Raw genomic sequence first — 142622 nt, forward strand, 5'->3', positions numbered from 1 at the left:
TCAATATGCAATTCAGCAACATGCAGTGTTGCTTGATGGAATTGGCTCTTACAGCAACATCTGCGTCTAGAGCCTTTGTATTTAGGGCTAGCTGAAAAGGGCTTTGGCGCTGAAGTGGTTTCTGAATGTGGAGTTGGTGGCATGTGAAACCCGCCTGTGGAGCCTTCGTTTGTGTGGGATGCTCACCAACCTGCCCTTCAGGACAATGCACTCAAACGGCATTCAGCATAGTGTGTGAACACGTAGTTTGCTTGAGAGCTGCCTGTCAGCCTGATGGTGTGTGAAGTCAGTGAGCCAAATGGAGTTGTTCTCCCACAAGAACCACTCGGCTGATTCTTCTTCAATATGCAATTCAGCAACATGCAGTGTTGCTTGATGGAATTGGCTCTTACAGCAACACCTGCGTCTAGAGCCTTTGTATTTAGGGCTAGCTGAAAACTGCTTTGGCGCTAAAGTGGTTTCTGAATGTGGAGTTGGTGGCATGTGAAACCCGCCTGTGGAGCCTTCGTTTGTGTGGGATGCTCACCAAGCTGCCCTTCAGGACAATGCACTCAAACGGCATTAAGCATAGTGTGTGAACACGTAGTTTGCTTGAGAGCTGCCTGTCAGCCTAATGGTGTGTGAAGTCAGTGAGCCAAATGGAGTTGTTCTCCCACAAGAACCACTCGGCTGATTCTTCTTCAATATGCAATTCAGCAACATACAGTGTTGCTTGATGGAATTAGCTCTTACAACAACATCTGCGTCTAGAGCCTTTGTATTTAGTGCTAGCTGTAAACGGCTTTGGCGCTGAAGTGGTTTCTGAATGTGGAGTTGGTGGCATGTGAAACCCGCCTGTGGAGCCTTCGTTTGTGTGGGATGCTCACCAACCTGCCCTTCAGGACAATGCACTCAAATGGCATTAGGCATAGTGTGTGAACACGTAGTTTGCTTGAGAGCTGCCTGTCATCCTGATGGTGTGTGAAGTCAGTGAGCCAAATGGAGTTGTTCTCCCACAAGAACCACTCGGCTGATTCTTCTTCAAAATGCCATTCAGCAACATGCATTGTTGCTTGATGGAATTAGCTCTTACAGCAACATCTGCGTCTAGAGCCTTTGTATTTAGGGCTAGCTGAAAAGGGCTTTGGCGCTGAAGTGTTTTCTGAATGTGGAGTTGGTGGCATGTGAAACCTGCCTGTGGAGTCTTCGTTTGTGTGGGATGCTCACCAAGCTGCCCTTCAGGACAATGCACTCAAACGGCATTAAGCATAGTGTGTGAACACGTAGTTTGCTTGAGAGCTGCCTGTCAGCCTGATGGTGTGTGAAGTCAGTGAGCCAAATGGAGTTGTTCTCCCACAAGAACCACTCGGCTGATTCTTCTTCAATATGCAATTCAGCAACATGCAGTGTTGCTTGATGGAATTAGCTCTTACAGCAACATCTGCGTCTAGAGCCTTTGTATTTAGTGCTAGCTGAAAAGGGCTTTGGCGCTGAAGTGGTTTCTGAATGTGGAGTTGGTCTTGTGTCAAACCCGCCTGTGGAGCCTTCGTTTGTGTGGGATGCTCACCAAGCTGCCCTTCAGGACAATGCACTCAAACGGCATTCAGCATAGTGTGTGAACACGTAGTTTGCTTGAGAGCTGCCTGTCAGCCTGATGGTGTGTGAAGTCAGTGAGCCAAATGGAGTTGTTCTCCCACAAGAACCACTCGGCTGATTCTTCTTCAATATGCAATTCAGCAACATGCAGTGTTGCTTGATGGAATTGGCTCTTACAGCAACATCTGCGTCTAGAGCCTTTGTATTTAGGGCTAGCTGAAAACGGCTTTGGCGCTGAAGTGGTTTCTGAATGTGGAGTTGGTGGCATGTGAAACCCGCCTGTGGAGCCTTCGGTTGTGTGGGATGCTCACCAAGCTGCCCTTCAGGACAATGCACTCAAACGGCATTCAGCATAGTGTGTGAACACGTAGTTTGCTTGAGAGCTGCCTGTCAGCCTGATGGTGTGTGAAGTCAGTGAGCCAAATGGAGTTGTTCTCCCACAAGAACCACTCGGCTGATTCTTCTTCAATATGCCATTCAGCAACATGCAGTGTTGCTTGATGGAATTAGCTCTTACAGCAACATCTGCGTCTAGAGCCTTTGTATTTAGGGCTAGCTGAAAACGGCTTTGGCGCTGAAGTGGTTTCTGAATGTGGAGTTGGTGGCATGTGAAACCCGCCTGTGGAGCCTTCGTTTGTGTGGGATGCTCACCAAGCTGCCCTTCAGGACAATGCACTCAAACGTCATTAGGCATAGTGTGTGAACACGTAGTTTGCTTGAGAGCTGCCTGTCAGCCTGATGGTGTGTGAAGTCAGTGAGCCAAATGGAGTTGTTCTCCCACAAGAACCACTCGGCTGATTCTTCTTCAATATGCAATTCAGCAACATGCAGTGTTGCTTGATGGAATTGGCTCTTACAGCAACATCTGCGTCTAGAGCCTTTGTATTTAGGGCTAGCTGAAAACGGCTTTGGCGCTGAAGTGATTTCTGAATGTGGAGTTGGTGGCATGTGAAACCCGCCTGTGGAGCCTTCGTTTGTGTGGGATGCTCACCAAGCTGCCCTTCAGGACAATGCACTCAAACGGCATTTAGCATAGTGTGTGAACACGTAGTTTGCTTGAGAGCTGCCTGTCAGCCTGATGGTGTGTGAAGTCAGTGAGCCAAATGGAGTTGTTCTCCCACAAGAACCACTCGGCTGATTCTTCTTCAATATGCAATTCAGCAACATGCAGTGTTGCTTGATGGAATTAGCTCTTACAGCAACATCTGCATCTAGAGCCTTTGTATTTAGGGCTAGCTGAAAACGGCTTTGGCGCTGAAGTGGTTTCTGAATGTGGAGTTGGTGGCATGTGAAACCCGCCTGTGGAGCCTTCGTTTGTGTGGGATGCTCACCAAGCTGCCCTTCAGGACAATGCACTCAAACGGCATTAAGCATAGTGTGTGAACAGGTAGTTTGCTTGAGAGCTGCCTGTCAGCCTGATGGTGTGTGAAGTCAGTGAGCCAAATGGAGTTGTTCTCCCACAAGAACCACTCGGCTGATTCTTCTTCAATATGCAATTCAGCAACATACAGTGTTGCTTGATGGAATTAGCTCTTACAGCAACATCTGCGTCTAGAGCCTTTGTATTTAGGGCTAGCTGAAAATGGCTTTGGCGCTGAAGTGGTTTCTGAATGTGGAGTTGGTGGCATGTGAAACCCGCCTGTGGAGCCTTCGTTTGTGTGGGATGCTCACCAAGCTGCCCTTCAGGACAATGCACTCAAACGGCATTAGGCATAGTGTGTGAACACGTAGTTTGCTTGAGAGCTGCCTGTCCGCCTCATGGTGTGTGAAGTCAGTGAGCCAAATGGAGTTGTTCTCCCACAAGAACCACTCGGCTGATTCTTCTTCAATATGCAATTCGGCAACATACAGTGTTGCTTGATGGAATTAGCTCTTACAGAAACATCTGCATCTAGAGCCTTTGTATTTAGGACTAGCTGAAAACGGCTTTGGCGCTGTAGTTGTTTCTGAATGTGGAGTTGGTGGCATGTGAAACCCGCCTGTGGAGCCTTCGTTTGTGTGGGATGCTCACCAACCTGCCCTTCAGGACAATGCACTCAAACGGCATTAAGCATAGTGTGTGAACACGTAGTTTGCCTGTCAGCCTGATGGTGTGTGAAGTCAGTGAGCCAAATGGAGTTGTTCTCCCACAAGAACCACTCGGCTGATTCTTCTTCAATATGCAATTCGGCAACATACAGTGTTGCTTGATGGAATTAGCTCTTACAGCAACATCTGCGTCTAGAGCCTTTGTATTTAGGGCTAGCTGAAAAGGGCTTTGGCGCTGAAGTGGTTTCTGAATGTGGAGTTGGTGGCATGTGAAACCCGCCTGTGGAGCCTTCGTTTGTGTGGGATGCTCACCAAGCTGCCCTTCAGGACAATGCACTCAAACGGCATTAGGCATAGTGTGTGAACACGTAGTTTGCTTGAGAGCTGCCTGTCAGCCTGATGGTGTGTGAAGTCAGTGAGCCAAATGGAATTGTTCTCCCACAAGAACCACTCGGCTGATTCTTCTTCAATATGCAATTCAGCAACATGCAGTGTTGCTTGATGAAATTAGCTCTTACAGCAACATCTGCGTCTAGAGCCTTTGTATTTAGTGCTAGCTGAAAATGGCTTTGGCGCTGAAGTGGTTTCTGAATGTGGAGTTGGTGGCATGTGAAACCCGCCTGTGGAGCCTTCGTTTGTGTGGGATGCTCACCAACCTGCCCTTCAGGACAATGCACTCAAACGGCATTCAGCACAGTGTGTGAACACGTAGTTTGCTTGAGAGCTGCCTGTCAGCCTGATGGTGTGTGAAGTCAGTGAGCCAAATGGAGTTGTTCTCCCACAAGAACCACTCGGCTGATTCTTCTTCAATATGCCATTCAGCAACATGCAGTGTTGCTTGATGGAATTAGCTCTTACAGCAACATCTGCGTCTAGAGCCTTTGTATTTAGGGCTAGCTGAAAACGGCTTTGGCGCTGAAGTGTTTTCTGAATGTGGAGTTGGTGGCATGTGAAACCCGCCTGTGGAGCCTTCGTTTGTGTGGGATGCTCACCAAGCTGCCCTTCAGGACAATGCACTCAAACGGCATTCAGCATAGTGTGTGAACACGTAGTTTGCTTGAGAGCTGCCTGTCAGCCTGATGGTGTGTGAAGTCAGTGAGCCAAATGGAGTTGTTCTCCCACAAGAACCACTCGGCTGATTCTTCTTCAATATGCCATTCAGCAACATGCAGTGTTGCTTGATGGAATTAGCTCTTACAGCAACATCTGCGTCTAGAGCCTTTGTATTTAGGGCTAGCTGAAAAGGGCTTTGGCGCTCAAGTGGTTTCTGAATGTGGAGTTGGTGGCATGTGAAACCCGCCTGTGGAGCCTTCGTTTGTGTGGGATGCTCACCAAGCTGCCCTTCAGGACAATGCACTCAAACGGCATTTAGCATAGTGTGTGAACACGTAGTTTGCTTGAGAGCTGCCTGTCAGCCTGATGGTGTGTGAAGTCAGTGAGCCAAATGGAGTTGTTCTCTCACAAGAACCACTTGGCTGATTGTTCTTCAATATGCAATTCAGCAACATGCAGTGTTGCTTGATGGAATTAGCTCTTACAGCAACATCTGCGTCTAGAGCCTTTGTATTTAGGGCTAGCTGAAAAGGGCTTTGGCGCTGAAGTGGTTTCTGAATGTGGAGTTGGTGGCATGTGAAACCCGCCTGTGGAGCCTTCGTTTGTGTGGGATGCTCACCAAGCTGCCCTTCAGGACAATGCACTCAAACGACATTAAGCATAGTGTGTGAACACGTAGTTTGCTTGAGAGCTGCCTGTCAGCCTGATGGTGTGTGAAGTCAGTGAGCCAAATGGAGTTGTTCTCTCACAAGAACCACTCGGCTGATTCTTCTTTAATATGCCATTCAGCAACATGCAGTGTTGCTTGATGGAATTAGCTCTTACAGCAACATCTGCGTCTAGAGCCTTTGTATTTATGGTTAGCTGAAAACGGCTTTGGCGCTGAAGTGGTTTCTGAATGTGGAGTTGGTGGCATGTGAAACCCGCCTGTGGAGCCTTCGTTTGTGTGGGATGCTCACCTAGCTGCCCTTCAGGACAATGCTCTCAAACGGCATTAGGCATAGTGTGTGAACACGTAGTTTGCTTGAGAGCTGCCTGTCAGCCTGATGGTGTGTGAAGTCAGTGAGCCAAATGGAGTTGTTCTCCCACAAGAACCACTTGGCTGATTCTTCTTCAATATGCAATTCAGCAACATGCAGTGTTGCTTGATGGAATTAGCTCTTACAGCAACATCTGCGTCTAGAGCCTTTGTATTTAGTGCTAGCTGAAAACGGCTTTGGCGCTGAAGTGGTTTCTGAATGTGGAGTTGGTGGCATGTGAAACCCGCCTGTGGAGCCTTCGTTTGTGTGGGATGCTCACCAACCTGCCCTTCAGGACAATGCACTCAAACGGCATTAAGCATAGTGTGTGAACACGTAGTTTGCTTGAGAGCTGCCTGTCAGCCTGATGGTGTGTGAAGTCAGTGAGCCAAATGGAGTTGTTCTCCCACAAGAACCACTCGGCTGATTCTTCTTCAATATGCCATTCAGCAACATGCAGTGTTGCTTGATGGAATTAGCTCTTACAGCAACATCTGCGTCTAGAGCCTTTGTATTTAGGGTTAGCTGAATACGGCTTTGGCGCTCAAGTGGTTTCTGAATGTGGAGTTGGTGGCATGTGAAACCCGCCTGTGGAGCCTTCATTTGTGTGGGATGCTCACCAAGCTGCCGTTCAGGACAAGGCACTCAAACGGCATTAAGCATAGTGTGTGAACACGTAGTTTGCTTGAGAGCTGCCTGTCAGCCTGATGGTGTGTGAAGTCAGTGAGCCAAATGGAGTTGTTCTCCCGCAAGAACCACTCGGCTGATTCTTCTTCAATATGCAATTCAGCAACATGCAGTGTTGCTTGATGGAATTAGCTCTTACAGCAACATCTGCGTCTAGAGCCTTTGTATTTAGGGCTAGCTGAAAAGGGCTTTGGCGCTGAAGTGGTTTCTGAATGTGGAGTTTTTGGCATGTGAAACCCGCCTGTGGAGCCTTCGTTTGTGTGGGATGCTCACCAACCTGCCCTTCAGGACAATGCACTCAAACGGCATTCAGCATAGTGTGTGAACACGTAGTTTGCTTGAGAGCTGCCTGTCAGCCTGATGGTGTGTGAAGTCAGTGAGCCAAATGGAGTTGTTCTCCCACAAGAACCACTCGGCTGATTCTTCTTCAATATGCAATTCAGCAACATGCAGTGTTGCTTGATGGAATTAGCTCTTACAGCAACATCTGCGTCTAGAGCCTTTGTATTTAGGGCTAGCTGAAAACAGCTTTGGCGCTGAAGTGGTTTCTGAATGTGGAGTTGGTGGCATGTGAAACCCGCCTGTGGAGCCTTCGTTTGTGTGGGATGCGCACCAACCTGCCCTTCAGGACAAGGCACTCAAACGGCATTAAGCATAGTGTGTGAACACGTAGTTTGCTTGAGAGCTGCCTGTCAGCCTGATGGTGTGTGAAGTCAGTGAGCCAAATGGAGTTGTTCTCCCACAAGAACCACTCGGCTGATTCTTCTTCAATATGCCATTCAGCAACATGCAGTGTTGCTTGATGGAATTAGCTCTTACAGCAACATCTGCGTCTAGAGCCTTTGTATTTAGGGCTAGCTGAAAAGGGCTTTGGCGCTGAAGTGGTTTCTGAATGTGGAGTTGGTGGCATGTGAAACCCGCCTGTGTAGCCTTCGTTTGTGTGGGATGCTCACCAACCTGCCCTTCAGGACAATGCACTCAAACGGCATTAAGCATAGTGTGTGAACACATAGTTTGCTTGAGAGCTGCCTGTCAGCCTGCTGGTGTGTGAAGTCAGTGAGCCAAATGGAGTTGTTCTCCCACAAGAACCACTCGGCTGATTCTTCTTCAATATGCAATTCAGCAACATGCAGTGTTGCTTGATGGAATTAGCTCTTACAGCAACATCTGCGTCTAGAGCCTTTGTATTTAGGGCTAGCTGAAAACAGCTTTGGCGCTGAAGTGGTTTCTGAATGTGGAGTTGTTGGCATGTGAAACCCGCCTGTGGAGCCTTCGTTTGTGTGGGATGCTCACCAACCTGCCCTTAAGGACAATGCACTCAAACGGCATTAGGCATAGTGTGTGAACACGTAGTTTGCTTGAGAGCTGCCTGTCAGCCTGATGGTGTGTGAAGTCAGTGAGCCAAATGGAGTTGTTCTCCCACAAGAACCACTCGGCTGATTCTTCTTCAATATGCCATTCAGCAACATGCAGTGTTGCTTGATGGAATTAGCTCTTACAGCAACATCTGCGTCTAGAGCCTTTGTATTTAGGGCTAGCTGAAAAGGGCTTTGGCGCTGAAGTGGTTTCTGAATGTGGAGTTGGTGGCATGTGAAACCCGCCTGTGGAGCCTTCGTTTGTGTGGGATGCTCACCAACCTGCCCTTCAGGACAATGCACTCAAACGGCATTAAGCATAGTGTGTGAACACGTAGTTTGCTTGAGAGCTGCCTGTCAGCCTGATGGTGTGTGAAGTCAGTGAGCCAAATGGAGTTGTTCTCCCACAAGAACCACTCGGCTGATTCTTCTTCAATATGCAATTCAGCAACATGCAGTGTTGCTTGATGGAATTAGCTCTTACAGCAACATCTGCGTCTAGAGCCTTTGTATTTAGGGCTAGCTGAAAACGGCTTTGGCGCTGAAGTGGTTTCTGAATGTGGAGTTGGTGGCGTGTGAAACCCGCCTGTGGAGCCTTTGTTTGTGTGGGATGCTCACCAAGCTGCCCTTCAGGACAATGCACTCAAACGGCATTAGGCATAGTGTGTGAACACGTCGTTTGCTTGAGAGCTGCCTGTCAGCCTGATGGTGTGTGAAGTCAGTGAGCCAAATGGAGTTGTTCTCCCACAAGAACCACTCGGCTGATTCTTCTTCAATATGCAATTCAGCAACATGCAGTGTTGCTTGATGGAATTAGCTCTTACAGCAACATGTGCGTCTAGAGCCTTTGTATTTAGTGCTAGCTGAAAACGGCTTTGGCGCTGAAGTGGTTTCTGAATGTGGAGTTGGTGGCATGTGAAACCCGCCTGTGGAGCCTTCGTTTCTGTGGGATGCTCACCAAGCTGCCCTTCAGGACAATGCACTCAAACGGCATTCAGCATAGTGTGTGAACACGTAGTTTGCTTGAGAGCTGCCTGTCAGCCTGATGGTGTGTGAAGTCAGTGAGCCAAATGGAGTTGTTCTCCCGCAAGAACCACTCGGCTGATTCTTCTTCAATATGCAATTCAGCAACATGCAGTGTTGCTTGATGGAATTAGCTCTTACAGCAACATCTGCGTCTAGAGCCTTTGTATTTAGGGCTAGCTGAAAAGGGCTTTGGCGCTGAAGTGGTTTCTGAATGTGGAGTTGGTCTTGTGTCAAACCCGCCTGTGGAGCCTTCGTTTGTGTGGGATGCTCACCAACCTGCCCTTCAGGACAATGCACTCAAACGGCATTCAGCATAGTGTGTGAACACGTAGTTTGCTTGAGAGCTGCCTGTCAGCCTGATGGTGTGTGAAGTCAGTGAGCCAAATGGAGTTGTTCTCCCACAAGAACCACTCGGCTGATTCTTCTTCAATATGCAATTCAGCAACATGCAGTGTTGCTTGATGGAATTGGCTCTTACAGCAACATCTGCGTCTAGAGCCTTTGTATTTAGGGCTAGCTGAAAAGGGCTTTGGCGCTGAAGTGGTTTCTGAATGTGGAGTTGGTCTTGTGTCAAACCCGCCTGTGGAGCCTTCGTTTGTGTGGGATGCTCACCAACCTGCCCTTCAGGACAATGCACTCAAACGGCATTAAGCATAGTGTGTGAACACGTAGTTTGCTTGAGAGCTGCCTGTCAGCCTGATGGTGTGTGAAGTCAGTGAGCCAAATGGAGTTGTTCTCCCACAAGAACCACTCGGCTGATTCTTCTTCAATATGCAATTCAGCAACATGCAGTGTTGCTTGATGGAATTGGCTCTTACAGCAACATCTGCGTCTAGAGCCTTTGTATTTAGGGCTAGCTGAAAAGGGCTTTGGCGCTGAAGTGGTTTCTGAATGTGGAGTTGGTGGCATGTGAAACCCGCCTGTGGAGCCTTCGTTTGTGTGGGATGCTCACCAAGCTGCCCTTCAGGACAATGCACTCAAACGGCATTCAGCATAGTGTGTGAACACGTAGTTTGCTTGAGAGCTGCCTGTCAGCCTGATGGTGTGTGAAGTCAGTGAGCCAAATGGAGTTGTTCTCCCACAAGAACCACTCGGCTGATTCTTCTTCAATATGCAATTCAGCAACATGCAGTGTTGCTTGATGGAATTAGCTCTTACAGCAACATCTGCGTCTAGAGCCTTTGTATTTAGGGCTAGCTGAAAACTGCTTTGGCGCTAAAGTGGTTTCTGAATGTGGAGTTGGTGGCATGTGAAACCCGCCTGTGGAGCATTCGTTTGTGTGGGATGCTCACCAAGCTGCCCTTCAGGACAATGCACTCAAACGGCATTAAGCATAGTGTGTGAACACGTAGTTTGCTTGAGAGCTGCCTGTCAGCCTGATGGTGTGTGAAGTCAGTGAGCCAAATGGAGTTGTTCTCCCACAAGAACCACTCGGCTGATTCTTCTTCAATATGCAATTCAGCAACATACAGTGTTGCTTGATGGAATTAGCTCTTACAACAACATCTGCGTCTAGAGCCTTTGTATTTAGTGCTAGCTGTAAACGGCTTTGGCGCTGAAGTGGTTTCTGAATGTGGAGTTGGTGGCATGTGAAACCCGCCTGTGGAGTCTTCGTTTGTGTGGGATGCCCACCAAGCTGCCCTTCAGGACAATGCACTCAAACGGCATTAAGCATAGTGTGTGAACACGTAGTTTGCTTGAGAGCTGCCTGTCAGCCTGATGGTGTGTGAAGTCAGTGAGCCAAATGGAGTTGTTCTCCCACAAGAACCACTCGGCTGATTCTTCTTCAATATGCAATGCAGCAACATGCAGTGTTGCTTGATGGAATTAGCTCTTACAGCAACATCTGCGTCTAGAGCCTTTGTATTTAGGGCTAGCTGAAAAGGGCTTTGGCGCTGAAGTGGTTTCTGAATGTGGAGTTGGTGGCATGTGAAACCCGCCTGTGGAGCCTTCGTTTGTGTGGGATGCTCACCAAGCTGCCCTTCAGGACAATGCACTCTAAAGGCATTAAGCATAGTGTGTGAACACGTAGTTTGCTTGAGAGCTGCCTGTCAGCCTGCTGGTGTGTGAAGTCAGTGAGCCAAATGGAGTTGTTCTCTCACAAGAACCACTCGGCTGATTCTTCTTCAATATGCAATTCAGCAACATGCAGTGTTGCTATATGGAATTAGCTCTTCCTGCAACATCTGCGTCTAGAGCCTTTGTATTTAGGGCTAGCTGAAAACAGCTTTGGCGCTGAAGTGGTTTCTGAATGTGGAGTTGGTGGCGTGTGAAACCCGCCTGTGGAGCCTTCATTTGTGTGGGATGCTCACCAAGCTGCCCTTCAGGACAATGCACTCTAAAGGCATTAAGCATAGTGTGTGAACACGTAGTTTGCTTGAGAGCTGCCTGTCAGCCTGATGGTGTGTGAAGTCAGTGAGCCAAATGGAGTTGTTCTCCCACAAGAACCACTTGGCTGATTCTTCTTCAATATGCAATTCAGCAACATGCAGTGTTGCTTGATGGAATTAGCTTTTACAGCAACATCTGCGTCTAGAGCCTTTGTATTTAGGGCTAGCTGAAAAGGGCTTTGGCGCTGAAGTGGTTTCTGAATGTGGAGTTGGTCTTGTGTCAAACCCGCCTGTGGAGCCTTCGTTTGTGTGGGATGCTCACCAAGCTGCCCTTCAGGACAATGCACTCAAACGGCATTCAGCATAGTGTGTGAACACGTAGTTTGCTTGAGAGCTGCCTGTCAGCCTGATGGTGTGTGAAGTCAGTGAGCCAAATGGAGTTGTTCTCCCACAAGAACCACTCGGCTGATTCTTCTTCAATATGCAATTCAGCAACATACAGTGTTGCTTGATGGAATTAGCTCTTACAACAACATCTGCGTCTAGAGCCTTTGTATTTAGTGCTAGCTGTAAACGGCTTTGGCGCTGAAGTGGTTTCTGAATGTGGAGTTGGTGGCATGTGAAACCCGCCTGTGGAGTCTTCGTTTGTGTGGGATGCCCACCAAGCTGCCCTTCAGGACAATGCACTCAAACGGCATTAAGCATAGTGTGTGAACACGTAGTTTGCTTGAGAGCTGCCTGTCAGCCTGATGGTGTGTGAAGTCAGTGAGCCAAATGGAGTTGTTCTCCCACAAGAACCACTCGGCTGATTCTTCTTCAATATGCAATGCAGCAACATGCAGTGTTGCTTGATGGAATTAGCTCTTACAGCAACATCTGCGTCTAGAGCCTTTGTATTTAGGGCTAGCTGAAAAGGGCTTTGGCGCTGAAGTGGTTTCTGAATGTGGAGTTGGTGGCATGTGAAACCCGCCTGTGGAGCCTTCGTTTGTGTGGGATGCTCACCAAGCTGCCCTTCAGGACAATGCACTCTAAAGGCATTAAGCATAGTGTGTGAACACGTAGTTTGCTTGAGAGCTGCCTGTCAGCCTGCTGGTGTGTGAAGTCAGTGAGCCAAATGGAGTTGTTCTCTCACAAGAACCACTCGGCTGATTCTTCTTCAATATGCAATTCAGCAACATGCAGTGTTGCTTGATGGAATTAGCTCTTACAGCAACATCTGCGTCTAGAGCCTTTGTATTTAGGGCTAGCTGAAAACAGCTTTGGCGCTGAAGTGGTTTCTGAATGTGGAGTTGGTGGCGTGTGAAACCCGCCTGTGGAGCCTTCATTTGTGTGGGATGCTCACCAAGCTGCCCTTCAGGACAATGCACTCTAAAGGCATTAAGCATAGTGTGTGAACACGTAGTTTGCTTGAGAGCTGCCTGTCAGCCTGATGGTGTGTGAAGTCAGTGAGCCAAATGGAGTTGTTCTCCCACAAGAACCACTTGGCTGATTCTTCTTCAATATGCAATTCAGCAACATGCAGTGTTGCTTGATGGAATTAGCTTTTACAGCAACATCTGCGTCTAGAGCCTTTGTATTTAGGGCTAGCTGAAAAGGGCTTTGGCGCTGAAGTGGTTTCTGAATGTGGAGTTGGTCTTGTGTCAAACCCGCCTGTGGAGCCTTCGTTTGTGTGGGATGCTCACCAAGCTGCCCTTCAGGACAATGCACTCAAACGGCATTCAGCATAGTGTGTGAACACGTAGTTTGCTTGAGAGCTGCCTGTCAGCCTGATGGTGTGTGAAGTCAGTGAGCCAAATGGAGTTGTTCTCCCACAAGAACCACTCGGCTGATTCTTCTTCAATATGCAATTCAGCAACATGCAGTGTTGCTTGATGGAATTGGCTCTTACAGCAACATCTGCGTCTAGAGCCTTTGTATTTAGGGCTAGCTGAAAAGGGCTTTGGCGCTGAAGTGGTTTCTGAATGTGGAGTTGGTGGCATGTGAAACCCGCCTGTGGAGCCTTCGTTTGTGTGGGATGCTCACCAAGCTGCCCTTCAGGACAATGCACTCAAACGGCATTCAGCATAGTGTGTGAACACGTAGTTTGCTTGAGAGCTGCCTGTCAGCCTGATGGTGTGTGAAGTCAGTGAGGCAAATGGAGTTGTTCTCCCACAAGAACCACTCGGCTGATTCTTCTTCAATATGCAATTCAGCAACATGCAGTGTTGCTTGATGGAATTAGCTCTTACAGCAACATCTGCGTCTAGAGCCTTTGTATTTAGGGCTAGCTGAAAACTGCTTTGGCGCTAAAGTGGTTTCTGAATGTGGAGTTGGTGGCATGTGAAACCCGCCTGTGGAGCATTCGTTTGTGTGGGATGCTCACCAAGCTGCCCTTCAGGACAATGCACTCAAACGGCATTAAGCATAGTGTGTGAACACGTAGTTTGCTTGAGAGCTGCCTGTCAGCCTGATGGTGTGTGAAGTCAGTGAGCCAAATGGAGTTGTTCTCCCACAAGAACCACTCGGCTGATTCTTCTTCAATATGCAATTCAGCAACATACAGTGTTGCTTGATGGAATTAGCTCTTACAACAACATCTGCGTCTAGAGCCTTTGTATTTAGTGCTAGCTGAAAAGGGCTTTGGCGCTGAAGTGGTTTCTGAATGTGGAGTTGGTGGCATGTGAAACCCGCCTGTGGAGCCTTCGTTTGTGTGGGATGCTCACCAAGCTGCCCTTCAGGACAATGCACTCAAACGGCATTAGGCATAGTGTGTGAACACGTAGTTTGCTTGAGAGCTGCCTGTCAGCCTGATGGTGTGTGAAGTCAGTGAGCCAAATGGAGTTGTTCTCCCACAAGAACCACTCGGCTGATTCTTCTTCAATATGCAATGCAGCAACATGCAGTGTTGCTTGATGGAATTAGCTTTTACAGCAACATCTGCGTCTAGAGCCTTTGTATTTAGGGCTAGCTGAAAAGGGCTTTGGCACTGAAGTGGTTTCTGAATGTGGAGTTGGTGGCATGTGAAACCCGCCTGTGGAGCCTTCGTTTGTGTGGGATGCTCACCAACCTGCCCTTCAGGACAATGCACTCAAACGGCATTCAGCATAGTGTGTGAACACGTAGTTTGCTTGAGAGCTGCCTGTCAGCCTGATGGTGTGTGAAGTCAGTGAGCCAAATGGAGTTGTTCTCCCACAAGAACCACTCGGCTGATTCTTCTTCAATATGCAATTCAGCAACATGCAGTGTTGCTTGATGGAATTAGCTCTTACAGCAACATCTGCGTCTAGAGCCTTTGTATTTAGGGCTAGCTGAAAACGGCTTTGGCGCTGAAGTGGTTTCTGAATGTGGAGTTGGTCTTGTGTCAAACCCGCCTGTGGAGCCTTCGTTTTGTGGGATGCTCACCAAGCTGCCCTTCAGGACAATGCACTCAAACGGCATTCAGCATAGTGTGTGAACACGTAGTTTGCTTGAGAGCTGCCTGTCAGCCTGATGGTGTGTGAAGTCAGTGAGCCAAATGGAGTTGTTCTCCCACAAGAACCACTCGGCTGATTCTTCTTCAATATGCAATTCAGCAACATGCAGTGTTGCTTGATGGAATTGGCTCTTACAGCAACATCTGCGTCTAGAGCCTTTGTATTTAGGGCTAGCTGAAAAGGGCTTTGGCGCTGAAGTGGTTTCTGAATGTGGAGTTGGTGGCATGTGAAACCCGCCTGTGGAGCCTTCGGTTGTGTGGGATGCTCACCAAGCTGCCCTTCAGGACAATGCACTCAAACGGCATTCAGCATAGTGTGTGAACACGTAGTTTGCTTGAGAGCTGCCTGTCAGCCTGATGGTGTGTGAAGTCAGTGAGCCAAATGGAGTTGTTCTCCCACAAGAACCACTCGGCTGATTCTTCTTCAATATGCCATTCAGCAACATGCAGTGTTGCTTGATGGAATTAGCTCTTACAGCAACATCTGCGTCTAGAGCCTTTGTATTTAGGGCTAGCTGAAAACGGCTTTGGCGCTGAAGTGTTTTCTGAATGTGGAATTGGTGGCATGTGAAACCCGCCTGTGGAGCCTTCGTTTGTGTGGGATGCTCACCAAGCTGCCCTTCAGGACAATGCACTCAAACGGCATTCAGCATAGTGTGTGAACACGTAGTTTGCTTGAGAGCTGCCTGTCAGCCTGATGGTGTGTGAAGTCAGTGAGCCAAATGGAGTTGTTCTCCCACAAGAACCACTCGGCTGATTCTTCTTCAATATGCCATTCAGCAACATGCAGTGTTGCTTGATGGAATTAGCTCTTACAGCAACATCTGCGTCTAGAGCCTTTGTATTTAGGGCTAGCTGAAAAGGGCTTTGGCGCTCAAGTGGTTTCTGAATGTGGAGTTGGTGGCATGTGAAACCCGCCTGTGGAGCCTTCGTTTGTGTGGGATGCTCACCAAGCTGCCCTTCAGGACAATGCACTCAAACGGCATTTAGCATAGTGTGTGAACACGTAGTTTGCTTGAGAGCTGCCTGTCAGCCTGATGGTGTGTGAAGTCAGTGAGCCAAATGGAGTTGTTCTCTCACAAGAACCACTTGGCTGATTGTTCTTCAATATGCAATTCAGCAACATGCAGTGTTGCTTGATGGAATTAGCTCTTACAGCAACATCTGCGTCTAGAGCCTTTGTATTTAGGGCTAGCTGAAAAGGGCTTTGGCGCTGAAGTGGTTTCTGAATGTGGAGTTGGTGGCATGTGAAACCCGCCTGTGGAGCCTTCGTTTGTGTGGGATGCTCACCAAGCTGCCCTTCAGGACAATGCACTCAAACGACATTAAGCACAGTGTGTGAACACGTAGTTTGCTTGAGAGCTGCCTGTCAGCCTGATGGTGTGTGAAGTCAGTGAGCCAAATGGAGTTGTTCTCTCACAAGAACCACTCGGCTGATTCTTCTTTAATATGCCATTCAGCAACATGCAGTGTTGCTTGATGGAATTAGCTCTTACAGCAACATCTGCGTCTAGAGCCTTTGTATTTATGGTTAGCTGAAAACGGCTTTGGCGCTGAAGTGGTTTCTGAATGTGGAGTTGGTGGCATGTGAAACCCGCCTGTGGAGCCTTCGTTTGTGTGGGATGCTCACCTAGCTGCCCTTCAGGACAATGCTCTCAAACGGCATTAGGCATAGTGTGTGAACACGTAGTTTGCTTGAGAGCTGCCTGTCAGCCTGATGGTGTGTGAAGTCAGTGAGCCAAATGGAGTTGTTCTCCCACAAGAACCACTTGGCTGATTCTTCTTCAATATGCAATTCAGCAACATGCAGTGTTGCTTGATGGAATTAGCTCTTACAGCAACATCTGCGTCTAGAGCCTTTGTATTTAGTGCTAGCTGAAAACGGCTTTGGCGCTGAAGTGGTTTCTGAATGTGGAGTTGGTGGCATGTGAAACCCGCCTGTGGAGCCTTCGTTTGTGTGGGATGCTCACCAACCTGCCCTTCAGGACAATGCACTCAAACGGCATTAAGCATAGTGTGTGAACACGTAGTTTGCTTGAGAGCTGCCTGTCAGCCTGATGGTGTGTGAAGTCAGTGAGCCAAATGGAGTTGTTCTCCCACAAGAACCACTCGGCTGATTCTTCTTCAATATGCCATTCAGCAACATGCAGTGTTGCTTGATGGAATTAGCTCTTACAGCAACATCTGCGTCTAGAGCCTTTGTATTTAGGGTTAGCTGAATACGGCTTTGGCGCTCAAGTGGTTTCTGAATGTGGAGTTGGTGGCATGTGAAACCCGCCTGTGGAGCCTTCATTTGTGTGGGATGCTCACCAAGCTGCCGTTCAGGACAAGGCACTCAAACGGCATTAAGCATAGTGTGTGAACACGTAGTTTGCTTGAGAGCTGCCTGTCAGCCTGATGGTGTGTGAAGTCAGTGAGCCAAATGGAGTTGTTCTCCCGCAAGAACCACTCGGCTGATTCTTCTTCAATATGCAATTCAGCAACATGCAGTGTTGCTTGATGGAATTAGCTCTTACAGCAACATCTGCGTCTAGAGCCTTTGTATTTAGGGCTAGCTGAAAAGGGCTTTGGCGCTGAAGTGGTTTCTGAATGTGGAGTTTTTGGCATGTGAAACCCGCCTGTGGAGCCTTCGTTTGTGTGGGATGCTCACCAACCTGCCCTTCAGGACAATGCACTCAAACGGCATTCAGCATAGTGTGTGAACACGTAGTTTGCTTGAGAGCTGCCTGTCAGCCTGATGGTGTGTGAAGTCAGTGAGCCAAATGGAGTTGTTCTCCCACAAGAACCACTCGGCTGATTCTTCTTCAATATGCAATTCAGCAACATGCAGTGTTGCTTGATGGAATTAGCTCTTACAGCAACATCTGCGTCTAGAGCCTTTGTATTTAGGGCTAGCTGAAAACAGCTTTGGCGCTGAAGTGGTTTCTGAATGTGGAGTTGGTGGCATGTGAAACCCGCCTGTGGAGCCTTCGTTTGTGTGGGATGCGCACCAACCTGCCCTTCAGGACAAGGCACTCAAACGGCATTAAGCATAGTGTGTGAACACGTAGTTTGCTTGAGAGCTGCCTGTCAGCCTGATGGTGTGTGAAGTCAGTGAGCCAAATGGAGTTGTTCTCCCACAAGAACCACTCGGCTGATTCTTCTTCAATATGCCATTCAGCAACATGCAGTGTTGCTTGATGGAATTAGCTCTTACAGCAACATCTGCGTCTAGAGCCTTTGTATTTAGGGCTAGCTGAAAACGGCTTTGGCGATGAAGTGGTTTCTGAATGTGGAGTTGGTGGCATGTGAAACCCGCCTGTGTAGCCTTCGTTTGTGTGGGATGCTCACCAACCTGCCCTTCAGGACAATGCACTCAAACGGCATTAAGCATAGTGTGTGAACACATAGTTTGCTTGAGAGCTGCCTGTCAGCCTGCTGGTGTGTGAAGTCAGTGAGCCAAATGGAGTTGTTCTCCCACAAGAACCACTCGGCTGATTCTTCTTCAATATGCAATTCAGCAACATGCAGTGTTGCTTGATGGAATTAGCTCTTACAGCAACATCTGCGTCTAGAGCCTTTGTATTTAGGGCTAGCTGAAAACAGCTTTGGCGCTGAAGTGGTTTCTGAATGTGGAGTTGTTGGCATGTGAAACCCGCCTGTGGAGCCTTCGTTTGTGTGGGATGCTCACCAACCTGCCCTTAAGGACAATGCACTCAAACGGCATTAGGCATAGTGTGTGAACACGTAGTTTGCTTGAGAGCTGCCTGTCAGCCTGATGGTGTGTGAAGTCAGTGAGCCAAATGGAGTTGTTCTCCCACAAGAACCACTCGGCTGATTCTTCTTCAATATGCCATTCAGCAACATGCAGTGTTGCTTGATGGAATTAGCTCTTACAGCAACATCTGCGTCTAGAGCCTTTGTATTTAGGGCTAGCTGAAAAGGGCTTTGGCGCTGAAGTGGTTTCTGAATGTGGAGTTGGTGGCATGTGAAACCCGCCTGTGGAGCCTTCGTTTGTGTGGGATGCTCACCAACCTGCCCTTCAGGACAATGCACTCAAACGGCATTAAGCATAGTGTGTGAACACGTAGTTTGCTTGAGAGCTGCCTGTCAGCCTGATGGTGTGTGAAGTCAGTGAGCCAAATGGAGTTGTTCTCCCACAAGAACCACTCGGCTGATTCTTCTTCAATATGCAATTCAGCAACATGCAGTGTTGCTTGATGGAATTAGCTCTTACAGCAACATCTGCGTCTAGAGCCTTTGTATTTAGGGCTAGCTGAAAACGGCTTTGGCGCTGAAGTGGTTTCTGAATGTGGAGTTGGTGGCGTGTGAAACCCGCCTGTGGAGCCTTTGTTTGTGTGGGATGCTCACCAAGCTGCCCTTCAGGACAATGCACTCAAACGGCATTAGGCATAGTGTGTGAACACGTCGTTTGCTTGAGAGCTGCCTGTCAGCCTGATGGTGTGTGAAGTCAGTGAGCCAAATGGAGTTGTTCTCCCACAAGAACCACTCGGCTGATTCTTCTTCAATATGCAATTCAGCAACATGCAGTGTTGCTTGATGGAATTAGCTCTTACAGCAACATGTGCGTCTAGAGCCTTTGTATTTAGTGCTAGCTGAAAACGGCTTTGGCGCTGAAGTGGTTTCTGAATGTGGAGTTGGTGGCATGTGAAACCCGCCTGTGGAGCCTTCGTTTCTGTGGGATGCTCACCAAGCTGCCCTTCAGGACAATGCACTCAAACGGCATTCAGCATAGTGTGTGAACACGTAGTTTGCTTGAGAGCTGCCTGTCAGCCTGATGGTGTGTGAAGTCAGTGAGCCAAATGGAGTTGTTCTCCCGCAAGAACCACTCGGCTGATTCTTCTTCAATATGCAATTCAGCAACATGCAGTGTTGCTTGATGGAATTAGCTCTTACAGCAACATCTGCGTCTAGAGCCTTTGTATTTAGGGCTAGCTGAAAAGGGCTTTGGCGCTGAAGTGGTTTCTGAATGTGGAGTTGGTCTTGTGTCAAACCCGCCTGTGGAGCCTTCGTTTGTGTGGGATGCTCACCAACCTGCCCTTCAGGACAATGCACTCAAACGGCATTCAGCATAGTGTGTGAACACGTAGTTTGCTTGAGAGCTGCCTGTCAGCCTGATGGTGTGTGAAGTCAGTGAGCCAAATGGAGTTGTTCTCCCACAAGAACCACTCGGCTGATTCTTCTTCAATATGCAATTCAGCAACATGCAGTGTTGCTTGATGGAATTGGCTCTTACAGCAACATCTGCGTCTAGAGCCTTTGTATTTAGGGCTAGCTGAAAAGGGCTTTGGCGCTGAAGTGGTTTCTGAATGTGGAGTTGGTGGCATGTGAAACCCGCCTGTGGAGCCTTCGTTTGTGTGGGATGCTCACCAAGCTGCCCTTCAGGACAATGCACTCAAACGGCATTCAGCATAGTGTGTGAACACGTAGTTTGCTTGAGAGCTGGCTGTCAGCCTGATGGTGTGTGAAGTCAGTGAGCCAAATGGAGTTGTTCTCCCACAAGAACCACTCGGCTGATTCTTCTTCAATATGCAATTCAGCAACATGCAGTGTTGCTTGATGGAATTAGCTCTTACAGCAACATCTGCGTCTAGAGCCTTTGTATTTAGGGCTAGCTGAAAACTGCTTTGGCGCTAAAGTGGTTTCTGAATGTGGAGTTGGTGGCATGTGAAACCCGCCTGTGGAGCATTCGTTTGTGTGGGATGCTCACCAAGCTGCCCTTCAGGACAATGCACTCAAACGGCATTAAGCATAGTGTGTGAACACGTAGTTTGCTTGAGAGCTGCCTGTCAGCCTGATGGTGTGTGAAGTCAGTGAGCCAAATGGAGTTGTTCTCCCACAAGAACCACTCGGCTGATTCTTCTTCAATATGCAATTCAGCAACATACAGTGTTGCTTGATGGAATTAGCTCTTACAACAACATCTGCGTCTAGAGCCTTTGTATTTAGTGCTAGCTGTAAACGGCTTTGGCGCTGAAGTGGTTTCTGAATGTGGAGTTGGTGGCATGTGAAACCCGCCTGTGGAGTCTTCGTTTGTGTGGGATGCCCACCAAGCTGCCCTTCAGGACAATGCACTCAAACGGCATTAAGCATAGTGTGTGAACACGTAGTTTGCTTGAGAGCTGCCTGTCAGCCTGATGGTGTGTGAAGTCAGTGAGCCAAATGGAGTTGTTCTCCCACAAGAACCACTCGGCTGATTCTTCTTCAATATGCAATGCAGCAACATGCAGTGTTGCTTGATGGAATTAGCTCTTACAGCAACATCTGCGTCTAGAGCCTTTGTATTTAGGGCTAGCTGAAAAGGGCTTTGGCGCTGAAGTGGTTTCTGAATGTGGAGTTGGTGGCATGTGAAACCCGCCTGTGGAGCCTTCGTTTGTGTGGGATGCTCACCAAGCTGCCCTTCAGGACAATGCACTCTAAAGGCATTAAGCATAGTGTGTGAACACGTAGTTTGCTTGAGAGCTGCCTGTCAGCCTGCTGGTGTGTGAAGTCAGTGAGCCAAATGGAGTTGTTCTCTCACAAGAACCACTCGGCTGATTCTTCTTCAATATGCAATTCAGCAACATGCAGTGTTGCTTGATGGAATTAGCTCTTACAGCAACATCTGCGTCTAGAGCCTTTGTATTTAGGGCTAGCTGAAAACAGCTTTGGCGCTGAAGTGGTTTCTGAATGTGGAGTTGGTGGCGTGTGAAACCCGCCTGTGGAGCCTTCATTTGTGTGGGATGCTCACCAAGCTGCCCTTCAGGACAATGCACTCTAAAGGCATTAAGCATAGTGTGTGAACACGTAGTTTGCTTGAGAGCTGCCTGTCAGCCTGATGGTGTGTGAAGTCAGTGAGCCAAATGGAGTTGTTCTCCCACAAGAACCACTTGGCTGATTCTTCTTCAATATGCAATTCAGCAACATGCAGTGTTGCTTGATGGAATTAGCTTTTACAGCAACATCTGCGTCTAGAGCCTTTGTATTTAGGGCTAGCTGAAAAGGGCTTTGGCGCTGAAGTGGTTTCTGAATGTGGAGTTGGTCTTGTGTCAAACCCGCCTGTGGAGCCTTCGTTTGTGTGGGATGCTCACCAAGCTGCCCTTCAGGACAATGCACTCAAACGGCATTCAGCATAGTGTGTGAACACGTAGTTTGCTTGAGAGCTGCCTGTCAGCCTGATGGTGTGTGAAGTCAGTGAGCCAAATGGAGTTGTTCTCCCACAAGAACCACTCGGCTGATTCTTCTTCAATATGCAATTCAGCAACATGCAGTGTTGCTTGATGGAATTGGCTCTTACAGCAACATCTGCGTCTAGAGCCTTTGTATTTAGGGCTAGCTGAAAAGGGCTTTGGCGCTGAAGTGGTTTCTGAATGTGGAGTTGGTGGCATGTGAAACCCGCCTGTGGAGCCTTCGTTTGTGTGGGATGCTCACCAAGCTGCCCTTCAGGACAATGCACTCAAACGGCATTCAGCATAGTGTGTGAACACGTAGTTTGCTTGAGAGCTGCCTGTCAGCCTGATGGTGTGTGAAGTCAGTGAGCCAAATGGAGTTGTTCTCCCACAAGAACCACTCGGCTGATTCTTCTTCAATATGCAATTCAGCAACATGCAGTGTTGCTTGATGGAATTAGCTCTTCCTGCAACATCTGCGTCTAGAGCCTTTGTATTTAGGGCTAGCTGAAAACTGCTTTGGCGCTAAAGTGGTTTCTGAATGTGGAGTTGGTGGCATGTGAAACCCGCCTGTGGAGCATTCGTTTGTGTGGGATGCTCACCAAGCTGCCCTTCAGGACAATGCACTCAAACGGCATTAAGCATAGTGTGTGAACACGTAGTTTGCTTGAGAGCTGCCTGTCAGCCTGATGGTGTGTGAAGTCAGTGAGCCAAATGGAGTTGTTCTCCCACAAGAACCACTCGGCTGATTCTTCTTCAATATGCAATTCAGCAACATACAGTGTTGCTTGATGGAATTAGCTCTTACAACAACATCTGCGTCTAGAGCCTTTGTATTTAGTGCTAGCTGAAAAGGGCTTTGGCGCTGAAGTGGTTTCTGAATGTGGAGTTGGTGGCATGTGAAACCCGCCTGTGGAGCCTTCGTTTGTGTGGGATGCTCACCAAGCTGCCCTTCAGGACAATGCACTCAAACGGCATTAGGCATAGTGTGTGAACACGTAGTTTGCTTGAGAGCTGCCTGTCAGCCTGATGGTGTGTGAAGTCAGTGAGCCAAATGGAGTTGTTCTCCCACAAGAACCACTCGGCTGATTCTTCTTCAATATGCAATGCAGCAACATGCAGTGTTGCTTGATGGAATTAGCTTTTACAGCAACATCTGCGTCTAGAGCCTTTGTATTTAGGGCTAGCTGAAAAGGGCTTTGGCACTGAAGTGGTTTCTGAATGTGGAGTTGGTGGCATGTGAAACCCGCCTGTGGAGCCTTCGTTTGTGTGGGATGCTCACCAACCTGCCCTTCAGGACAATGCACTCAAACGGCATTCAGCATAGTGTGTGAACACGTAGTTTGCTTGAGAGCTGCCTGTCAGCCTGATGGTGTGTGAAGTCAGTGAGCCAAATGGAGTTGTTCTCCCACAAGAACCACTCGGCTGATTCTTCTTCAATATGCAATTCAGCAACATGCAGTGTTGCTTGATGGAATTAGCTCTTACAGCAACATCTGCGTCTAGAGCCTTTGTATTTAGGGCTAGCTGAAAACGGCTTTGGCGCTGAAGTGGTTTCTGAATGTGGAGTTGGTCTTGTGTCAAACCCGCCTGTGGAGCCTTCGTTTTGTGGGATGCTCACCAAGCTGCCCTTCAGGACAATGCACTCAAACGGCATTCAGCATAGTGTGTGAACACGTAGTTTGCTTGAGAGCTGCCTGTCAGCCTGATGGTGTGTGAAGTCAGTGAGCCAAATGGAGTTGTTCTCCCACAAGAACCACTCGGCTGATTCTTCTTCAATATGCAATTCAGCAACATGCAGTGTTGCTTGATGGAATTGGCTCTTACAGCAACATCTGCGTCTAGAGCCTTTGTATTTAGGGCTAGCTGAAAAGGGCTTTGGCGCTGAAGTGGTTTCTGAATGTGGAGTTGGTGGCATGTGAAACCTGCCTGTGGAGCCTTCGTTTGTGTGGGATGCTCACCAAGCTGCCCTTCAGGACAATGCACTCAAACGGCATTAAGCATAGTGTGTGAACACGTAGTTTGCTTGAGAGCTGCCTGTCAGCCTGATGGTGTGTGAAGTCAGTGAGCCAAATGGAGTTGTTCTCCCACAAGAACCACTCGGCTGATTCTTCTTCAATATGCAATTCAGCAACATACAGTGTTGCTTGATGGAATTAGCTCTTACAACAACATCTGCGTCTAGAGCCTTTGTATTTAGTGCTAGCTGAAAAGGGCTTTGGCGCTGAAGTGGTTTCTGAATGTGGAGTTGGTGGCATGTGAAACCCGCCTGTGGAGCCTTCGTTTGTGTGGGATGCTCACCAAGCTGCCCTTCAGGACAATGCACTCAAACGGCATTAGGCATAGTGTGTGAACACGTAGTTTGCTTGAGAGCTGCCTGTCAGCCTGATGGTGTGTGAAGTCAGTGAGCCAAATGGAGTTGTTCTCCCACAAGAACCACTCGGCTGATTCTTCTTCAATATGCAATGCAGCAACATGCAGTGTTGCTTGATGGAATTAGCTTTTACAGCAACATCTGCGTCTAGAGCCTTTGTATTTAGGGCTAGCTGAAAAGGGCTTTGGCACTGAAGTGGTTTCTGAATGTGGAGTTGGTGGCATGTGAAACCCGCCTGTGGAGCCTTCGTTTGTGTGGGATGCTCACCAACCTGCCCTTCAGGACAATGCACTCAAACGGCATTCAGCATAGTGTGTGAACACGTAGTTTGCTTGAGAGCTGCCTGTCAGCCTGATGGTGTGTGAAGTCAGTGAGCCAAATGGAGTTGTTCTCCCACAAGAACCACTCGGCTGATTCTTCTTCAATATGCAATTCAGCAACATGCAGTGTTGCTTGATGGAATTAGCTCTTACAGCAACATCTGCGTCTAGAGCCTTTGTATTTAGGGCTAGCTGAAAACGGCTTTGGCGCTGAAGTGGTTTCTGAATGTGGAGTTGGTCTTGTGTCAAACCCGCCTGTGGAGCCTTCGTTTTGTGGGATGCTCACCAAGCTGCCCTTCAGGACAATGCACTCAAACGGCATTCAGCATAGTGTGTGAACACGTAGTTTGCTTGAGAGCTGCCTGTCAGCCTGATGGTGTGTGAAGTCAGTGAGCCAAATGGAGTTGTTCTCCCACAAGAACCACTCGGCTGATTCTTCTTCAATATGCAATTCAGCAACATGCAGTGTTGCTTGATGGAATTGGCTCTTACAGCAACATCTGCGTCTAGAGCCTTTGTATTTAGGGCTAGCTGAAAAGGGCTTTGGCGCTGAAGTGGTTTCTGAATGTGGAGTTGGTGGCATGTGAAACCTGCCTGTGGAGCCTTCGGTTGTGTGGGATGCTCACCAAGCTGCCCTTCAGGACAATGCACTCAAACGGCATTCAGCATAGTGTGTGAACACGTAGTTTGCTTGAGAGCTGCCTGTCAGCCTGATGGTGTGTGAAGTCAGTGAGCCAAATGGAGTTGTTCTCCCACAAGAACCACTCGGCTGATTCTTCTTCAATATGCCATTCAGCAACATGCAGTGTTGCTTGATGGAATTAGCTCTTACAGCAACATCTGCGTCTAGAGCCTTTGTATTTAGGGCTAGCTGAAAACGGCTTTGGCGCTGAAGTGGTTTCTGAATGTGGAGTTGGTGGCATGTGAAACCCGCCTGTGGAGCCTTCGTTTGTGTGGGATGCTCACCAAGCTGCCCTTCAGGACAATGCACTCAAACGTCATTAGGCATAGTGTGTGAACACGTAGTTTGCTTGAGAGCTGCCTGTCAGCCTGATGGTGTGTGAAGTCAGTGAGCCAAATGGAGTTGTTCTCCCACAAGAACCACTCGGCTGATTCTTCTTCAATATGCAATTCAGCAACATGCAGTGTTGCTTGATGGAATTGGCTCTTACAGCAACATCTGCGTCTAGAGCCTTTGTATTTAGGGCTAGCTGAAAAGGGCTTTGGCGCTGAAGTGGTTTCTGAATGTGGAGTTGGTGGCATGTGAAACCCGCCTGTGGAGCCTTCGTTTGTGTGGGATGCTCACCAAGCTGCCCTTCAGGACAATGCACTCAAACGGCATTAAGCATAGTGTGTGAACAGGTAGTTTGCTTGAGAGATGCCTGTCAGCCTGATGGTGTGTGAAGTCAGTGAGCCAAATGGAGTTGTTCTCCCACAAGAACCACTCGGCTGATTCTTCTTCAATATGCAATTCAGCAACATACAGTGTTGCTTGATGGAATTAGCTCTTACAGCAACATCTGCGTCTAGAGCCTTTGTATTTAGGGCTAGCTGAAAATGGCTTTGGCGCTGAAGTGGTTTCTGAATGTGGAGTTGGTGGCATGTGAAACCCGCCTGTGGAGCCTTCGTTTGTGTGGGATGCTCACCAAGCTGCCCTTCAGGACAATGCACTCAAACGGCATTAAGCATAGTGTGTGAACACGTAGTTTGCTTGAGAGCTGCCTGTCCGCCTCATGGTGTGTGAAGTCAGTGAGCCAAATGGAGTTGTTCTCCCACAAGAACCACTCGGCTGATTCTTCTTCAATATGCAATTCGGCAACATACAGTGTTGCTTGATGGAATTAGCTCTTACAGCAACATCTGCGTCTAGAGCCTTTGTATTTAGGGCTAGCTGAAAACGGCTTTGGCGCTGAAGTGGTTTCTGAATGTGGAGTTGGTGGCATGTGAAACCCGCCTGTGGAGCATTCGTTTGTGTGGGATGCTCACCAAGCTGCCCTTCAGGACAATGCACTCAAACGGCATTAGGCATAGTGTGTGAACACGTAGTTTGCTTGAGAGCTCCCTGTCAGCCTGATGGTGTGTGAAGTCAGTGAGCCAAATGGAATTGTTCTCCCACAAGAACCACTCGGCTGATTCTTCTTCAATATGCAATTCAGCAACATGCAGTGTTGCTTGATGAAATTAGCTCTTACAGCAACATCTGCGTCTAGAGCCTTTGTATTTAGTGCTAGCTGAAAAGGGCTTTGGCGCTGAAGTGGTTTCTGAATGTGGAGTTGGTGGCATGTGAAACCCGCCTGTGGAGCCTTCGTTTGTGTGGGATGCTCACCAAGCTGCCCTTCAGGACAATGCACTCAAACGGCATTCAGCACAGTGTGTGAACACGTAGTTTGCTTGAGAGCTGCCTGTCAGCCTGATGGTGTGTGAAGTCAGTGAGCCAAATGGAGTTGTTCTCCCACAAGAACCACTCGGCTGATTCTTCTTCAATATGCAATTCAGCAACATGCAGTATTGCTTGATGGAATTAGCTCTTACAGCAACATCTGCATCTAGAGCCTTTGTATTTATGGTTAGCTGAAAACGGCTTTGGCGCTGAAGTGGTTTCTGAATGTGGAGTTGGTGGCATGTGAAACCCGCCTGTGGAGCCTTCGTTTGTGTGGGATGCTCACCAAGCTGCCCTTCAGGACAATGCACTAAAACGGCATTCAGCATAGTGTGTGAACACGCAGTTTGCTTGAGAGCTGCCTGTCAGCCTGATGGTGTGTGAAGTCAGTGAGGCAAATGGAGTTGTTCTCCCACAAGAACAACTTGGCTGATTGTTCTTCAATATGCAATTCAGCAACATGCAGTGTTGCTTGATGGAATTAGCTCTTACAGCAACATCTGCGTCTAGAGCCTTTGTATTTAGGGCTAGCTGAAAAGGGCTTTGGCGCTGAAGTGGTTTCTGAATGTGGAGTTGGTGGCATGTGAAACCCACCTGTGGAGCCTTCGTTTGTGTGGGATGCTCACCAAGCTGCCCTTCAGGACAATGCACTCAAACGACATTAAGCATAGTGTGTGAACACGTAGTTTGCTTGAGAGCTGCCTGTCAGCCTGATGGTGTGTGAAGTCAGTGAGCCAAATGGAGTTGTTCTCCCACAAGAACCACTCGGCTGATTCTTCTTCAATATGCAATTCAGCAACATGCAGTGTTGCTTGATGGAATTAGCTCTTACAGCAACATCTGCGTCTAGAGCCTTTGTATTTAGGGCTAGCTGAAAACGGCTTTGGCGCTGAAGTGGTTTCTGAATGTGGAGTTGGTGGCATGTGAAACCCGCGTGTGGAGCCTTCATTTGTGTGGGATGCTCACCAAGCTGCCCTTCAGGACAATGCTCTCAAACGGCATTAGGCATAGTGTGTGAACACGTAGTTTGCTTGAGAGCTGCCTGTCAGCCTGATGGTGTGTGAAGTCAGTGAGCCAAATGGAGTTGTTCTCCCACAAGAACCACTCGGCTGATTCTTTTTCAATATGCAATTCAGCAACATGCAGTGTTGCTTGATGGAATTAGCTCTTACAGCAACATCTGCGTCTAGAGCCTTTGTATTTAGGGCTAGCTGAAAACGGCTTTGGCGCTGAAGTGGTTTCTGAATGTGGAGTTGGTGGCATGTGAAACCCGCCTGTGGAGCCTTCGTTTGTGTGGGATGCTCACCAAGCTGCCCCTCAGGACAATGCATTCAAACGGCATTAAGCACAGTGTGTGAACACGTAGTTTGCTTGAGAGCTGCCTGTCAGCCTGATGGTGTGTGAAGTCAGTGAGCCAAATGGAGTTGTTCTCCCACAAGAACCACTCGGCTGATTCTTCTTCAATATGCCATTCAGCAACATGCAGTGTTGCTTGATGGAATTAGCTCTTACAGCCACATCTGCGTCTAGAGCCTTTGTATTTATGGTTAGCTGAAAACGGCTTTGGCGCTGAAGTGGTTTCTGAATGTGGAGTTGGTGGCATGTGAAACCCGCCTGTGGAGCCTTCGTTTGTGTGGGATGCTCACCAAGCTGCCCTTCAGGACAATGCTCTCAAACGGCATTAGGCATAGTGTGTGAACACGTAGTTTGCTTGAGAGCTGCCTGTCAGCCTGATGGTGTGTGAAGTCAGTGAGCCAAATGGAGTTGTTCTCCCACAAGAACCACTTGGCTGATTCTTCTTCAATATGCAATTCAGCAACATGCAGTGTTGCTTGATGGAATTAGCTCTTACAGCAACATCTGCGTCTAGAGCCTTTGTATTTAGTGCTAGCTGAAAAGGGCTTTGGCGCTGAAGTGGTTTCTGAATGTGGAGTTGGTGGCATGTGAAACCCGCCTGTGGAGCCTTCGTTTCTGTGGGATGCTCACCAACCTGCCCTTCAGGACAATGCACTCAAACGGCATTAAGCATAGTGTGTGAACACGTAGTTTGCTTGAGAGCTGCCTGTCAGCCTGATGGTGTGTGAAGTCAGTGAGCCAAATGGAGTTGTTCTCCCACAAGAACCACTCGGCTGATTCTTCTTCAATATGCAATTCAGCAACATGCAGTGTTGCTTGATGGAATTAGCTCTTACAGCCACATCTGCGTCTAGAGCCTTTGTATTTAGGGCTAGCTGAAAAGGGCTTTGGCGCTGAAGTGGTTTCTGAATGTGGAGTTGGTCTTGTGTCAAACCCGCCTGTGGAGCCTTCGTTTGTGTGGGATGCTCACCAAGCTGCCCTTCAGGACAATGCACTCAAACGGCATTTAGCATAGTGTGTGAACACGTAGTTTGCTTGAGAGCTGCCTGTCAGCCTGATGGTGTGTGAAGTCAGTGAGCCAAATGGAGTTGTTCTCCCACAAGAACCACTCGGCTGATTCTTCTTCAATATGCAATTCAGCAACATGCAGTGTTGCTTGATGGAATTAGTTCTTACAGAAACATCTGCGTCTAGAGCCTTTGTATTTAGGGCTAGCTGAAAACAGCTTTGGCGCTGAAGTGGTTTCTGAATGTGGAGTTGGTGGCGTGTGAAACCCGCCTGTGGAGCCTTCGTTTGTGTGGGATGCTCACCAAGCTGCCCTTCAGGACAATGCACTCAAACGGCATTAGGCATAGTGTGTGAACACGTAGTTTGTTTGAGAGCTGCCTGACAGCCTGATGGTGTGTGAAGTCAGTGAGCCAAATGGAGTTGTTCTCCCACAAGAACCACTCGGCTGATTCTTCTTCAATATGCCATTCAGCAACATGCAGTGTTGCTTGATGGAATTAGCTCTTACAGCAACATCTGCGTCTAGAGCCTTTGTATTTAGGGCTAGCTGAAAACAGCTTTGGCGCTGAAGTGGTTTCTGAATGTGGAGTTGGTGGCATGTGAAACCCGCCTGTGGAGCCTTCGTTTGTGTGGGATGCTCACCAAGCTGCCCTTCAGGACAATGCACTCAAACGGCATTAAGCATAGTGTGTGAACACATACATTGCTTGAGATCTGCCTGTCAGCCTGCTGGTGTGTGAAGTCAGTGAGCCAAATGGAGTTGTTCTCCCACAAGAACCACTCGGCTGATTCTTCTTCAATATGCAATTCAGCAACATGCAGTGTTGCTTGATGGAATTAGCTCTTACAGCAACATGTGCGTCTAGAGCCTTTGTATTTAGGGCTAGCTGAAAACAGCTTTGGCGCTGAAGTGGTTTCTGAATGTGGAGTTGGTGGCATGTGAAACCCGCCTGTGGAGCCTTCGTTTGTGTGGGATGCTCACCAAGCTGCCCTTCAGGACAATGCACTCAAACGGCATTAGGCATAGTGTGTGAACACGTAGTTTGCTTGAGAGCTGCCTGTCAGCCTGATGGTGTGTGAAGTCAGTGAGCCAAATGGAGTTGTTCTCCCACAAGAACCACTCGGCTGATTCTTCTTCAATATGCAATTCAGCAACATGCAGTGTTGCTTGATGGAATTAGCTCTTACAGCAACATCTGCGTCTAGAGCCTTTGTATTTAGGGCTAGCTGAAAACAGCTTTGGCGCTGAAGTGGTTTCTGAATGTGGAGTTGGTGGCATGTGAAACCCGCCTGTGGAGCCTTCGTTTGTGTGGGATGCTCACCAAGCTGCCCTTCAGGACAATGCACTCAAACGGCATTAGGCATAGTGTGTGAACACGTAGTTTGCTTGAGAGCTGCCTGACAGCCTGATGGTGTGTGAAGTCAGTGAGCCAAATGGAGTTGTTCTCCCACAAGAACCACTCGGCTGATTCTTCTTCAATATGCAATTCAGCAACATGCAGTGTTGCTTGATGGAATTAGCTCTTACAGCCACATCTGCGTCTAGAGCCTTTGTATTTAGGGCTACCTGAAAAGGGCTTTTTCGCTGAAGTGGTTTCTGAATGTGGAGTTGGTGGCATGTGAAACCCGCCTGTGGAGCCTTCGTTTGTGTGGGATGCTCACCAACCTGCCCTTCAGGACAATGCACTCAAACGGCATTAAGCATAGTGTGTGAACACGTAGTTTGCTTGAGAGCTGCCTGACAGCCTGATGGTGTGTGAAGTCAGTGAGCCAAATGGAGTTGTTCTCCCACAAGAACCACTCGGCTGATTCTTCTTCAATATGCAATTCAGCAACATGCAGTGTTGCTTGATGGAATTAGCTCTTACAGCCACATCTGCGTCTAGAGCCTTTGTATTTAGGGCTAGCTGAAAAGGGCTTTGGCGCTGAAGTGGTTTCTGAATGTGGAGTTGGTCTTGTGTCAAACCCGCCTGTGGAGCCTTCGTTTGTGTGGGATGCTCACCAAGCTGCCCTTCAGGACAATGCACTCAAACGGCATTTAGCATAGTGTGTGAACACGTAGTTTGCTTGAGAGCTGCCTGTCAGCCTGATGGTGTGTGAAGTCAGTGAGCCAAATGGAGTTGTTCTCCCACAAGAACCACTCGGCTGATTCTTCTTCAATATGCAATTCAGCAACATGCAGTGTTGCTTGATGGAATTAGCTCTTACAGAAACATCTGCGTCTAGAGCCTTTGTATTTAGGGCTAGCTGAAAACAGCTTTGGCGCTGAAGTGGTTTCTGAATGTGGAGTTGGTGGCGTGTGAAACCCGCCTGTGGAGCCTTCGTTTGTGTGGGATGCTCACCAAGCTGCCCTTCAGGACAATGCACTCAAACGGCATTAGGCATAGTGTGTGAACACGTAGTTTGTTTGAGAGCTGCCTGACAGCCTGATGGTGTGTGAAGTCAGTGAGCCAAATGGAGTTGTTCTCCCACAAGAACCACTCGGCTGATTCTTCTTCAATATGCCATTCAGCAACATGCAGTGTTGCTTGATGGAATTAGCTCTTACAGCAACATCTGCGTCTAGAGCCTTTGTATTTAGGGCTAGCTGAAAACAGCTTTGGCGCTGAAGTGGTTTCTGAATGTGGAGTTGGTGGCATGTGAAACCCGCCTGTGGAGCCTTCGTTTGTGTGGGATGCTCACCAAGCTGCCCTTCAGGACAATGCACTCAAACGGCATTAAGCATAGTGTGTGAACACATACATTGCTTGAGATCTGCCTGTCAGCCTGCTGGTGTGTGAAGTCAGTGAGCCAAATGGAGTTGTTCTCCCACAAGAACCACTCGGCTGATTCTTCTTCAATATGCAATTCAGCAACATGCAGTGTTGCTTGATGGAATTAGCTCTTACAGCAACATGTGCGTCTAGAGCCTTTGTATTTAGGGCTAGCTGAAAACAGCTTTGGCGCTGAAGTGGTTTCTGAATGTGGAGTTGGTGGCATGTGAAACCCGCCTGTGGAGCCTTCGTTTGTGTGGGATGCTCACCAAGCTGCCCTTCAGGACAATGCACTCAAACGGCATTAGGCATAGTGTGTGAACACGTAGTTTGCTTGAGAGCTGCCTGTCAGCCTGATGGTGTGTGAAGTCAGTGAGCCAAATGGAGTTGTTCTCCCACAAGAACCACTCGGCTGATTCTTCTTCAATATGCAATTCAGCAACATGCAGTGTTGCTTGATGGAATTAGCTCTTACAGCAACATCTGCGTCTAGAGCCTTTGTATTTAGGGCTAGCTGAAAACAGCTTTGGCGCTGAAGTGGTTTCTGAATGTGGAGTTGGTGGCATGTGAAACCCGCCTGTGGAGCCTTCGTTTGTGTGGGATGCTCACCAAGCTGCCCTTCAGGACAATGCACTCAAACGGCATTAGGCATAGTGTGTGAACACGTAGTTTGCTTGAGAGCTGCCTGACAGCCTGATGGTGTGTGAAGTCAGTGAGCCAAATGGAGTTGTTCTCCCACAAGAACCACTCGGCTGATTCTTCTTCAATATGCAATTCAGCAACATGCAGTGTTGCTTGATGGAATTAGCTCTTACAGCCACATCTGCGTCTAGAGCCTTTGTATTTAGGGCTACCTGAAAAGGGCTTTTTCGCTGAAGTGGTTTCTGAATGTGGAGTTGGTGGCATGTGAAACCCGCCTGTGGAGCCTTCGTTTGTGTGGGATGCTCACCAACCTGCCCTTCAGGACAATGCACTCAAACGGCATTAAGCATAGTGTGTGAACACGTAGTTTGCTTGAGAGCTGCCTGACAGCCTGATGGTGTGTGAAGTCAGTGAGCCAAATGGAGTTGTTCTCCCACAAGAACCACTCGGCTGATTCTTCTTCAATATGCAATTCAGCAACATGCAGTGTTGCTTGATGGAATTAGCTCTTACAGCAACATCTGCGTCTAGAGCCTTTGTATTTAGTGCTAGCTGATAAGGGCTTTGGCGCTGAAGTGGTTTCTGAATGTGGAGTTGGTGGCGTGTGAAACCCGCCTGTGGAGCCTTCGTTTGTGTGGGATGCTCACCAAGCTGCCCCTCAGGACAATGCACTCAAACGGCATTAAGCATAGTGTGTGAACACGTAGTTTGCTTGAGAGCTGCCTGTCAGCCTGATGGTGTGTGATGTCAGTGAGCCAAATGGAGTTGTTCTCCCACAAGAACCACTCGGCTGATTCTTCTTCAATATGCAATTCAGCAACATGCAGTGTTGCTTGATGGAATTAGCTCTTACAGCAACATCTGCGTCTAGAGCCTTTGTATTTAGGGCTAGCTGAAAACGGTTTTGGCGCTGAAGTGGTTTCTGAATGTGGAGTTGGTGGCATGTGAAACCCGCCTGTGGAGCCTTCGTTTGTGTGGGATGCTCACCAACCTGCCCTTCAGGACAATGCACTCAAACGGCATTAAGCATAGTGTGTGAACACGTAGTTTGCTTGAGAGCTGCCTGTCAGCCTGATGCTGTGTGAAGTAAGTGAGCCAAATGGAGTTGTTCTCCCACAAGAACCACTCGGCTGATTCTTCTTCAATATGCAATTCAGCAACATGCAGTGTTGCTGGATGGAATTAGCTCTTACAGCAACATCTGCGTCTAGAGCCTTTGTATTTAGGGCTAGCTGAAAACGGCTTTGGCACTGAAGTGGTTTCTGAATGTGGAGTTGGTCGCATGTGAAACCCGCCTGTGGAGCCTTCGTTTGTGTGGGGTGCTCACCAACCTGCCCTTCAGGACAATGCACTCAAACGGCATTAAGCATAGTGTGTGAACACGTAGTTTGTTTGAGAGCTGCCTGACAGCCTGATGGTGTGTGAAGTCAGTGAGCCAAATGGAGTTGTTCTCCCACAAGAACCACTCGGCTGATTCTTCTTCAATATGCCATTCAGCAACATGCAGTGTTGCTTGATGGAATTAGCTCTTACAGCAACATCTGCATCTAGAGCCTTTGTATTTAGGGCTAGCTGAAAACGGCTTTGGCGCTGAAGTGGTTTCTGAATGTGGAGTTGGTGGCATGTGAAACTCGCCTGTGGAGCCTTCGTTTGTGTGGGATGCTCACCAAGCTGCCCTTCAGGACAATGCACTCAAACGGCATTAGGCATAGTGTGTGAACACGTAGTTTGCTTGAGAGCTGCCTGTCAGCCTGATGGTGTGTGAAGTCAGTGAGCCAAATGGAGTTGTTCTCCCACAAGAACCACTCGGCTGATTCTTCTTCAATATGCCATTCAGCAACATGCAGTGTTGCTTGATGGAATTAGCTCTTACAGCAACATCTGCGTCTAGAGCCTTTGTATTTAGGGCTAGCTGAAAACAGCTTTGGCGCTGAAGTGGTTTCTGAATGTGGAGTTGGTGGCGTGTGAAACCCGCCTGTGGAGCCTTCGTTTGTGTGGGATGCTCACCAACCTGCCCTTCAGGACAATGCACTCAAACGGCATTAGGCATAGTGTGTGAACACGTAGTTTGCTTGAGAGCTGCCTGTCAGCCTGATGGTGTGTGAAGTCAGTGAGCCAAATGGAGTTGTTCTCCCACAAGAACCACTCGGCTGATTCTTCTTCAATATGCAATGCAGCAACATGCAGTGTTGCTTGATGGAATTAGCTCTTACAGCAACATCTGCGTCTAGAGCCTTTGTATTTAGGGCTAGCTGAAAAGGGCTTTGGCGCTGAAGTGGTTTCTGAATGTGGAGTTGGTGGCATGTGAAACCCGCCTGTGGAGCCTTCGTTTGTGTGCGATGCTCACCAAGCTGCCCTTCAGGACAATGCACTCAAACGGCATTAGGCATAGTGTGTGAACACGTAGTTTGCTTGAGAGCTGCCTGTCAGCCTGATGGTGTGTGAAGTCAGTGAGCCAAATGGAGTTGTTCTCCCACAAGAACCACTCGGCTGATTCTTCTTCAATATTCCATTCAGCAACATGCAGTGTTGCTTGATGGAATTAGCTCTTACAGCAACATCTGCGTCTAGAGCCTTTGTATTTAGGGCTAGCTGAAAACAGCTTTGGCGCTGAAGTGGTTTCTGAATGTGGAGTTGGTGGCGTGTGAAACCTGCCTGTGGAGCCTTCGTTTGTGTGGGATGCTCACCAAGTTGCCCTTCAGGAAAATGCACTCAAACGGCATTAGGCATAGTGTGTGAACACGTAGTTTGCTTGAGAGCTCCCTGTCAGCCTGATGGTGTGTGAAGTCAGTGAGCCAAATGGAGTTGTTCTCCCACAAGAACCACTCGGCTGATTCTTCTTCAATATTCCATTCAGCAACATGCAGTGTTGCTTGATGGAATTAGCTCTTACAGCAACATCTGCGTCTAGAGCCTTTGTATTTAGGGCTAGCTAAAAACAGCTTTGGCGCTGAAGTGGTTTCTGAATGTGGAGTTGGTGGCGTGTGAAACCCGCCTGTGTAGTCTTCGTTTGTGTGGGATGCTCACCAAGCTGCCCTTCAGGACAATGCACTCAAACGGCATTTAGCATAGTGTGTGAACACGTAGTTTGCTTGAGAGCTGCCTGTCAGCCTGATGGTGTGTGAAGTCAGTGAGCCAAATGGAGTTGTTCTCCCACAAGAACCACTCGGCTGATTCTTCTTCAATATGCAATTCAGCAACATGCAGTGTTGCTTGATGGAATTAGCTCTTACAGCCACATCTGCGTCTAGAGCCTTTGTATTTAGGGCTAGCTGGGTGAAAGTGGCTTTGGCGCTGATGTGGTTTCTGAATGTGGAGTGGGTGGCATGTGAAACCCGCCTGTGGAGCCTTCGTTTGTGTGGGATGCTCACCAAGCTGCCCTTCAGGACAATGCACTCAAGTGGCATTAAGCATAGTGTGTGAACACTTAGTTTGTTTGAGTGCTGCCTGTCAGCCTGATGGTGTGTGAAGTCAGTGAGCCAAATGGAGTTGTTCTCCCACAAGAACCACTCGGCTGATTCTTCTTCAATATGCAATTCAGCAACATGCAGTGTTGCTCGATGGAATTAGCTCTTACAGCAACATCTGCGTCTAGAGCCTTTGTATTTAGGGCTAGCTGAAAACAGCTTTGGCGCTGAAGTGGTTTCTGAATGTGGAGTTGGTGGCGTGTGAAACCCGCCTGTGTAGCCTTCGTTTGTGTGGGATGCTCACCAAGCTGCCCTTCAGGACAATGCACTCAAACGGCATTAAGCATAGTGTGTGAACACGTAGTTTCCTTGAGAGCTGCCTGTCAGCCTGATGGTGTGTGAAGTCAGTGAGCCAAATGGAGTTGTTCTCCCACAAGAACCACTCGGCTGATTCTTCTTCAATATGCCATTCAGCAACATGCAGTGTTGCTTGATGGAATTAGCTCTTACAGCAACATCTGCGTCTAGAGCCTTTGTATTTAGGGCTAGATGAAAACGGCTTTGGCGCTGAAGTGATTTCTGAACGTGGAGTTGGTGGCATGTGAAACCCGCCTGTGGAGCCTTCGTTTGTGTGGGATGCTCACCAAGCTGCCCTTCAGGACAATGCACTCAAACGGCATTAGGCATAGTGTGTGAACACGTAGTTTGCTTGAGAGCTGCCTGTCAGCCTGATGGTGTGTGAAGTCAGTTAGCCAAATGGAGTTGTTCTCCCACAAGAACCACTCGGCTGATTCTTCTTCAATATGCAATTCAGCAACATGCAGTGTTGCTTGATGGAATTAGCTCTTACAGCAACATCTGCGTCTAGAGCCTTTGTATTTAGGGCTAGCTGAAAACGGCTTTGGCACTGCAGTGGTTTCTGAATGTGGAGTGGGTGGCATGTGAAACCCGCCTGTGGAGCCTTCGTTTGTGTGGGATACTCACCAACCTGCCCTTCAGGACAATGCACTCAAGTGGCATTCAGCACAGTGTGTGAACACGTAGTTTGCTTGAGAGCTGCCTGTCAGCCTGATGGTGTGTGAAGTCAGTGAGCCAAATGGAGTTGTTCTCCCACAAGAACCACTCGGCTGATTCTTCTTCAATATGCAATTCAGCAACATGCAGTGTTGCTTGATGGAATTAGCCCTTACAGCAACATCTGCGTCTAGAGCCTTTGTATTAAGGCTAGCTGAAAAGGGCTTTGGCGCTGAAGTGGTTTCTGAATGTGGAGTGGGTGGCATGTGAAACCCGCCTGTGGAGCCTTCGTTTGTGTGGGATGCTCACCAAGCTGCCCTTCAGGACAATGCACTCAAACGGCATTAAGTATAGTGTGTGAACACGTAGTTTGCTTGAGAGCTGCCTGTCAGCCTGATGGTGTGTGAAGTCAGTGAGCCAAATGGAGTTGTTCTCCCACAAGAACCACTCGGCTGATTCTTCTTCAATATGCCATTCAGCAACATGCAGTGTTGCTTGATGGAATTAGCTCTTACAGCAACATCTGCGTCTAGAGCCTTTGTATTTAGGGCTAGATGAAAACGGCTTTGGCGCTGAAGTGATTTCTGAACGTGGAGTTGGTGGCATGTGAAACCCGCCTGTGGAGCCTTCGTTTGTGTGGGATGCTCACCAAGCTGCCCTTCAGGACAATGCACTCAAACGGCATTAGGCATAGTGTGTGAACACGTAGTTTGCTTGAGAGCTGCCTGTCAGCCTGATGGTGTGTGAAGTCAGTTAGCCAAATGGAGTTGTTCTCCCACAAGAACCACTCGGCTGATTCTTCTTCAATATGCAATTCAGCAACATGCAGTGTTGCTTGATGGAATTAGCTCTTACAGCAACATCTGCGTCTAGAGCCTTTGTATTTAGGGCTAGCTGAAAACGGCTTTGGCACTGCAGTGGTTTCTGAATGTGGAGTGGGTGGCATGTGAAACCCGCCTGTGGAGCCTTCGTTTGTGTGGGATACTCACCAACCTGCCCTTCAGGACAATGCACTCAAGTGGCATTCAGCACAGTGTGTGAACACGTAGTTTGCTTGAGAGCTGCCTGTCAGCCTGATGGTGTGTGAAGTCAGTGAGCCAAATGGAGTTGTTCTCCCACAAGAACCACTCGGCTGATTCTTCTTCAATATGCAATTCAGCAACATGCAGTGTTGCTTGATGGAATTAGCCCTTACAGCAACATCTGCGTCTAGAGCCTTTGTATTAAGGCTAGCTGAAAAGGGCTTTGGCGCTGAAGTGGTTTCTGAATGTGGAGGTGGTGGCATGTGAAACCCGCCTGTGGAGCCTTCGTTTGTGTGGGATGCTCACCAAGCTGCCCTTCAGGACAATGCACTCAAACGGCATTAAGTATAGTGTGTGAACACGTAGTTTGCTTGAGAGCTGCCTGTCAGCCTGATGCTGTGTGAAGTCAGTGAGCCAAATGGAGTTGTTCTCCCACAAGAACCACTCGGCTGATTCTTCTTCAATATGCAATTCAGCAACATGCAGTGTTGCTTGATGGAATTAGCTCTTACAGCAACATCTGCGTCTAGAGCCTTTGTATTTAGGGCTAGCTGAAAACTGCTTTGGCGCTGAAGTGGTTTTTGAATGTGAAGTTGGTAGCATGTGAAACCTGCCTGTGGAGCCTTCGTTTGTGTGGGATGCTCACCAAGCTGACCTTCAGGACAATGCACTCAAACGGCATAAAGCATAGTGTGTGAACACGTAGTTTGCTTGAGAGCTGCCTGTCAGCCTGATGGTGTGTGAAGTCAGTGAGCCAAATGGAGTTGTTCTCCCACAAGAACCACTCGGCTGATTCTTCTTCAATATGCAATTCAGCAACATTCAGTGTTGCTTGATGGAATTAGCTCATACAGCCACATCTGCGTCTAGAGCCTTTGTATTTAGGGCTAGCTGAAAAGGGCTTTGGCGCTGAAGTGGTTTCTGAATGTGGAGTTGGTGGCATGTGAAACCCGCCTGTGGAGCCTTCGTTTGTGTGGGATGCTCACCAAGCTGCCGTTCAGGACAATGCACTCAAACGGCATTTAGCATAGTGTGTGAACACGTAGTTTGCTTGAGAGCTGCCTGTCAGCCTGCTGGTGTGTGAAGTCAGTGAGCCAAATGGAGTTGTTCTCCCACAAGAACCACTCGGCTGATTCTTCTTCAATATGCAAATCAGCAACATGCAGTGTTGCTTGATGGAATTAGCTCTTACAGCTGCAAATGCGTGTAGAGCCTTTGTATTTAGAGCTAGCTGAAAAGGGCTTTGGCGCTGAAGTGGTTTCTGAATGTGGAGTTGGTGGCATGTGAAACCCGCCTGTGTAGCCTTCGTTTGTGTGGGATGCTCACCAAGCTGCCCTTCAGGACAATGCACTCAAACGGCATTAAGCATAGTGTGTGAACACGTAGTTTCCTTGAGAGCTGCCTGTCAGCCTGATGGTGTGTGAAGTCAGTGAGCCAAATGGAGTTGTTCTCCCACAAGAACCACTCGGCTGATTCTTTTTCAATATGCAATTCAGCAACATGCAGTGTTGCTTGATGGAATTAGCTCTTACAGCCACATCTGCGTCTAGAGCCTTTGTATTTAGGGCTAGATGAAAACTGCTTTGGCGCTGAAGTGATTTCTGAACGTGGAGTTGGTGGCATGTGAAACCCGCCTGTGGAGCCTTCGTTTGTGTGGGATGCTCACCAAGCTGCCCTTCAGGACAATGCACTCAAACGGCATTAGGCATAGTGTGTGAACACGTAGTTTGATTGAGAGCTGCCTGTCAGCCTGATGGTGTGTGAAGTCAGTTAGCCAAATGGAGTTGTTCTCCCACAAGAACCACTCGGCTGATTCTTCTTCAATATGCAATTCAGCAACATGCAGTGTTGCTTGATGGAATTAGCTCTTACACCAACATCTGCGTCTAGAGCCTTTGTATTTAGGGCTAGCTGAAAACGGCTTTGGCACTGAAGTGGTTTCTGAATGTGGAGTGGGTGGCATGTGAAACCCGCCTGTGGAGCCTTCGTTTGTGTGGGATACTCACCAACCTGCCCTTCAGGACAATGCACTCAAGTGGCATTCAGCACAGTGTGTGAACACGTAGTTTGCTTGAGAGCTGCCTGTCAGCCTGATGGTGTGTGAAGTCAGTGAGCCAAATGGAGTTGTTCTCCCACAAGAACCACTCGGCTGATTCTTCTTCAATATGCAATTCAGCAACATGCAGTGTTGCTTGATGGAATTAGCCCTTACAGCAACATCTGCGTCTAGAGCCTTTGTATTAAGGCTAGCTGAAAAGGGCTTTGGCGCTGAAGTGGTTTCTGAATGTGGAGTGGGTGGCATGTGAAACCCGCCTGTGGAGCCTTCGTTTGTGTGGGATGCTCACCAAGCTGCCCTTCAGGACAATGCACTCAAACGGCATTAAGTATAGTGTGTGAACACGTAGTTTGCTTGAGAGCTGCCTGTCAGCCTGATGCTGTGTGAAGTCAGTGAGCCAAATGGAGTTGTTCTCCCACAAGAACCACTCGGCTGATTCTTCTTCAATATGCAATTCAGCAACATGCAGTGTTGCTTGATGGAATTAGCTCTTACAGCAACATCTGCGTCTAGAGCCTTTGTATTTAGGGCTAGCTGAAAACTGCTTTGGCGCTGAAGTGGTTTTTGAATGTGAAGTTGGTAGCATGTGAAACCTGCCTGTGGAGCCTTCGTTTGTGTGGGATGCTCACCAAGCTGACCTTCAGGACAATGCACTCAAACGGCATAAAGCATAGTGTGTGAACACGTAGTTTGCTTGAGAGCTGCCTGTCAGCCTGATGGTGTGTGAAGTCAGTGAGCCAAATGGAGTTGTTCTCCCACAAGAACCACTCGGCTGATTCTTCTTCAATATGCAATTCAGCAACATGCAGTGTTGCTTGATGGAATTAGCTCATACAGCCACATCTGCGTCTAGAGCCTTTGTATTTAGGGCTAGCTGAAAAGGGCTTTGGCGCTCAAGTGGTTTCTGAATGTGGAGTTGGTGGCATGTGAAACCCGCCTGTGGAGCCTTCGTTTGTGTGGGATGCTCACCAAGCTGCCCTTCAGGACAATGCACTCAAACGGCATTTAGCATAGTGTGTGAACACGTAGTTTGCTTGAGAGCTGCCTGACAGCCTGATGGTGTGTGAAGTCAGTGAGCCAAATGGAGTTGTTCTCCCACAAGAACCACTCGGCTGATTCTTCTTCAATATGCAAATCAGCAACATGCAGTGTTGCTTGATGGAATTAGCTCTTACAGCTGCAAATGCGTGTAGAGCCTTTGTATTTAGAGCTAGCTGAAAAGGGCTTTGGCGCTGAAGTGGTTTCTGAATGTGGAGTTGGTGGCATGTGAAACCCGCCTGTGTAGCCTTCGTTTGTGTGGGATGCTCACCAAGCTGCCCTTCAGGACAATGCACTCAAACGGCATTAAGCATAGTGTGTGAACACGTAGTTTCCTTGAGAGCTGCCTGTCAGCCTGATGGTGTGTGAAGTCAGTGAGCCAAATGGAGTTGTTCTCCCACAAGAACCACTCGGCTGATTCTTTTTCAATATGCAATTCAGCAACATGCAGTGTTGCTTGATGGAATTAGCTCTTACAGCCACATCTGCGTCTAGAGCCTTTGTATTTAGGGCTAGCTGAAAACGGCTTTGGCGCTGAAGTTGTTTCTGAATGTGGAGTTGGTGGCATGTGAAACCCGCCTGTGGAGCCTTCGTTTGTGTGGGATGCTCACCATCCTGCCCTTCAGGACAATGCACTCAAACGGCATTAAGCATAGTGTGTGAACAGGTAGTTTGCTTGAGAGATGCCTGTCAGCCTGATGGTGTGTGAACTCAGTGAGCCAAATGGAGTTGTTCTCCCACAAGAACCACTCGACTGATTCTTCTTCAATATGCAATTCAGCAACATGCAGTGTTGCTTGATGGAATTAGCTCTTACAGCAACATCTGCGTCTAGAGCCTTTGTATTTAGGGCTAGCTGAAAACGGCTTTGGCACTGAAGTGGTTTCTGAATGTGGAGTTGGTGGCATGTGAAACCCGCCTGTGGAGCCTTCGTTTGTGTGGGGTGCTCACCAAGCTGCCCTTCAGGACAATGCACTCAAACGGCATTAGGCATAGTGTGTGAACATGTAGTTTGCTTGAGAGCTGCCTGTCAGCCTGCTGGTGTGTTAACTCAGTGAGCCAAATGGAGTTGTTCTCCCACAAGAACCACTCGGCTGATTCTTCTTCAATATGCAATTCAGCAACATGCAGTGTTGCTTGATGGAATTAGCTCTTACAGCAACATCTGCGTCTAGATCCTTTGTATTTAGGGCTAGCTGAAAACGGCTTTGGCACTGAAGTGGTTTCTGAATGTGGAGTGGGTGGCATGTGAAACCCGCCTGTGGAGCCTTCGTTTGTGTGGGATACTCACCAACCTGCCCTTCAGGACAATGCACTCAAGTGGCATTAAGCATAGTGTGTGAACACGTAGTTTGCTTGAGAGCTGCCTGTCAGCCTGATGGTGTGTGAAGTCAGTGAGCCAAATGGAGTTGTTCTCCCAGAAGAACCACTCGGCTGATTCTTCTTCAATATGCAATTCAGCAACATGCAGTGTTGCTTGATGGAATTAGCTCTTACAGCAACATCTGCGTCAAGAGCCTTTGTATTAAGGCTAGCTGAAAACGGCTTTGGCGCTGAAGTGGTTTCTGAATGTGGAGTGGGTGGCATGTGAAACCCGCCTGTGGAGCCTTCGTTTGTGTGGGATGCTCACCAAGCTGCCCTTCAGGACAATGCACTCAAACGGCATTAAGTATAGTGTGTGAACACGTAGTTTGCTTGAGAGCTGCCTGTCAGCCTGATGCTGTGTGAAGTCAGTGAGCCAAATGGAGTTGTTTTCCCAAAAGAACCACTCGGCTGATTCTTCTTCAATATGCAATTCAGCAACATGCAGTGTTGCTTGATGGAATTAGCTCTTACAGCAACATCTGCGTCTAGAGCCTTTGTATTTAGGGCTGGCTGAAAACTGCTTTGGCGCTGAAGTGGTTTTTGAATGTGAAGTTGGTGGCATGTGAAACCTGCCTGTGGAGCCTTCGTTTGTGTGGGATGCTCACCAAGCTGACCTTCAGGACAATGCACTCAAACGGCATAAAGCATAGTGTGTGAACACGTAGTTTGCTTGAGAGCTGCCTGTCAGCCTGATGGTGTGTGAAGTCAGTGAGCCAAATGGAGTTGTTCTCCCACAAGAACCACTCGGCTGATTCTTCTTCAATATGCAATTCAGCAACATGCAGTGTTGCTTGATGGAATTAGCTCATACAGCCACATCTGCGTCTAGAGCCTTTGTATTTAGGGCTAGCTGAAAAGGGCTTTGGCGCTCAAGTGGTTTCTGAATGTGGAGTTGGTGGCATGTGAAACCCGCCTGTGGAGCCTTCGTTTGTGTGGGATGCTCACCAACCTGCCCTTCAGGACAATGCACTCAAACGGCATTTAGCATAGTGTGTGAACACGTAGTTTGCTTGAGAGCTGCCTGTCAGCCTGATGGTGTGTGAAGTCAGTGAGCCAAATGGAGTTGTTCTCCCACAAGAACCACTCGGCTGATTCTTCTTCAATATGCAATTCAGCAACATGCAGTGTTGCTTGATGGAATTAGCTCTTACAGCAACATCTGCGTCTAGATCCTTTGTATTTAGGGCTAGCTGAAAACGGCTTTGGCGCTGAAGTGGTTTCTGAATGTGGAGTTGGTGGCATGTGAAACCTGCCTGTGGAGCCTTCGTTTGTGTGGGATGCTCACCAAGCTGACCTTCCGGACAATGCACTCAAACGGCATTAAGCATAGTGTGTGAACACGTAGTTTGCTTGAGAGCTGCCTGTCAGCCTGATGGTGTGTGAAGTCAGTGAGCCAAATGGAGTTGTTCTCCCACAAGAACCACTCGGCTGATTCTTCTTCAATATGCAATTCAGCAACATGCAGTGTTTCTTGATGGAATTAGCTCTTACTGCAACATCTGCGTCTAGAGCCTTTGTATTTAGGGTAGCTGAAAAGGGCTTTGGCGCTGAAGTGGTTTCTGAATGTGGAGTTGGTGGCATGTGAAACCCGCCTGTGGAGCCTTCGTTTGTGTGGGATGCTCACCAAGCTGCCCTTCAGGACAATGCACTCAAACGGCATTAAGCATAGTGTGTGAACACGTAGTTTGTTTGAGAGCTGCCTGTCAGCCTGAGGGTGTGTGAAGTCAGTGAGCCAAATGGAGTTGTTCTCCCACAAGAACCACTCGGCTGATTCTTCTTCAATATGCAAATCAGCAACATGCAGTGTTGCTTGATGGAATTAGCTCTTATAGCTGCAAATGCGTGTAGAGCCTTTGTATTTAGGGCTACGTGAATGTGGCTTTGGCGCTGAAGTGGTTTCTGAATGTGGAGTTGGTGGCATGTGAAACCCGCCTGTGGAGCCTTCGTTTGTGTGGGATGCTCACCAAGCTGCCGTTCAGGACAATGCACTCAAACGGCATTAAGCATAGTGTGTGAACACTTAGTTTGCTTGAGAGCTGCCTGTCAGCCTGATGGTGTGTGAAGTCAGTGAGCCAAATGGAGTTGTTCTCCCACAAGAACCACTCGGCTGATTCTTTTTCAATATGCAATTCAGCAACATGCAGTGTTGCTTGATGGGATTAGCTCTTACAGCCACATCTGCGTCTAGAGCCTTTGTATTTAGGGCTAGCTGAAAACGGCTTTGGCGCTGAAGTTGTTTCTGAATGTGGAGTTGGTGGCATGTGAAACCCGCCTGTGGAGCCTTCGTTTGTGTGGGATGCTCACCATCCTGCCCTTCAGGACAATGCACTCAAACGGCATTAAGCATAGTGTGTGAACACGTAGTTTGCTAGAGAGCTGCCTGTCAGCCTGCTGGTGTGTGAAGTCAGTGAGCCAAATGGAGTTGTTCTCCCACAAGAACCACTCGGCTGATTCTTCTTCAATATGCAATTCAGCAACATGCAGTGTTGCTTGATGGAATTAGCTCTTACAGCAACATCTGCGTCTAGAGCCTTTGTATTTAGGGCTAGCTGAAAATGGCTTTGGCGCTGAAGTGGTTTCTGAATGTGGAGTTGGTGGCATGTGAAACCTGCCTGTGGAGCCTTCGTTTGTATGGGAGCTCACCAAGCTGCCCTTCAGGACAATGCACTCAAACGGCATTAAGCATAGTGTGTGAACACGTAGTTTGCTTGAGAGCTGCCTGTCAGCCTGATGGTGTGTGAAGTCAGTGAGCCAAATGGAGTTGTTCTCCCACAAGAACCACTCGGCTGATTCTTCTTCAATATGCAATTCAGCAACATTCATTGTTGCTTGATGGAATTAGCTCATACAGCCACATCTGCGTCTAGAGCCTTTGTATTTAGGGCTAGCTGAAAAGGGCTTTGGCGCTGAAGTGGTTTCTGAATGTGGAGTTGGTGGCATGTGAAACCCGCCTGTGGAGCCTTCGTTTGTGTGGGATGCTCACCAAGCTGTCCTTCAGGACAATGCACTCAAACGGCATTAAGCATAGTGTGTGAACACGTAGTTTGTTTGAGAGCTGCCTGTCAGCCTGAGGGTGTGTGAAGTCAGTGAGCCAAATGGAGTTGTTCTCCCACAAGAACCACTCGGCTGATTCTTCTTCAATATGCAATTCAGCAACATGCAGTGTTGCTTGATGGAATTAGCTCTCACAGCTGCAAATGCGTGTAGAGCCTTTGTATTTAGAGCTAGCTGAAAAGGGCTTTGGCGCTGAAGTGGTTTCTGAATGTGGAGTTGGTGGCGTGTGAAACCCGCCTGTGGAGCCTTCGTTTGTGTGGGATGCTCACCAAGCTGCCCTTCAGGACAATGCACTCAAACGGCATTAAGCATAGTGTGTGAACACGTAGTTTGCTTGAGAGCTGCCTGTCAGCCTGATGGTGTGTGAAGTCAGTGAGCCAAATGGAGTTGTTCTCCCACAAGAACCACTCGGCTGATTCTTTTTCAATATGCAATTCAGCAACATGCAGTGTTGCTTGATGGAATTAGCTCTTACAGCAACATCTTGGTCTACAGCCTTTGTATTTAGGGCTAGCTGAAAGTGGCTTTGGCGCTGAAGTGGTTTCTGAATGTGGAGTTGGTGGCGTGTGAAACCCGCCTGTGGAGCCTTCGTTTGTGTGGGATGCTCACCATCCTGCCCTTCAGGACAATGCACTCAAACGGCATTAAGCATAGTGTGTGAACACGTAGTTTGCTTGAGAGCTGCCTGTCAGCCTGATGGTGTGTGAAGTCAGTGAGCCAAATGGAGTTGTTCTCCCACAAGAACCACTCGGCTGATTCTTCTTCAATATGCAATTCAGCAACATGCAGTGTTGCTTGATGGAATTAGCTCTTACAGCAACATCTGCGTCTAGAGACTTTGTATTTAGGGCTAGCTGAAAACGGCTTTGGCGCTGAAGTGGTTTCTGAATGTGGAGTAGGTGGCGTGTGAAACCCGCCTGTGGAGCCTTCGTTTGTGTGGGATGCTCACCAAGCTGCCCTTCAGGACAATGCACTCAAACGGCATTAAGCATAGTGTGTGAACACGTAGTTTGCTTGAGAGCTGCCTGTCAGCCTGATGGTGTGTGAAGTCAGTGAGCCAAATGGAGTTGTTCTCCCACAAGAACCACTCGGCTGATTCTTCTTCAATATGCAATTCAGCAACATGCAGTGTTGCTTGATGGAATTAGCTCTTACAGCCACATCTGCGTCTAGAGCCTTTGTATTTAGGGCTAGCTGAAAACGGCTTTGGCGCTGAAGTGGTTTCTGAATGTGGAGTTGGTGGCGTGTGAAACCCGCCTGTGGAGCCTTCGTTTGTGTGGGATGCTCACCAAGCTGAACTTCAGGACAATGCACTCATACGGCATTAAGCATAGTGTGTGAACACGTAGTTTGCTTGAGAGCTGCCTGTCAGCCTGATGGTGTGTGAAGTCAGTGAGCCAAATGGAGTTGTTCTCCCACAAGAACCACTCGGCTGATTCTTCTTCAATATGCAATTCAGCAACATGCAGTGTTGCTTGATGGAATTAGCTCTTACAGCAACATCTGCGTCTAGAGCCTTTGTATTTAGGGCTAGGTGAAACTGGCTTTGGCGCTGAAGTGGTTTCTGAATGTGGAGTTGGTGGCATGTGAAACCCGCCTGTGGAGCCTTCGTTTGTGTGGGATGCTCACCAACCTGCCCTTCAGGACAATGCACTCAAATGGCATTAAGCATAGTGTGTGAACACGTAGTTTGCTTGAGAGCTGCCTGTCAGCCTGATGGTGTGTGAAGTCAGTGAGCCAATTGGAGTTGTTCTCCCACAAGAACCACTCGGCTGATTCTTTTTCAATATGCAATTCAGCAATATGCAGTGTTGCTTGATGGAATTAGCTCTTACTGCAACATCTGCGTCTAGAGCCTTTGTATTTAGGGCTAGCTGAAAAGGGCTTTGGCGCTGAAGTGGTTTCTGAATGTGGAGTTGGTGGCGTGTGAAACCCGCCTGTGGAGCCTTCGTTTGTGTGGGATGCTCACCAAGCTGCCCTTCAGGACAATGCACTCAAACGGCATTAAGCATAGTGTGTGAACATGTAGTTTGCTTGAGAGCTGCCTGTCAGCCTGATGTTGTGTGAAGTCAGTGAGCCAAATGGGGTTGTTCTCCCACAAGAACCACTCGGCTGATTCTTCTTCAATATGCAATTCAGCAACATGCAGTGTTGCTTGATGGAATTAGCTCTTACAGCAACACCTGCGTCTAGAGCCTTTGTATTTAGGGCTAGCTGAAAAGGGCTTTGCGCTGAAGTGGTTTCTGAATGTGGAGTTGGTGGCATGTGAAACCCGCCTGTGGAGCCTTCGTTTGTGTGGGATGCTCACCAACCTGCCCTTCAGGACAATGCACTCAAATGGCATTAAGCATAGTGTGTGAACACGTAGTTTGTTTGAGAGCCTCAGGTCAGCCTGATGCTGTGTGAAGTCAGTGAGCCAATTGGAGTTGTTCTCCCACAAGAACCACTCGGCTGATTCTTTTTCAATATGCAATTCAGCAACATGCAGTGTTGCTTGATGGAATTAGCTCTTACTGCAACATCTGCGTCTAGAGCCTTTGTATTTAGGGCTAGCTGAAAAGGGCTTTGGCGCTGAAGTGGTTTCTGAATGTGGAGTTGGTGGCGTGTGAAACCCGCCTGTGGAGCCTTCGTTTGTGTGGGATGCTCACCACGCTGCCCTTCAGGACAATGCACTCAAACGGCATTAAGCATAGTGTGTGAACATGTAGTTTGCTTGAGAGCTGCCTGTCAGCCTGATGGTGTGTGAAGTCAGTGAGCCAAATGGAGTTGTTCTCCCACAAGAACCACTCGGCTGATTCTTCTTCAATATGCAATTCAGCAACATGCAGTGTTGCTTGATGGAATTAGCTCTTACAGCCACATCTTGGTCTAGAGCCTTTGTATTTAGGGGTAGATGAAAACGGCTTTGGCGCTGAAGTGGTTTCTGAATGTGGAGTTGGTGGCATGTGAAACCCGCCTGTGGAGCCTTCGTTTGTGTGGGATGCTCACCAAGCTGCCCTTCAGGACAATGCACTCAAACGGCATTTAGCATAGTGTGTGAACACGTAGTTTGCTTGAGAGCTGCCTGTCAGCCTGCTGGTGTGTGAAGTCAGTGAGCCAAATGGAGTTGTTCTCCCACAAGAACCACTCGGCTGATTCTTCTTCAATATGCAATTCAGCAACATGCAGTGTTGCTTGATGGAATTAGCTCTTACAGCAACTTCTGCGTCTAGAGCCTTTGTATTTAGGGCTAGGTGAAAGTGGCTTTGGCGCTGAAGTGGTTTCTGAATGTGGAGTTGGTGGCATGTGAAACCCGCCTGTGGAGCCTTCGTTTGTGTGGGATGCTCAGCAACCTGCCCTTCAGGACAATGCACTCAAATGGCATTAAGCATAGTGTGTGAACACGTAGTTTGCTTGAGAGCTGCCTGTCAGCCTGATGCTGTGTGAAGTCAGTGAGCCAATTGTAGTTGTTCTCCCACAAGAACCACTCGGCTGATTCTTCTTCAATATGCAATTCAGCAACATGCAGTGTTGCTTGATGGAATTAGCTCTTACAGCAACATCTGCGTCTAGAGCCTTTGTATTTAGAGCTAGCTGAAAAGGGCTTTGGCGCTGAAGTGGTTTCTGAATGTGGAGTTGGTGGCATGTGAAACCCGCCTGTGGAGGCTTCGTTTGTGTGGGATGCTCACCAAGCTGCCTTTAAGGACAATGCACTCAAACGGCATTAAGCCTAGTGTGTGAACACGTAGTTTGCTTGAGAGCTGCCTGTCAGCCTGATGGTGTGTGAAGTCAGTGAGCCAAATGGAGTTGTTCTCCCACAAGAACCACTCAGCTGATTCTTTTTCAATATGCAATTCAGCAACATGCAGTGTTGCTCGATGGAATTAGCTCTTACAGCAACATCTGCGTCTTGAGCGTTTGTATTTAGGGCTAGCTGAAAGTGGCTTTGGCGCTGAAGTGGTTTCTGAATGTGGAGTTGGTGGCGTGTGAAACCCGCCTGTGGAGCCTTCGTTTGTGTGAGATGCTCACCATCCTGCCCTTCAGGACAATGCACTCAAACGGCATTAAGCATAGTGTGTGAACACGTAGTTTGCTTGAGAGCTGCCTGTCAGCCTGATGGTGTGTGAAGTCATTGAGCCAAATGGAGTTGTTCTCCCACAAGAACCACTCGGCTGATTCTTCTTCAATATGCAATTCAGCAACATGCAGTGTTGCTTGATGGAATTAGCTCTTACAGCAACATCTGCGTCTAGAGCTTTGTATTTAGGGCTAGATGAAAACGGCTTTGGCGCTGAAGTGGTTTCTGAATGTGGAGTTGGTGGCATGTGAAACCCGCCTGTAGAGCCTTCGTTTGTGTGGGATGCTCACCAACCTGCATTCAGGACAATGCTCTGAAACTGCATTCAGCATAGTGTGTGAACACGTAGTTTGCTTGAGAGCTGCCTGTCAGCCTGATGGTGTGTGAAGTCAGTGAGCCAAATGGAGTTGTTCTCCCACAAGAACCACTTGGCTGATTCTTCTTCAATATGCCATTCAGCAACATGCAGTGTTTCTTGATGGAATTAACTCTTACAGCAACATCTGGGTCTAGAGCCTTTGTATTTAGGGCTAGCTGAAAGTGGCTTTGGCGCTGAAGTGGTTTCTGAATGTGAGTTGGTGGCGTGTGAAACCCGCCTGTGGAGCCTTCGTTTGTGTGGGATGCTCACCATCCTGCCCTTCGGACAATGCACTCAAACGGCATTAAGCATAGTGTGTGAACACGTAGTTTGCTTGAGAGCTGCCTGTCAGCCTGATGGTGTGTGAAGTCAGTGAGCCAAATGGAGTTGTTCTCCCACAAGAACCACTCGGCTGATTCTTCTTCAATATGCAATTCATCAACATGCAGTGTTGCTTGATGGAATTAGCTCTTACAGCAACATCTGCGTCTAGAGCCTTTGTATTTAGGGCTAGCTGAAAAGGGCTTTGGCGCTGAAGTGGTTTCTGAATGTGGAGTTGGTGGCATGTGAAACCCGCCTGTGGAGCCTTCGTTTGTGTGGGATGCTCACCAAGCTGCCCTTCAGGACAATGCACTCAAACGGCATTAAGCATAGTGTGTGAACATGTAGTTTGCTTGAGAGCTGCCTGTCAGCCTGATGGTGTGTGAAGTCAGTGAGCCAAATGGAGTTGTTCTCCCACAAGAACCACTCGGCTGATTCTTCTTCAATATGCAATTCAGCAACATGCAGTGTTGCTTGATGGAATTAGCTCTTACAGCCACATCTTGGTCTAGAGCCTTTGTATTTAGGGCTAGATGAAAACGGCTTTGGCGCTGAAGTGGTTTCTGAATGTGGAGTTGTTGGCGTGTGAAACCCGCCTGTGGAGCCTTCGTTTGTGTGGGATGCTCACCAAGCTGCCCTTCAGGACAATGCACTCAAACGGCATTTAGCATAGTGTGTGAACACGTAGTTTGCTTGAGATCTGCCTGTCAGCCTGCTGCTTTGTGAAGTCAGTGAGCCAAATGGAGTTGTTCTCCCACAAGAACCACTCGGCTGATTCTTCTTCAATATGCAATTCAGCAACATGCAGTGTTGCTTGATGGAATTAGCTCTTACAGCAACATCTGCGTCTAGAGCCTTTGTATTTAGGGCTAGCTGAAAAGGGCTTTGGCGCTGAAGTGGTTTCTGAATGTGGAGTTGGTGGCATGTGAAACCCGCCAGTGGAGCCTTCGTTTGTGTGGGATGCTCACCAAGCTGACCTTCAGGACAATGCACTCAAACGGCATTAAGCATAGTGTGTGAACACGTAGTTTGCATGAGAGCTGCCTGTCAGCCTGATGGTGTGTGAAGTCAGTGAGCCAATTGGAGTTGTTCTCCCACAAGAACCACTCGGCTGATTCTTCTTCAATATGCAATTCAGGAACATGCAGTGTTCCTTGATGGAATTAGCTCTTACAGCCACATCTGCGTCTAGAGCCTTTGTATTTAGGGCTAGGTGAAAGTGGCTTTGGCGCTGAAGTGGTTTCTGAATGTGGAGTTGGTGGCATGTGAAACCCGCCTGTGGAGCCTTCGTTTGTGTGGGATGCTCACCAACCTGCCCTTCAGGACAATGCACTCAAATGGCATTAAGCATAGTGTGTGAACACGTAGTTTGCTTGAGAGCTGCCTGTCAGCCAGATGCTGTGTGAAGTCAGTGAGCCAATTGGAGTTGTTCTCCCACAAGAACCACTCGGCTGATTCTTCTTCAATATGCCATTCAGCAACATGCAGTGTTGCTTGATGGAATTAGCTCTTACAGACACATCTGCGTCTAGAGCCTTTGTATTTAGGGCTAGCTGAAAACGGCTTTGGCGCTGAAGTGGTTTCTGAATGTGGAGTTGGTGGCATGTGAAACCCGCCTGTGGAGCCTTCGTTTGTGTGGGATGCTCACCAAGCTGCCCTTCAGGACAATGCACTCAAATGGCATTAAGCATAGTGTGTGAACACGTAGTTTGCTTGAGAGCTGCCTGTCAGCCTGATGGTGTGTGAAGTCAGTGAGCCAAATGGAGTTGTTCTCCCACAAGAACCACTCGGCTGATTCTTCTTCAATATGCAATTCAGCAACATGCAGTGTTGCTTGATGGAATTAGCTCTTACAGCCGCGAATGCGTGTAGAGCCTTTGTATTTAGAGCTAGCTGAAAAGGGCTTTGGCGCTGAAGTGGTTTCTGAATGTGGAGTTGGTGGCATGTGAAACCCGCCTGTGGAGGCTTCGTTTGTGTGGGATGCTCACCAAGCTGCCTTTAAGGACAATGCACTCAAACGGCATTAAGCCTAGTGTGTGAACACGTAGTTTGCTTGAGAGCTGCCTGTCAGGCTGATGGTGTGTGAAGTCAGTGAGCCAAATGGAGTTGTTCTCCCACAAGAACCACTCAGCTGATTCTTTTTCAATATGCAATTCAGCAACATGCAGTGTTCCTTGATGGAATTAGCTCTTACAGCAACATCTGCGTCTTGAGCGTTTGTATTTAGGGCTAGCTGAAAGTGGCTTTGGCGCTGAAGTGGTTTCTGAATGTGGAGTTGGTGGCGTGTGAAACCCGCCTGTGGAGCCTTCGTTTGTGTGAGATGCTCACCATCCTGCCCTTCAGGACAATGCACTCAAACGGCATTAAGCATAGTGTGTGAACACGTAGTTTGCTTGAGAGCTGCCTGTCAGCCTGATGGTGTGTGAAGTCATTGAGCCAAATGGAGTTGTTCTCCCACAAGAACCACTCGGCTGATTCTTCTTCAATATGCAATTCATCAACATGCAGTGTTGCTTGATGGAATTAGCTCTTACAGCAACATCTGCGTCTAGAGCTTTGTATTTAGGGCTAGATGAAAACGGCTTTGGCGCTGAAGTGGTTTCTGAATGTGGAGTTGGTGGCATGTGAAACCCGCCTGTAGAGCCTTCGTTTGTGTGGGATGCTCACCAACCTGCATTCAGGACAATGCTCTGAAACTGCATTCAGCATAGTGTGTGAACACGTAGTTTGCTTGAGAGCTGCCTGTCAGCCTGCTGCTTTGTGAAGTCAGTGAGCCAAATGGAGTTGTTCTCCCACAAGAACCACTCGGCTGATTCTTCTTCAATATGCAATTCAGCAACATGCAGTGTTGCTTGATGGAATTAGCTCTTACAGCAACATCTGCGTCTAGAGCCTTTGTACTTAGGGCTAGTTGAAAACGGCTTTGGCGCTGAAGTGGTTTCTGAATGTGGAGTTGGTGGCATGTGAAACCCGCCTGTGGAGCCTTCGTTTGTGTGGGATGCTCACCAAGCTGCCCTTCAGGACAATGCACTTAAATGGCATTAAACATAGTGTGTGAACACGTAGTTTGCTTGAGAGCTGCGTGTCAGCCTGATGGTGTGTGAAGTCAGTGAGCCAAATGGAGTTGTTCTCCCACAAGAACCACTCGGCTGATTCTTCTTCAATATGCAATTCAGCAACATGCAGTGTTGCTTGATGGAATTAGCTCTTACAGCAACATCTGCGTCTAGAGCCTTTGTATTTAGGGCTAGCTGAAAACGGCTTTGGCTCTGAAGTGGTTTCTGAATGTGGAGTTGGTGGCATGTGAAACCCGCCTGTGGAGCCTTCGTTTGTGTGGCATGCTCACCAAGCTGCCCTTCAGGACAATGCACTCAAACGGCATTAAGCATAGTGTGTGAACACGTAGTTTGCTTGAGAGCTGCCTGTCCGCCTGATGCTGTGTGAAGTCAGTGAGCCAAATGGAGTTGTTCTCCCACAAGAACCACTCGGCTGATTCTTCTTCAATATGCAATTCAGCAACATGCAGTGTTGCTTGATGGAATTAGCTCTTACAGCAACATCTGCGTCTAGAGCCTTTGTATTTAGGGCTAGCTGAAAACGGCTTTGGCTCTGAAGTGGTTTCTGAATGTGGAGTTGGTGGCATGTGAAACCCGCCTGTGGAGCCTTCGTTTGTGTGGGATGCTCACCAACCTGCCCTTCAGGACAATGCAATCACACGGCATTAGGCATAGTGTGTGAACACGTAGTTTGCTTGAGAGCTGCCTGTCAGACAGATGCCGTGTGAAGTCAGTGAGCCAAATGGAGTTGTTCTCCCACAAGAACCACTCGGCTGATTCTTCTTCAATATGCAATTCAGCAACATGCAGTGTTGATTGATGGAATTAGCTCTTACAGCAACATCTGGATCTAGAGCCTTTTCTTTTAGGGCTAGCTGAAAAGGGCTTTGGCGCTGAAGTGGTTTCTGAATGTGGAGTTGGTGGCATGTGAAACCCGCCTGTGGAGCCTTCGTTTGTGTGGGATGCTCACCAAGCTGCACTTCAGGACAATGCACTCAAACGGCATTAAGCATAGTGTGTGAACAAGTAGTTTGTTTGAGAGCTGCCTGTCAGCCTGATGGTGTGTGAAGTCAGTGAGCCAAATGGAGTTGTTCTCCAACAAGAACCACTCGGCTGATTCTTCTTCAATATGCAATTCAGCAACATGCAGTGTTGCTTGATGGAATTAGCCCTTATAGCAACATCTGCGTCTAGAGCCTTTGTATTTAGGGCTAGCTGAAAAGGGCTTTGGCGCTGAAGTGTTTCTGATTGTGGAGTTGGTGGCATGTGAAACCCGCCTGTGGAGCCTTCGTTTGTGTGGGATGCTCACCAAGCTGCCCTTCAGGACAATGCACTCAAACGGCATTAAGCATAGTGTGTGAACACGTAGTTTGCTTGAGAGCTGCCTGTCAGCCTGATGCTGTGTGAAGTCAGTGAGCCAAATGGAGCTGTTCTCCCACAAGAACCACTCGGCTGATTCTTCTTCAATATGCAATTCAGCAACATGCACTGTTGCTTGATGGATTTTACCCTTACAGCCACATCTGCGTCTAGAGCTTTTGTATTTAGGGCTAGTTGAAAACGGCTTTGGCGTTGAAGTGGTTTCTGAATGTGGAGTTGGTGGCATGTGAAACCCGCCTGTGGAGCCTTCGTTTGTGTGGGATGTTCACCAAGCTGCCCTTCAGGACAATGCACTCACACGGCATTAAGCATAGTGTGTGAACACGTAGTTTGCTTGAGAGCTGCCTGTCAGCCTGATGGTGTGTGAAGTCAGTGAGCCAAATGGACTTGTTCTCCCACAAGAACCACTCGGCTGATTCTTCTTCAATATGCAATTCAGCAACATGCAGTGTTGCTTGATGGAATTAGCTCTTACAGCAACATCTGCGTCTAGAGCCTTTGTATTTAGGGCGAGCTGAAAACGGCTTTGGCGCTGAAGTGGTTTCTGAATGTGGAGTTGGTGGCATGTGAAACCCGCCTGTGGAGCCTTCGTTTGTGTGGGATGCTCACCAAGCTGCCCTTCAGGACAATGCACTTAAATGGCATTAAACATAGTGTGTGAACACGTAGTTTGCTTGAGAGCTGCCTGTCAGCCTGATGGTGTGTGAAGTCAGTGAGCCAAATGGAGTTGTTCTCCCACAAGAACCACTCGGCTGATTCTTCTTCAATATGCAATTCAGCAACATGCAGTGTTGCTTGATGGAATTAGCTCTTACAGCAACATCTGCGTCTAGAGCCTTTGTATTTAGGGCTAGCTGAAAAGGGCTTTGGCGCTGAAGTGGTTTCTGAATGTGGAGTTGGTGGCATGTGAAACCCGCCTGTGGAGCCTTCGTTTGTGTGGGATGCTCACCAACCTGCCCTTCAGGACAATGCACTCAAACGGCATTAAGCATAGTGTGTGAACACGTAGTTTGCTTGAGAGCTGCCTGTCAGCCTGATGCTGTGTGAAGTCAGTGAGCCAAATGGAGTTGTTCTCCCACAAGAACCACTCGGCTGATTCTTCTTCAATATGCAATTCAGCAACATGCAGTGTTACGGGATGGAATTAGCTCTTACAGCAACATCTGCGTCTAGAGCCTTTGTATTTAGGGCTAGCTGAAAACGACTTTGGCGCTGAAGTGGTTTCTGAATGTGGAGTTGGTGGCATGTGAAGCCCGCTTGTGGAGCCTTCTTTTGTGTGGGATGCTCACCAAGCTGCACTTCAGGACAATGCACTCAAACGGCATTAAGCATAGTGTGTGAACGCGTAGTTTGCTTGAGAGCTGCCTGTCAGCCTGATGCTGTGTGAAGTCAGTGAGCCAAATGGAGTTGTTCTCCCACAAGAACCACTCGGCTGATTCTTCTTCAATATGCAATTCAGCAACATGCACTGTTGCTTGATGGATTTAACCCTTACAGCCACATCTGCGTCTAGAGCTTTTGTATTTAGGGCTAGTTGAAAACGGCTTTGGCGTTGAAGTGGTTTCTGAATGTGGAGTTGGTGGCATGTGAAACCCGCCTGTGGAGCCTTCGTTTGTGTGGGATGCTCACCAAGCTGCCCTTCAGGACAATGCACTTAAATGGCATTAAACATAGTGTGTGAACACGTAGTTTGCTTGAGAGCTGCCTGTCAGCCTGATGGTGTGTGAAGTCAGTGAGCCAAATGGAGTTGTTCTCCCACAAGAACCACTCGGATGATTCTTCTTCAATATGCAATTCAGCAACATGCAGTGTTGCTTGATGGAATTAGCTCTTACAGCAACATCTGCGTCTAGAGCCTTTGTATTTAGGGCTAGCTGAAAACGGCTTTGGCTCTGAAGTGGTTTCTGAATGTGGAGTTGGTGGCATGTGAAACCCGCCTGTGGAGCCTTCGTTTGTGTGGCATGCTCACCAACCTGCCCTTCAGGACAATGCACTCAAACGGCATTAAGCATAGTGTGTGAACACGTAGTTTGCTTGAGAGCTGCCTGTCAGCCTGATGGTGTGTGAAGTCAGTGAGCCAAATGGAGTTGTTCTCCCACAAGAACCACTCGGCTGATTCTTCTTCAATATGCAATTCAGCAACATGCAGTGTTGCTTGATGGAATTAGCTCTTACAGCAACATCTGCGTCTAGAGCCTTTGTATTTAGGGCTAGCTGAAAACGGCTTTGGCTCTGAAGTGGTTTCTGAATGTGGAGTTGGTGGCATGTGAAACCCGCCTGTGGAGCCTTCGTTTGTGTGGGATGCTCACCAACCTGCCCTTCAGGACAATGCAATCACACGGTATTAGGCATAGTGTGTGAACACGTAGTTTGCTTGAGAGCTGCCTGTCAGCCTGATGCTGTGTGAAGTCAGTGAGCCAAATGGAGTTGTTCTCCCACAAGAACCACTCGGCTGATTCTTCTTCAATATGCAATTCAGCAACATGCAGTGTTGATTGATGGAATTAGCTCTTACAGCAACATCTGGATCTAGAGCCTTTTCTTTTAGGGCTAGCTGAAAACGGCTTTGGCGCTGAAGTGGTTTCTGAATGTGGAGTTGGTGGCATGTGAAACCCGCCTGTGGAGCCTTCGTTTGTGTGGGATGCTCACCAAGCTGCACTTCAGGACAATGCACTCAAAGGGCATTAAGCATAGTGTGTGAACAAGTAGTTTGTTTGAGAGCTGCCTGTCAGCCTGATGGTGTGTGAAGTCAGTGAGCCAAATGGAGTTGTTCTCCAACAAGAACCACTCGGCTGATTCTTCTTCAATATGCAATTCAGCAACATGCAGTGTTGCTTGATGGAATTAGCCCTTATAGCAACATCTGCGTCTAGAGCCTTTGTATTTAGGGCTAGCTGAAAAGGGCTTTGGCGCTGAAGTGTTTCTGATTGTGGAGTTGGTGGCATGTGAAACCCGCCTGTGGAGCCTTCGTTTGTGTGGGATGCTCACCAAGCTGCCCTTCAGGACAATGCACTCAAACGGCATTAAGCATAGTGTGTGAACACGTAGTTTGCTTGAGAGCTGCCTGTCAGCCTGATGCTGTGTGAAGTCAGTGAGCCAAATGGAGCTGTTCTCCCACAAGAACCACTCGGCTGATTCTTCTTCAATATGCCATTCAGCAACATGCAGTGTTGCTTGATGGAATTAGCTCTTACTGCAACATCTGCGTCCAGAGCCTTTGTATTTAGGGCTAGCTGAAAACGGCTTTGGCGCTGAAGTGGTTTCTGAATGTGGAGTTGGTGGCATGTGAAACCAGCCTGTGGAGCCTTCGTTTGTGTGAGATGCTCACCAAGCTGACCTTCAGGACAATGCACTCAAACGGCATTAAGCATAGTGTGTGAACACGTAGTTTGCTTCAGAGCTGCCTGTCAGCCTGATGGTGTGTGAAGTCAGTGAGCCAAATGGAGTTGTTCTCCCACAAGAACCACTCGGCTGATTCTTCTTCAATATGCAATTCAGCAACATGCAGTGTTGCTTGATGGAATTAGCTCTTACAGCAACATCTGCGTCTAGAGCCTTTGTATTTAGGGCTAGCTGAAAAGGGCTTTGGCTCTGAAGTGGTTTCTGAATGTGGAGTTGGTGGCATGTGAAACCCACCTGTGGAGCCTTCGTTTGTGTGGGATGCTCACCAAGCTGCCCTTCAGGACAATGCACTCAAACGGCATTAAGCATAGTGTGTGAACACGTAGTTTGCTTGAGAGCTGCCTGTCAGCCTGATGCTGTGTGAAGTCAGTGAGCCAAATGGAGTTGTTCTCCCACAAGAACCACTCGGCTGATTCTTCTTCAATATGCAATTCAGCAACATGCAGTGTTACGGGATGGAATTAGCTCTTACAGCAACATCTGCGTCTAGAGCCTTTGTATTTAGGGCTAGCTGAAAACGGCTTTGGCGCTGAAGTGGTTTCTGAATGTCTAGTTGGTGGCATGTGAAGCCCGCTTGTGGAGCCTTCGTTTGTGTGGGATGCTCACCAAGCTGCACTTCAGGACAATGCACTCAAACGGCATTAAGCATAGTGTGTGAACATATAGTTTGCTTCAGAGCTGCCTGTCAGCCTGATGGTGTGTGAAGTCAGTGAGCCAAATGGAGTTGTTCTCCCACAAGAACCACTCGGCTGATTCTTCTTCAATATGCAATTCAGCAACATGCACTGTTGCTTGATGGATTTAACCCTTAGAGCCACATCTGCGTCTAGAGCTTTTGTATTTAGGGCTAGCTGAAAACGGCTTTGGCGCTGAAGTGGTTTCTGAATGTGGAGTTGGTGGCATGTGAAACCCGCCTGTGGAGCCTTCGTTTGTGTGGGATGCTCACCAACCTGCCCTTCAGGACAATGCACTCACACGGCATTAAGCATAGTGTGTGAACACGTAGTTTCCTTGAGAGCTGCCTGTCAGCCTGATGCTGTGTGAAGTCAGTGAGCCAAATGGAGTTGTTCTCCCACAAGAACCACTCGGCTGATTCTTCTTCAATATGCAATTCAGCAACATGCAGTGTTGCTTGATGGAATTAGCTCTTACAGCAACATCTGCGTCTAGAGCCTTTGTTTTTAGGGCTAGCTGAATGTGGCTTTGGCGCTGAAGTGGTTTCTGAATGTGGAGTTGGTGGCATGTGAAACCCGCCTGTGGAGCCTTCGTTTGTGTGGGATGCTCACCAAGCTGCCCTTCAGGACAATGCACTCAAACGGCATTAAGCATAGTGTGTGAACACGTAGTTTGCTTGAGAGCTGCCTGTCAGCCTGATGCTGTGTGAAGTCAGTGAGCCAAATGGAGTTGTTCTCCCACAAGAACCACTCGGCTGATTCTTCTTCAATATGCAATTCAGCAACAAGCATTGTTGCTTGATGGAATTAGCTCTTACAGCAACATCTGCGTCTAGAGTCTTTGTATTTAGGGCTAGCTGAAAAGGGCTTTGGCGCTGAAGTGGTTGCTGAATGTGGAGTTGGTGGCATGTGAAACCCGCCTGTGGAGCTTTCGTTTGTGTGGGATGCTCACCAGCTGCCCTTCAGGACAATGCACTCAAACGGCATTAATCATAGTGTGTGAACACGCAGTTTGCTTGAGAGCTGCCTGTCAGCCTGATGCTGTGTGAAGTCAGTGAGCCAAATGGAGTTGTTCTCCCACAAGAACCACTCGGCTGATTCTTCTTCAATATGCAATTCAGCAACATGCAGTGTTGCTTGATGGCATTAGCTCTTACAGCAACATCTGGATCTAGAGCCTTTGTATTTAGGGCTAGCTGAAAAGGGCTTTGGCGCTGAAGTGGTTTCTGAATGTGGAGTTGGTGGCATGTGAAACACGACTGTGGAGCCTTCGTATGTGTGGGATGCTCACCAACCTGCCCTTCAGGACAATGCTCTCAATCGGCATTAAGCATAGTGTGTGAACACGTAGTTTGCTTGAGAGCTGCCTGTCAGCCTGATGGTGTGTGAAGTCAGTGAGCCAAATGGAGTTGTTCTCCCACAAGAACCACTCGGCTGATTCTTCTTCAATATGCAATTCAGCAACATGCATTGTTGCTTGATGGAATTAGCCCTTGCAGCAACATCTGCGTCTAGAGCCTTTGTATTTAGGGCTAGCTGAAAACGGTTTTGGCGCTGAAGTGGTTTCTGAATGTGGAGTTGGTGGCATGTGAAACCCGCCTGTGGAGCCTTCGTTTGTGTGGGATGCTCACCAACGTGCCCTTCAGGACAATGCACTCAAACGGCATTTAGCATAGTGTGTGAACCCATAGTTTGCTTGAGAGCTGCGTGTCAGCCTGATGGTGTGTGAAGTCAGTGAGCCAAATAGAGTTGTTCTCCCACAAGAACCACTCGGCTGATTCTTCTTCAATATGCAATTCAGCAACATGCAGTGTTGCTTGATGGATTTAACCCTTACAGCAACAACTGCGTCTAGAGCCTTTGTATTTACGGCTAGCTGAAAACGGCTTTGGCGCTGAAGTGGTTTCTGAATGTGGAGTTGGTGGCATGTGAAACCCGCCTTTGGAGCCTTCGTTTGTGTGGGATGCTCACCAACCTGCCCTTCAGGACAATGCACTCAAACGGCATTAAGCATAGTGTTTGAACACGTAGTTTGCTTGAGAGCTGCGTGTCAGCCTGATGGTGTGTGAAGTCAGTGAGCCAAATGGAGTTGTTCTCCCACAAGAACCACTCGGCTGATTCTTCTTCAATATGCAATTCAGCAACATGCAGTGTTGCTTGATGGAATTAGCTATTACAGCAACATCTGCGTGTAGAGCCTTTTCTTTTAGGGCTAGCTGAAAACGGCTTTGGCGCTGAAGTGGTTTCTGAACGTGGAGTTGGTGGCATGTGAATCCCGCCTGTGGAGCCTTCGTTTTTTTTTTTTATTATTTTTTTTAATTATTTATTATTTAACTTCAGTAATTACATTGTATTATGTGACACAGTTACATAGATACTTGGGTTCTCCCCACCCCTCCCCAAACCCTCCCACCATGGTGGATTCCTCCACCTTGTTGCATAACCACAGCTCAAGTTCAGTTGAGATTTCCCCATTGCAAGCGTTTACCAAACATAGAGTCCAGCATCTTATTGTCCCGTCAAGTTCAACGGCTTCTTAGGTTTACTCTCTCTGATCTGATGACAGAGCCAGCAGAGTATCATCGCAGTCAATTGAAAGCTCCAACATACCATCAGCAAAAATTTACATCATTATGGAATTAATTGACATAGTAATGAGTAACCAATATGTTAAAAGTAAATGCGGGTTCCCAGCCACCTTCTGTGACCACCTCACCTATACTTCAATTTTAGTTTATACACAACATATAACATTCAAAACATAACATGTTATACATAACATCATATCATCTTAAATTAAGGCAAACATGTGGTATTTAACCTTTTGGGATTGGCTCATTTCCCTTAGCATTATGGTTTCCAGTTTGGCCCATTTGGCCACAAAGAACTGCATTTTGGTTTTTTTTAATAGCTGAGTAGTATTCCATGGAGTAGATGAACCATAGCTTTCTTATCCAATCCTCTGTTGATGGACATTTTGGTTGTTTCCATGTTTTTGCAATTACTGATTGTGATGCTATGAACATAGGAGTGCATGTTGGTTTCTCATAGAACAAGTGTTCTGGATATATTCCTAGGAGTGCTATTGCTGGATCATACGGTATGTTGAATTTGAGTTGTTTGAATATTCTCCATACTGATTTCTATAGAGGCTGTACCAGCCTGCAGCCCCACCAGCAGTGGAGTAGGGTTCCCTTTTCCCCGCAACCTCGCCAACAAGTGTCGTTGGTGCTTTTATTCATGTGGGCCAGTCTTACTGGCGTTAGGTGGTACCTCATTGATGTTTTAATTTGGATTTCCCTTATTGCCAGGGAACTTGAGCATTTTTTCATATGTTTATTTGCCATTTGGGTTTGTTCCTTTGTGAAGTGTCTGCCCATTTCCCGTGCCCATTTGGAGCCTTCGTTTGTGTGGGATGCTCACCAACCTGCCCTTCAGGACAATGCACTCAAACGGCATTAAGCATAGTGTGTGAACACGTAGTTTGCTTGAGAGCTGCCTGTCAGCCTGATGGTGTGTGAAGTCAGTGAGCCAAATGGAGTTGTTCTCCCACAAGAACCACTCGGCTGATTCTTCTTCAATATGCAATTCAGCAACATGCAGTGTTGCTTGATGGAATTAGCCCTTACAGCAACATCTGCGTCTAGAGCCTTTGTATTTAGGGCTAGCTGAAAACGGCTTTGGCGCTGAAGTGGTTTCTGAATGTGGAGTTGGTGGCATGTGAAACCCGTCTGTGGAGCCTTCATTTGTGTGGGATGCTCACCAACCTGCCCTTCAGGACAATGCACTCAAACGGCATTAAGCATAGTGTGTGAACACGTAGTTTGCTTGAGAGCTGCCTGTCAGCCTGATGGTGTGTGAAGTCAGTGAGCCAAATGGAGTTGTTCTCCCAGAAGAACCACTCGGCTGATTCTTCTTCAATATGCAATTCAGCAACATGCAGTGTTGCTTGATGGAATTAGCTATTACAGCAACATCTGCGTCTAGAGCCTTTGTATTTAGGGCTAGCTGAAAACGGCTTTGGCGCTGAAGTGGTTTCTGAACGTGGAGTTGGTGGCATGTGAATCCCGCCTGTGGAGTCTTCGTTTTTTGTTTTTTTTTTTTTTTAATTATTTATTATTTAACTTCAGTAATTACATTGTATTATGTGACACAGTTACATAGATACTTGGGTTCTCCCCACCCCTCCCCAAACCCTCCCACCATGGTGGATTCCTCCACCTTGTTGCATAACCACAGCTCAAGTTCAGTTGAGATTTCCCCTTTGCAAGCGTTTACCAAACATAGAGTCCAGCATCTTATTGTCCCGTCAAGTTCAACGGCTTCTTAGGTTTACCCTCTCTGGTCTGATGACAGAGCCAGCAGAGTATCATCGCAGTCAATTGAAAGCTCCAACATACCATCAGCAAAAATTTACATCATTATGGAATTAATTGACATAGTAATGAGTAACCAATATGTTAAAAGTAAATGCGGGTTCCCAGCCACCTTCTGTGACCACCTCACCTATACTTCAATTTTAGTTTATACACAACATAGAACATTCAAAACATAACATGTTATACATAACATCATATCATCTTAAATTAAGGCAAACATGTGGTATTTAACCTTTTGGGATTGGCTCATTTCCCTTAGCATTATGGTTTCCAGTTTGGCCCATTTGGCCACAAAGAACTGCATTTTGGTTTTTTTTAATAGCTGAGTAGTATTCCATGGAGTAGATGAACCATAGCTTTCTTATCCAATCCTCTGTTAATGGACATTTTGGTTGTTTCCATGTTTTCGCAATTACTGATTTTGATGATATGAACATAGGAGTACATGTTGGTTTCTCATAGAACAAGTGTTCTGGATATATTCCTAGGAGTGCTATTGCTGGATCATACGGTATGTTGAATTTGAGTTGTTTGAATATTCTCCATACTGATTTCTATAGAGGCTGTACCAGCCTGCAGCCCCACCAGCAGTGGAGTAGGGTTCCCTTTTCCCCGCAACCTCGCCAACAAGTGTCGTTGGTGCTTTTATTCATGTGGGCCAGTCTTACTGGCGTTAGGTGGTACCTCATTGATGTTTTAATTTGGATTTCCCTTATTGCCAGGGAACTTGAGCATTTTTTCATATGTTTATTTGCCATTTGGGTTTGTTCCTTTGTGAAGTGTCTGCCCATTTCCCGTGCCCATTTGGAGCCTTCGTTTGTGTGGGATGCTCACCAAGCTGCCCTTCAGGACAATGCACTCAAACGGCATTAAGCATAGTGTGTGAACACGTAGTTTGCTTGAGAGCTGCCTGTCAGCCTGATGGTGTGTGAAGTCAGTGAGCCAAATGGAGTTGTTCTCCCACAAGAACCACTCGGCTGATTCTTCTTCAATATGCAATTCAGCAACATGCAGTGTTGCTTGATGGAATTAGCCCTTACAGCAACATCTGCGTGTAGAGCCTTTGTATTTAGGGCTAGCTGAAAACGGCTTTGGCGCTGAAGTGGTTTCTGAACGTGGAGTTGGTGGCATGTGAATCCCGCCTGTGGAGTCTTCGTTTTTTTTTTTTTATTATTTTTTTTAATTATTTATTATTTAACTTCAGTAATTACATTGTATTATATGACACAGTTACATAGATACTTGGGTTCTCCCCACCCCTCCCCAAACCCTCCCACCATGGTGGATTCCTCCACCTTGTTGCATAACCACAGCTCAAGTTCAGTTGAGATTTCCCCATTGCAAGCGTTTACCAAACATAGAGTCCAGCATCTTATTGTCCCGTCAAGTTCAACGGCTTCTTAGGTTTACCCTCTCTGGTCTGATGACAGAGCCAGCAGAGTATCATCGCAGTCAATTGAAAGCTCCAACATACCATCAGCAAAAATTTACATCATTATGGAATTAATTGACATAGTAATGAGTAACCAATATGTTAAAAGTAAATGCGGGTTCCCAGCCACCTTCTGTGACCACCTCACCTATACTTCAATTTTAGTTTATACACAACATAGAACATTCAAAACATAACATGTTATACATAACATCATATCATCTTAAATTAAGGCAAACATGTGGTATTTAACCTTTTGGGATTGGCTCATTTCCCTTAGCATTATGGTTTCCAGTTTGGCCCATTTGGCCACAAAGAACTGCATTTTGGTTTTTTTTAAGAGCTGAGTAGTATTCCATGGAGTAGATGAACCATAGCTTTCTTATCCAATCCTCTGTTAATGGACATTTTGGTTGTTTCCATGTTTTCGCAATTACTGATTGTGATGCTATGAACATAGGAGTACATGTTGGTTTCTCATAGAACAAGTGTTCTGGATATATTCCTAGGAGTGCTATTGCTGGATCATACGGTATGTTGAATTTGAGTTGTTTGAATATTCTCCATACTGATTTCTATAGAGGCTGTACCAGCCTGCAGCCCCACCAGCAGTGGAGTAGGGTTCCCTTTTCCCCGCAACCTCGCCAACAAGTGTCGTTGGTGCTTTTATTCATGTGGGCCAGTCTTACTGGCGTTAGGTGGTACCTCATTGATGTTTTAATTTGGATTTCCCTTATTGCCAGGGAACTTGAGCATTTTTTCATATGTTTATTTGCCATTTGGGTTTGTTCCTTTGTGAAGTGTCTGCCCATTTCCCGTGCCCATTTGGAGCCTTCGTTTGTGTGGGATGCTCACCAACCTGCCCTTCAGGACAATGCACTCAAACGGCATTAAGCATAGTGTGTGAACACGTAGTTTGCTTGAGAGCTGCCTGTCAGCCTGCTGGTGTGTGAAGTCAGTGAGCCAAATGGAGTTGTTCTCCCACAAGAACCACTCGGCTGATTCTTCTTCAATATGCAATTCAGCAACATGCAGTGTTGCTTGATGGAATTAGCTCTTACAGCCACATCTGCGTCTAGAGCCTTTGTATTTAGGGCTAGCTGAAAAGGGCTTTGGCGCTGAAGTGGTTTCTGAATGTGGAGTTGGTGGCATGTGAAACCCGCCTGTGGAGCCTTCGTTTGTGTGGGATGCTCACCAAGCTGCCCTTCAGGACAATGCACTCAAACGGCATTAAGCATAGTGTGTGAACACGTAGTTTGCTTGAGAGCTGCGTGTCAGCCTGATGGTGTGTGAAGTCAGTGAGCCAAATGGAGTTGTTCTCCCACAAGAACCACTCGGCTGATTCTTCTTCAATATGCAATTCAGCAACATGCAGTGTTGCTTGATGGAATTAGCTCTTACAGCAACATCTGCGTCTTGAGCCTTTGTATTTAGGGCTAGCTGAAAAGGGCTTTGGCTCTGAAGTGGTTTCTGAATGTGGAGTTGGTGGCATGTGAAACCCGCCTGTGGAGCCTTCATTTGTGTGGGATGCTAACCAACCTGCCCTTCAGGACAATGCACTCAAATGGCATTTAGCATAGTGTGTGAACACGTATTTTGCTTGAGAGCTGCCTGTCAGCGTGATGGTGTGTGAAGTCAGTGAGCCAAATGGAGTTGTTCTCCCACAAGAACCACTCGGCTTGGGTTCTCCCCACCCCTCCCCAAACCCTCCCACCATGGTGGATTCCTCCACCTTGTTGCATAACCACAGCTCAAGTTCAGTTGAGATTTCCCCATTGCAAGCGTTTACCAAACATAGAGTCCAGCATCTTATTGTCCCGTCAAGTTCAACGGCTTCTTAGGTTTACCCTCTCTGGTCTGATGACAGAGCCAGCAGAGTATCATCGCAGTCAATTGAAAGCTCCAACATACCATCAGCAAAAATTTACATCATTATGGAATTAATTGACATAGTAATGAGTAACCAATATGTTAAAAGTAAATGCGGGTTCCCAGCCACCTTCTGTGACCACCTCACCTATACTTCAATTTTAGTTTATACACAACATAGAACATTCAAAACATAACATGTTATACATAACATCATATCATCTTAAATTAAGGCAAACATGTGGTATTTAACCTTTTGGGATTGGCTCATTTCCCTTAGCATTATGGTTTCCAGTTTGGCCCATTTGGCCACAAAGAACTGCATTTTGGTTTTTTTTAATAGCTGAGTAGTATTCCATGGAGTAGATGAACCATAGCTTTCTTATCCAATCCTCTGTTGATGGACATTTTGGTTGTTTCCATGTTTTCGCAATTACTGATTGTGATGCTATGAACATAGGAGTACATGTTGGTTTCTCATAGAACAAGTGTTCTGGATATATTCCTAGGAGTGCTATTGCTGGATCATACGGTATGTTGAATCTGAGTTGTTTGAATATTCTCCATACTGATTTCTATAGAGGCTGTACCAGCCTGCAGCCCCACCAGCAGTGGAGTAGGGTTCCCTTTTCCCCGCAACCTCGCCAACAAGTGTCGTTGGTGCTTTTATTCATGTGGGCCAGTCTTACTGGCGTTAGGTGGTACCTCATTGATGTTTTAATTTGGATTTCCCTTATTGCCAGGGAACTTGAGCATTTTTTCATATGTTTATTTGCCATTTGGGTTTGTTCCTTTGTGAAGTGTCTGCCCATTTCCCGTGCCCATTTGGAGCCTTCGTTTGTGTGGGATGCTCACTAACCTGCCCTTCAGGACAATGCACTCAAACGGCATTAAGCATAGTGTGTGAACACGTAGTTTGCTTGAGAGCTGCCTGTCAGACTGATGGTGTGTGAAGTCAGTGAGCCAAATGGAGTTGTTCTCCCACAAGAACCACTCGGCTGATTCTTCTTCAATATGCAATTCAGCAACATGCAGTGTTGCTTGATGGAATTAGCTCTTACAGCAACATCTGCGTCTAGAGCCTTTGTATTTAGGGCTAGCTGAAAACGGCTTTGGCGCTGAAGTGGTTTCTGAATGTGGAGTTGGTGGCATGTGAAACCCGCCTGTGGAGCCTTCGTTTGTGTGGGATGCTCACCAAGCTACCCTTCAGGACAATGCACTCAAACGGCATTAAGCATAGTGTGTGAACACGTAGTTTGCTTGAGAGCTGCCTGTCAGCCTGATGGTGTGTGAAGTCAGTGAGCCAAATAGAGTTGTTCTCCCACAAGAACCACTCGGCTGATTCTTCTTCAATATGCAATTCAGCAACATGCAGTGTTGCTTGATGGAATTAGCTCTTACAGCCACATCTGCGACTAGAGCCTTTGTATTTAGGGCTAGCTGAAAAGGGCTTTGGCGCTGAAGTGGTTTCTGAATGTGGAGTTGGTGGCATGTGAAACCCGCCTGTGGAGCCTTCGTTTGTGTGGGATGCTCACCAAGCTGCCCTTCAGGACAATGCACTCAAACGGCATTAAGCATAGTGTGTGAACATATAGTTTGCTTGAGAGCTGCGTGTCAGCCTGATGCTGTGTGACGTCAGTGAGCCAAATGGAGTTGTTCTCCCACAAGAACCACTCGGCTGATTCTTCTTCAATATGCAATTCAGCAACATGCAGTGTTGCTTGATGGAATTAGCTCTTACAGCCACATCTGCGACTAGAGCCTTTGTATTTAGGGCTAGCTGAAAAGGGCTTTGGCGCTGAAGTGGTTTCTGAATGTGGAGTTGGTGGCATGTGAAACCCGCCTGTGGAGCCTTCGTTTGTGTGGGATGCTCACCAAGCTGCCCTTCAGGACAATGCACTCAAACGGCATTAAGCATAGTGTGTGAACACGTAGTTTGCTTGAGAGCTGCCTGTCAGCCTGATGCTGTGTGAAGTCAGTGAGCCAAATGGAGTTGTTCTCCCACAAGAACCACTCGGCTGATTCTTCTTCAATATGCAATTCAGCAACATGCAGTGTTGCTTGATGGAATTAGCTCTTACAGCCACATCTGCGACTAGAGCCTTTGTATTTAGGGCTAGCTGAAAAGGGCTTTGGCTCTGAAGTGGTTTCTGAATGTGGAGTTGGTGGCATGTGAAACCCGCCTGTGGAGCCTTCGTTTGTGTGGGATGCTCACCAAGCTGCCCTTCAGGACAATGCACTCAAACGGCATTAAGCATAGTGTGTGAACACGTAGTTTGCTTGAGAGCTGCCTGTCAGCCTGATGGTGTGTGAAGTCAGTGAGCCAAATGGAGTTGTTCTCCCACAAGAACCACTCGGCTGATTCTTCTTCAATATGCAATTCAGCAACATGCATTGTTGCTTGATGGAATTAGCTCTTACAGCAACACCTGTGTCTAGAGCCTTTGTATTTAGGGCTAGCTGAAAACGGCTTTGGCGCTGAAGTGGTTTCTGAATGTGGAGTTGGTGGCATGTGAAACCCGCCTGTGGAGCCTTCGTTTGTGTGGGATGCTCACCAAGCTGCCCTTCAGGACAATGCACTCAAACGGCATTAAGCATAGTGTGTGAACACGTAGTTTGCTTGAGAGCTGCCTGTCAGCGTGATGGTGTGTGAAGTCAGTGAGCCAAATGGAGTTGTTCTCCCACAAGAACCACTCGGCTGATTCTTCTTCAATATGCAATTCAGCAACATGCAGTGTTGCTTGATGGAATTAGCTCTTACAGCCACATCTGCGACTAGAGCCTTTGTATTTAGGGCTAGCTGAAAATGGCTTTGGCGCTGAAGTGGTTTCTGAATGTGGAGTTGGTGGCATGTGAAACCCGCCTGTGGAGCCTTCGTTTGTGTGGGATGCTCACCAAGCTGCCCTTCAGGACAATGCACTCAAACGGCATTAAGCATAGTGTGTGAACACGTAGTTTGCTTGAGAGCTGCCTGTCAGCCTGATGCTGTGTGAAGTCAGTGAGCCAAATGGAGTTGTTCTCCCACAAGAACCACTCGGCTGATTCTTCTTCAATATGCAATTGAGCAACATGCAGTGTTGCTTGATGGAATTAGCTCTTACAGCCACATCTGCGTCTAGAGCCTTTGTATTTAGGGCTAGCTGAAAAGGGCTTTGGCGCTGAAGTGGTTTCTGAATGTGGAGTTGGTGGCATGTGAAACCCGCCTGTGGAGCCTTCGTTTGTGTGGGATGCTCACCAAGCTGCCCTTCAGGACAATGCACTCAAACGGCATTAAGCATAGTGTGTGAACACGTAGTTTGCTTGAGAGCTGCCTGTCAGCCTGATGGTGTGTGAAGTCAGTGAGCCAAATGGAGTTGTTCTCCCACAAGAACCACTCGGCTGATTCTTCTTCAATATGCAATTCAGCAACATGCAGTGTTGCTTGATGGAATTAGCTCTTACAGCAACACATGTGTCTAGAGCCTTTGTATTTAGGGCTAGCTGAAAAGGGCTTTGGCGCTGAAGTGGTTTCTGAATGTGGAGTTGGTGGCATGTGAAACCCGCCTGTGGAGCCTTCGTTTGTGTGGCATGCTCACCAAGCTGCCCTTCAGGACAATGCACTCAAACGGCATTAAGCATAGTGTGTGAACACGTAGTTTGCTTGAGAGCTGCCTGTCAGCCTGATGGTGTGTGAAGTCAGTGAGCCAAATGGAGTTGTTCTCCCACAAGAACCACTCGGCTGATTCTTCTTCAATATGCAATTCAGCAACATGCAGTGTTGCTTGATGGAATTAGCTCTTACAGCAACATCTGCGTCTAGAGCCTTTTTATTTAGGGCTAGCTGAAAACGGCTTTGGCGCTGAAGTGGTTTCTGAATGTGGAGTTGGTGGCATGTGAAACCCGCCTGTGGAGCCTTCGTTTGTGTGGGATGCTCACCAACCTGCCCTTCAGGACAATGCACTCAAACGGCATTAAGCATAGTGTGTGAACACGTAGTTTGCTTGAGAGCTGCCTGTCAGCCTGATGGTGTGTGAAGTCAGTGAGCCAAATGGAGTTGTTCTCCCACAAGAACCACTCGGCTGATTCTTCTTCAATATGCAATTCAGCAACATGCAGTGTTGCTTGATGGAATTAGCTCTTACAGCAACACATGTGTCTAGAGCCTTTGTATTTAGGGCTAGCTGAAAAGGGCTTTGGCGCTGAAGTGGTTTCTGAATGTGGAGTTGGTGGCATGTGAAACCCGCCTGTGGAGCCTTCGTTTGTGTGGCATGCTCACCAAGCTGCCCTTCAGGACAATGCACTCAAACGGCATTAAGCATAGTGTGTGAACACGTAGTTTGCTTGAGAGCTGCCTGTCAGCCTGATGGTGTGTGAAGTCAGTGAGCCAAATGGAGTTGTTCTCCCACAAGAACCACTCGGCTGATTCTTCTTCAATATGCAATTCAGCAACATGCAGTGTTGCTTGATGGAATTAGCTCTTACAGCAACATCTGCGTCTAGAGCCTTTTTATTTAGGGCTAGCTGAAAACGGCTTTGGCGCTGAAGTGGTTTCTGAATGTGGAGTTGGTGGCATGTGAAACCCGCCTGTGGAGCCTTCGTTTGTGTGGGATGCTCACCAAGCTGCCCTTCAGGACAATGCACTCAAACGGCATTAAGCATAGTGTGTGAACACGTAGTTTGCTTGAGAGCTGCCTGTCAGCCTGATGGTGTGTGAAGTCAGTGAGCCAAATGGAGTTGTTCTCCCACAAGAACCACTCGGCTGATTCTTCTTCAATATGCAATTCAGCAACATGCAGTGTTGCTTGATGGAATTAGCTCTTAAAGCAACATCTGCGTCTAGAGCCTTTGTATTTAGGGCTAGCTGAAAACGGCTTTGGCGCTGAAGTGGTTTCTGAATGTGGAGTTGGTGGCATGTGAAACCCGCCTGTGGAGCCTTCGTTTGTGTGGGATGCTCACCAAGTTGCCCTTCAGGACAATGCACTCAAACGGCATTTAGCATAGTGTGTGAACACGTAGTTTGCTTGAGAGCTGCCTGTCAGCCTGATGGTGTGTGAAGTCAGTGAGCCAAATGGAGTTGTTCTCCCACAAGAACCACTCGGCTGATGCTTCTTCAATATGCAATTCAGCAACATGCAGTGTTGCTTGATGGAATTAGCTCTTACAGCCACATCTGCGTCTAGAGCCTTTGTTTTTAGGGCTAGCTGAAAAGGGCTTTGGCGCTGAAGTGGTTTCTGAATGTGGAGTTGGTGGCATGTGAAACCCGCCTGTGGAGCCTTCGTTTGTGTGGGATGCTCACCAAGCTGCCCTTCAGGACAATGCACTCAAACGGCATTTAGCATAGTGTGTGAACACGTAGTTTGCTTGAGAGCTGCGTGTCAGCCTGATGGTGTGTGAAGTCAGTGAGCCAAATGGAGTTGTTCTCCCACAAGAACCACTCGGCTGATTCTTCTTCAATATGCAATTCAGCAACATGCAGTGTTGCTTCATGGAATTAGCTCTTACAGCCACATCTGCGTCTAGAGCCTTTGTTTTTAGGGCTAGCTGAAAAGGGCTTTGGCGCTGAAGTGGTTTCTGAATGTGGAGTTGGTGGCATGTGAAACCCTCCTCTGGAGCATTCGTTTGTGTGGGATGCTCACCAAGCTGCCCTTCAGGACAATGCACTCAAACGGCATTTAGCATAGTGTGTGAACACGTAGTTTGCTTGAGAGCTGCCTGTCAGCCTGATGGTGTGTGAAGTCAGTAAGCCAAATGGAGTTGTTCTCCCACAAAAACCACTCGGCTGATTCTTCTTCAATATGCAATTCAGCAACATGCAGTGTTGCTTGATGGAATTAGCTCTTACAGCAACACCTGCGTCTAGAGCCTTTGTATTTAGGGCTAGCTGAAAACGGCTTTGGCGCTGAAGTGGTTTCTGAATGTGGAGTTGGTGGCATGTGAAACCCGCCTGTGGAGCCTTCGTTTGTGTGGGATGCTCACCAAGCTGCCCTTCAGGACAATGCACTCAAACGGCATTAAGCATAGTGTGTGAAAACGTAGTTTGCTTGAGAGCTGCCTGTCAGCCTGATGGTGTGTGAAGTCAGTGAGCCAAATGGAGTTGTTCTCCCACAAGAACCACTCGGCTGATTCTTCTTCAATATGCAATTCAGCAACATGCAGTGTTGCTTGATGGAATTAACTCTTACAGCCACATCTGCGTCTAGAGCCTTTGTATTTAGGGCTAGCTGAAAAGGGCTTTGGCGCTGAAGTGGTTTCTGAATGTGGAGTTGGTGGCATGTGAAACCCGCCTGTGGAGCCTTCGTTTGTGTGGGATGCTCACCAAGCTGCCCTTCAGGACAATGCACTCAAACGGCATTAAGCATAGTGTGTGAACACGTATTTGCTTGAGAGCTGCCTGTCAGCCTGATGGTGTGTGAAGTCAGTGAGCCAAATGGAGTTGTTCTTCCACAAGAACCACTCGGCTGATTCTTCTTCAATATGCAATTCAGCAACATGCAATGTTGCTTGATGGAATTAGCTCTTACAGCAACATCTGCGTCTAGAGCCTTTGTTTTTAGGGCTAGCTGAAAAGGGCTTTGGCGCTGAAGTGGTTTCTGAATGTGGAGTTGGTGGCATGTGAAACCCGCCTGTGGAGCCTTCGTTTGTGTGGGATGCTCACCAAGCTGCCCTTCAGGACAATGCACTCAAACGGCATTAAGCATAGTGTGTGAACACGTAGTTTGCTTGAGAGCTGCCTGTCAGCCTGCTGGTGTGTGAAGTCAGTGAGCCAAATGGAGTTGTTCTCCCACAAGAACCACTCGGCTGATTCTTCTTCAATATGCAATTGAGCAACATGCAGTGTTGCTTGATGGAATTAGCTCTTACAGCCACATCTGCGTCTAGAGCCTTTGTATTTAGGGCTAGCTGAAAAGGGCTTTGGCGCTGAAGTGGTTTCTGAATGTGGAGTTGGTGGCATGTGAAACCCGCCTGTGGAGCCTTCGTTTGTGTGGGATGCTCACCAACCTGCCCTTCAGGACAATGCACTCAAACGGCATTAAGCATAGTGTGTGAACACGTAGTTTTCTTGAGATCTGCCTGTCAGCCTGATGCTGTGTGAAGTCAGTGAGCCAAATGGAGTTGTTCTCCCACAAGAACCACTCGGCTGATTCTTCTTCAATATGCAATTCAGCAACATGCAGTGTTGCTTGATGGAATTAGCTCTTACAGCCACATCTGCGTCTAGAGCCTTTGTATTTAGGGCTAGCTGAAAAGGGCTTTGGCGCTGAAGTGGTTTCTGAATGTGGAGTTGGTGGCATGTGAAACCCGCCTGTGGAGCCTTCGTTTGTGTGGGATGCTCACCAAGCTGCCCTTCAGGACAATGCACTCAAACGGCATTAAGCATAGTGTGTGAACACGTAGTTTGCTTGAGAGCTGCCTGTCAGCCTGATGCTGTGTGAAGTCAGTGAGCCAAATGGAGTTGTTCTCCCACAAGAACCACTCGGCTGATTCTTCTTCAATATGCAATTCAGCAACATGTAGTGTTGCTTGATGGAATTAGCTCTTACAGCCACATCTGCGACTAGAGCCTTTGTATTTAGGGCTAGCTGAAAAGGGCTTTGGCGCTGAAGTGGTTTCTGAATGTGGAGTTGGTGGCATGTGAAACCCGCCTGTGGAGCCTTCGTTTGTGTGGGATGCTCACCAAGCTGCCCTTCAGGACAATGCACTCAAACGGCATTAAGCATAGTGTGTTAACATATAGTTTGCTTGAGAGCTGCGTGTCAGCCTGATACTGTGTGACGTCAGTGAGCCAAATGGAGTTGTTCTCCAAAAAGAACCACTCGGCTGATTCTTCTTCAATATGCAATTCAGCAACATGCAGTGTTGCTTGATGGAATTAGCTCTTACAGCCACATCTGCGACTAGAGCCTTTGTATTTAGGGCTAGCTGAAAAGGGCTTTGGCGCTGAAGTGGTTTCTGAATGTGGAGTTCGTGGCATGTGAAACCCGCCTGTGGAGCCTTCGTTTGTGTGGGATGCTCACCAAGCTGCCCTTCAGGACAATGCACTCAAACGGCATTAAGCATAGTGTGTGAACACGTAGTTTGCTTGAGAGCTGCCTGTCAGCCTGATGCTGTGTGAAGTCAGTGAGCCAAATGGAGTTGTTCTCCCACAAGAACCACTCGGCTGATTCTTCTTCAATATGCAATTCAGCAACATGCAGTGTTGCTTGATGGAATTAGCTCTTACAGCCACATCTGCGTCTAGAGCCTTTGTATTTAGGGCTAGCTGAAAAGGGCTTTGGCGCTGAAGTGGTTTCTGAATGTGGAGTTGGTGGCATGTGAAACCCGCCTGTGGAGCCTTCGTTTGTGTGGGATGCTCACCAAGCTGCCCTTCAGGACAATGCACTCAAACGGCATTAAGCATAGTGTGTGAACACGTAGTTTGCTTGAGAGCTGCCTGTCAGCCTGATGGTGTGTGAAGTCAGTGAGCCAAATGGAGTTGTTCTCCCACAAGAACCACTCGGCTGATTCTTCTTCAATATGCAATTGAGCAACATGCAGTGTTGCTTGATGGAATTAGCTCTTACAGCCACATCTGCGTCTAGAGCCTTTGTATTTAGGGCTAGCAGAAAAGGGCTTTGGCGCTGAAGTGGTTTCTGAATGTGGAGTTGGTGGCATGTGAAACCCGCCTGTGGAGCCTTCGTTTGTGTGGGATGCTCACCAAGCTGCCCTTCAGGACAATGCACTCAAACGGCATTAAGCATAGTGTGTGAACACGTAGTTTGCTTGAGAGCTGCCTGTCAGCGTGATGGTGGGTGAAGTCAGTGAGCCAAATGGAGTTGTTCTCCCACAAGAACCACTCGGCTGATTCTTCTTCAATATGCAATTCAGCAACATGCAGTGTTGCTTGATGGAATTAGCTCTTACAGCAACACCTGTGTCTAGAGCCTTTGTATTTAGGGCTAGCTGAAAACGGCTTTGGCGCTGAAGTGGTTTCTGAATGTGGAGTTGGTGGCATGTGAAACCCGCCTGTGGAGCCTTCGTTTGTGTGGGATGCTCACCAAGCTGCCCTTCAGGACAATGCACTCAAACGGCATTAAGCATAGTGTGTGAACACGTAGTTTGCTTGAGAGCTGCCTGTCAGCGTGATGGTGTGTGAAGTCAGTGAGCCAAATGGAGTTGTTCTCCCACAAGAACCACTCGGCTGATTCTTCTTCAATATGCAATTCAGCAACATGCAGTGTTGCTTGATGGAATTAGCTCTTACAGCCACATCTGCGACTAGAGCCTTTGTATTTAGGGCTAGCTGAAAACGGCTTTGGCGCTGAAGTGGTTTCTGAATGTGGAGTTGGTGGCATGTGAAACCCGCCTGTGGAGCCTTCGTTTGTGTGGGATGCTCACCAAGCTGCCCTTCAGGACAATGCACTCAAACGGCATTAAGCATAGTGTGTGAACACGTAGTTTGCTTGAGAGCTGCCTGTCAGCCTGATGCTGTGTGAAGTCAGTGAGCCAAATAGAGTTGTTCTCCCACAAGAACCACTCGGCTGATTCTTCTTCAATATGCAATTCAGCAACATGCAGTGTTGCTTGATGGAATTAGCTCTTACAGCAACACCTGTGTCTAGAGCCTTTGTATTTAGGGCTAGCTGAAAAGGGCTTTGGCGCTGAAATGGTTTCTGAATGTGGAGTTGGTGGCATGTGAAACCCGCCTGTGGAGCCTTCGTTTGTGTGGGATGCTCACCAAGCTGCCCTTCAGGACAATGCACTCAAACGGCATTTAGCATAGTGTGTGAACACGTAGTTTGCTTGAGAGCTGCCTGTCAGCCTGATGGTGTGTGAAGTCAGTGAGCCAAATGGAGTTGTTCTCCCACAAGAACCACTCGGCTGATTCTTCTTCAATATGCAATTCAGCAACATGCAGTGTTGCTTGATGGAATTAGCTCTTACAGCAACATCTGTGTCTTGAGCCTTTGTATTTAGGGCTAGCTGAAAAGGGCTTTGGCGCTGAAGTGGTTTCTGAATGTGGAGTTGGTGGCATGTGAAACCCGCCTGTGGAGCCTTCGTTTGTGTGGGATGCTCACCAAGCTGCCCTTCAGGACAATGCACTCAAACGGCATTTAGCATAGTGCGTGAACACGTAGTTTGCTTGAGAGCTGCCTGTCAGCCTGATGCTGTGTGAAGTCAGTGAGCCAAATGGAGTTGTTCTTCCACAAGAACCACTCGGCTGATTCTTCTTCAATATGCAATTCAGCAACATGCAGTGTTGCTTGATGGAATTAGCTCTTACAGCCACATCTGCGTCTAGAGCCTTTGTATTTAGGGCTAGCTGAAAACGGCTTTGGCGCTGAAGTGGTTTCTGAATGTGGAGTTGGTGGCATGTGAAACCCGCCTGTGGAGCCTTCGTTTGTGTGGGATGCTCACCAAGCTGCCCTTCAGGACAATGCACTCAAACGGCATTAAGCATAGTGTGTGAACATATAGTTTGCTTCAGAGCTGCGTGTCAGCCTGATGCTGTGTGAAGTCAGTGAGCCAAATGGAGTTGTTCTCCCACAAGAACCACTCGGCTGATTCTTCTTCAATATGCAATTCAGCAACATGCAGTGTTGCTTGATGGAATTAGCTCTTACAGCCACATCTGCGACTAGAGCCTTTGTATTTAGGGCTAGCTGAAAAGGGCTTTGGCGCTGAAGTGGTTTCTGAATGTGGAGTTGGTGGCATGTGAAACCCGCCTGTGGATCCTTCATTTGTGTGGGATGCTCACCAAGCTGCCCTTCAGGACAATGCACTCAAACGGCATTAAGCATAGTGTGTGAACACGTAGTTTGCTTGAGAGCTGCCTGTCCGCCTGATGGTGTGTGAAGTCAGTGAGCCAAATGGAGTTGTTCTCCCACAAGAACCACTCGGCTGATTCTTCTTCAATATGCAATTCAGCAACATGCAGTGTTGCTTGATGGAATTAGCTCTTACAGCAACATCTGCGTCTAGAGCCTTTGTTTTTAGGGCTAGCGGAAAAGGGCTTTGGCGCTGAAGTGGTTTCTGAATGTGGAGTTGGTGGCATGTGAAACCCGCCTGTGGAGCCTTCGTTTGTGTGGGATGCTCACCAAGCTGCCCTTCAGGACAATGCACTCAAACGGCATTAAGCATAGTGTGTGAACACGTAGTTTGCTTGAGAGCTGCCTGTCAGCCTGATGGTGTGTGAAGTCAGTGAGCCAAATGGAGTTGTTCTCCCACAAGAACCACTCGGCTGATTCTTCTTCAATATGCAATTCAGCAACATGCAGTGTTGCTTGATGGAATTAGCTCTTACAGCCACATCTGCACCTAGAGCCTTTGTATTTAGGGCTAGCTGAAAAGGGCTTTGGCGCTCAAGTGGTTTCTGAATCTGGAGTTGGTGGCATGTGAAACCCGCCTGTGGAGCCTTCGTTTGTGTGGGATGCTCACCAAGCTGCCCTTCAGGACAATGCACTCAAACGGCATTAAGCAAAGTGTGTGACATGTAGTTTGCTTCAGAGCTGCGTGTCAGCCTGATGCTGTGTGAAGTCAGTGAGCCAAATGGAGTTGTTCTCCCACAAGAACCACTCGGCTGATTCTTCTTCAATATGCAATTCAGCAACATGCAGTGTTGCTTGATGGAATTAGCTCTTACAGCCACATCTGTGTCTAGAGCCTTTGTATTTAGGGCTAGCTGAAAACGGCTTTGGCGCTGAAGTGGTTTCTGAATGTGGAGTTGGTGGCATGTGAAACCCGCCTGTGGAGCCTTCTTTTGTGTGGGATGCTCACCAAGCTGCCCTTCAGGACAATGCACTCAAACGGCATTAAGCATAGTGTGTGAACACGTAGTTTGCTTGAGAGCTGCCTGTCAGCCTGCTGGTGTGTGAAGTCAGTGAGCCAAATGGAGTTGTTCTCCCACAAGAACCACTCGGCTGATTCTTCTTCAATATGCAATTCAGCAACATGCAGTGTTGCTTGATGGAATTAGCTCTTACAGCAACATCTGCGTCTAGAGCCTTTGTATTTAGGGCTAGCTGAAAAGTGCTTTGGCGCTGAAGTGGTTTCTGAATGTGGAGTTGGTGGCATGTGAAACCCGCCTGTGGAGCCTTCGTTTGTGTGGGATGCTCACCAAGCTGCCCTTCAGGACAATGCACTCAAACGGCATTAAGCATAGTGTGTGAACACGTAGTTTGCTTGAGAGCTGCCTGTCAGCCTGATGCTGTGTGAAGTCAGTGAGCCAAATGGAGTTGTTCTCCCACAAGAACCACTCGGCTGATTCTTCTTCAATATGCAATTCAGCAACATGCAGTGTTGCTTGATGGAATTAGCTCTTACAGCCACATCTGCGACTAGAGCCTTTGTATTTAGGGCTAGCTGAAAACGGCTTTGGCGCTGAAGTGGTTTCTGAATGTGGAGTTGGTGGCATGTGAAACCCGCCTGTGGAGCCTTCGTTTGTGTGGGATGCTCACCAAGCTGCCCTTCAGGACAATGCACTCAAACGGCATTAAGCATAGTGTGTGAACACGTAGTTTGCTTGAGAGCTGCCTGTCAGCCTGATGCTGTGTGAAGTCAGTGAGCCAAATGGAGTTGTTCTCCCACAAGAACCACTCGGCTGATTCTTCTTCAATATGCAATTCAGCAACATGCAGTGTTGCTTGATGGAATTAGCTCTTACAGCCACATCTGCGTCTAGAGCCTTTGTATTTGGGGCTAGCTGAAAAGGGCTTTGGCGCTGAAGTGGTTTCTGAATGTGGAGTTGGTGGCATGTGAAACCCGCCTGTGGAGCCTTCGTTTGTGTGGGATGCTCACCAACCTGCCCTTCAGGACAATGCACTCAAACGACATTAAGCATAGTGTGTGAACACGTAGTTTGCTTGAGAGCTGCCTGTCAGCCTGATGGTGTGTGAAGTCAGTGAGCCAAATGGAGTTGTTCTCCCACAAGAACCACTCGGCTGATTCTTCTTCAATATGCAATTCAGCAACATGCAGTGTTGCTTGATGGAATTAGCTCTTACAGCAACACCTGTGTCTAGAGCCTTTGTATTTAGGGCTAGCTGAAAACGGCTTTGGCGCTGAAGTGGTTTCTGAATGTGGAGTTGGTGGCATGTGAAACCCGCCTGTGGAGCCTTCGTTTGTGTGGGATGCTCACCAAGCTGCCCTTCAGGACAATGCACTCAAACGGCATTAAGCATAGTGTGTGAACACGTAGTTTGCTTGAGAGCTGCCTGTCAGCCTGATGCTGTGTGAAGTCAGTGAGCCAAATGGAGTTGTTCTCCCACAAGAACCACTCGGCTGATTCTTCTTCAATATGCAATTCAGCAACATGCAGTGTTGCTTGATGGAATTAGCTCTTACAGCAACATCTGCGACTAGAGCCTTTGTATTTAGGGCTAGCTGAATACGGCTTTGGCGCTGAAGTGGTTTCTGAATGTGGAGTTGGTGGCATGTGAAACCCGCCTGTGGAGCCTTCGTTTGTGTGGGATGCTCACCAAGCTGCCCTTCAGGACAATGCACTCAAACGGCATTAAGCATAGTGTGTGAACACGTAGTTTGCTTGAGAGCTGCCTGTCAGCCTGATGGTGTGTGAAGTCAGTGAGCCAAATGGAGTTGTTCTCCCACAAGGACCACTCGGCTGATTCTTCTTCAATATGCAATTCAGCAACATGCAGTGTTGCTTGATGGAATTAGCTCTTACAGCCACATCTGCGACTAGAGCCTTGGTATTTAGGGTTAGCTGAAAACGGCTTTGGCGCTGAAGTGGTTTCTGAATGTGGAGTTGGTGGCATGTGAAACCCACCTGTGGAGCCTTCGTTTGTGTGGGATGCTCACCAAGCTGCCCTTCAGGACAATGCACTCAAACGGCATTAAGCATAGTGTGTGAACACGTAGTTTGCTTGAGAGCTGCCTGTCAGCCTGATGCTGTGTGAAGTCAGTGAGCCAAATGGAGTTGTTCTCCCACAAGAACCACTCGGCTGATTCTTCTTCAATATGCAATTCAGCAACATGCAGTGTTGCTTGATGGAATTAGCTCTTACAGCCACATCTGCGTCTAGAGCCTTTGTATTTGGGGCTAGCTGAAAAGGGCTTTGGCGCTGAAGTGGTTTCTGAATGTGGAGTTGGTGGCATGTGAAACCCGCCTGCGGAGCCTTCGTTTGTGTGGGATGCTCACCAAGCTGCCCTTCAGGACAATGCACTCAAACGGCATTAAGCATAGTGTGTGAACACGTAGTTTGCTTGAGAGCTGCCTGTCAGCCTGATGGTGTGTGAAGTCAGTGAGCCAAATGGAGTTGTTCCACAAGAACCACTCGGCTGATTCTTCTTCAATATGCAATTCAGCAACATGCAGTGTTGCTTGATGGAATTAGCTCTTACAGCAACACCTGTGTCTAGAGCCTTTGTATTTAGGGCTAGCTGAAAACGGCTTTGGCGCTGAAGTGGTTTCTGAATGTGGAGTTGGTGGCATGTGAAACCCGCCTGTGGAGCCTTCGTTTGTGTGGGATGCTCACCAAGCTGCCCTTCAGGACAATGCACTCAAACGGCATTAAGCATAGTGTGTGAACACGTAGTTTGCTTGAGAGCTGCCTGTCAGCCTGATGCTGTGTGAAGTCAGTGAGCCAAATGGAGTTGTTCTCCCACAAGAGTCACTCGGCTGATTCTTCTTCAATATGCAATTCAGCAACATGCAGTGTTGCTTGATGGAATTAGCTCTTACAGCCACATCTGCGACTAGAGCCTTTGTATTTAGGGCTAGCTGAAAAGGGCTTTGGCGCTGAAGTGGTTTCTGAATGTGGAGTTGGTGGCATGTGAAACCCGCCTGTGGAGCCTTCGTTTGTGTGGGATGCTCACCAAGCTGCCCTTCAGGACAATGCACTCAAACGGCATTTAGCATAGTGTGTGAACACGTAGTTTGCTTGAGAGCTGCCTGTCAGCCTGATGGTGTGTGAAGTCAGTGAGCCAAATGGAGTTGTTCTCCCACAAGAACCACTCGGCTGATTCTTCTTCAATATGCAATTCAGCAACATGCAGTGTTGCTTGACGGAATTAGCTCTTACAGCAACATCTGTGTCTAGAGCCTTTGTATTTAGGGCTAGCTGAAAAGGGCTTTGGCGCTGAAGTGGTTTCTGAATGTGGAGTTGGTGGCATGTGAAACCCGCCTGTGGAGCCTTCGTTTGTGTGGGATGCTCACCAAGCTGCCCTTCAGGACAATGCACTCAAACGGCATTAAGCATACTGTGTGAACACGTAGTTTGCTTGAGAGCTGCCTGTCAGCCTGATGCTGTGTGAAGTCAGTGAGCCAAATGGAGTTGTTCTCCCACAAGAACCACTCGGCTGATTCTTCTTCAATATGCAATTCAGCAACATGCAGTGTTGCTTGATGGAATTAGCTCTTACAGCAACACCTGTGTCTAGAGCCTTTGTTTTTAGGGCTAGCTGAAAAGGGCTTTGGCGCTGAAGTGGTTTCTGAATGTGGAGTTGGTGGCATGTGAAACCCGCCTGTGGAGCCTTCATTTGTGTGGGATGCTCACCAACCTGCCCTTCAGGACAATGCACTCAAACGGCATTAAGCATAGTGTGTGAACACGTAGTTTGCTTGAGAGCTGCCTGTCAGCGTGATGGTGTGTGAAGTCAGTGAGCCAAATGGAGTTGTTCTCCCACAAGAACCACTCGGCTGATTCTTCTTCAATATGCAATTCAGCAACATGCAGTGTTGCTTGATGGAATTAGCTCTTACAGCCACATCTGCGACTAGAGCCTTTGTATTTAGGGCTAGCTGAAAACGGCTTTGGCGCTGAAGTGGTTTCTGAATGTGGAGTTGGTGGCATGTGAAACCCGCCTGTGGAGCCTTCGTTTGTGTGGGATGCTCACCAAGCTGCCCTTCAGGACAATGCACTCAAACGGCATTAAGCATAGTGTGTGAACACGTAGTTTGCTTGAGAGCTGCCTGTCAGCCTGATGGTGTGTGAAGTCAGTGAGCCAAATGGAGTTGTTCTCCCACAAGAACCACTCGGCTGATTCTTCTTCAATATGCAATTCAGCAACATGCAGTGTTGCTTGATGGAATTAGCTCTTACAGCAACACCTGTGTCTAGAGCCTTTGTATTTAGGGCTAGCTGAAAAGGGCTTTGGCGCTGAAGTGGTTTCTGAATGTGGAGTTGGTGGCATGTGAAACCCGCCTGTGGAGCCTTCGTTTGTGTGGGATGCTCACCAAGCTGCCCTTCAGGACAATGCACTCAAACGGCATTAAGCATAGTGTGTGAACACGTAGTTTGCTTGAGAGCTGCCTGTCAGCCTGATGGTGTGTGAAGTCAGTGAGCCAAATGGAGTTGTTCTCCCACAAGAACCACTCGGCTGATTCTTCTTCAATATGCAATTCAGCAACATGCAGTGTTGCTTGATGGAATTAGCTCTTACAGCCACATCTGCGACTAGAGCCTTTGTATTTAGGGCTAGCTGAAAACGGCTTTGGCGCTGAAGTGGTTTCTGAATGTGGAGTTGGTGGCATGTGAAACCCGCCTGTGGAGCCTTCGTTTGTGTGGGATGCTCACCAAGCTGCCCTTCAGGACAATGCACTCAAACGGCATTAAGCATAGTGTGTGAACACGTAGTTTGCTTGAGAGCTGCCTGTCAGCCTGATGGTGTGTGAAGTCAGTGAGCCAAATGGAGTTGTTCTCCCACAAGAACCACTCGGCTGATTCTTCTTCAATATGCAATTCAGCAACATGCAGTGTTGCTTGATGGAATTAGCTCTTACAGCCACATCTGCGTCTAGAGCCTTTGTTTTTAGGGCTAGCTGAAAAGGGCTTTGGCGCTGAAGTGGTTTCTGAATGTGGAGTTGGTGGCATGTGAAACCCGCCTGTGGAGCCTTCGTTTGTGTGGGATGCTCACCAAGCTGCCCTTCAGGACAATGCACTCAAACGGCATTAAGCATAGTGTGTGAACACGTAGTTTGCTTGAGAGCTGCCTGTCAGCCTGATGGTGTGTGAAGTCAGTGAGCCAAATAGAGTTGTTCTCCCACAAGAACCACTCGGCTGATTCTTCTTCAATATGCAATTCAGCAACATGCAGTGTTGCTTGATGGAATTAGCTCTTACAGCAACACCTGTGTCTAGAGCCTTTGTATTTAGGGCTAGCTGAAAAGGGCTTTGGCGCTGAAGTGGTTTCTGAATGTGGAGTTGGTGGCATGTGAAACCCGCCTGTGGAGCCTTCGTTTGTGTGGGATGCTCACCAAGCTGCCCTTCAGGACAATGCACTCAAACGGCATTAAGCATAGTGTGTGAACACGTAGTTTGCTTGAGAGCTGCCTGTCAGCCTGCGGGTGTGTGAAGTCAGTGAGCCAAATGGAGTTGTTCTCCCACAAGAACCACTCGGCTGATTCTTCTTCAATATGCAATTCAGCAACATGCAGTGTTGCTTGATGGAATTAGCTCTTAAAGCCACATCTGCGTCTACAGCCTTTGTATTTAGGGCTAGCTGAAAACGGCTTTGGCGCTGAAGTGGTTTCTGAATGTGGAGTTGGTGGCATGTGAAACCCGCCTGTGGAGCCTTCGTTTGTGTGGGATGCTCACCAAGCTGCCCTTCAGGACAATGCACTCAAACGGCATTAAGCATAGTGTGTGAACATATAGTTTGCTTCAGAGCTGCGTGTCAGCCTGATGCTGTGTGAAGTCAGTGAGCCAAATGGAGTTGTTCTCCCACAAGAACCACTCGGCTGATTCTTCTTCAATATGCAATTCAGCAACATGCAGTGTTGCTTGATGGAATTAGCTCTTACAGCCACATCTGCGACTAGAGCCTTTGTATTTAGGGCTAGCTGAAAATGGCTTTGGCGCTGAAGTGGTTTCTGAATGTGGAGTTGGTGGCATGTGAAACCCGCCTGTGGAGCCTTCATTTGTGTGGGATGCTCACCAAGCTGCCCTTCAGGACAATGCACTCAAACGGCATTAAGCATAGTGTGTGAACACGTAGTTTGCTTGAGAGCTGCCTGTCCGCCTGATGGTGTGTGAAGTCAGTGAGCCAAATGGAGTTGTTCTCCCACAAGAACCACTCGGCTGATTCTTCTTCAATATGCAATTCAGCAACATGCAGTGTTGCTTGATGGAATTAGCTCTTACAGCAACATCTGCGTCTAGAGCCTTGGTTTTAGGGCTAGCTGAAAAGGGCTTTGGCGCTGAAGTGGTTTCTGAATGTGGAGTTGGTGGCATGTGAAACCCGCCTGTGGAGCCTTCGTTTGTGTGGGATGCTCACCAAGCTGCCCTTCAGGACAATGCACTCAAACGGCATTAAGCATAGTGTGTGAACACGTAGTTTGCTTGAGAGCTGCCTGTCAGCCTGATGCTGTGTGAAGTCAGTGAGCCAAATGGAGTTGTTCTCCCACAAGAACCACTCGGCTGATTCTTCTTCAATATGCAATTCAGCAACATGCAGTGTTGCTTGATGGAATTAGCTCTTACAGCCACATCTGTGACTAGAGCCTTTGTATTTAGGGCTAGCTGAAAAGGGCTTTGGCGCTGAAGTGGTTTCTGAATGTGGAGTTGGTGGCATGTGAAACCCGCCTGTGGAGCCTTCGTTTGTGTGGGATGCTCACCAAGCTGCCCTTCAGGACAATGCACTCAAACGGCATTAAGCATAGTGTGTGAACACGTAGTTTGCTTGAGAGCTGCCTTTCAGCCTGATGGTGTGTGAAGTCAGTGAGCCAAATGGAGTTGTTCTCCCACAAGAACCACTCGGCTGATTCTTCTTCAATATGCAATTCAGCAACATGCAGTGTTGCTTGATGGAATTAGCTCTTACAGCCACATCTGCGACTAGAGCCTTTGTATTTAGGGCTAGCTGAAAACGGCTTTGGCGCTGAAGTGGTTTCTGAATGTGGAGTTGGTGGCATGTGAAACCCGCCTGTGGAGCCTTCATTTGTGTGGGATGCTCACCAAGCTGCCCTTCAGGACAATGCACTCAAACGGCATTAAGCATAGTGTGTGAACACGTAGTTTGCTTGAGAGCTGCCTGTCCGCCTGATGGTGTGTGAAGTCAGTGAGCCAAATGGAGTTGTTCTCCCACAAGAACCACTCGGCTGATTCTTCTTCAATATGCAATTCAGCAACATGCAGTGTTGCTTGATGGAATTAGCTCTTACAGCAACATCTGCGTCTAGAGCCTTTGTTTTTAGGGCTAGCTGAAAAGGGCTTTGGCGCTGAAGTGGTTTCTGAATGTGGAGTTGGTGGCATGTGAAACCCGCCTGTGGAGCCTTCGTTTGTGTGGGATGCTCACCAAGCTGCCCTTCAGGACAATGCACTCAAACGGCATTTAGCATAGTGTGTGAACACGTAGTTTGCTTGAGAGCTGCCTGTCAGCCTGATGGTGTGTGAAGTCAGTGAGCCAAATGGAGTTGTTCTCCCACAAGAACCACTCGGCTGATTCTTCTTCAATATGCCATTCAGCAACATGCAGTGTTGCTTGATGGAATTAGCTCTTACAGCCACATCTGTGTCTAGAGCCTTTGTATTTAGGGCTAGCTGAAAACGGCTTTGGCGCTGAAGTGGTTTCTGAATGTGGAGTTGGTGGCATGTGAAACCCGCCTGTGGAGCCTTCGTTTGTGTGGGATGCTCACCAAGCTGCCCTTCAGGACAATGCACTCAAACGGCATTAAGCATAGTGTGTGAACACGTAGTTTGCTTGAGAGCTGCCTGTCAGCCTGATGGTGTGTGAAGTCAGTGAGCCAAATGGAGTTGTTCTCCCACAAGAACCACTCGGCTGATTCTTCTTCAATATGCAATTCAGCAACATGCAGTGTTGCTTGATGGAATTAGCTCTTACAGCAACATCTGCGTCTAGAGCCTTTGTTTTTAGGGCTAGCTGAAAAGGGCTTTGGCGCTGAAGTGGTTTCTGAATGTGGAGTTGGTGGCATGTGAAACCCGCCTGTGGAGCCTTCGTTTGTGTGGGATGCTCACCAAGCTGCCCTTCAGGACAATGCACTCAAACTTCATTTAGCATAGTGTGTGAACACGTAGTTTGCTTGAGAGCTGCCTGTCAGCCTGATGGTGTGTGAAGTCAGTGAGCCAAATGGAGTTGTTCTCCCACAAGAACCACTCGGCTGATTCTTCTTCAATATGCCATTCAGCAACATGCAGTGTTGCTTGATGGAATTAGCTCTTACAGCCACATCTGTGTCTAGAGCCTTTGTATTTAGGGCTAGCTGAAAACGGCTTTGGCGCTGAAGTGGTTTCTGAATGTGGAGTTGGTGGCATGTGAAACCCGCCTGTGGAGCCTTCGTTTGTGTGGGATGCTCACCAAGCTGCCCTTCAGGACAATGCACTCAAACGGCATTAAGCATAGTGTGTGAACATGTAGTTTGCTTCAGAGCTGCGTGTCAGCCTGATGCTGTGTGAAGTCAGTGAGCCAAATGGAGTTGTTCTCCCACAAGAACCACTCGGCTGATTCTTCTTCAATATGCAATTCAGCAACATGCAGTGTTGCTTGATGGAATTAGCTCTTACAGCCACATCTGGGTCTAGAGCCTTTGTATTTAGGGCTAGCTGAAAACGGCTTTGGCGCTGAAGTGGTTTCTGAATGTGGAGTTGGTGGCATGTGAAACCCGCCTGTGGAGCCTTCGTTTGTGTGGGATGCTCACCAAGCTGCCCTTCAGGACAATGCACTCAAACGGCATTAAGCATAGTGTGTGAACACGTAGTTTGCTTGAGAGCTGCCTGTCAGCCTGCTGGTGTGTGAAGTCAGTGAGCCAAATGGAGTTGTTCTCCCACAAGAACCACTCGGCTGATTCTTCTTCAATATGCAATTCAGCAACATGCAGTGTTGCTTGATGGAATTAGCTCTTACAGCCACATCTGCATCTAGAGCCTTTGTATTTAGGGCTAGCTGAAAACGGCTTTGGCGCTGAAGTGGTTTCTGAATGTGGAGTTGGTGGCATGTGAAACCCGCCTGTGGAGCCTTCGTTTGTGTGGGATGCTCACCAAGCTGCCCTTCAGGACAATGCACTCAAACGGCATTAATCATAGTGTGTGAACATGTAGTTTGCTTCAGAGCTGCGTGTCAGCCTGATGCTGTGTGAAGTCAGTGAGCCAAATGGAGTTGTTCTCCCACAAGAACCACTCGGCTGATTCTTCTTCAATATGCAATTCAGCAACATGCAGTGTTGCTTGATGGAATTAGCTCTTACAGCCACATCTGCGTCTAGAGCCTTTGTATTTAGGGCTAGCTGAAAACGGCTTTGCGCTCAAGTGGTTTCTGAATGTGGAGTTGGTGGCATGTGAAACCCGCCTGTGGAGCCTTCGTTTTTGTGTGGGATGCTCACCAAGCTGCCCTTCAGGACAATGCTCTCAAACGGCATTAAGCATAGTGTGTGAACACGTAGTTTGCTTGAGAGCTGCCTGTCAGCCTGATGGTGTGTGAAGTCAGTGAGCCAAATGGAGTTGTTCTCCCACAAGAACCACTCGGCTGATTCTTCTTCAATATGCAATTCAGCAACATGCAGTGTTGCTTGATGGAATTAGCTCTTACAGCAACATCTGCGTCTAGAGCCTTTGTTTTTAGGGCTAGCTGAAAAGGGCTTTGGCGCTGAAGTGGTTTCTGAATGTGGAGTTGGTGGCATGTGAAACCCGCCTGTGGAGCCTTCGTTTGTGTGGGATGCTCACCAAGCTGCCCTTCAGGACAATGCACTCAAACGGCATTTAGCATAGTGTGTGAACACGTAGTTTGCTTGAGAGCTGCCTGTCAGCCTGATGGTGTGTGTAGTCAGTGAGCCAAATGGAGTTGTTCTCCCACAAGAACCACTCGGCTGATTCTTCTTCAATATGCCATTCAGCAACATGCAGTGTTGCTTGATGGAATTAGCTCTTACAGCCACATCTGTGTCTAGAGCCTTTGTATTTAGGGCTAGCTGAAAACGGCTTTGGCGCTGAAGTGGTTTCTGAATGTGGAGTTGGTGGCATGTGAAACCCGCCTGTGGAGCCTTCGTTTGTGTGGGATGCTCACCAAGCTGCCCTTCAGGACAATGCACTCAAACGGCATTAAGCATAGTGTGTGACATGTAGTTTGCTTCAGAGCTGCGTGTCAGCCTGATGCTGTGTGAAGTCAGTGAGCCAAATGGAGTTGTTCTCCCACAAGAACCACTCGGCTGATTCTTCTTCAATATGCAAATCAGCAACATGCAGTGTTGCTTGATGGAATTAGCTCTTACAGCAACACCTGCGTCTAGAGCCTTTGTATTTAGGGCTAGCTGAAAACGGCTTTGGCGCTGAAGTGGTTTCTGAATGTGGAGTTGGTGGCATGTGAAACCCGCCTGTGGAGCCTTCGTTTGTGTGGGATGCTCACCAAGCTGCCCTTCAGGACAATGCACTCAAACGGCATTAAGCATAGTGTGTGAACACGTAGTTTGCTTGAGAGCTGCCTGTCAGCCTGATGGTGTGTGAAGTCAGTGAGCCAAATGGAGTTGTTCTCCCACAAGAACCACTCGGCTGATTCTTCTTCAATATGCAATTCAGCAACATGCAGTGTTGCTTGATGGAATTAGCTCTTACAGCAACACCTGTGTCTAGAGCCTTTGTATTTAGGGCTAGCTGAAAACGGCTTTGGCGCTGAAGTGGTTTCTGAATGTGGAGTTGGTGGCATGTGAAACCCGCCTGTGGAGCCTTCGTTTGTGTGGGATGCTCACCAAGCTGCCCTTCAGGACAATGCACTCAAACGGCATTAAGCATAGTGTGTGAACACGTAGTTTGCTTGAGAGCTGCCTTTCAGCCTGATGGTGTGTGAAGTCAGTGAGCCAAATGGAGTTGTTCTCCCACAAGAACCACTCGGCTGATTCTTCTTCAATATGCAATTCAGCAACATGCAGTGTTGCTTGATGGAATTAGCTCTTACAGCAACACCTGTGTCTAGAGCCTTTGTATTTAGGGCTAGCTGAAAACGGCTTTGGCGCTGAAGTGGTTTCTGAATGTGGAGTTGGTGGCATGTGAAACCCGCCTGTGGAGCCTTCGTTTGTGTGGGATGCTCACCAAGCTGCCCTTCAGGACAATGCACTCAAACGGCATTAAGCATAGTGTGTGAACACGTAGTTTGCTTGAGAGCTGCCTGTCAGCCTGATGGTGTGTGAAGTCAGTGAGCCAAATGGAGTTGTTCTCCCACAAGAACCACTCGGCTGATTCTTCTTCAATATGCAAATCAGCAACATGCAATGCTGCTTGATGGAATTAGCTCTTACAGCCACATCTGCGTCTAGAGCCTTTGTATTTAGGGCTAGCTGAAAACGGCTTTGGCGCTGAAGTTGTTTCTGAATGTGGAGTTGGTGGCATGTGAAACCCGCCTGTGGAGCCTTCGTTTGTGTGGGATGCTCACCAAGCTGCCCTTCAGGACAATGCACTCAAACGGCATTAAGCATAGTGTGTGAACACGTAGTTTGCTTGAGAGCTGCCTGTCAGCCTGATGGTGTGTGAAGTCAGTGAGCCAAATGGAGTTGTTCTCCCACAAGAACCACTCGGCTGATTCTTCTTCAATATGCAAATCAGCAACATGCAGTGTTGCTTGATGGAATTAGCTCTTACAGCAACACCTGCGTCTAGAGCCTTTGTATTTAGGGCTAGCTGAAAATGGCTTTGGCGCTGAAGTGGTTTCTGAATGTGGAGTTGGTGGCATGTGAAACCCGCCTGTGGAGCCTTCGTTTGTGTGGGATGCTCACCAAGCTGCCCTTCAGGACAATGCACTCAAACGGCATTAAGCATAGTGTGTGAACACGTAGTTTGCTTGAGAGCTGCCTGTCAGCCTGATGGTGTGTGAAGTCAGTGAGCCAAATGGAGTTGTTCTCCCACAAGAACCACTCGGCTGATTCTTCTTCAATATGCAATTCAGCAGCATGCAGTGTTGCTTGATGGAATTAGCTCTTACAGCCACATCTGCGTCTAGAGCCTTTGTATTTAGGGCTAGCTGAAAACGGCTTTGGCGCTGAAGTTGTTTCTGAATGTGGAGTTGGTGGCATGTGAAACCCGCCTGTGGAGCCTTCGTTTGTGTGGGATGCTCACCAACCTGCCCTTCAGGACAATGCACTCAAACGGCATTAAGCATAGTGTGTGAACACGTAGTTTGCTTGAGAGCTACCTGTCAGCCTGATGGTGTGTGAAGTCAGTGAGCCAAATGGAGTTGTTCTCCCACAAGAACCACTCGGCTGATTCTTCTTCAATATGCAATTCAGCAACATGCAGTGTTGCTTGATGGAATTAGCTCTTACAGCAACATCTGCGTCTAGAGCCTTTGTATTTAGGGCTAGCTGAAAAGGGCTTTGGCGCTGAAGTGGTTTCTGAATGTGGAGTTGGTGGCATGTGAAACTCGCCTGTGGAGCCTTCGTTTGTGTGGGATGCTCACCAAGCTGCCCTTCAGGACAATGCACTCAAACGGCATTAAGCATAGTGTGTGAACACGTAGTTTGCTTGAGAGCTACCTGTCAGCCTGATGCTGTGTGAAGTCAGTGAGCCAAATGGAGTTGTTCTCCCACAAGAACCACTCGGCTGATTCTTCTTCAATATGCAATTCAGCAACATGCAGTGTTGCTTGATGGAATTAGCTGTTACAGCAACACCTGCGTCTAGAGCCTTTGTATTTAGGGCTAGCTGAAAACGGCTTTGGCGCTGAAGTGGTTTCTGAATGTGGAGTTGGTGGCATGTGAAACCCGCCTGTGGAGCCTTCGTTTGTGTGGGAGGCTCACCAAGCTGCCCTTCAGGACAATGCACTCAAACGGCATTAAGCATAGTGTGTGAACACGTTGTTTGCTTGAGAGCTGCCTGTCAGCCTGATGGTGTGTGAAGTCAGTGAGCCAAATGGAGTTGTTCTCCCACAAGAACCACTCGGCTGATTCTTCTTCAATATGCAATTCAGCAGCATGCAGTGTTGCTTGATGGAATTAGCTCTTACAGCCACATCTGCGTCTAGAGCCTTTGTATTTAGGGCTAGGTGAAAACGGCTTTGGCGCTGAAGTTGTTTCTGCATGTGGAGTTGGTGGCATGTGAAACCCGCCTGTGGAGCCTTCGTTTGTGTGGGATGCTCACCAAGCTGCCCTTCAGGACAATGCACTCAATCGGCATTAAGCATAGTGTGTGAACACGTAGTTTGCTTGAGAGCTGCCTGTCAGCCTGATGGTGTGTGAAGTCAGTGAGCCAAATGGAGTTGTTCTCCCACAAGAACCACTCGGCTGATTCTTCTTCAATATGCAATTCAGCAACATGTAGTGTTGCTTGATGGAATTAGCTCTTACAGCAACATCTGTGTCTAGAGCCTTTGTATTTAGGACTGGCTGAAAACGGCTTTGGCGCTGAAGTGGTTTCTGAATGTGGAGTTGGTGGCATGTGAAACCCGCCTGTGGAGCCTTCGTTTGTGTGGGATGCTCACCAAGCTGCCCTTCAGGACAATGCACTCAAACGGCATTAAGCATAGTGTGTGAACACGTAGTTTGCTTGAGAGCTGCCTGTCAGCCTGATGGTGTGTGAAGTCAGTGAGCCAAATGGAGTTGTTCTCCCACAAGAACCACTCGGCTGATTCTTCCTCATTATGCCATTCAGCAACATGCAGTGTTGCTTGATGGAATTAGCTCTTACAGCAACATCTGCGTCTAGAGCCTTTGTATTTAGGGCTAGCTGAAAACGGCTTTGGCGCTGAAGTGGTTTCTGAATGTGGAGTTGGTGGCATGTGAAACCCGCCTGTGGAGTCTTCGTTTGTGTGGGATGCTCACATACCTGCCCGTCAGGACAATGCACTCAAACGGTATTAAGCATAGTGTGTGAACACGTAGTTTGCTTGAGAGCTGCCTGTCAGCCTGATGGTGTGTGAAGTCAGTGAGCCAAATGGAGTTGTTCTCCCACAAGAACCACTTGGCTGATTCTTCTTCAAAATGCAATTCAGCAACATGCAGTGTTGCTTGATGGAATTAGCTCTTACAGCAACATCTGCGTCTAGAGCCTTTGTATTTAGGGCTAGCTGAAAAGGGCTTTGGCGCTGAAGTGGTTTCTGAATGTGGAATTGGTGGCATGTGAAACCCGCCTGTGGAGCCTTCATTTGTGTGGGATGCTCACCAAGCTGCCCTTCAGGACAATGCACTCAAACGGCATTAAGCATAGTGTGTGAACACGTAGTTTGCTTGAGAGCTGCCTGTCAGCCTGATGGTATGTGAAGTCAGTGAGCCAAATGGAGTTGTTCTCCCAGAAGAACCACTCGGCTTATTCTTCTTCAAAATGCAATTCAGCAACATGCAATGTTGCTTGATGGAATTAGCTCTTACAGCCACATCTACGTCTAGAGCCTTTGTATTTAGGGCTAGTTGAAAACGGCTTTGGCGCTGAAGTGGTTTCTGAATGTGGAGTTGGTGGCATGTGAAACCCGCCTGTGGAGCCTTCGTTTGTGTGGGATGCTCACCAACCTGCCCTTCAGGACAATGCACTCAAACGGCATTAAGCATAGTGTGTGAACACGTAGTTTGCTTGAGAGCTGCCTGTCCGCCTGATGGTGTGTGAAGTCAGTGAGCCAAATGGAGTTGTTCTCCCACAAGAACCACTCGGCTGATTCTTCTTCAATATGCAATTCAGCAACATGCAGTGTTGCTTGATGGAATTAGCTCTTACAGCAACATCTGCGTCTAGAGCCTTTGTATTTAGGGCTAGCTGAAAACGGCTTTGGCGCTGAAGTGGTTTCTGAATGTGGAGTTGGTGGCATGTGAAACCCGCCTGTGGAGCCTTCTTTTGTGTGGGATGCTCACCAACCTGCCCTTCAGGACAATGCACTCAAACGGCAATAAGCATAGTGTGTGAACACGTAGTTAGCTTGAGAGCTGCCTGTCAGCCTGATGGTGTGTGAAGTCAGTGAGCCAAATGGAGTTGTTCTCCCACAAGAACCACTTGGCTGATTCTTCTTCAATATGCAATTCAGCAACATGCAGTGTTGCTTGATGGAATTAGCTCTTACAGCCACATCTGCGTCTAGAGCCTTTGTATTTAGGGCTAGCTGAAAAGGGCTTTGGCGCTGAAGAGGTTTCTGAATGTGGAGTTGGTGGCATGTGAAACCCGCCTGTGGAGCCTTCGTTTGTGTGGGATGCTCACCAACCTGCCCTTCAGGACAATGCACTCAGACGGCATTAAGCATAGTGTGTGAACACGTAGTTTGCTTGAGAGCTGCCTGTCAGCCTGATGGTGTGTGAAGTCAGTGAGCCAAATGGAGTTGTTCTCCCACAAGAACCACTCGGCTGATTCTTCTTCAATATGCAATTCAGCAACATGCAGTGTTGCTTGATGGAATTAGCTCTTACATCCACATCTGCGTCTAGAGCCTTTGTATTTAGGGCTAGCTGAAAAGAGCTTTGGCGCTGAAGTGGTTTCTGAATGTGGAGTTGGTGGCATGTGAAACCCGCCTGTGGAGTCTTCGTTTGTGTGGGATGCTCACCAAGCTGCCCTTCAGGACAATGCACTCAAACGGCATTTAGCATAGTGTGTGAACACGTAGTTTGCTTGAGAGCTTCCTGTCAGCCTGATGGTGTGTGAAGTCAGTGAGCCAAATGGAGTTGTTCTCCCACAAGAACCACTCGGCTGATTCTTCTTCATTATGCCATTCAGCAACATGCAGTGTTTCTTGATGGAATTAGCTCTTACAGCAACATCTGCGTCTAGAGCCTTTGTATTTAGGGCTAGCTGAAAACGGCTTTGGCGCTGAAGTGGTTTCTGAATGTGGAGTTGGTGGCATGTGAAACCCGCCTGTGGAGCCTTCGTTTGTGTGGGATGCTCACCAAGCTGCCCTTCAGGACAATGCACTCAAATGGCATTAAGCATAGTGTGTGAACACGTAGTTTGCTTGAGAGCTGCCTGTCAGCCTGATGCTGTGTGAAGTCAGTGAGCCAAATGGAGTTGTTCTCCCGCAAGAACCACTCGGCTGATTCTTCTTCAATATGGAATTCAGCAACATGCAGTGTTGCTTGATGGAATTAGCTCTTACAGCAACATCTGCATCTAGAGCCTTTGTATTTAGGGCTAGCTGAAAAGGGCTTTGGCGCTGAAGTGGTTTCTGAATGTGGAGTTGGTGGCATGTGAAACCCGCCTGTGGAGCCTTCGTTTGTGTGGGATGCTCACCAAGCTGCCCTTCAGGACAATGCACTCAAACGGCATTAAGCATAGTGTGTGAACACGTAGTTTGCTTGAGAGCTGCCTGTCAGCCTGATGCTGTGTGAAGTCAGTGAGCCAAATGGAGTTGTTCTCCCACAAGAACCACTCGGCTGATTCTTCTTCAATATGCAATTCAGCAACATGCAGTGTTGCTCGATGGAATTAGCTCTTACAGCAACATCTGCGTCTAGAGCCTTTGTATTTAGGCCTAGCTGAAAACGGCTTTGGCGCTGAAGTGGTTTCTGAATGTGGAGTTGGTGGCATGTGAAACCCGCCTGTGGAGCCTTCTTTTGTGTGGGATGCTCACCAAGCTGCCCTTCAGGACAATGCACTCAAACGGCATTTAGCATAGTGTGTGAACACGTTGTTTGCTTGAGAGCTGCGTGTCAGCCTGATGCTGTGTGAAGTCAGTGAGCCAAATGGAGTTGTTCTCCCACAAGAACCACTCGGCTGATTCTTCTTCAATATGCAATTCAGCAACATGCAGTGTTGCTTGATGGAATTAGCTCTTACAGCCACATCTGTGTCTAGAGCCTTTGTATTTAGGGCTAGCTGAAAACGGCTTTGGCGCTGAAGTGGTTTCTGAATGTGGAGTTGGTGGCATGTGAAACCCGCCTGTGGAGCCTTCGTTTGTGTGGGATGCTCACCAACCTGCCCTTCAGGACAATGCACTCAAACGGCATTAAGCATAGTGTGTGAACACGTAGTTTGCTTGAGAGCTGCCTGTCAGCCTGATGCTGTGTGAAGTCAGTGAGCCAAATGGAGTTGTTCTCCCACAAGAACCACTCGGCTGATTCTTCTTCAATATGCAATTCAGCAACATGCAGTGTTGCTTGATGGAATTAGCTCTTACAGCCACATCTGCGACTAGAGCCTTTGTATTTAGGGCTAGCTGAAAACGGCTTTGGCGCTGAAGTGGTTTCTGAATGTGGAGTTGGTGGCATGTGAAACCCGCCTGTGGAGCCTTCGTTTGTGTGGGATGCTCACCAAGCTGCCCTTCAGGACAATGCACTCAAACGGCATTAAGCATAGTGTGTGAACACGTAGTTTGCTTGAGAGCTGCCTGTCAGCCTGATGCTGTGTGAAGTCAGTGAGCCAAATGGAGTTGTTCTCCCACAAGAACCACTCGGCTGATTCTTCTTCAATATGCAATTCAGCAACATGCAGTGTTGCTTGATGGAATTAGCTCTTACAGCCACATCTGCGACTACAGCCTTTGTATTTAGGGCTAGCTGAAAACGGCTTTGGCGCTGAAGTGGTTTCTGAATGTGGAGTTGGTGGCATGTGAAACCCGCCTGTGGAGCCTTCGTTTGTGTGGGATGCTCACCAAGCTGCCCTTCAGGACCATGAACTCAAACGGCATTTAGCATAGTGTGTGAACACGTAGTTTGCTTGAGAGCTGCCTGTCAGCCTGATGGTGTGTGAAGTCAGTGAGCCAAATGGAGTTGTTCTCCCACAAGAACCACTCGGCTGATTCTTCTTCAATATGCAATTCAGCAACATGCAGTGTTGCTTGATGGAATTAGCTCTAACAGCAACACCTGCGTCTAGAGCCTTTGTATTTAGGGCTAGCTGAAAACGGCTTTGGCGCTGAAGTGGTTTCTGAATGTGGAGTTGGTGGCATGTGAAACCCGCCTGTGGAGCCTTCGTTTGTGTGGGATGCTCACCAACCTGCCCTTCAGGACAATGCACTCAAACGGCATTAAGCATAGTGTGTGAACACGTAGTTTGCTTGAGAGCTGCGTGTCAGCCTGATGGTGTGTGAAGTCAGTGAGCCAAATGGAGTTGTTCTCCCACAAGAACCACTCGGCTGATTCTTCTTCAATATGCAATTCAGCAACATGCAGTGTTGCTTGATGGAATTAGCTCTTACAGCAACACCTGCGTCTAGAGCCTTTGTATTTAGGGCTAGCTGAAAACGGCTTTGGCGCTGAAGTGGTTTCTGAATGTGGAGTTGGTGGCATGTGAAACCCGCCTGTGGAGCCTTCGTTTGTGTGGGAAGCTCACCAACCTGCCCTTCAGGACAATGCACTCAAACGGCATTAAGCGTAGTGTGTGAACACATAGTTTGCTTGAGAGCTGCCTGTCAGATTGATGCTGTGTGAAGTCAGTGAGCCAAATGGAGTTGTTCTTCCACAAGAACCACTCGGCTGATTCTTCTTCAATATGCAATTCAGCAACATGCAGTGTTGCTTGATGGAATTAGCTCTTACAGCAACATCTGTGTCTAGAGCCTTTGTATTTAGAGCTAGCTGAAAACGGCTTTGGCGCTGAAGTGGTTTCTGAATGTGGAGTTGGTGGCATGTGAAACCCGCCTGTGGAGCCTTCGTTTGTGTGGGATGCTCACCAAGCTACCCTTCAGGACAATGCACTCAAACGGCATTAAGCATAGTGTGTGAACACGTAGTTTGCTTGAGAGCTGCCTGTCAGGCTGATGGTGTGTGAAGTCAGTGAGCCAAATGGAGTTGTTCTCCCACAAGAACCACTCGGCTGATTCTTCTTCAATATGCAATTCAGCAACATGCAGTGTTGCTTGATGGAATGAACTCTTACAGCCACATCTACGTCTAGAGCATTTGTATTTAGGGCTAGCTGAAAAGGGCTTTGGCGCTGAAGTGGTTTCTGCATGTGGAGTTGGTGGCATGTGAAACCCGCCTGTGGAGCCTTCGTTTGTGTGGGATGCTCACCAAGCTGCCCTTCAGGACAATGCACTCAAGTGGCATTAAGCAGTGTGTGAACAAGTAGTTTGCTTGAGAGCTGCCTGTCAGCCTGATGCTGTGTGAAGTCAGTGAGCCAAATGGAGTTGTTCTCCCACAAGAACCACTCGGCTGATTCTTCTTCAATATGCAATTCAGCAACATGCAGTGTTGCTTGATGGAATTAGCTCTTACAGCAACATCTGCGTCTAGAGCCTTTGTATTTAGGGCTAGCTGAAAACGGCTTTGGCGCTGAAGTGGTTTCTGAATGTGGAGTTGGTGGCATGTGAAACCCACGTGTGGAGCCTTCGTTTATGTGGGATGCTCACCAACCTGCCCTTCAGGACAATGCACTCAAACGGCATTAGGCATAGTGTGTGAACACGTAGTTTGCTTGAGAGCTGCCTGTCAGCCTGATGGTGTGTGAAGTCAGTGAGCCCAATGGAGTTGTTCTCCCACAAGAATCACTCGGCTGATTCTTCTTCAATATGCAATTCAGCAACATGCAGTGTTGCTTGATGGAATTAGCTCTTACAGCAACATCTGCGTCTAGAGCCTTTGTATTTAGGGCTAGCTGAAAACGGCTTTGGCGCTGAAGTGGTTTCTGAATGTGGAGTTGGTGGCATGTGAAACCCGCCTGTGGAGCCTTCGTTTGTGTGGGATGCTCACCAAGCTGCCCTTCACGACAATGCACTCAAACGGCATTAGGCATAGTGTGTGAACACGTAGTTTGCTTGAGAGCTGCCTGTCAGCCTGATGGTGTGTGAAGTCAGTGAGCCAAATGGAGTTGTTCTCCCACAAGAACCACTCGGCTGATTCTTCTTCAATATGCAATTCAGCAACATGCAGTGTTGCTCGATGGAATTAGCTCTTACAGCAACATCTGCGTCTAGAGCCTTTGTATTTAGGCCTAGCTGAAAACGGCTTTGGCGCTGAAGTGGTTTCTGAATGTGGAGTTGGTGGCATGTGAAACCCGCCTGTGGAGCCTTCGTTTGTGGGGGATGCTCACCAAGCTGCCCTTCAGGACAATGCACTCAAACGGCATTTAGCATAGTGTGTGAACACGTTGTTTGCTTGAGAGCTGCGTGTCAGCCTGATGGTGTGTGAAGTCAGTGAGCCAAATGGAGTTGTTCTCCCACAAGAACCACTCGGCTGATTCTTCTTCAATATGCAATTCAGCAACATGCAGTGTTGCTTGATGGAATTAGCTCTTACAGCCACATCTGCGTCTAGAGCCTTTGTATTTAGGGCTAGCTGAAAACGGCTTTGGCGCTGAAGTGGTTTCTGAATGTGGAGTTGGTGGCATGTGAAACCCGCCTGTGGAGCCTTCGTTTGTGTGGGATGCTCACCAAGCTGCCCTTCAGGACAATGCACTCAAACGGCATTAAGCATAGTGTGTGAACACGTAGTTTGCTTGAGAGCTGCCTGTCAGCCTGATGCTGTGTGAAGTCAGTGAGCCAAATGGAGTTGTTCTCCCACAAGAACCACTCGGCTGATTCTTCTTCAATATGCAATTCAGCAACATGCAGTGTTGCTTGATGGAATTAGCTCTTACAGCCACATCTGCGTCTAGAGCCTTTGTATTTAGGGCTAGCTGAAAAGGGCTTTGGCGCTGAAGTGGTTTCTGAATGTGGAGTTGGTGGCATGTGAAACCCGCCTGTGAAGCCTTCGTTTGTGTGGGATGCTCACCAAGCTGCCCTTCAGGACAATGCACTCAAACGGCATTAAGCATAGTGTGTGAACATGTAGTTTGCTTCAGAGCTGCGTGTCAGCCTGATGCTGTGTGAAGTCAGTGAGCCAAATGGAGTTGTTCTCCCACAAGAACCACTCGGCTGATTCTTCTTCAATATGCAATTCAGCAACATGCAGTGTTGCTTGATGGAATTAGCTCTTACAGCCACATCTGCGACTAGAGCCTTTGTATTTAGGGCTAGCTGAAAACGGCTTTGGCGCTGAAGTGGTTTCTGAATGTGGAGTTGGTGGCATGTGAAACCCGCCTTTGGAGCCTTCTTTTGTGTGGGATGCTCACCAAGCTGCCCTTCAGGACAATGCACTCAAACGGCATTAAGCATAGTGTGTGAACACGTAGTTTGCTTGAGAGCTTCCTGTCAGCCTGATGGTGTGTGAAGTCAGTGAGCCAAATGGAGTTGTTCTCCCAAAAGAACCACTCGGCTGATTCTTCTTCAATATGCAATTCAGCAACATGCAGTGTTGCTTGATGGAATTAGCTCTTACAGCCACATCTGCGTCTAGAGCCTTTGTATTTAGGGCTAGCTGAAAACGGCTTTGGCGCTGAAGTGGTTTCTGAATGTGGAGTTGGTGGCATGTGAAACCCGCCTGTGGAGCCTTCGTTTGTGTGGGATGCTCACCAAGCTGCCCTTCAGGACAATGCACTCAAACGGCATTAGGCATAGTGTGTGAACACGTAGTTTGCTTGAGAGCTGCCTGTCAGCCTGATGCTGTGTGAAGTCAGTGAGCCAAATGGAGTTGTTCTCCCACAAGAACCACTCGGCTGATTCTTCTTCAATATGCAATTCAGCAACATGCAGTGTTGCTCGATGGAATTAGCTCTTACAGCAACATCTGCGTCTAGAGCCTTTGTATTTAGGCCTAGCTGAAAACGGCTTTGGCGCTGAAGTGGTTTCTGAATGTGGAGTTGGTGGCATGTGAAACCCGCCTGTGGAGCCTTCTTTTGTGTGGGATGCTCACCAAGCTGCCCTTCAGGACAATGCACTCAAACGGCATTTAGCATAGTGTGTGAACACGTTGTTTGCTTGAGAGCTGCGTGTCAGCCTAATGGTGTGTGAAGTCAGTGAACCAAATGGAGTTGTTCTCCCACAAGAACCACTCGGCTGATTCTTCTTCAATATGCAATTCAGCAACATGCAGTGTTGCTTGATGGAATTAGCTCTTACAGCCACATCTGCGTCTAGAGCCTTTGTATTTAGGGCTAGCTGAAAACGGCTTTGGCGCTGAAGTGGTTTCTGAATGTGGAGTTGGTGGCATGTGAAACCCGCCTGTGGAGCCTTCGTTTGTGTGGGATGCTCACCAAGCTGCCCTTCAAGACAATGCACTCAAACGGCATTAAGCATAGTGTGTGAACATGTAGTTTGCTTCAGAGCTGCCTGTCAGCCTGATGGTGTGTGAAGTCAGTGAGCCAAATGGAGTTGTTCTCCCACAAGAACCACTCGGCTGATTCTTCTTCAATATGCAATTCAGCAACATGCAGTGTTGCTTGATGGAATTAGCTCTTACAGCCACATCTGCGACTAGAGCCTTTGTATTTAGGGCTAGCTGAAAACGGCTTTGGCGCTGAAGTGGTTTCTGAATGTGGAGTTGGTGGCATGTGAAACCCGCCTGTGGAGCCTTCTTTTGTGTGGGATGCTCACCAAGCTGCCCTTCAGGACAATGCACTCAAACGGCATTATGCATAGTGTGTGAACACGTAGTTTGCTTGAGAGCTTCCTGTCAGCCTGATGGTGTGTGAAGTCAGTGAGCCAAATGGAGTTGTTCTCCCACAAGAACCACTCGGCTGATTCTTCTTCAATATGCAATTCAGCAACATGCAGTGTTGCTTGATGGAATTAGCTCTTACAGCATCATCTGCGTCTAGAGCCTTTGTATTTAGGGCTAGCTGAAAACGGCTTTGGCGCTGAAGTGGTTTCTGAATGTGGAGTTGGTGGCATGTGAAACCCGCCTGTGGAGCCTTCGTTTGTGTGGGATGCTCACCAACCTGCCCTTCAGGACAATGCACTCAAACGGCATTAAGCATAGTGTGTGAACACGTAGTTTGCTTGAGAGCTGCCTGTCAGCCTGATGCTGTGTGAAGTCAGTGAGCCAAATGGAGTTGTTCTCCCACAAGAACCACTCGGCTGATTCTTCTTCAATATGCAATTCAGCAACATGCAGTGTTGCTTGATGGAATTAGCTCTTACAGCCACATCTGCGACTACAGCCTTTGTATTTAGGGCTAGCTGAAAACGGCTTTGGCGCTGAAGTGGTTTCTGAATGTGGAGTTGGTGGCATGTGAAACCCGCCTGTGGAGCCTTCGTTTGTGTGGGATGCTCACCAAGCTGCCCTTCAGGACCATGAACTCAAACGGCATTTAGCATAGTGTGTGAACACGTAGTTTGCTTGAGAGCTGCCTGTCAGGCTGATGGTGTGTGAAGTCAGTGAGCCAAATGGAGTTGTTCTCCCACAAGAACCACTCGGCTGATTCTTCTTCAATATGCAATTCAGCAACATGCAGTGTTGCTTGATGGAATTAGCTCTAACAGCAACACCTGCGTCTAGAGCCTTTGTATTTAGGGCTAGCTGAAAAGGGCTTTGGCGCTGAAGTGGTTTCTGAATGTGCAGTTGGTGGCATGTGAAACCCGCCTGTGGAGCCTTCGTTTGTGTGGGATGCTCACCAAGCTGCCCTTCAGGACAATGCACTCAAACGGCATTAAGCATAGTGTGTGAACACGTAGTTTGCTTGAGAGCTGCGTGTCAGCCTGATGGTGTGTGAAGTCAGTGAGCCAAATGGAGTTGTTCTCCCACAAGAACCACTCGGCTGATTCTTCTTCAATATGCAATTCAGCAACATGCAGTGTTGCTTGATGGAATTAGCTCTTACAGCAACACCTGTGTCTAGAGCCTTTGTATTTAGGGCTAGCTGAAAACGGCTTTGGCGCTGAAGTGGTTTCTGAATGTGGAGTTGGTGGCATGTGAAACCCGCCTGTGGAGCCTTCGTTTGTGTGGGATGCTCACCAACCTGCCCTTCAGGACAATGCACTCAAACGGCATTAAGCGTAGTGTGTGAACACATAGTTTGCTTCAGAGCTGCCTATCAGATTGATGCTGTGTGAAGTCAGTGAGCCAAATGGAGTTGTTCTTCCACAAGAACCACTCGGCTGATTCTTCTTCAATATGCAATTCAGCAACATGCAGTGTTGCTTGATGGAATTAGCTCTTACAGCAACATCTGTGTCTAGAGCCTTTGTATTTAGAGCTAGCTGAAAAGGGCTTTGGCGCTGAAGTGGTTTCTGAATGTGGAGTTGGTGGCATGTGAAACCCGCCTGTGGAGCCTTCGTTTGTGTGGGATGCTCACCAAGCTACCCTTCAGGACAATGCACTCAAACGGCATTAAGCATAGTGTGTGAACACGTAGTTTGCTTGAGAGCTGCCTGTCAGGCTGATGGTGTGTGAAGTCAGTGAGCCAAATGGAGTTGTTCTCCCAAAAGAACCACTCGGCTGATTCTTCTTCAATATGCAATTCAGCAACATGCAGTGTTGCTTGATGGAATTAGCTCTTACAGCCACATCTACGTCTAGAGCATTTGTATTTAGGGCTAGCTGAAAAGGGCTTTGGCGCTGAAGTGGTTTCTGAATGTGGAGTTGGTGGCATGTGAAACCCGCCTGTGGAGCCTTCGTTTGTGTGGGATGCTCACCAAGCTGCCCTTCAGGACAATGCACTCAATCGGCATTAAGCAGTGTGTGAACAAGTAGTTTGCTTGAGAGCTGCCTGTCAGCCTGATGGTGTGTGAAGTCAGTGAGCCAAATGGAGTTGTTCTCCCACAAGAACCACTCGGCTGATTCTTCTTCAATATGCAATTCAGCAACATGCAGTGTTGCTTGATGGAATTAGCTCTTACAGCAACATCTGCGTCTAGAGCCTTTGTATTTAGGGCTAGCTGAAAACGGCTTTGGCGCTGAAGTGGTTTCTGAATGTGGAGTTGGTGGCATGTGAAACCCACGTGTGGAGCCTTCGTTTGTGTGGGATGCTCACCAACCTGCCCTTCAGGACAATGCACTCAAACGGCATTAGGCATAGTGTGTGAACACGTAGTTTGCTTGAGAGCTGCCTGTCAGCCTGATGGTGTGTGAAGTCAGTGAGCCAAATGGAGTTGTTCTCCCACAAGAATCACTCGGCTGATTCTTCTTCAATATGCAATTCAGCAACATGCAGTGTTGCTTGATGGAATTAGCTCTTACAGCCACATCTGCGTCTAGAGCCTTTGTATTTAGGGCTAGCTGAAAACGGCTTTGGCGCTGAAGTGGTTTCTGAATGTGGAGTTGGTGGCATGTGAAACCCGCCTGTGGAGCCTTCGTTTGTGTGGGATGCTCACCAAGCTGCCCTTCAGGACAATGCACTCAAACGGCATTTAGCATAGTGTGTGAACACGTAGTTTGCTTGAGAGCTGCCTGTCAGCCTGATGCTGTGTGAAGTCAGTGAGCCAAATGGAGTTGTTCTCCCACAAGAACCACTCGGCTGATTCTTCTTCAATATGCAATTCAGCAACATGCAGTGTTGCTTGATGGGATTAGCTCTTAAAGCCACATCTGCGTCTAGAGCCTTTGTATTTATGGCTAGCTGAAAAGGGCTTTGGCGCTGAAGTGGTTTCTGAATGTGGAGTTGGTGGCATGTGAAACCCGCCTGTGAAGCCTTCGTTTGTGTGGGATGCTCACCAAGCTGCCCTTCAGGACAATGCACTCAAACGGCATTAAGCATAGTGTGTGAACATGTAGTTTGCTTCAGAGCTGCGTGTCAGCCTGATGCTGTGTGAAGTCAGTGAGCCAAATGGAGTTGTTCTCCCACAAGAACCACTCGGCTGATTCTTCTTCAATATGCAATTCAGCAACATGCAGTGTTGCTTGATGGAATTAGCTCTTACAGCCACATCTGCGACTAGAGCCTTTGTATTTAGGGCTAGCTGAAAAGGGCTTTGGCGCTGAAGTGGTTTCTGAATGTGGAGTTGGTGGCATGTGAAACCCGCCTGTGGAGCCTTCTTTTGTGTGGGATGCTCACCAAGCTGCCCTTCAGGACAATGCACTCAAACGGCATTAAGCATAGTGTGTGAACACGTAGTTTGCTTGAGAGCTGCCTGTCAGCCTGATGGTGTGTGAAGTCAGTGAGCCAAATGGAGTTGTTCTCCCAAAAGAACCACTCGGCTGATTCTTCTTCAATATGCAATTCAGCAACATGCAGTGTTGCTTGATGGAATTAGCTCTTACAGCCACATCTGCGTCTAGAGCCTTTGTATTTAGGGCTAGCTGAAAACGGCTTTGGCGCTGAAGTGGTTTCTGAATGTGGAGTTGGTGGCATGTGAAACCCGCCTGTGGAGCCTTCTTTTGTGTGGGATGCTCACCAAGCTGCCCTTCAGGACAATGCACTCAAACAGCATTAAGCATAGTGTGTGAACGCGTAGTTTGCTTGAGAGCTGCCTGTCAGCCTGATGGTGTGTGAAGTCAGTGAGCCAAATGGAGTTGTTCTCCCAAAAGAACCACTCGGCTGATTCTTCTTCAATATGCAATTCACCAACATGCAGTGTTGCTTGATGGAATTAGCTCTTACAGCCACATCTGGGACTACAGCCTTTGTATTTAGGGCTAGCTGAAAACGGCTTTGGCGCTGAAGTGGTTTCTGAATGTGGAGTTGGTGGCATGTGAAACCCGCCTGTGGAGCCTTCGTTTGTGTGGGATGCTCACCAAGCTGCCCTTCAGGACAATGCACTCAAACGGCATTAAGCGTAGTGTGTGAACACATAGTTTGCTTCAGAGCTGCCTGTCAGATTGATGCTGTGTGAAGTCAGTGAGCCAAATGGAGTTGTTCTTCCACAAGAACCACTCGGCTGATTCTTCTTCAATATGCAATTCAGCAACATGCAGTGTTGCTTGATGGAATTAGCTCTTACAGCAACATCTGTGTCTAGAGCCTTTTTATTTAGGGCTAGCTGAAAACGGCTTTGGCGCTGAAGTGGTTTCTGAATGTGGAGTTGGTGGCATGTGAAACCCGCCTGTGGAGCCTTCGTTTGTGTGGGATGCTCACCAAGCTACCCTTCAGGACAATGCACTCAAACGGCATTAAGCATAGTGTGTGAACACGTAGTTTGCTTGAGAGCTGCCTGTCAGGCTGATGGTGTGTGAAGTCAGTGAGCCAAATGGAGTTGTTCTCCCACAAGAACCACTCGGCTGATTCTTCTTCAATATGCAATTCAGCAACATGCAGTGTTGCTTGATGGAATTAGCTCTTACAGCCACATCTACGTCTAGAGCATTTGTATTTAGGGCTAGCTGAAAAGGGCTTTGGCGCTGAAGTGGTTTCTGAATGTGGAGTTGGTGGCATGTGAAACCCGCCTGTGGAGCCTTCGTTTGTGTGGGATGCTCACCAAGCTGCCCTTCAGGACAATGCACTCAAACGGCATTAGGCATAGTGTGTGAACACGTAGTTTGCTTGAGAGCTGCCTGTCAACCTGATGCTGTGTGAAGTCAGTGAGCCAAATGGAGTTGTTCTCCCACAAGAACCACTCGGCTGATTCTTCTTCAATATGCAATTCAGCAACATGCAGTGTTGCTGGATGGAATTAGCTCTTACAGCAACATCTGCGTCTAGAGCCTTTGTATTTAGGGGTAGCTGAAAACGGCTTTGGCGCTGAAGTGGTTTCTGAATGTGGAGTTGGTGGCATGTGAAACCCGCCTGTGGAGCCTTCTTTTGTGTGGGATGCTCACCAAGCTGCCCTTCAGGACAATGCACTCAAACGGCATTTAGCATAGTGTGTGAACACGTTGTTTGCTTGAGAGCTGCGTGTCAGCCTGATGGTGTGTGAAGTCAGTGAGCCAAATGGAGTTGTTCTCCCACAAGAACCACTCGGCTGATTCTTCTTCAATATGCAATTCAGCAACATGCAGTGTTGCTTGATGGAATTAGCTCTTACAGCCACATCTGCGTCTAGAGCCTTTGTATTTAGGGCTAGCTGAAAACGGCTTTGGCGCTGAAGTGGTTTCTGAATGTGGAGTTGGTGGCATGTGAAACCCGCCTGTGGAGCCTTCGTTTGTGTGGGATGCTCACCAAGCTGCCCTTCAGGACAATGCACTCAAACGGCATTAAGCATAGTGTGTGAACACGTAGTTTGCTTGAGAGCTGCCTGTCAGCCTGATGCTGTGTGAAGTCAGTGAGCCAAATGGAGTTGTTCTCCCACAAGAACCACTCGGCTGATTCTTCTTCAATATGCAATTCAGCAACATGCAGTGTTGCTTGATGGAATTAGCTCTTACAGCCACATCTGCGTCTAGAGCCTTTGTATTTAGGGCTAGCTGAAAAGGGCTTTGGCGCTGAAGTGGTTTCTGAATGTGGAGTTGGTGGCATGTGAAACCCGCCTGTGAAGCCTTCGTTTGTGTGGGATGCTCACCAAGCTGCCCTTCAGGACAATGCACTCAAACGGCATTAAGCATAGTGTGTGAACATGTAGTTTGCTTCAGAGCTGCGTGTCAGCCTGATGCTGTGTGAAGTCAGTGAGCCAAATGGAGTTGTTCTCCCACAAGAACCACTCGGCTGATGCTTCTTCAATATGCAATTCAGCAACATGCAGTGTTGCTTGATGGAATTAGCTCTTACAGCCACATCTGCGACTAGAGCCTTTGTATTTAGGGCTAGCTGAAAACGGCTTTGGCGCTGAAGTGGTTTCTGAATGTGGAGTTGGTGGCATGTGAAACCCGCCTGTGGAGCCTTCTTTTGTGTGGGATGCTCACCAAGCTGCCCTTCAGGACAATGCACTCAAACGGCATTAAGCATAGTGTGTGAACACGTAGTTTGCTTGAGAGCTTCCTGTCAGCCTGATGGTGTGTGAAGTCAGTGAGCCAAATGGAGTTGTTCTCCCAAAAGAACCACTCGGCTGATTCTTCTTCAATATGCAATTCAGCAACATGCAGTGTTGCTTGATGGAATTAGCTCTTACAGCCACATCTGCGTCTAGAGCCTTTGTATTTAGGGCTAGCTGAAAACGGCTTTGGCGCTGAAGTGGTTTCTGAATGTGGAGTTGGTGGCATGTGAAACCCGCCTGTGGAGCCTTCGTTTGTGTGGGATGCTCACCAAGCTGCCCTTCAGGACAATGCACTCAAACGGCATTAAGCATAGTGTGTGAACACGTAGTTTGCTTGAGAGCTGCGTGTCAGCCTGATGGTGTGTGAAGTCAGTGAGCCAAATGGAGTTGTTCTCCCACAAGAACCACTCGGCTGATTCTTCTTCAATATGCAATTCAGCAACATGCAGTGTTGCTTGATGGAATTAGCTCTTACAGCCACATCTGCGACTACAGCCTTTGTATTTAGGGCTAGCTGAAAACGGCTTTGGCGCTGAAGTGGTTTCTGAATGTGGAGTTGGTGGCATGTGAAACCCGCCTGTGGAGTCTTCGTTTGTGTGGGGTGCTCACCAAGCTGCCCTTCAGGACAATGCACTCAAACGGCATTAAGCATAGTGTGTGAACACGTAGTTTGCTTGAGAGCTGCCTGTCAGCGTGATGCTGTGTGAAGTCAGTGAGCCAAATGGAGTTGTTCTCCCACAAGAACCACTCGGCTGATTCTTCTTCAATATGCAATTCAGCAACATGCAGTGTTGCTTGATGGAATTAGCTCTTACAGCAACATCTGCGTCTAGAGCCTTTGTATTTAGGGCTAGCTGAAAACGGCTTTGGCGCTGAAGTGGTTTCTGAATGTGGAGTTGGTGGCATGTGAAACCCACCTGTGGAGCCTTCGTTTGTGCGGGATGCTCACCAAGCTGCCCTTCAGGACAATGCACTCAAACGGCATTAGGTCTAGTGTGTGAACACGTAGTTTGCTTGAGAGCTGCCTGTCAGCCTGATGGTGTGTGTAGTCAGTGAGCCAAATGGAGTTGTTCTCCCACAAGAACCACTCGGCTGATTCTTCTTCAAAATGCAATTCAGCAACATGCAGTGTTGCTTGATGGAATTAGCTCTTACAGCAACATCTGCGTCTAGAGCCTTTGTATTAAGGCTAGCTGAAAAGGGCTTTGGCGCTGAAGTGGTTTCTGAATGTGGAGTTGGTGGCATGTGAAACCCGCCTGTGGAGCCTTCGTTTGTGTGGGATGCTCACCAAGCTGCCCTTCAGGACGATGCACTCAAACGGCAATAAGCATAGTGTGTGAACACGTAGTTTGCTTGAGAGCTGCCTGTCAGCCTGATGGTGTGTGAAGTCAGTGAGCCAAATGGAGTTGTTCTCCCACAAGAACCACTCGGCTGATTCTTCTTCAATATGCAATTCAGCAACATGCAGTGTTGCTTGATAGAATTAGCTCTTACAGCCACATCTGCGACTAGAGCCTTTGTATTTAGGGCTAGCTGAAAAGGGCTTTGGCGCTGAAGTGGTTTCTGAATGTGGAGTTGGTGGCATGTGAAACCCGCCTGTGGAGCCTTCGTTTGTGTGGGATGCTTACCAACCTGCCCTTCAGGACAATGCACTCAGACGGCATTAAGCATAGTGTGTGAACACGTAGTTTGCTTGAGAGCTGCGTGTCAGCCTGATGGTGTGTGAAGTCAGTGAGCCAAATGGAGTTGTTCTCCCACAAGAACCACTCGGCTGATTCTTCTTCAATATGCAATTCAGCAACATGCAGTGTTGCTTGATGGAATTAGCTCTTACAGCCACATCTGCGACTAGAGCCTTTGTATTTAGGGCTAGCTGAAAACGGCTTTGGCGCTGAAGTGGTTTCTGAATGTGGAGTTGGTGGCATGTGAAACCCGCCTGTGGAGCCTTCTTTTGTGTGGGATGCTCACCAAGCTGCCCTTCAGGACGATGCACTCAAACGGCAATAAGCATAGTGTGTGAACACGTAGTTTGCTTGAGAGCTGCCTGTCAGCCTGATGGTGTGTGAAGTCAGTGAGCCAAATGGAGTTGTTCTCCCACAAGAACCACTTGGCTGATTCTTCTTCAATATGCAATTCAGCAACATGCAGTGTTGCTTGATAAAATTAGCTCTTACAGCCACATCTGCGACTAGAGCCTTTGTATTTAGGGCTAGCTGAAAACGGCTTTGGCGCTGAAGTGGTTTCTGAATGTGGAGTTGGTGGCATGTGAAACCCGCCTGTGGAGCCTTCGTTTGTGTGGGATGCTCACCAACCTGCCCTTCAGGACAATGCACTCAGACGGCATTAAGCATAGTGTGTGAACACGTAGTTTGCTTGAGAGCTGCGTGTCAGCCTGATGCTGTGTGAAGTCAGTGAGCCAAATGGAGTTGTTCTCCCACAAGAACCACTCGGCTGATTCTTCTTCAATATGCAATTCAGCAACATGCAGTGTTGCTTGATGGAATTAGCTCTTACAGCCACATCTGCGTCTAGAGCCTTTGTATTTAGGGCTAGGTGAAAACGGCTTTGGCGCTGAAGTGGTTTCTGAATGTGGAGTTGGTGGCATGTGAAACCCGCCTGTGGAGCCTTCGTTTGTGTGGGATGCTCACCAACCTGCCCTTCAGGACAATGCACTCAAACGGCATTAAACATAGTGTGTGAACACGTTGTATGCTTCAGAGCTGCCTTTCAGAATGATGGTGTGTGAAGTCAGTGAGCCAAATGGAGTTGTTCTCCCACAAGAACCACTAGGCTGATTCTTCTTCAATATGCAATTCAGCAACATGCAGTGTTGCTTGATGGAATTAGCTCTTACAGCAACATCTGCGTCTAGAGCCTTTGTATTTAGGGCTAGCTGAAAAGGGCTTTGGCGCTGAAGTGGTTTCTGAATGTGGAGTTGGTGGCATGTGAAACCCGCCTGTGGAGCCTTCGTTTGTGGGGGATGCTCACCAAGCTGCCCTTCAGGACAATGCACTCAAACGGCATTAAGCATAGTGTGTGAACACGTAGTTTGCTTGAGAGCTTCCTGTCAGCCTGATGCTGTGTGAAGTCAGTGAGCCAAATGGAGTTGTTCTCCCACAAGAACCACTCGGCTGATTCTTCTTCAATATGCAATTCAGCAACATGCAGTGTTGCTTGATGGAATTAGCTCTTACAGCAACATCTGCGACTAGAGCCTATGTATTTAGGGCTAGCTGAAAACGGCTTTGGGGCTGAAGTTGTTTCTGAATGTGGAGTTGGTGGCATGTGAAACCCGCCTGTGGAGCCTTCGTTTGTGTGGGATGCTCACCAACCTGCCCTTCAGGACAATGCACTCAAATGGCATTAAGCATAGTGTTTGAACACGTTATTTGCTTGAGAGCTGCCTGTCAGCCTGATGCTGTGTGAAGTCAGTGAGCCAAATGGAGTTGTTCTCCCACAAGAACCACTCGGCTGATTCTTCTTCAATATGCAATTCAGCAACATGCAGTGTTGCTTGATGGAATTAGCTCTTACAGCAACATCTGCGTCTAGAGCCTTTGTATTTAGGGCTAGCTGAAAACGGCTTTAGCGCTGAAGTGGTTTCTGAATGTGGAGTTGGTGGCATGTGAAACCCGCCTGTGGAGCCTTCGTTTGTGTGGGATGCTCACCAACCTGCCCTTCAGGACAATGCACTCAAACGGCATTAAGCATAGTGTGTGAACACGTAGTTTGCTTGAGAGCTGCCTGTCAGCCTGATGGTGTGTGAAGTCAGTGAGCCAAATGGAGTTGTTCTCCCACAAGAACCACTCGGCTGATTCTTCTTCAATATGCAATTCAGCAACATGCAGTGTTGCTTGATGGAATTAGCTCTTACAGCCACATCTGCGACTAGAGCCTTTGTATTTAGGGCTAGCTGAAAAGGGCTTTGGCGCTGAAGTGGTTTCTGAATGTGGAGTTGGTGGCATGTGAAACCCGCCTGTGGAGCCTTCGTTTGTGTGGGATGCTCACCAAGCTGCCCTTCAGGACAATGCACTCAAACGGCATTTAGCATAGTGTGTGAACACGTTGTTTGCTTGAGAGCTGCCTGTCAGCCTGATGGTGTGTGAAGTCAGTGAGCCAAATGGAGTTGTTCTCCCACAAGAACCACTCGGCTGATTCTTCTTCAATATGCAATTCAGCAACATGCAGTGTTGCTTGATGGAATTAGCTCTTACAGCCACATCTGCGACTAGAGCCTTTGTATTTAGGGCTAGCTGAAAACGGCTTTGGCGCTGAAGTGGTTTCTGAATGTGGAGTTGGTGGCATGTGAAACCCGCCTGTGGAGCCTTCGTTTGTGTGGGATGCTCACCAAGCTGCCCTTCAGGACAATGCACTCAAACGGCATTAAGCGTAGTGTGTGAACACGTAGTTTGCTTGAGAGCTGCCTGTCAGCCTGATGGTGTGTGAAGTCAGTGAGCCAAATGGAGTTGTTCTCCCACAAGAACCACTCGGCTGATTCTTCTTCAATATGCAATTCAGCAACATGCAGTGTTGCTTGATGGAATTAGCTCTTACAGCAACACCTGCGTCTAGAGCCTTTGTATTTAGGGCTAGCTGAAAACGGCTTTGGCGCTGAAGTGGTTTCTGAATGTGGAGTTGGTGGCATGTGAAACCCGCCTGTGGAGCCTTCGTTTGTGTGGGATGCTCACCAACCTGCCCTTCAGGACAATGCACTCAAACGGCATTTAGCATAGTGTTTGAACACGTTGTTTGCTTGAGAGCTGCCTGTCAGCCTGATGGTGTGTGAAGTCAGTGAGCCAAATGGAGTTGTTCTCCCACAAGAACCACTCGGCTGATTCTTCTTCAATATGCAATTCAGCAACATGCAGTGTTGCTTGATGGAATTAGCTCTTACAGCCACATCTGCGTCTAGAGCCTTTGTATTTAGGGCTAGTTGAAAAGGGCTTTATCGCTGAAGTGGTTTCTGAATGTGGAGTTGGTGGCATGTGAAACCCGCCTGTGGAGCCTTCGTTTGTGTGGGATGCTCACCAAGCTGCCCTTCAGGACAATGCACTCAAACGGCATTAAACATAGTGTGTGAACACGTTGTTTGCTTGAAAGCTGCGTGTCAGCCTGATGGTGTGTGAAGTCAGTGAGCCAAATGGAGTTGTTCTCCCACAAGAACCACTCGGCTGATTCTTCTTCAATATGCAATTCAGCAACATGCAGTGTTGCTTGATGGAATTAGCTCTTACAGCCACATCTGCGTCTAGAGCCTTTGTATTTAGGGCTAGCTGAAAACGGCTTTGGCGCTGAAGTGGTTTCTGAATGTGGAGTTGGTGGCATGTGAAACCCGCCTGTGGAGCCTTCTTTTGTGTGGGATGCTCACCAAGCTGCCCTTCAGGACAATGCACTCAAACGGCATTAAGCATAGTGTGTGAACACGTAGTTTGCTTGAGAGCTGCCTGTCAGCCTGATGGTGTGTGAAGTCAGTGAGCCAAATGGAGTTGTTCTCCCACAAGAACCACTCGGCTGATTCTTCTTCAATATGCAATTCAGCATCATGCAGTGTTGCTTGATGGAATTAGCTCTTACAGCCACATCTGCGACTAGAGCCTTTGTATTTAGGACTAGCTGAAAACGGCTTTGGCGCTGAAGTGGTTTCTGAATGTGGAGTTGGTGGCATGTGAAACCCGCCTGTGGAGCCTTCGTTTGTGTGGGATGCTCACCAAGCTGCCCTTCAGGACAATGCACTCAAACGGCATTAAGCATAGTGTGTGAACACGTAATTTGCTTGAGAGCTGCCTGTCAGCCTGATGCTGTGTGAAGTCAGTGAGCCAAATGGAGTTGTTCTCCCACAAGAACCACTCGGCTGATCCTTCTTCAATATGCAATTCAGCAACATGCAGTGTTGCTTGATGGAATTAGCTCTTACAGCAACATCTGCGTCTAGAGCCTTTGTATTTAGGCCTAGCTGAAAACGGCTTTGGCGCTGAAGTGGTTTCTGAATGTGGAGTTGGTGGCATGTGAAACCTGCCTGTGGAGCCTTCGTTTGTGTGGGATGCTCACCAAGCTGCCCTTCAGGACAATGCACTCAAATGGCATTAAGCATAGTGTGTGAACACGTATTTGCTTGAGAGCTGCCTGTCAGCCTGATGGTGTGTGAAGTCAGTGAGCCAAATGGAGTTGTTCTCCCACAAGAACCACTCGGCTGATTCTTCTTCAATATGCAATTCAGCAACATGCAGTGTTGCTTGATGGAATTAGCTCTTACAGCAACATCTGCGTCTAGAGCCTTTGTATTTAGGCCTAGCTGAAAACGGCTTTGGTGCTGAAGTGGTTTCTGAATGTGGAGTTGGTGGCATGTGAAACCCGCCTGTGGAGCCTTCGTTTGTGTGGGATGCTCACCAAGCTGCACTTCAGGACAATGCACTCAAACGGCATTAAGGATAGTGTGTGAACACGTAGTTTGCTTGAGAGCTGCCTGTCAGCCTGATGGTGTGTGAAGTCAGTGAGCCAAATGGAGTTGTTCTCCCACAAGAACCACTCGGCTGATTCTTCTTCAATATGCAATTCAGCAACATGCAGTGTTGCTCGATGGAATTAGCTCTTACAGCAACATCTGCGTCTAGAGCCTTTGTATTTAGGGCTAGCTGAAAAGGGCTTTGGCGCTGAAGTGGTTTCTGAATGTGGAGTTGGTGGCATGTGAAAGCCACCTGTGGAGCCTTCTTTTGTGTGGGATGCTCACCAAGCTGCCCTTCAGGACAATGCACTCAAACGGCATTTAGCATAGTGTGTGAACACGTTGTTTGCTTGAGAGCTGCCTGTCAGCCTGATGGTGTGTGAAGTCAGTGAGCCAAATGGAGTTGTTCTCCCACAAGAACCACTCCTCTGATTCTTCTTCAATATGCAATTCAGCAACATGCAGTGTTGCTTGATGGAATTAGCTCTTACAGCAACACCTGCGTCTATAGCCTTTGTATTTAGGGCTAGCTGAAAACGGCTTTGGCGCTCAAGTGGTTTCTGAATGTGGAGTTGGTGGCATGTGAAACCCGCCTGTGGAGCCTTCGTTTGTGTGGGATGCTCACCAACCTGCCCTTCAGGACAATGCACTCAAACGGCATTTAGCATAGTGTTTGAACTCGTTGTTTGCTTGAGAGCTGCCTGTCAGCCTGATGCTGTGTGAAGTCAGTGAGCCAAATGGAGTTGTTCTCCCACAAGAACCACTCGGCTGATTCTTCTTCAATATGCAATTCAGCAACATGCAGTGTTGCTTGATGGAATTAGCTTACAACAACATCTGCGTCTAGAGCCTTTGTATTTAGGGCTAGCTGAAAACGGCTTTGGCGCTGAAGTGGTTTCTGAATGTGGAGTTGGTGGCATGTGAAACCCGCCTGTGGAGTCTTCGTTTGTGTGGGATGCTCACCAAGCTGCCCTTCATGTCAATGCACTAAAACGGCATTTAGCATTGTGTGTGAACACGTTGTTTGCTTGAGAGCTGCCTGTCAGCCTGATGGTGTGTGAAGTCAGTGAGCCCAATGGAGTTGTTCTCCCACAAGAACCACTCGGCTGATTCTTCTTCAATATGCAATTCAGCAACATGCAGTGTTGCTTGATGGAATTAGCTCTTACAGCCACATCTGCGTCTACAGCCTTTGTATTTAGGGCTAGCTGAAAACGGCTTTGGCGCTGAAGTGGTTTGTGAATGTGGAGTTGGTGGCATGTGAAACCCGCCTGTGGAGCCTTCGTTTGTGTGGGATGCTCACCAACCTGCCCTTCAGGACAATGCACTCAAAGGGCATTAAGCATAGTGTGTGAACACGTTGTATGCTTCAGAGCTGCCTTTCAGAATGATGGTGTGTGAAGTCAGTGAGCCAAATGGAGTTGTTCTCCCACAAGAACCACTCGGCTGATTCTTCTTCAATATGCAATTCAGCAACATGCAGTGTTGCTTGATGGAATTAGCTGTTACAGCAACATCTGCGTCTAGAGCCTTTATATTTAGGCCTAGCTGAAAACGGCTTTGGCGCTGAAGTGGTTTCTGAATGTGGAGTTGGTGGCATGTGAAACCCGCCTGTGGAGCCTTCGTTTGTGTGGGATGCTCACCAACCTGCCCCTCAGGACAATGCACTCAAACGGCATTAAGCAGTGTGTGAACACGTAGTTTGCTTGAGAGCTGCGTGTCAGCCTGATGGTGTGTGAAGTCAGTGAGCCAAATGGAGTTGTTCTCCCACAAGAACCACTCGGCTGATTCTTCTTGAATATGCAATTCAGCAACATGCAGTGTTGCTCGATGGAATTAGCTCTTACAGCAACATCTGCGTCTAGAGCCTTTGTATTTAGGCCTAGCTGAAAACGGCTTTGGCGCTGAAGTGGTTTCTGAATGTGGAGTTGGTGGCATGTGAAACCCGCCTGTGGAGCCTTCTTTTGTGTGGGATGCTCACCAAGCTGCCCTTCAGGACAATGCACTCAAACGGCATTTAGCATAGTGTGTGAACACGTTGTTTGCTTGAGAGCTGCGTGTCAGCCTGATGGTGTGTGAAGTCAGTGAGCCAAATGGAGTTGTTCTCCCACAAGAACCACTCGGCTGATGCTTCTTCAATATGCAATTCAGCAACATGCAGTGTTGCTTGATGGAATTAGCTCTTACAGCAACATCTGCGTCTAGAGCCTTTGTATTTAGGGCTAGCTGAAAACGGCTTTGGCGATGAAGTGGTTTCTGAATGTGGAGTTGGTGGCATGTGAAACCCGCCTGTGGAGCCTTCGTTTGTGTGGGATGCTCACCAAGCTGCCCTTCAGGACAATGCACTCAAACGGCATTAAACATAGTGTGTGAACACGTATTTGCTTGAGAGCTGCCTTTTAGAATGATGGTGTGTGAAGTCAGTGAGCCAAATGGAGTTGTTCTCCCACAAGAACCACTCGGCTGATCCTACTTAAATATGCAATTCAGCAACATGCAGTGTTGCTTGATGGAATTAGCTCTTACAGCAACATCTGCGTCTAGAGCCTTTGTATTTAGGGCTAGCTGAAAACGGCTTTGGCGATGAAGTGGTTTCTGAATGTGGAGTTGGTGGCATGTGAAACCCGCCTGTGGAGCCTTCGTTTGTGTGGGATGCTCACCAAGCTGCCCTTCAGGACAATGCACTCAAACGGCATTAAGCATAGTGTGTGAACACGTAGTTTGCTTGAGAGCTGCCTGTCAGCCTGATGGTGTGTGAAGTCAGTGAGCCAAATGGAGTTGTTCTCCCACAAGAACCACTCGGCTGATTCTTCTTCAATATGCAATTCAGCAACATGCAGTGTTGCTTGATGGAATTAGCTCTTACAGCAACATCTGCGTCTAGAGCCTTTGCATTTATGGCTAGCTGAAAACGGCTTTGGCGCTGAAGTGGTTTCTGAATGTGGAGTTGGTGGCATGTGAAACCCGCCTGTGGAGCCTTCGTTTGTGTGGGATGCTCACCAAGCTGCCCTTCAGGACAATGCACTCAAACGGCATTAGGCATAGTGTGTGAACACGTAGTTTGCTTGAGAGCTGCCTGTCAGCCTGCTGGTGTGTGAAGTCAGTGAGCCAAATGGAGTTGTTCTCCCACAAGAACCACTCGGCTGATTCTTCTTCAATATGCAATTCAGCAACATGCAGTGTTGCTTGATGGAATTAGCTCTTACAGCAACATCTGCATCTAGAGCCTTTGCATTTAGGGCTAACTGAAAACGGCTTTGGCGCTGAAGTGGTTTGTGAATGTGGAGTTGGTGGCATGTGAAACCCGCCTGTGGAGCCTTCGTTTGTGTGGGATGCTCACCAAGCTGCCCTTCAGGACAATGCATTCAAACGGCATTAGGCATAGTGTGTGAACACGTAGTTTGCTTGAGAGCTGCCTGTCAGCCTGATGCTGTGTGAAGTCAGTGAACCAAATGGAGTTGTTCTCCAACAAGAACCACTCGGCTGATTCTTCTTCAATATGCAATTCAGCAACATGCAGTGTTGCTTGATGGAATTAGCTCTTACAGCCACATCTGCATCTAGAGCCTTTGCATTTAGGGCTAGCTGAAAACGGCTTTGGCGCTGAAGTGGTTTCTGAATGTGGAGTTGGTGGCATGTGAAACCCGCCTGTGGAGCCTTCGTTTGTGTGGGATGCTCACCAAGCTGCCCTTCAGGACAATGCACTCAAACGGCATTAGGCATAGTGTGTGAACACGTAGTTTGCTTGAGAGCTGCCTGTCAGCCTGATGCTGTGTGAAGTCAGTGAGCCAAATGGAGTTGTTCTCCCACAAGAACCGCTCGGCTGATTCTTCTTCAATATGCAATTCAGCAACATGCAGTGTTGCTTGATGGAATTAGCTCTTACAGCCACATCTGCGTCTAGAGCCTTTGTATTTAGGGCTAGCTGAAAAGGGCTTTGGCGCTGAAGTGGTTTCTGAATGTGGAGTTGGTGGCATGTGAAACCCGCCTGTGGAGCCTTCGTTTGTGTGGGATGCTCACCAAGCTGCCCTTCAGGACAATGCACTCAAACAGCATTAGGCATAGTGTGTGAACACGTAGTTTGCTTGAGAGCTGCCTGTCAGCCTGATGCTGTGTGAAGTTAGTGAGCCAAATGGAGTTGTTCTCCCACAAGAACCACTCGGCTGATTCTTCTTCAATATGCAATGCAGCAACATGCAGTGTTGCTTGATGGAATTAGCTTACAGCAACATCTGCGTCTAGAGCCTTTGTATTTAGGGTTAGCTGAAAACGGCTTTGGCGCTGAAGTGGTTTCTGAATGTGGAGTTGGTGGCATGTGAAACCCGCCTGTGGAGTCTTCGTTTGTGTGGGATGCTCACCAACCTGCCCTTCAGGACAATGCACTCAAACGGCATTTAGCATAGTGTGTGAACACGTAGTTTGCTTGAGAGCTGCCTGTCAGCCTGATGGTGTGTGATGTCAGTGAGCCAAATGGAGTTGTTCTCCCACAAGAACCACTCGGCTGATCCTTCTTCAATATGCAGTTCAGCAACATTCAGTGTTGCTTGATGGAATTAGCTCTTACAGCAACATCTGCGTCTAGAGCCTTTGTATTTAGGGCTAGCTGAAAACGGCTTTGGTGCTGAAGTGGTTTCTGAATGTGGAGTTGGTGGCATGTGAAACCCGCCTGTGGAGGCTTCGTTTGTGTGGGATGCTCACCAACCTGCCCTTCAGGACAATGCACTCAAACGGCATTAAGCATAGTGTGTGAACACGTATTTGCTTGAGAGCTGCCTTTCATCCTGATGGTGTGTGAAGTCAGTGAGCCAAATGGAGTTGTTCTCCCACAAGAACCACTCGGCTGATGCTTCTTCAATATGCAATTCAGCAACATGCAGTGTTGCTTGATGGAATTAGCTCTTACAGCCACATCTGCGTCTAGAGCGTTTGTATTTAGGGCTAGCTGAAAACGGCTTTGGCGCTGAAGTGGTTTCTGAATGTGGAGTTGGTGGCATGTGAAACCCGCCTGTGGAGCCTTCGTTTGTGTGGGATGCTCACCAAGCTGCCCCTCAGGACAATGCACTCAAACAGCATTAGGCATAGTGTGTGAACACGTAGTTTGCTTGAAAGCTGCCTGTCAGCCTGATGGTGTGTGAAGTCAGTGAGCCAAATGGAGTTGTTCTCCCACAAGAACCACTCGGCTGATTCTTCTTCAATATGCAATTCAGCAACATGCAGTGTTGCTTGATGGAATTAGCTCTTACAGCAACATCTGCATCTAGAGCCTTTGTATTTAGGGCTAGCTGAAAACGGCTTTGGCACTGAAGTGGTTTCTGAATGTGGAGTTGGTGGCATGTGAAACCCGCCTGTGGAGCCTTCGTTTGTGTGGGATGCTCACCAACCTGCCCTTCAGGACAATGCACTCAAATGGCATTAAGCATAGTGTGTGAACACGTAGTTTGCTTGAGAGCTGCCTGTCAGCCTGATGGTGTGTGAAGTCAGTGAGCCAAATGGAGTTGTTCTCCCACAAGAACCGCTCGGCTGATTCTTCTTAAATATGCAATTCAGCAACAAGCAGTGTTGCTGGATGGAATTAGCTCTTACAGCAACATCTGCGTCTAGAGCCTTTGTATTTAGGGCTAGCTGAAAACGGCTTTGGCGCTGAAGTGGTTTCTGAATGTGGAGTTGGTGGCATGTGAAACCCGCCTGTGGAGCCTTCGTTTGTGTGGGATGCTCACCAACCTGCCCTTCAGGACAATGCACTCAAACGGCATTAAGCATAGTGTGTGAACACGTAGTTTGCTTGAGAGCTGCGTGTCAGCCTGATGGTGTGTGAAGTCAGTGAGCCAAATGGAGTTGTTCTCCCACAAGAACCACTCGGCTGATTCTTCTTCAATATGCAATTCAGCAACATGCAGTGTTGCTTGATGGAATTAGCTCTTACAGCATCATCTGCGTCTAGAACCTTTGTATTTAGGGCTAGCTGAAAAGGGCTTTGGCGCTGAAGTGGTTTCTGAATGTGGAGTTGGTGGCATGTGAAACCCGCCTGTGGAGCCTTCGTTTGTGTGGGATGCTCACCAAGCTGCCCTTCAGGATAATGCACTCAAGCGGCATTAGGCATAGTGTGTGAACACGTACTTTGCTTGAGAGCTGCCTGTCAGCCTGATGGTGTGTGAAGTCAGTGAGCCAAATGGAGTTGTTCTCCCACAAGAACCGCTCGGCAGTTTCTTCTTCAATATGGAATTCAGCAACATGCAGTGTTGCTTGATGGAATTAGCTCTTACAGCAACATCTGCGTCTAGAGCCTTTGTATTTAGGGCTAGCTGAAAACGGCTTTGGCGCTGAAGTGGTTTCTGAATGTGGAGTTGGTGGCATGTGAAACCCGCCTGTGGAGTCTTCGTTTGTGTGGGATGCTCACCAAGCTGCCCTTCAGGACAATGCACTAAAACGGCATTTAGCATTGTGTGTGAACACGTTGTTTGCTTGAGAGCTGCCTGTCAGCCTGATGGTGTGTGAAGTCAGTGAGCCAAATGGAGTTGTTCTCCCACAAGAACCACTCGGCTGATTATTCTTCAATATGCAATTCAGCAACATGCAGTGTTGCTTGATGGAATTAGCTCTTACAGCCACATCTGCGTCTAGAGCCTTTGTATTTAGGGCTAGCTGAAAACGGCTTTGGCGCTGAAGTGGTTTCTGAATGTGGAGTTGGTGGCATGTGAAACCCGCCTGTGGAGCCTTCGTTTGTGTGGGATGCTCACCAACCTGCCCTTCAGGACAATGCACTCAAATGGCATTAAGCATAGTGTGTGAACACGTAGTTTGCTTGAGAGCTGCCTGTCAGCCTGATGCTGTGTGAAGTCAGTGAGCCAAATGGAGTTGTTCTCCCACAAGAACCACTCGGCTGATTCTTCTTCAATATGCAATTCAGCAACATGCAGTGTTGCTTGATGGAATTAGCTCTTACAGCAACATCTGCGTCTAGAGCCTTTGTATTTAGGCCTAGCTGAAAACGGCTTTGGCGCTGAAGTGGTTTCTGAATGTGGAGTTGGTGGCATGTGAAACCCGCCTGTGGAGCCTTCGTTTGTGTGGGATGCTCACCAAGTTGCCCTTCAGGACAATGCACTAAAACGGCATTAAGCATAGTGTGTGAACACGTAGTTTGCTTGAGAGCTGCCTGTCAGCCTGATGGTGTGTGAAGTCAGTGAGCCAAATGGAGTTGTTCTCCCACAAGAACCACTCGGCTGATTCTTCTTCAATATGCAATTAAGCAACATGCAGTGTTGCTTGATGGAATTAGCTCTTACAGCAACATCTGCGTCTAGAGCCTTTGTATTTAGGGCTAGCTGAAAACGGCTTTGGCGCTGAAGTGGTTACTGAATGTGGAGTTGGTGGCATGTGAAACCCGCCTGTGGAGCCTTCGTTTGTGTGGGATGCTCACCAAGCTGCCCTTCAGGACAATGCACTCAAACGGCATTAAGGATAGTGTGTGAACACGTAGTTTGCTTGAGAGCTGCCTGTCAGCCTGATGGTGTGTGAAGTCAGTGAGCCAAATGGAGTTGTTCTCCCACAAGAACCACTCGGCTGATTCTTCTTCAATATGCAATTCAGCAACATGCAGTGTTGCTTGATGGAATTAGCTCTTACAGCCACATCTGCGTCTAGAGCCTTTGTATTTAGGGCTAGCTGAAAACGGCTTTGGCGCTGAAGTGGTTTCTGAATGTGGAGTTGGTGGCATGTGAAACCCGCCTGTGGAGCCTTCGTTTGTGTGGGATGCTCACCAAGCTGCCCTTCAGGACAATGCACTCAAACGGCATTAAGCATAGTGTGTGAACACGTAATTTGCTTGAGAGCTGCCTGTCAGCCTGATGCTGTGTGAAGTCAGTGAGCCAAATGGAGTTGTTCTCCCACAAGAACCACTCGGCTGATGCTTCTTCAATATGCAATGCAGCAACATGCAGTGTTGCTTGATGGAATTAGCTCTTACAGCCACATCTGCGTCTAGAGCCTTTGTATTTAGGGCTAGCTGAAAAGGGCTTTGGCGCTGAAGTGGTTTCTGAATGTGGAGTTGGTGGCATGTGAAACCTGCCTGTGGAGCCTTCGTTTGTGTGGGATGCTCACCAAGCTGCCCTTCAGGACAATGCACTCAAATGGCATTAAGCATAGTGTGTGAACACGTATTTGCTTGAGAGCTGCCTTTCAGAATGATGGTGTGTGAAGTCAGTGAGCCAAATGGAGTTGTTCTCCCACAAGAACCACTCGGCTGATCCTTCTTCAATATGCAATTCAGCAACATGCAGTGTTGCTTGATGGAATTAGCTCTTACAGCAACATCTGCGTCTAGAGCCTTTGTATTTAGGGCTAGCTGAAAACGGCTTTGGCGCTGAAGTGGTTTCTGAATGTGGAGTTGGTGGCATGTGAAACCCGCCTGTGGAGCCTTCGTTTGTGTGGGATGCTCACCAAGCTGCCCTTCAGGACAATGCACTCAAACAGCATTAAGCATAGTGTGTGAACACGTAGTTTGCTTGAGAGCTGCCTGTCAGCCTGATGGTGTGTGAAGTCAGTGAGCCAAATGGAGTTGTTCTCCCACAAGAACCACTCGGCTGATCCTTCCTCAATATGCAATTCAGCAACATGCAGTGTTGCTTGATGGAATTAGCTCTTACAGCAACATCTGCGTCTAGAGCCTTTGTATTTAGGGCTAGCTCAAAACGGCTTTGGCGCTGAAGTGGTTTCTGAATGTGGAGTTGGTGGCATGTGAAACCCGCCTGTGGAGCCTTCGTTTGTGTGGGATGCTCACCAAGTTGCCCTTCAGGACAATGCACTAAAACGGCATTAAGCATAGTGTGTGAACACGTAGTTTGCTTGAGAGCTGCCTGTCAGCCTGATGGTGTGTGAAGTCAGTGAGCCAAATGGAGTTGTTCTCCCACAAGAACCACTCGGCTGATTCTTCTTCAATATGCAATTAAGCAACATGCAGTGTTGCTTGATGGAATTAGCTCTTACAGCAACATCTGCGTCTAGAGCCTTTGTATTTAGGGCTAGCTGAAAACGGCTTTGGCGCTGAAGTGGTTACTGAATGTGGAGTTGGTGGCATGTGAAACCCGCCTGTGGAGCCTTCGTTTGTGTGGGATGCTCACCAAGCTGCCCTTCAGGACAATGCACTCAAACGGCATTAAGGATAGTGTGTGAACACGTAGTTTGCTTGAGAGCTGCCTGTCAGCCTGATGGTGTGTGAAGTCAGTGAGCCAAATGGAGTTGTTCTCCCACAAGAACCACTCGGCTGATTCTTCTTCAATATGCAATTCAGCAACATGCAGTGTTGCTTGATGGAATTAGCTCTTACAGCCACATCTGCGTCTAGAGCCTTTGTATTTAGGGCTAGCTGAAAACGGCTTTGGCGCTGAAGTGGTTTCTGAATGTGGAGTTGGTGGCATGTGAAACCCGCCTGTGGAGCCTTCGTTTGTGTGGGATGCTCACCAAGCTGCCCTTCAGGACAATGCACTCAAACGGCATTAAGCATAGTGTGTGAACACGTAATTTGCTTGAGAGCTGCCTGTCAGCCTGATGCTGTGTGAAGTCAGTGAGCCAAATGGAGTTGTTCTCCCACAAGAACCACTCGGCTGATCCTTCTTCAATATGCAATGCAGCAACATGCAGTGTTGCTTGATGGAATTAGCTCTTACAGCCACATCTGCGTCTAGAGCCTTTGTATTTAGGGCTAGCTGAAAACGGCTTTGGCGCTGAAGTGGTTTCTGAATGTGGAGTTGGTGGCATGTGAAACCCGCCTGTGGAGCCTTCGTTTGTGTGGGATGCTCACCAAGCTGCCCTTCAGGACAATGCACTCAAACGGCATTAAGCATAGTGTGTGAACACGTAATTTGCTTGAGAGCTGCCTGTCAGCCTGATGCTGTGTGAAGTCAGTGAGCCAAATGGAGTTGTTCTCCCACAAGAACCACTCGGCTGATCCTTCTTCAATATGCAATGCAGCAACATGCAGTGTTGCTTGATGGAATTAGCTCTTACAGCCACATCTGCGTCTAGAGCCTTTGTATTTAGGGCTAGCTGAAAAGGGCTTTGGCGCTGAAGTGGTTTCTGAATGTGGAGTTGGTGGCATGTGAAACCTGCCTGTGGAGCCTTCGTTTGTGTGGGATGCTCACCAAGCTGCCCTTCAGGACAATGCACTCAAATGGCATTAAGCATAGTGTGTGAACACGTATTTGATTGAGAGCTGCCTTTCAGAATGATGGTGTGTGAAGTCAGTGAGCCAAATGGAGTTGTTCTCCCACAAGAACCACTCGGCTGATCCTTCTTCAATATGCAATTCAGCAACATGCAGTGTTGCTTGATGGAATTAGCTCTTACAGCAACATCTGCGTCTAGAGCCTTTGTATTTAGGGCTAGCTGAAAACGGCTTTGGCGCTGAAGTGGTTTCTGAATGTGGAGTTGGTGGCATGTGAAACCCGCCTGTGGAGCCTTTGTTTGTGTGCGATGCTCACCAAGCTGCCCTTCAGGACAATGCACTCAAACAGCATTAAGCATAGTGTGTGAACACGTAGTTTGCTTGAGAGCTGCCTGTCAGCCTGATGGTGTGTGAAGTCAGTGAGCCAAATGGAGTTGTTCTCCCACAAGAACCACTCGGCTGATTCTTCTTCAATATGCAATTCAGCAACATGCAGTGTTGCTTGATGGAATTAGCTCTTACAGCAACATCTGCGTCTAGAGCCTTTGCATTTATGGCTAGCTGAAAACGGCTTTGGCGCTGAAGTGGTTTCTGAATGTGGAGTTGGTGGCATGTGAAACCCGCCTGTGGAGCCTTCGTTTGTGTGGGATGCTCACCAAGCTGCCCTTCAGGACAATGCACTCAAACGGCATTAGGCATAGTGTGTGAACACGTAGTTTGCTTGAGAGCTGCCTGTCAGCCTGATGGTGTGTGAGGTCAGTGAGCCAAATGGAGTTGTTCTCCCACAAGAACCACTCGGCTGATTCTTCTTCAATATGCAATTCAGCAACATGCAGTGTTGCTTGATGGAATTAGCTCTTACAGCAACATCTGCATCTAGAGCCTTTGTATTTAGGGCTAGCTGAAAACGGCTTTGGCGCTGAAGTGGTTTGTGAATGTGGAGTTGGTGGCATGTGAAACCCGCCTGTGGAGCCTTCGTTTGTGTGGGATGCTCACCAAGCTGCCCTTCAGGACAATGCACTCAAACGGCATTAGGCATAGTGTGTGAACACGTAGTTTGCTTGAGAGCTGCCTGTCAGCCTGATGCTGTGTGAAGTCAGTGAACCAAATGGAGTTGTTCTCCAACAAGAACCACTCGGCTGATTCTTCTTCAATATGCAATTCAGCAACATGCAGTGTTGCTTGATGGAATTAGCTCTTACAGCCACATCTGCGTCTAGAGCCTTTGCATTTAGGGCTAGCTGAAAACGGCTTTGGAGCTGAAGTGGTTTCTGAATGTGGAGTTGGTGGCATGTGAAACCCGCCTGTGGAGCCTTCGTTTGTGTGGGATGCTCACCAAGCTGCCCTTCAGGACAATGCACTCAAACGGCATTAGGCATAGTGTGTGAACACGTAGTTTGCTTGAGAGCTGCCTGTCAGCCTGATGGTGTGTGAAGTCAGTGAGCCAAATGGAGTTGTTCTCCCACAAGAACCGCTCGGCTGATTCTTCTTCAATATGCAATTCAGCAACATGCAGTGTTGCTTGATGGAATTAGCTCTTATAGCAACATCTGCGTCTAGAGCCTTTGTATTTAGGGCTAGCTGAAAACGGCTTTGGCGCTGAAGTGGTTTCTGAATGTGGAGTTGGTGGCATGTGAAACCCGCCTGTGGAGCCTTCGTTTGTGTGGGATGCTCACCAAGCTGCCCTTCAGGACAATGCACTCAAACGGCATTAGGCATAGTGTGTGAACACGTAGTTTGCTTGAGAGCTGCCTGTCAGCCTGATGCTGTGTGAAGTTAGTGAGCCAAATGGAGTTGTTCTCCCACAAGAACCACTCGGCTGATTCTTCTTCAATATGCAATGCAGCAACATGCAGTGTTGCTTGATGGAATTAGCTTACAGCAACATCTCCGTCTAGAGCCTTTGTATTTAGGGCTAGCTGAAAACGGCTTTGGCGCTGAAGTGGTTTCTGAATGTGGAGTTGGTGGCATGTGAAACCCGCCTGTGGAGTCTTCGTTTGTGTGGGATGCTCACCAAGTTGCCCTTCAGGACAATGCACTCAAACGGCATTTAGCATAGTGTGTGAACACGTAGTTTGCTTGAGAGCTGCGTGTCAGCCTGATGGTGTGTGAGGTCAGTGAGCCAAATGGAGTTGTTCTCCCACAAGAACCACTCGGCTGATGCTTCTTCAATATGCAATTCAGCAACATGCAGTGTTGCTTGATGGAATTAGCTCTTACAGCAACACCTGCGTCTAGAGCCTTTGTATTTAGGGCTAGCTGAAAACGGCTTTGGCGCTGAAGTGGTTTCTGAATGTGGAGTTGGTGGCATGTGAAACCCGCCTGTGGAGCCTTCGTTTGTGTGGGATGCTCACCAAGCTGCACTTCAGGACAATGCACTCAAACGGCATTAAGGATAGTGTGTGAACACGTAGTTTGCTTGAGAGCTGCCTGTCAGCCTGATGCTGTGTGAAGTCAGTGAGCCAAATGGAGTTGTTCTCCCACAAGAACCACTCGGCTGATTCTTCTTCAATATGCAATTCAGCAACATGCAGTGTTGCTTGATGGAATTAGCTCTTACAGCCACATCTGCGTCTAGAGCCTTTGTATTTAGGGCTAGCTGAAAAGGGCTTTGGCGCTGAAGTGGTTTCTGAATGTGGAGTTGGTGGCATGTGAAACCCGCCTGTGGAGCCTTCGTTTGTGTGGGATGCTCACCAACCTGCCCTTCAGGACAATGCACTCAAACGGCATTAAGGATAGTGTGTGAACACGTAGTTTGCTTGAGAGCTGCCTGTCAGCCTGATGGTGTGTGAAGTCAGTGAGCCAAATGGAGTTGTTCTCCCACAAGAACCACTCGGCTGATTCTTCTTCAATATGCAATTCAGCAACATGCAGTGTTGCTTGATGGAATTAGCTCTTACAGCAACATCTGCGTCTAGAGCCTTTGTATTTAGGGCTAGCTGAAAACGGCTTTGGCGCTGAAGTGGTTTCTGAATGTGGAGTTGGTGGCATGTGAAACCCGCCTGTGGAGCCTTCGTTTGTGTGGGATGCTCACCAAGCTGCCCTTCAGGACAATGCACTCAAACGGCATTAAGCATAGTGTGTGAACACGTAGTTTGCTTGAGAGCTGCCTGTCAGCCTGATGGTGTGTGAAGTCAGTGAGCCAAATGGAGTTGTTCTCCCACAAGAACCACTCGGCTGATCCTTCTTCAATATGCAATTCAGCAACATGCAGTGTTGCTTGATGGAATTAGCTCTTACAGCCACATCTGCGTCTAGAGCCTTTGTATTTAGGGCTAGCTGAAAACGGCTTTGGCGCTGGAGTGGTTTCTGAATGTGGAGTTGGTGGCATGTGAAACCTGCCTGTGGAGCCTTCGTTTGTGTGGGATGCTCACCAACCTGCCCTTCAGGACAATGCACTCAAATGGCATTAAGTATAGTGTGTGAACACGTATTTGCTTGAGAGCTGCCTTTCAGAATGATGGTGTGTGAAGTCAGTGAGCCCAATGGAGTTGTTCTCCCACAAGAACCACTCGGCTGATCCTTCTTCAATATGCAATTCATCAACATGCAGTGTTGCTTGATGGAATTAGCTCTTACAGCAACATCTGCGTCTAGAGCCTTTGTATTTAGGGCTAGCTGAAAACGGCTTTGGCGCTGAAGTGGTTTCTGAATGTGGAGTTGGTGGCATGTGAAACCCGCCTGTGGAGCCTTCGTTTGTGTGGGATGCTCACCAAGCTGCCCTTCAGGACAATGCACTCAAACGGCATTAAGCATAGTGTGTGAACACGTAGTTTGCTTGAGAGCTGCCTGTCAGCCTGATGGTGTGTGAAGTCAGTGAGCCAAATGGAGTTGTTCTCCCACAAGAACCACTCGGCTGATTCTTCTTCAATATGCAATTCAGCAACATGCAGTGTTGCTTGATGGAATTAGCTCTTACAGCAACATCTGCGTCTAGAGCCTTTGCATTTATGGCTAGCTGAAAACGGCTTTGGCGCTGAAGTGGTTTCTGAATGTGGAGTTGGTGGCATGTGAAACCCGCCTGTGGAGCCTTCGTTTGTGTGGGATGCTCACCAAGCTGCCCTTCAGGACAATGCACTCAAACGGCATTAGGCATAGTGTGTGAACACGTAGTTTGCTTGCGAGCTGCCTGTCAGCCTGATGGTGTGTGAAGTCAGTGAGCCAAATGGAGTTGTTCTCCCACAAGAACCACTCGGCTGATTCTTCTTCAATATGCAATTCAGCAACATGCAGTGTTGCTTGATGGAATTAGCTCTTACAGCAACATCTGCATCTAGAGCCTTTGCATTTAGGGCTAGCTGAAAACGGCTTTGGCGCTGAAGTGGTTTCTGAATGTGGAGTTGGTGGCATGTGAAACCCGCCTGTGGAGCCTTCGTTTGTGTGGGATGCTCACCAAGCTGCCCTTCAGGACAATGCACTCAAACGGCATTAGGCATAGTGTGTGAACACGTAGTTTGCTTGAGAGCTGCCTGTCAGCCTGATGCTGTGTGAAGTCAGTGAACCAAATGGAGTTGTTCTCCAACAAGAACCACTCGGCTGATTCTTCTTCAATATGCAATTCAGCAACATGCAGTGTTGCTTGATGGAATTAGCTCTTACAGCCACATCTTCATCTAGAGCCTTTGCATTTAGGGCTAGCTGAAAACGGCTTTGGCGCTGAAGTGATTTCTGAATGTGGAGTTGGTGGCATGTGAAACCCGCCTGTGGAGCCTTCGTTTGTGTGGGATGCTCACCAAGCTGCCCTTCAGGACAATGCACTCAAACGGCATTAGGCATAGTGTGTGAACACGTAGTTTGCTTGAGAGCTGCCTGTCAGCCTGATGCTGTGTGAAGTCAGTGAGCCAAATGGAGTTGTTCTCCCACAAGAACCGCTCGGCTGATTCTTCTTCAATATGGAATTCAGCAACATGCAGTGTTGCTTGATGGAATTAGCTCTTACAGCAACATCTGCGTCTAGAGCCTTTGTATTTAGGGCTAGCTGAAAACGGCTTTGGCGCTGAAGTGGTTTCTGAATGTGGAGTTGGTGGCATGTGAAACCCGCCTGTGGAGCCTTCGTTTGTGTGGGATGCTCACCAAGCTGCCCTTCAGGACAATGCACTCAAACGGCATTAGGCATAGTGTGTGAACACGTAGTTTGCTTGAGAGCTGCCTGTCAGCCTGATGCTGTGTGAAGTTAGTGAGCCAAATGGAGTTGTTCTCCCACAAGAACCACTCGGCTGATTCTTCTTCAATATGCAATGCAGCAACATGCAGTGTTGCTTGATGGAATTAGCTTACAGCAACATCTGCGTCTAGAGCCTTTGTATTTAGGGCTAGCTGAAAACGGCTTTGGCGCTGAAGTGGTTTCTGAATGTGGAGTTGGTGGCATGTGAAACCCGCCTGTGGAGTCTTCGTTTGTGTGGGATGCTCACCAACCTGCCCTTCAGGACAATGCACTCAAACGGCATTTAGCATAGTGTGTGAACACGTAGTTTGCTTGAGAGCTGCCTGTCAGCCTGATGGTGTGTGATGTCAGTGAGCCAAATGGAGTTGTTCTTCCACAAGAACCACTCGGCTGATCCTTCTTCAATATGCAGTTCAGCAACATGCAGTGTTGCTTGATGGAATTAGCTCTTACAGCCACATCTGCGTCTAGAGCCTTTGTATTTAGGGCTAGCTGAAAACGGCTTTGGCGCTGAAGTGGTTTCTGAATGTGGAGTTGGTGGCATGTGAAACCCGCCTGTGGAGCCTTCGTTTGTGTGGGATGCTCACCAAGCTGCCCTTCAGGACAATGCACTCAAACGGCATTAAGCATAGTGTGTGAACACGTATTTGCTTGAGAGCTGCCTTTCAGCCTGATGGTGTGTGAAGTCAGTGAGCCAAATGGAGTTGTTCTCCCACAAGAACCACTCGGCTGATGCTTCTTCAATATGCAATTGAGCAACATGCAGTGTTGCTTGATGGAATTAGCTCTTACAGCAACATCTGCGTCTAGAGCCTTTGTATTTAGGGCTAGCTGAAATGGGCTTTGGCGCTGAAGTGGTTTCTGAATGTGGAGTTGGTGGCATGTGAAACCCGCCTGTGGAGCCTTCGTTTGTGTGGGATGCTCACCAAGCTGCCCTTCAGGACAATGCACTCAAACAGCATTAGGCATAGTGTGTGAACACGTAGTTTGCTTGAGAGCTGCCTGTCAGCCTGATGCTGTGTGAAGTCAGTGAGCCAAATGGAGTTGTTCTCCCACAAGAACCACTCGGCTGATTCTTCTTCAATATGCAATTCAGCAACATGCAGTGTTGCTTGATGGAATTAGCTCTTACAGCAACATCTGCATCTAGAGCATTTGTATTTAGGGCTAGCTGAAAACGGCTTTGGCACTGAAGTGGTTTCTGAATGTGGAGTTGGTGGCATGTGAAACCCGCCTGTGGAGCCTTCGTTTGTGTGGGATGCTCACCAAGCTGCCCTTCAGGACAATGCACTCAAATGGCATTAAGCATAGTGTGTGAACACGTAGTTTGCTTGAGAGCTGCCTGTCAGCCTGATGGTGTGTGAAGTCAGTGAGCCAAATGGAGTTGTTCTCCCACAAGAACTGCTCGGCTGATTCTTCTTAAATATGCAATTCAGCAACAAGCAGTGTTGCTGGATGGAATTAGCTCTTACAGCAACATCTGCGTCTAGAGCCTTTGTATTTAGGGCTAGCTGAAAACGGCTTTGGCGCTGAAGTGGTTTCTGAATGTGGAGTTGGTGGCATGTGAAACCCGCCTGTGGAGCCTTCGTTTGTGTGGGATGCTCACCAAGCTGCCCTTCAGGACAATGCACTCAAACGGCATTAAGCATAGTGTGTGAACACGTAGTTTGCTTGAGAGCTGCGTGTCAGCCTGATGGTGTGTGAAGTCAGTGAGCCAAATGGAGTTGTTCTCCAACAAGAACCACTCGGCTGATTCTTCTTCAATATGCAATTCAGCAACATGCAGTGTTGCTTGATGGAATTAGCTCTTACAGCATCATCTGCGTCTAGAACCTTTGTATTTAGGGCTAGCTGAACACGGCTTTGGCGCTGAAGTGGTTTCTGAATGTGGAGTTGGTGGCATGTGAAACCCGCCTGTGGAGCCTTCGTTTGTGTGGGATGCTCACCAAGCTGCCCTTCAGGATAATGCACTCAAACGGCATTAGGCATAGTGTGTGAACACGTAGTTTGCTTGAGAGCTGCCTGTCAGCCTGATGCTGTGTGAAGTCAGTGAGCCAAATGGAGTTGTTCTCCCACAAGAACCGCTCGGCAGTTTCTTCTTCAATATGGAATTCAGCAACATGCAGTGTTGCTTGATGGAATTAGCTCTTACAGCAACATCTGCATCTAGAGCCTTTGCATTTAGGGCTAGCTGAAAACGGCTTTGGCGCTGAAGTGGTTTGTGAATGTGGAGTTGGTGGCATGTGAAACCCGCCTGTGGAGCCTTCGTTTGTGTGGGATGCTCACCAAGCTGCCCTTCAGGACAATGCTCTCAAACGGCATTAGGCATAGTGTGTGAACACGTAGTTTGCTTGAGAGCTGCCTGTCAGCCTGATGCTGTGTGAAGACAGTGAACGAAATGGAGTTGTTCTCCAACAAGAACCACTCGGCTGATTCTTCTTCAATATGCAATTCAGCAACATGCAGTGTTGCTTGATGGAATTAGCTCTTACAGCCACATCTGCATCTAGAGCCTTTGCATTTAGGGCTAGCTGAAAACGGCTTTGGCGCTGAAGTGGTTTCTGAATGTGGAGTTGGTGGCATGTGAAACCCGTCTGTGGAGCCTTCGTTTGTGTGGGATGCTCACCAAGCTGCCCTTCAGGACAATGCACTCAAACGGCATTAGGCATAGTGTGTGAACACGTAGTTTGCTTGAGAGCTGCCTGTCAGCCTGATGCTGTGTGAAGTCAGTGAGCCAAATGGAGTTGTTCTCCCACAAGAACCGCTCGGCTGATTCTTCTTCAATATGGAATTCAGCAACATGCAGTGTTGCTTGATGGAATTAGCTCTTACAGCAACATCTGCGTCTAGAGCCTTTGTATTTAGGGCTAGCTGAAAACGGCTTTGGCGCTGAAGTGGTTTCTGAATGTGGAGTTGGTGGCATGTGAAACCCGCCTGTGGAGCCTTCGTTTGTGTGGGATGCTCACCAAGCTGCCCTTCAGGACAATGCATTCAAACGGCATTAGGCATAGTGTGTGAACACGTAGTTTGCTTGAGAGCTGCCTGTCAGCCTGATGCTGTGTGAAGTTAGTGAGCCAAATGGAGTTGTTCTCCCACAAGAACCACTCGGCTGATTCTTCTTCAATATGCAATGCAGCAACATGCAGTGTTGCTTGATGGAATTAGCTCTTACAGCAACATCTGCGTCTAGAGCCTTTGTATTTAGGGCTAGCTGAAAACGGCTTTGGCGCTGAAGTGGTTTCTGAATGTGGAGTTGGTGGCATGTGAAACCCGCCTGTGGAGTCTTCGTTTGTGTGGGATGCTCACCAACCTGCCCTTCAGGACAATGCACTCAAACGGCATTTAGCATAGTGTGTGAACACGTAGTTTGCTTGAGAGCTGCCTGTCAGCCTGATGGTGTGTGATGTCAGTGAGCCAAATGGAGTTGTTCTCCCACAAGAACCACTCGGCTGATCCTTCTTCAATATGCAGTTCAGCAACATTCAGTGTTGCTTGATGGAATTAGCTCTTACAGCAACATCTGCGTCTAGAGCCTTTGTATTTAGGGCTAGCTGAAAACGGCTTTGGCGCTGAAGTGGTTTCTGAATGTGGAGTTGGTGGCATGTGAAACCCGCCTGTGGAGGCTTCGTTTGTGTGGGATGCTCACCAACCTGCCCTTCAGGACAATGCACTCAAACGGCATTAAGCATAGTGTGTGAACACGTATTTGCTTGAGAGCTGCCTTTCAGCCTGATGCTGTGTGAAGTCAGTGAGCCAAATGGAGTTGTTCTCCCACAAGAACCACTCGGCTGATGCTTCTTCAATATGCAATTCAGCAACATGCAGTGTTGCTTGATGGAATTAGCTCTTACAGCCACATCTGCGTCTAGAGCGTTTGTATTTAGGGCTAGCTGAAATGGGCTTTGGCGCTGAAGTGGTTTCTGAATGTGGAGTTGGTGGCATGTGAAACCCGCCTGTGGAGCCTTCGTTTGTGTGGGATGCTCACCAAGCTGCCCTTCAGGACAATGCACTCAAACAGCATTAGGCATAGTGTGTGAACACGTAGTTTGCTTGAGAGCTGCCTGTCAGCCTGATGGTGTGTGAAGTCAGTGAGCCAAATGGAGTTGTTCTCCCACAAGAACCACTCGGCTGATTCTTCTTCAATATGCAATTCAGCAACATGCAGTGTTGCTTGATGGAATTAGCTCTTACAGCAACATCTGCATCTAGAGCATTTGTATTTAGGGCTAGCTGAAAACGGCTTTGGCACTGAAGTGGTTTCTGAATGTGGAGTTGGTGGCATGTGAAACCCGCCTGTGGAGCCTTCGTTTGTGTGGGATGCTCACCAAGCTGCCCTTCAGGACAATGCACTCAAATGGCATTAAGCATAGTGTGTGAACACGTAGTTTGCTTGAGAGCTGCATGTCAGCCTGATGGTGTGTGAAGTCAGTGAGCCAAATGGAGTTGTTCTCCCACAAGAACCGCTCGGCTGATTCTTCTTAAATAGGCAATTCATCAACAAGCAATGTTGCTGGATGGAATTAGCTCTTACAGCAACATCTGCGTCTAGAGCCTTTGTATTTAGGGCTAGCTGAAAACGGCTTTGGCGCTGAAGTGGTTTCTGAATGTGGAGTTGGTGGCATGTGAAACCCGCCTGTGGAGCCTTCGTTTGTGTGGGATGCTCACCAACCTGCCCTTCAGGACAATGCACTCAAACGGCATTAAGCATAGTGTGTGAACACGTAGTTTGCTTGAGAGCTGCGTGTCAGCCTGATGGTGTGTGAAGTCAGTGAGCCAAATGGAGTTGTTCTCCCACAAGAACCACTCGGCTGATTCTTCTTCAATATGCAATTCAGCAACATGCAGTGTTGCTTGGTGGAATTAGCTCTTACAGCATCATCTGCGTCTAGAACCTTTGTATTTAGGGCTAGCTGAAAACGGCTTTGGCGCTGAAGTGGTTTCTGAATGTGGAGTTGGTGGCATGTGAAACCCGCCTGTGGAGCCTTCGTTTGTGTGGGATGCTCACCAAGCTGCCCTTCAGGATAATGCACTCAAACGGCATTAGGCATAGTGTGTGAACACGTAGTTTGCTTGAGAGCTGCCTGTCAGCCTGATGGTGTGTGTAGTCAGTGAGCCAAATGGAGTTGTTCTCCCACAAGAACCGCTCGGCAGTTTCTTCTTCAATATGCAATTCAGCAACATGCAGTGTTGCTTGATGGAATTAGTTCTAACAGCAACATCTGCGTCTAGAGCCTTTGTATTTAGGGCTAGCTGAAAACGGCTTTGGCGCTGAAGTGGTTTCTGAATGTGGAGTTGGTGGCATGTGAAACCCGCCTGTGGAGCCTTCGTTTGTGTGGGATGCTCACCAAGCTGCCCTTCAGGACAATGCACTCAAACGGCATTAAGCATAGTGTGTGAACACGTAGTTTGCTTGAGAGCTGCCTGTCAGCCTGATGGTGTGTGAAGTCAGTGAGCCAAATGGAGTTGTTCTCCCACAAGAACCACTCGGCTGATTCTTCTTCAATATGCAATTCAGCAACATGCAGTGTTGCTTGGTGGAATTAGCTCTTACAGCAACATCTGCGTCTAGAGCCTTTGTATTTAGGGCTAGCTGAAAACGGCTTTGGCGCTGAAGTGGTTTCTGAATGTGGAGTTGGTGGCATGTGAAACCCGCCTGTGGAGCCTTCGTTTGTGTGGGATGCTCACCAAGCTGCCCTTCAGGACAATGCACTCAAACGGCATTTAGCATAGTGTGTGAACACGTAGTTTGCTTGAGAGCTGCCTGTCAGCCTGATGGTGTGTGAAGTCAGTGAGCCAAATGGAGTTGTTCTCCCACAAGAACCACTCGGCTGATCCTTCTTCAATATGCAATTCAGCAACATGCAGTGTTGCTTGATGGAATTAGCTCTAACAGCAACATCTGCGTCTAGAGCCTTTGTATTTAGGGCTAGCTGAAAACGGCTTTGGCGCTGAAGTGGTTTCTGAATGTGGAGTTGGTGGCATGTGAAACCCGCCTGTGGAGCCTTCGTTTGTGTGGGATGCTCACCAAGCTGCCCTTCAGGACAATGCACTCAAACGGCATTAGGCATAGTGTGTGAACACGTAGTTTGCTTGAGAGCTGCGTGTCAGCCTGATGGTGTGTGAAGTCAGTGAGCCAAATGGAGTTGTTCTCCCACAAGAACCACTCGGCTGATTCTTCTTCAATATGCAATTCAGCAACATGCAGTGTTGCTTGATGGAATTAGCTCTTACAGCCACATCTGCGTCTAGAGCCTTTGTATTTAGGGCTAGCTGAAAACGGCTTTGGCGCTGAAGTGGTTTCTGAATGTGGAGTTGGTGGCATGTGAAACCCGCCTGTGGAGCCTTCATTTGTGTGGGATGCTCACCAAGCTGCCCTTCAGGACAATGCACTCAAACGGCATTAGGCATAGTGTGTGAACACGTAGTTTGCTTGAGAGCTGCCTGTCAGCCTGATGCTGTGTGAAGTCAGTGAGCCAAATGGAGTTGTTCTCCCACAAGAACCACTCGGCTGATTCTTCTTCAATATGCCATTCAGCAACATGCAGTGTTGCTTGATGGAATTAGCTCTTACAGCAACATCTGCGTCTAGAGCCTTTGTATTTAGGGCTAGCTGAAAACGGCTTTGGCGCTGAAGTGGTTTCTGAATGTGGAGTTGGTGGCATGTGAAACCCGCCTGTGGAGCCTTCGTTTGTGTGGGATGCTCACCAACCTGCCCTTCAGGACAATGCACTCAAACGGCATTAAGCATAGTGTGTGAACACGTAGTTTGCTTGAGAGCTGCCTGTCAGCCTGATGGTGTGTGAAGTCAGTGAGCCAAATGGAGTTGTTCTCCCACAAGAACCACTTGGCTGATTCTTCTTCAATATGCAATTCAGCAACATGCAGTGTTGCTTGATGGAATTAGCTCTTACAGCATCATCTGCGTCTAGAACCTTTGTATTTAGGGCTAGCTGAAAACGGCTTTGGCGCTGAAGTGGTTTCTGAATGTGGAGTTGGTGGCATGTGAAACCCGCCTGTGGAGCCTTCGTTTGTGTGGGATGCTCACCAAGCTGCCCTTCAGGATAATGCACTCAAACGGCATTAGGCATAGTGTGTGAACACGTAGTTTGCTTGAGAGCTGCCTGTCAGCCTGATGGTGTGTGAAGTCAGTGAGCCAAATGGAGTTGTTCTCCCACAAGAACCGCTCGGCAGTTTCTTCTTCAATATGGAATTCAGCAACATGCAGTGTTGCTTGATGGAATTAGCTCTTACAGCAACATCTGCGTCTAGAGCCTTTGTATTTAGGGCTAGCTGAAAACGGCTTTGGCGCTGAAGTGGTTTCTGAATGTGGAGTTGGTGGCATGTGAAACCTGCCTGTGGAGCCTTCGTTTGTGTGGGATGCTCACCAAGCTGCCCTTCAGGACAATGCACTCAAACGGCATTAAGCATAGTGTGTGAACACGTATTTGCTTGAGAGCTGCCTGTCAGCCTGATGGTGTGTGAAGTCAGTGAGCCAAATGGAGTTGTTCTCCCACAAGAACCACTCGGCTGATTCTTCTTCAATATGCAATTCAGCAACATGCAGTGTTGCTTGGTGGAATTAGCTCTTACAGCAACATCTGCGTCTAGAGCCTTTGTATTTAGGGCTAGCTGAAAACGGCTTTGGCGCTGAAGTGGTTTCTGAATGTGGAGTTGGTGGCATGTGAAACCCGCCTGTGGAGCCTTCGTTTGTGTGGGATGCTCACCAAGCTGCCCTTCAGGAAAATGCACTCAAACGGCATTAGGCATAGTGTGTGAACACGTAGTTTGCTTGAGAGCTGCCTGTCAGCCTGATGGTGTGTGAAGTCAGTGAGCCAAATGGAGTTGTTCTCCCACAAGAACCACTCGGCTGATTCTTCTTCAATATGCAATTCAGCAACATGCAGTGTTGCTTGATGGAATTAGCTCTTACAGCAACATCTGCGTCTAGAGCCTTTGTATTTAGGGCTAGCTGAAAACGGCTTTGGCGCTGAAGTGGTTTCTGAATGTGGAGTTGGTGGCATGTGAAACCCGCCTGTGGAGCCTTCGTTTGTGTGGGATGCTCACCAAGCTGCCCTTCAGGACAATGCACTCAAACGGCATTAAGCATAGTGTGTGAACACGTAGTTTGCTTGAGAGCTGCCTGTCAGCCTGATGGTGTGTGAAGTCAGTGAGCCAAATGGAGTTGTTCTCCCACAAGAACCACTCGGCTGATTCTTCTTCAATATGCAATTCAGCAACATGCAGTGTTGCTTGGTGGAATTAGCTCTTACAGCAACATCTGCGTCTAGAGCCTTTGTATTTAGGGCTAGCTGAAAACGGCTTTGGCGCTGAAGTGGTTTCTGAATGTGGAGTTGGTGGCATGTGAAACCCGCCTGTGGAGCCTTCGTTTGTGTGGGATGCTCACCAAGCTGCCCTTCAGGACAATGCACTCAAACGGCATTAAGCATAGTGTGTGAACACGTAGTTTGCTTGAGAGCTGCCTGTCAGCCTGATGGTGTGTGAAGTCAGTGAGCCAAATGGAGTTGTTCTCCCACAAGAACCACTCGGCTGATCCTTCTTCAATATGCAATTCAGCAACATGCAGTGTTGCTTGATGGAATTAGCTCTTACAGCAACATCTGCGTCTAGAGCCTTTGTATTTAGGGCTAGCTGAAAACGGCTTTGGCGCTGAAGTGGTTTCTGAATGTGGAGTTGGTGGCATGTGAAACCCGCCTGTGGAGCCTTCGTTTGTGTGGGATGCTCACCAAGCTGCCCTTCAGGACAATGCACTCAAACGGCATTAGGCATAGTGTGTGAACACGTAGTTTGCTTGAGAGCTGCGTGTCAGCCTGATGGTGTGTGAAGTCAGTGAGCCAAATGGAGTTGTTCTCCCACAAGAACCACTCGGCTGATTCTTCTTCAATATGCAATTCAGCAACATGCAGTGTTGCTTGATGGAATTAGCTCTTACAGCCACATCTGCGTCTAGAGCCTTTGTATTTAGGGCTAGCTGAAAACGGCTTTGGCGCTGAAGTGGTTTCTGAATGTGGAGTTGGTGGCATGTGAAACCCGCCTGTGGAGCCTTCGTTTGTGTGGGATGCTCACCAACCTGCCCTTCAGGACAATGCACTCAAACGGCATTAAGCATAGTGTGTGAACACGTAGTTTGCTTGAGAGCTGCCTGTCAGCCTGATGGTGTGTGAAGTCAGTGAGCCAAATGGAGTTGTTCTCCCACAAGAACCACTCGGCTGATTCTTCTTCAATATGCAATTCAGCAACATGCAGTGTTGCTTGATGGAATTAGCTCTTACAGCAACATCTGCGTCTAGAGCCTTTGTATTTAGGGCTAGCTGAAAATGGCTTTGGCGCTGAAGTGGTTTCTGAATGTGGAGTTGGTGGCATGTGAAACCCGCCTGTGGAGCCTTCGTTTGTGTGGGATGCTCACCAAGCTGCCCTTCAGGACAATGCACTCAAACGGCATTAAGCATAGTGTGTGAACACGTAGTTTGCTTGAGAGCTGCCTGTCAGCCTGATGGTGTGTGAAGTCAGTGAGCCAAATGGAGTTGTTCTCCCACAAGAACCACTCGGCTGATTCTTCTTCAATATGCAATTCAGCAACATGCAGTGTTGCTTGATGGAATTAGCTCTTACAGCAACATCTGGGTCTAGAGCCTTTGTATTTAGGGCTAGCTGAAAAGGGCTTTGGCGCTCAAGTGGTTTCTGAATGTGGAGTTGGTGGCATGTGAAACCCGCCTGTGGAGCCTTCGTTTGTGTGGGATGCTCACCAAGCTGCCCTTCAGGACAATGCACTCAAACGGCATTAGGCATAGTGTGTGAACACGTAGTTTGCTTGAGAGCTGCCTGTCAGCCTGATGCTGTGTGAAGTCAGTGAGCCAAATGGAGTTGTTCTCCCACAAGAACCACTCGGCTGATTCTTCTTCAATATGCCATTCAGCAACATGCAGTGTTGCTTGATGGAATTAGCTCTTACAGCAACATCTGCGTCTAGAGCCTTTGTATTTAGGGCTAGCTGAAAACGGCTTTGGCGCTGAAGTGGTTTCTGAATGTGGAGTTGGTGGCATGTGAAACCCGCCTGTGGAGCCTTGGTTTGTGTGGGATGCTCACCAAGCTGCCCTTCAGGACAATGCACTCAAACGGCATTAGGCATAGTGTGTGAACACGTAGTTTGCTTGAGAGCTGCGTGTCAGCCTGATGGTGTGTGAAGTCAGTGAGCCAAATGGAGTTGTTCTCCCACAAGAACCACTCGGCTGATTCTTCTTCAATATGCAATTCAGCAACATGCAGTGTTGCTTGATGGAATTAGCTCTTACAGCAACATCTGCGTCTAGAGCCTTTGTATTTAGGGCTAGCTGAAAACGGCTTTTATCGCTCAAGTGGTTTCTGAATGTGGAGTTGGTGGCATGTGAAACCCGCCTGTGGAGCCTTCGTTTGTGTGGGATGCTCACCAAGCTGCCCTTCAGGACAATGCACTCAAACGGCATTAAGCATAGTGTGTGAACACGTAGTTTGCTTGAGAGCTGCCTGTCAGCCTGATGGTGTGTGAAGTCAGTGAGCCAAATGGAGTTGTTCTCCCACAAGAACCACTCGGCTGATTCTTCTTCAATATGCAATTCAGCAACATGCAGTGTTGCTTGGTGGAATTAGCTCTTACAGCAACATCTGCGTCTAGAGCCTTTGTATTTAGGGCTAGCTGAAAACGGCTTTGGCGCTGAAGTGGTTTCTGAATGTGGAGTTGGTGGCATGTGAAACCCGCCTGTGGAGCCTTCGTTTGTGTGGGATGCTCACCAAGCTGCCCTTCAGGACAATGCACTCAAACGGCATTAAGCATAGTGTGTGAACACGTAGTTTGCTTGAGAGCTGCCTGTCAGCCTGATGGTGTGTGAAGTCAGTGAGCCAAATGGAGTTGTTCTCCCACAAGAACCACTCGGCTGATCCTTCTTCAATATGCAATTCAGCAACATGCAGTGTTGCTTGATGGAATTAGCTCTAACAGCAACATCTGCGTCTAGAGCCTTTGTATTTAGGGCTAGCTGAAAACGGCTTTGGCGCTGAAGTGGTTTCTGAATGTGGAGTTGGTGGCATGTGAAACCCGCCTGTGGAGCCTTCGTTTGTGTGGGATGCTCACCAAGCTGCCCTTCAGGACAATGCACTCAAACGGCATTAGGCATAGTGTGTGAACACGTAGTTTGCTTGAGAGCTGCGTGTCAGCCTGATGGTGTGTGAAGTCAGTGAGCCAAATGGAGTTGTTCTCCCACAAGAACCACTCGGCTGATTCTTCTTCAATATGCCATTCAGCAACATGCAGTGTTGCTTGATGGAATTAGCTCTTACAGCAACATCTGCGTCTAGAGCCTTTGTATTTAGGGCTAGCTGAAAACGGCTTTGGCGCTGAAGTGGTTTCTGAATGTGGAGTTGGTGGCATGTGAAACCCGCCTGTGGAGCCTTGGTTTGTGTGGGATGCTCACCAAGCTGCCCTTCAGGACAATGCACTCAAACGGCATTAGGCATAGTGTGTGAACACGTAGTTTGCTTGAGAGCTGCCTGTCAGCCTGATGGTGTGTGAAGTCAGTGAGCCAAATGGAGTTGTTCTCCCACAAGAACCACTCGGCTGATCCTTCTTCAATATGCAATTCAGCAACATGCAGTGTTGCTTGATGGAATTAGCTCTTACAGCAACATCTGCGTCTAGAGCCTTTGCATTTAGAGCTAGCTGAAAACGGCTTTGGCGCTGAAGTGGTTTCTGAATGTGGAGTTGGTGGCATGTGAAACCCGCCTGTGGAGCCTTCGTTTGTGTGGGATGCTCACCAAGCTGCCCTTCAGGACAATGCACTAAAATGGCATTAAGCATAGTGTGTGAACACGTAGTTTGCTTGAGAGCTGCCTGTCAGCCTGATGCTGTGTGAAGTCAGTGAGCCAAATGGAGTTGTTCTCCCACAAGAACCACTCGGCTGATTCTTCTTCAATATGCAATTCAGCAACATGCAGTGTTGCTTGATGGAATTAGCTCTTACAGCAACATCTGCATCTAGAGCCTTTGTATTTAGGGCTAGCTGAAAAGGCTTTGGTGCTCAAGTGGTTTGTGAATGTGGAGTTGGTGGCATGTGAAACCCGCCTGTGGAGCCTTCGTTTGTGTGGGATGCTCACCAAGCTGCCCTTCAGGACAATGCACTCAAACGGCATTAAGCATAGTGTGTGAACCCGTAGTTTACTTGAGAACTGCCTGTCAGCCTGATGGTGTGTGTAGTCAGTGAGCTAAATGGAGTTGTTCTCCCACAAGAACCACTCGGCTGATTCTTCTTCAATATGCAATTCAGCAACATGCAGTGTTGCTTGATGGAATTAGCTCTTACAGCAACATCTGGATCTAGAGCCTTTGTATTTAGGGCTAGCTGAAAAGGACTTTGGCGCTGAAGTGGTTTCTGAATGTGGAGTTGGTGGCATGTGAAACCCGCCTGTGGAGCCTTCGTTTGTGTGGGATGCTCACCAACCTGCCCTTCAGGACAATGCACTCAAACGGCATTAGGCATAGTGTGTGAACACGTAGTTTGCTTGAGAGCTGCCTGTCAGCCTGATGGTGTGTGAAGTCAGTGAACCAAATGGAGTTGTTCTCCCACAAGAACCACTCGGCTGATTCTTCTTCAATATGCAATTCAGCAACATGCAGTGTTGCTTGATGGAATTAGCTCTTACAGCCACATCTGCGTCTAGAGCGTTTGTATTTAGGGCTAGCTGAAAAGGGCTTTGGCGCTGAAGTGGTTTCTGAATGTGGAGTTGGTGGCATGTGAAACCCGCCTGTGGAGCCTTCATTTGTGTGGGATGCTCACCAAGCTGCCCTTAGGACAATGCACTCAAATGGCATTAAGCATAGTGTGTGAACACGTAGTTTGCTTGAGAGCTGCCTTTCAGCCTGATGGTGTGTGAAGTCAGTGAGCCAAATGGAGTTGTTCTCCCACAAGAACCACTCGGCTGATTCTTCTTCAATATGCAATTCAGCAACATGCAGTGTTGCTTGATGGAATTAGCTCTTACAGCAACACCTGCGTCTAGAGCCTTTGTATTTAGGGCTAGCTGAAAAAGGCTTTGGCGCTGAAGTGGTTTCTGAATGTGGAGTTGGTGGCATGTGAAACCCGCCTGTGGAGCCTTCGTTTGTGTGGGATGCTCACCAAGCTGCCCTTCAGGACAAGGCACTCAAACGGCATTAGGCATAGTGTGTGAACACATAGTTTGCTTGAGAGCTGCCTGTCAGCCTGATGGTGTGTGAAATCAGTGAGCCAAATGGAGTTGTTCTCCCACAAGAACCACTCGGCTGATTCTTCTTCAATATGCAATTCAGCAACATGCAGTGTTGCTTGATGGAATTAGCTCTTACAGCCACATCTGCGTCTAGAGCCTTTGTATTTAGGGCTAGCTGAAAACGGCTTTGGCGCTGAAGTGGTTTCTGAATGTGGAGTTGGTGGCATGTGAAACCCGCCTGTGGAGCCTTCGTTTGTGTGGGATGCTCACCAAGCTGCCTTTCAGTACAATGCACTCAAACGGCATTCAGCATAGTGTGTGAACACGTAGTTTGCTTGAGAGCTGCGTGTCAGCCTGATGGTGTGTGAAGTCAGTGAGCCAAATGGAGTTGTTCTCCCACAAGAACCACTCGGCTGATCCTTCTTCAATATGGAATTCAGCAACATGCAGTGTTGCTGGATGGAATTAGCTCTTACAGCAACATCTGCGTCTAGAGCCTTTGTATTTAGGGCTAGCTGAAAACGGCTTTGGCGCTGAAGTGGTTTCTGAATGTGGAGTTGGTGGCATGTGAAACCTGCCTGTGGAGCCTTCGTTTGTGTGGGATGCTCACCAACCTGCCCTTCAGGACAATGCACTCAAACGGCATTAAGCATAGTGTGTGAACACGTAGTTTGCTTGAGAGCTGCCTGTCAGCGTGATGGTGTGTGAAGTCAGTGAGCCAAATGGAGTTGTTCTCCCACAAGAACCACTCGGTTGATCCTTCTTCAACATGCAATTCAGCAACATGCAGTGTTGCTTGATGGAATTAGCTCTTACAGCAACATCTGCGTCTAGAGCCTTTGTATTTAGGGCTAGCTGAAAACGGCTTTGGCGCTGAAG

This window comes from Ochotona princeps, chromosome 16 (assembly GCF_030435755.1).
Source record: "Ochotona princeps isolate mOchPri1 chromosome 16, mOchPri1.hap1, whole genome shotgun sequence".
Classification (NCBI taxonomy): Eukaryota; Metazoa; Chordata; class Mammalia; order Lagomorpha; family Ochotonidae; genus Ochotona; species Ochotona princeps.